The sequence below is a fragment of the Lampris incognitus genome, chromosome 1 (genome assembly GCF_029633865.1).
Source record: "Lampris incognitus isolate fLamInc1 chromosome 1, fLamInc1.hap2, whole genome shotgun sequence".
NCBI lineage: Eukaryota > Metazoa > Chordata > Actinopteri > Lampriformes > Lampridae > Lampris > Lampris incognitus.
This window is the reverse complement of record NC_079211.1, coordinates 68,174,327-68,317,014: the sequence shown is the minus strand read 5'-3', so window position 1 is coordinate 68,317,014 and position 142,688 is coordinate 68,174,327.

The window sequence follows — 142,688 nt, the reverse complement described above, 5'->3', positions numbered from 1 at the left end:
AGTGATGTGCAGTTCATGGTGCTATGAGTGGTGTGCAGTTCATGGTGCTATGAGGGATGTGCAGTTCATGGTGCTATGAGTGGTGTGCAGTTCATGGTGCTATGAGTGGTGTGCAGTTCATGGTGCTATGAGTGATGTGCAGTTCATGGTAATATGAGTGGTGTGTAGTTCATGGTGTTATGAGTGGAGTGCAGTTCATGGTGCTATGAGTGCTGTGCAGTTCATGGTGCTATGAGTGATGTGCAGTTCATGGTGCTATGAGTGGTGTGCAGTTCATGGTGCTATGAGTGGTGTGCAGTTCATGGTGTTGTGAGTGGTGTGCAGTTCATGGTGCTATGAGTGGTGTGCAGTTCATGGTGCTATAAGTGATGTGCAGTTCATGGTGCTATGAGTGGTCTGCAGTTCATGGTGCTATGAGTGATGTGGAGCTCATGTTGCTATGAGTGATGTGCAGTTCATGGTAATATGAGTGGTGTGCAGTTCATGGTACTATGAGTGATGTGCAGTCCATGGTGCTATGAGTGATGTGCAGTTCGTGGTGCTATGAATGGTGTGCAGTTCATGGTGCTATGAGTGATGTGAAGTTCATGGTGCTATGAGTGCTGTGCAGTTCATGGTGCTATGAGTGATGTGCAGTTCATGGTGCTATGAGTGGTGTGCAGTTCATGGTGCTATGAGTGGTGTGCAGTTCATGGTGTTGTGAGTGGTGTGCAGTTCATGGTGCTATGAGTGGTGTGCAGTTCATGGTGCTATAAGTGATGTGCAGTTCATGGTGCTATGAGTGGTCTGCAGTTCATGGTAATATGAGTGGTGTGTAGTTCATGGTGTTATGAGTGGAGTGCAGTTCATGGTGCTATGAGTGCTGTGCAGTTCATGGTGCTATGAGTGATGTGCAGTTTGTGGTTCTATGAGTGATGTGCAGTTCATGGTTCCATGAGTGGTGTGCAGTTCATGGTGCTATGAGTGATGTGCAGTTCATGGTGCTGTGAGTGGTATGCAGTTCATGGTGCTATAAGTGATATGCAGTTCATGGTGCTATGAGTGGTCTGCAGTTCATGGTAATATGGGTGGTATGCAGTTCATGGTGTTATGAGTGGAGTGCAGTTCATGGTGCTATGAGTGCTGTGCAGTTCATGGTGCTATAAGTGATGTGCAGTTCATGGTGCTATGAGTGGTGTGAAGTTTATGGTGCTATGAGTGATGTGCAGTTTGTGGTGCTATGAGTGGTGTGCAGTTCATGGTGCTATGAGTGATGTGGAGCTCATGTTGCTATGAGTGATGTGCAGTTCATGGTAATATGAGTGGTGTGCAGTTCATGGTACTATGAGTGATGTGCAGTCCATGGTGCTATGAGTGATGTGCAGTTCGTGGTGCCATGAATGGTGTGCAGTTCATGGTGCTATGAGTGATGTGCAGTTCATGGTGCTATGAGTGCTGTGCAGTTCATGGTGCTGTGAGTGGTGTGCAGTTCATGGTGCTATGAGTGGTGTGCAGTTCATGGTGCTATAAGTGATGTGCAGTTCATGGTGCTATGAGTAGTCTGCAGTTCATGGTATTATGAGTGGTGTGCAGTTCATGGTGTTATGAGTGGTGTGCAGTTCATGGTGCTATGAGTGCTGTGCAGTTCATGGTGCTATGAGTGATGTGCAGTTTGTGGTTCTATGAGTGATGTGCAGTTCATGGTGCTATGAGTGGTGTGCAGTTCATGGTGCGATGAGTGGTGTGCAGTTCATGGTAATATGAGTGGTGTGCAGTTCATGGTACTATGAGTGATGTGCAGTCCATGGTGCTATGAGTGATGTGCAGTTCGTGGTGCTATGAATGGTGTGCAGTTCATGGTGCTATGAGTGATGTGCAGTTCATGGTGCTATGAGTGCTGTGCAGTTCATGGTGCTGTGAGTGGTGTGCAGTTCATGGTGCTATGAGTGGTGTGCAGTTCATGGTGCTATAAGTGATGTGCAGTTCATGGTGCTATGAGTAGTCTGCAGTTCATGGTAATATGAGTGGTGTGCAGTTCATGGTGTTATGAGTGGAGTGCAGTTCATGGTGCTATGAGTGCTGTGCAGTTCATGGTGCTATGAGTGATGTGCAGTTTGTGGTTCTATGAGTGATGTGCAGTTCATGGTGCTATGAGTGGTGTGCAGTTCATGGTGCGATGAGTGGTGTGCAGTTCATGGTGCTATGAGTGGTGTGCAGTTCATGGTGCTATGAGTGATGTTTATTTTGTAGTGCTATGAGTGGTGTGTAGTGCTATGAGTGGTGTGCAGTTCATGGTGCTATGAGTTGTGTGCAGTTCATGGTGATATGGGTGGTGTGCAGTTCATGGTGCTATGAGTGATGTGCAGTTTGTGGTGCTATGAGTGGTGTGCAGTTCATGGTGCTATGAGTTGTGTGAAGTTCATGGTGATATGAGTGATGTGCAGTTCGTGGTGCTATGAATGGTGTGCAGTTCATGGTGCTATGAGTGATGTGCAGTTCATGGTGCTATGAGTGCTGTGCAGTTCATGGTGCTGTGAGTGGTGTGCAGTTCATGGTGCTATGAGTGGTGTGCAGTTCATGGTGCTATAAGTGATGTGCAGTTCATGGTGCTATGAGTAGTCTGCAGTTCATGGTAATATGAGTGGTGTGCAGTTCATGGTGTTATGAGTGGAGTGCAGTTCATGGTGCTATGAGTGCTGTGCAGTTCATTGTGCTATGAGTGATGTGCAGTTTGTGGTTCTATGAGTGATGTGCAGTTCATGGTGCTATGAGTGGTGTGCAGTTCATGGTGCTATAAGTGATGTGCAGTTCATGGTGCTATGAGTAGTCTGCAGTTCATGGTAATATGAGTGGTGTGCAGTTCATGGTGTTATGAGTGGAGTGCAGTTCATGGTGCTATGAGTGCTGTGCAGTTCATTGTGCTATGAGTGATGTGCAGTTTGTGGTTCTATGAGTGATGTGCAGTTCATGGTGCTATGAGTGGTGTGCACTTCATGGTGCGATGAGTGGTGTGCAGTTCATGGTGCTATGAGTGGTGTGCAGTTCATGGTGCTATGAGTGATGTTTATTTTGTAGTGCTATGAGTGGTGTGTAGTGCTATGAGTGGTGTGCAGTTCATGGTGCTATGAGTTGTGTGCAGTTCATGGTGATATGAGTGGTGTGCAGTTCATGGTGCTATGAGTGATGTGCAGTTTGTGGTGCTATGAGTGGTGTGCAGTTCATGGTGCTATGAGTTGTGTGAAGTTCATGGTGATATGAGTGGTGTGCAGTTCATGGTGATATTAGTGATGTGCAGTTTGTGGTGCTATGAGTGGTGTGCAGTTCATGGTGCTATGAGTGGTGTGCAGTTCATAGTGCTATGAGTTATGTGCAGTTCATGGTGCTATGAGTGATGTGCAGTTTGTGGTGCTATGAGTGGTGAGCAGTTCATGGTGCTATTAGTGATGTGCAGTTCATGGTGCTATGAGTGGTGTGCAGTTCATGGTGCTATGAGGGATGTGCAGTTCATGGTGCTATGAGTGGTGTGCAGTTCATGGTGCTATGAGTGGTGTGCAGTTCATGGTGCTATGAGTGATGTGCAGTTCATGGTGCTATGAGTGGTGTGCAGTTCATGGTGCTATGAGTGGTGTGCAGTTCATGGTGTTGTGAGTGGTGTGCAGTTCATGGTGCTATGAGTGGTGTGCAGTTCATGGTGCTATAAGTGATGTGCAGTTCATGGTGCTATGAGTGGTCTGCAGTTCATGGTAATATGAGTGGTGTGTAGTTCATGGTGTTATGAGTGGAGTGCAGTTCATGGTGCTATGAGTGCTGTGCAGTTCATGGTGCTATGAGTGATGTGCAGTTTGTGGTTCTATGAGTGATGTGCAGTTCATGGTTCCATGAGTGGTGTGCAGTTCATGGTGCTATGAGTGATGTGCAGTTCATGGTGCTGTGAGTGGTGTGCAGTTCATGGTGCTATAAGTGATATGCAGTTCATGGTGCTATGAGTGGTCTGCAGTTCATGGTAATATGGGTGGTATGCAGTTCATGGTGTTATGAGTGGAGTGCAGTTCATGGTGCTATGTGTGCTGTGCAGGTCATGGTGCTATAAGTGATGTGCAGTTCATGGTGCTATGAGTGGTGTGAAGTTTATGGTGCTATGAGTGATGTGCAGTTTGTGGTGCTATGAGTGGTGTGCAGTTCATGGTGCTATGAGTGATGTGGAGCTCATGTTGCTATGAGTGATGTGCAGTTCATGGTAATATGAGTGGTGTGCAGTTCATGGTACTATGAGTGATGTGCAGTCCATGGTGCTATGAGTGATGTGCAGTTCGTGGTGCTATGAATGGTGTGCAGTTCATGGTGCTATGAGTGATGTGCAGTTCATGGTGCTATGAGTGCTGTGCAGTTCATGGTGCTGTGAGTGGTGTGCAGTTCATGGTGCTATGAGTGGTGTGCAGTTCATGGTGCTATAAGTGATGTGCAGTTCATGGTGCTATGAGTAGTCTGCAGTTCATGGTAATATGAGTGGTGTGCAGTTCATGGTGTTATGAGTGGAGTGCAGTTCATGGTGCTATGAGTGCTGTGCAGTTCATGGTGCTATGAGTGATGTGCAGTTTGTGGTTCTATGAGTGATGTGCAGTTCATGGTGCTATGAGTGGTCTGCAGTTCATGGTAATATGAGTGGTGTGTAGTTCATGGTGTTATGAGTGGAGTGCAGTTCATGGTGCTATGAGTGCTGTGCAGTTCATGGTGCTATGAGTGATGTGCAGTTTGTGGTTCTATGAGTGATGTGCAGTTCATGGTTCCATGAGTGGTGTGCAGTTCATGGTGCTATGAGTGATGTGCAGTTCATGGTGCTGTGAGTGGTGTGCAGTTCATGGTGCTATAAGTGATATGCAGTTCATGGTGCTATGAGTGGTCTGCAGTTCATGGTAATATGGGTGGTATGCAGTTCATGGTGTTATGAGTGGAGTGCAGTTCATGGTGCTATGAGTGCTGTGCAGGTCATGGTGCTATAAGTGATGTGCAGTTCATGGTGCTATGAGTGGTGTGAAGTTTATGGTGCTATGAGTGATGTGCAGTTTGTGGTGCTATGAGTGGTGTGCAGTTCATGGTGCTATGAGTGATGTGGAGCTCATGTTGCTATGAGTGATGTGCAGTTCATGGTAATATGAGTGGTGTGCAGTTCATGGTACTATGAGTGATGTGCAGTCCATGGTGCTATGAGTGATGTGCAGTTCGTGGTGCTATGAATGGTGTGCAGTTCATGGTGCTATGAGTGATGTGCAGTTCATGGTGCTATGAGTGCTGTGCAGTTCATGGTGCTGTGAGTGGTGTGCAGTTCATGGTGCTATGAGTGGTGTGCAGTTCATGGTGCTATAAGTGATGTGCAGTTCATGGTGCTATGAGTAGTCTGCAGTTCATGGTAATATGAGTGGTGTGCAGTTCATGGTGTTATGAGTGGAGTGCAGTTCATGGTGCTATGAGTGCTGTGCAGTTCATGGTGCTATGAGTGATGTGCAGTTTGTGGTTCTATGAGTGATGTGCAGTTCATGGTGCTATGAGTGGTGTGCAGTTCATGGTGCGATGAGTGGTGTGCAGTTCATGGTAATATGAGTGGTGTGCAGTTCATGGTACTATGAGTGATGTGCAGTCCATGGTGCTATGAGTGATGTGCAGTTCGTGGTGCTATGAATGGTGTGCAGTTCATGGTGCTATGAGTGATGTGCAGTTCATGGTGCTATGAGTGCTGTGCAGTTCATGGTGCTGTGAGTGGTGTGCAGTTCATGGTGCTATGAGTGGTGTGCAGTTCATGGTGCTATAAGTGATGTGCAGTTCATGGTGCTATGAGTAGTCTGCAGTTCATGGTAATATGAGTGGTGTGCAGTTCCTGGTGTTATGAGTGGAGTGCAGTTCATGGTGCTATGAGTGCTGTGCAGTTCATGGTGCTATGAGTGATGTGCAGTTTGTGGTTCTATGAGTGATGTGCAGTTCATGGTGCTATGAGTGGTGTGCAGTTCATGGTGCGATGAGTGGTGTGCAGTTCATGGTGCTATGAGTGGTGTGCAGTTCATGGTGCTATGAGTGATGTTTATTTTGTAGTGCTATGAGTGGTGTGTAGTGCTATGAGTGGTGTGCAGTTCATGGTGCTATGAGTTGTGTGCAGTTCATGGTGATATGGGTGGTGTGCAGTTCATGGTGCTATGAGTGATGTGCAGTTTGTGGTGCTATGAGTGGTGTGCAGTTCATGGTGCTATGAGTTGTGTGAAGTTCATGGTGATATGAGTGGTGTGCAGTTCATGGTGATATTAGTGATGTGCAGTTTGTGGTGCTATGAGTGGTGTGCAGTTCATGGTGCTATGAGTGGTGTGCAGTTCATAGTGCTATGAGTTATGTGCAGTTCATGGTGCTATGAGTGATGTGCAGTTTGTGGTGCTATGAGTGGTGTGCAGTTCATGGTGCTATGAGTGATGTGCAGTTCATGGTGCTATGAGTGGTGTGCAGTTCATGGTGCTATGAGGGATGTGCAGTTCATGGTGCTATGAGTGGTGTGCAGTTCATGGTGCTATGAGTGGTGTGCAGTTCATGGTGCTATGAGTGATGTGCAGTTCATGGTAATATGAGTGGTGTGTAGTTCATGGTGTTATGAGTGGAGTGCAGTTCATGGTGCTATGAGTGCTGTGCAGTTCATGGTGCTATGAGTGATGTGCAGTTCATGGTGCTATGAGTGGTGTGCAGTTCATGGTGCTATGAGTGGTGTGCAGTTCATGGTGTTGTGAGTGGTGTGCAGTTCATGGTGCTATGAGTGGTGTGCAGTTCATGGTGCTATAAGTGATGTGCAGTTCATGGTGCTATGAGTGGTCTGCAGTTCATGGTAATATGAGTGGTGTGTAGTTCATGGTGTTATGAGTGGAGTGCAGTTCATGGTGCTATGAGTGCTGTGCAGTTCATGGTGCTATGAGTGATGTGCAGTTTGTGGTTCTATGAGTGATGTGCAGTTCATGGTTCCATGAGTGGTGTGCAGTTCATGGTGCTATGAGTGATGTGCAGTTCATGGTGCTGTGAGTGGTGTGCAGTTCATGGTGCTATAAGTGATATGCAGTTCATGGTGCTATGAGTGGTCTGCAGTTCATGGTAATATGAGTGGTATGCAGTTCATGGTGTTATGAGTGGAGTGCAGTTCATGGTGCTATGAGTGCTGTGCAGTTCATGGTGCTATAAGTGATGTGCAGTTCATGGTGCTATGAGTGGTGTGAAGTTTATGGTGCTATGAGTGATGTGCAGTTTGTGGTGCTATGAGTGGTGTGCAGTTCATGGTGCTATGAGTGATGTGGAGCTCATGTTGTTATGAGTGATGTGCAGTTCATGGTAATATGAGTGGTGTGCAGTTCATGGTACTATGAGTGATGTGCAGTCCATGGTGCTATGAGTGATGTGCAGTTCGTGGTGCTATGAATGGTGTGCAGTTCATGGTGCTATGAGTGATGTGCAGTTCATGGTGCTATGAGTGCTGTGCAGTTCATGGTGCTGTGAGTGGTGTGCAGTTCATGGTGCTATGAGTGGTGTGCAGTTCATGGTGCTATAAGTGATGTGCAGTTCATGGTGCTATGAGTAGTCTGCAGTTCATGGTAATATGAGTGGTGTGCAGTTCATGGTGTTATGAGTGGAGTGCAGTTCATGGTGCTATGAGTGCTGTGCAGTTCATGGTGCTATGAGTGATGTGCAGTTTGTGGTTCTATGAGTGATGTGCAGTTCATGGTGCTATGAGTGGTGTGCAGTTCATGGTGCGATGAGTGGTGTGCAGTTCATGGTGCTATGAGTGGTGTGCAGTTCATGGTGCTATGAGTGATGTTTATTTTGTAGTGCTATGAGTGGTGTGCAGTGCTATGAGTGGTGTGCAGTTCATGGTGCTATGAGTTGTGTGCAGTTCATGGTGATATGAGTGGTGTGCAGTTCATGGTGCTATGAGTGATGTGCAGTTTGTGGTGCTATGAGTGGTGTGCAGTTCATGGTGCTATGAGTTGTGTGAAGTTCATGGTGATATGAGTGGTGTGCAGTTCATGGTGATATTAGTGATGTGCAGTTTGTGGTGCTATGAGTGGTGTGCAGTTCATGCTGCTATGAGTGGTGTGCAGTTCATAGTGCTATGAGTTATGTGCAGTTCATGGTGCTATGAGTGATGTGCAGTTTGTGGTGCTATGAGTGGTGTGCAGTTCATGGTGCTATGAGTGATGTGCAGTTCATGGTGCTATGAGTGGTGTGCAGTTTATGGTGCTATGAGGATGTGCAGTTCATGGTGCTATGAGTGATGTGAAGTTCATGGTGCTATGAGTGATGTGCAGTTTGTGGTGCTATGAGTTATGTGCAGTTCATGGTGCTATGAGTGATGTGTAGTTCATGGTGCTATGAGGGGTGTGCAGTTCATGGTGCTATGAGTGGTGTGCAGTTCATGGTGCTATGACTGGTGTGCAGTTCATGGTTCTATGAGTGATGTGCAGTTTGTGGTGCTATGAGTGGGGTGCAGTTCATGGTTCTATGAGTGACGTGCAGTTTGTGTTGCTATGAGTGGTGTGCAGTTCATGGTGCTATGAGTGATGTTTAGTTTGTAGTGCTATGAGTGGTGTGCAGTGCTATGAGTGGTGTGCAGTTCATGGTGCTATGAGTTGTGTGCAGTTCATGGTGATATGAGTGGTGTGCAGTTCATGGTGCTATGAGTGATGTGCAGTTTGTGGTGCAATGAGTGGTCTGCAGTTCATGGTGCTATGAGTTGTGTACAGTTTGTGGTGCTATGAGTGGTGTGCAGTTCATGGTGCTATGAGTGGTGTGCAGTTCATAGTGCTATGAGTTATGTGCAGTTCATGGTGCTATGAGTGATGTGCAGTTTGTGGTGCTATGAGTGGTGTGCAGTTCATGGTGCTATGAGTAATGTGCAGTTCATGGTGCTATGAGTGGTGTGCAGTTCATGGTGCTATGAGTGTCGTGCAGTTCATGGTGCTATGAGTGGTGTGCAGTTCATGGTGCTGTGAGTGGTGTGCAGTTCATGGTGCTATGAGTGGTGTGCAGTTCATGGTGCTATAAGTGATGTGCAGTTCATGGTGCTATGAGTGGTCTGCAGTTCATGGTAATATGAGTGGTGTGCAGTTCATGGTGTTATGAGTGGAGTGCAGTTCATGGTGCTATGAGTGCTGTGCAGTTCATGGTGCTATGAGTGATGTGCAGTTTGTGGTTCTATGAGTGATGTGCAGTTCATGGTGCTATGAGTGGTGTGCAGTTCATGGTGCTATGAGTGGTGTGCAGTTCATGGTGCTGTGAGTGGTGTGCAGTTCATGGTGCTATGAGTGGTTTGCAGTTCATGGTGCTATAAGTGATGTGCAGTTCATGGTGCTATGAGTGGTCTGCAGTTCATCGTAATATGAGTGGTATGCTGTTCATGGTGTTATGAGTGGTGTGCAGTTCATGGTGCTATGAGTGCTGTGCAGTTCATGGTGCTATGAGTGATGTGCAGTTTGTGGTTCTATGAGTGATGTGCAGTTCATGGTGCTATGAGTTGTGTGCAGTTCATGGTGCGATGAGTGGTGTGCAGTTCATGGTAATATGAATGGTGTGCAGTTCATGGTGCTATGAGTTTTGTGCAGTTAATGGTGCTGTGAGTGGTGTGCAGTTCATGGTGCTATGAGTGGTGTGCAGTTCATGGTGCTATAAGTGATGTGCAGTTCATGGTGCTATGAGTGGTGTGAAGTTCATGGTGCTATGAGTGATGTGCAGTTTGTGGTGCTATGAGTGGTGTGCAGTTCATGGTGCTATGAGTGATGTGCAGTTCATGGTGCTAGGAGTGATGTGCAGTTCATGGTGCTATCAGTGATGTGCAGTTCATGGTGCTATGAGTGGTGTGCAGTCATGGTGCTATGAGTAATGTGCAGTTTGTGGTGCTACTAGTGGTGTGGTATGAATGGTGTGCAGTTCATGGTGCTATGAGTGGTGTGCAGTTCATGGTGCTATGAATGATGTGTAGTTTGTGGTGCTATGAGTGGTGTGCAATTCATTGTGCTATGAGTGATGTGCAGTTTGTGGTTCTATGAGTGATGTGCAGTTCATGGTGCTATGAGTGGTGTGCAGTTCATGGTGCTATAAGTGATGTGCAGTTCATGGTGCTATGAGTAGTCTGCAGTTCATGGTAATATGAGTGGTGTGCAGTTCATGGTGTTATGAGTGGAGTGCAGTTCATGGTGCTATGAGTGCTGTGCAGTTCATTGTGCTATGAGTGATGTGCAGTTTGTGGTTCTATGAGTGATGTGCAGTTCATGGTGCTATGAGCGGTGTGCAGTTCATGGTGCGATGAGTGGTGTGCAGTTCATGGTGCTATGAGTGGTGTGCAGTTCATGGTGCTATGAGTGATGTTTATTTTGTAGTGCTATGAGTGGTGTGTAGTGCTATGAGTGGTGTGCAGTTCATGGTGCTATGAGTTGTGTGCAGTTCATGGTGATATGAGTGGTGTGCAGTTCATGGTGCTATGAGTGATGTGCAGTTTGTGGTGCTATGAGTGGTGTGCAGTTCATGGTGCTATGAGTTGTGTGAAGTTCATGGTGATATGAGTGGTGTGCAGTTCATGGTGATATTAGTGATGTGCAGTTTGTGGTGCTATGAGTGGTGTGCAGTTCATGGTGCTATGAGTGGTGTGCAGTTCATAGTGCTATGAGTTATGTGCAGTTCATGGTGCTATGAGTGATGTGCAGTTTGTGGTGCTATGAGTGGTGAGCAGTTCATGGTGCTATGAGTGATGTGCAGTTCATGGTGCTATGAGTGGTGTGCAGTTCATGGTGCTATGAGGGATGTGCAGTTCATGGTGCTATGAGTGGTGTGCAGTTCATGGTGCTATGAGTGGTGTGCAGTTCATGGTGCTATGAGTGATGTGCAGTTCATGGTGCTATGAGTGGTGTGCAGTTCATGGTGCTATGAGTGGTGTGCAGTTCATGGTGTTGTGAGTGGTGTGCAGTTCATGGTGCTATGAGTGGTGTGCAGTTCATGGTGCTATAAGTGATGTGCAGTTCATGGTGCTATGAGTGGTCTGCAGTTCATGGTAATATGAGTGGTGTGTAGTTCATGGTGTTATGAGTGGAGTGCAGTTCATGGTGCTATGAGTGCTGTGCAGTTCATGGTGCTATGAGTGATGTGCAGTTTGTGGTTCTATGAGTGATGTGCAGTTCATGGTTCCATGAGTGGTGTGCAGTTCATGGTGCTATGAGTGATGTGCAGTTCATGGTGCTGTGAGTGGTGTGCAGTTCATGGTGCTATAAGTGATATGCAGTTCATGGTGCTATGAGTGGTCTGCAGTTCATGGTAATATGGGTGGTATGCAGTTCATGGTGTTATGAGTGGAGTGCAGTTCATGGTGCTATGTGTGCTGTGCAGGTCATGGTGCTATAAGTGATGTGCAGTTCATGGTGCTATGAGTGGTGTGAAGTTTATGGTGCTATGAGTGATGTGCAGTTTGTGGTGCTATGAGTGGTGTGCAGTTCATGGTGCTATGAGTGATGTGGAGCTCATGTTGCTATGAGTGATGTGCAGTTCATGGTAATATGAGTGGTGTGCAGTTCATGGTACTATGAGTGATGTGCAGTCCATGGTGCTATGAGTGATGTGCAGTTCGTGGTGCTATGAATGGTGTGCAGTTCATGGTGCTATGAGTGATGTGCAGTTCATGGTGCTATGAGTGCTGTGCAGTTCATGGTGCTGTGAGTGGTGTGCAGTTCATGGTGCTATGAGTGGTGTGCAGTTCATGGTGCTATAAGTGATGTGCAGTTCATGGTGCTATGAGTAGTCTGCAGTTCATGGTAATATGAGTGGTGTGCAGTTCATGGTGTTATGAGTGGAGTGCAGTTCATGGTGCTATGAGTGCTGTGCAGTTCATGGTGCTATGAGTGATGTGCAGTTTGTGGTTCTATGAGTGATGTGCAGTTCATGGTGCTATGAGTGGTCTGCAGTTCATGGTAATATGAGTGGTGTGTAGTTCATGGTGTTATGAGTGGAGTGCAGTTCATGGTGCTATGAGTGCTGTGCAGTTCATGGTGCTATGAGTGATGTGCAGTTTGTGGTTCTATGAGTGATGTGCAGTTCATGGTTCCATGAGTGGTGTGCAGTTCATGGTGCTATGAGTGATGTGCAGTTCATGGTGCTGTGAGTGGTGTGCAGTTCATGGTGCTATAAGTGATATGCAGTTCATGGTGCTATGAGTGGTCTGCAGTTCATGGTAATATGGGTGGTATGCAGTTCATGGTGTTATGAGTGGAGTGCAGTTCATGGTGCTATGAGTGCTGTGCAGGTCATGGTGCTATAAGTGATGTGCAGTTCATGGTGCTATGAGTGGTGTGAAGTTTATGGTGCTATGAGTGATGTGCAGTTTGTGGTGCTATGAGTGGTGTGCAGTTCATGGTGCTATGAGTGATGTGGAGCTCATGTTGCTATGAGTGATGTGCAGTTCATGGTAATATGAGTGGTGTGCAGTTCATGGTACTATGAGTGATGTGCAGTCCATGGTGCTATGAGTGATGTGCAGTTCGTGGTGCTATGAATGGTGTGCAGTTCATGGTGCTATGAGTGATGTGCAGTTCATGGTGCTATGAGTGCTGTGCAGTTCATGGTGCTGTGAGTGGTGTGCAGTTCATGGTGCTATGAGTGGTGTGCAGTTCATGGTGCTATAAGTGATGTGCAGTTCATGGTGCTATGAGTAGTCTGCAGTTCATGGTAATATGAGTGGTGTGCAGTTCATGGTGTTATGAGTGGAGTGCAGTTCATGGTGCTATGAGTGCTGTGCAGTTCATGGTGCTATGAGTGATGTGCAGTTTGTGGTTCTATGAGTGATGTGCAGTTCATGGTGCTATGAGTGGTGTGCAGTTCATGGTGCGATGAGTGGTGTGCAGTTCATGGTAATATGAGTGGTGTGCAGTTCATGGTACTATGAGTGATGTGCAGTCCATGGTGCTATGAGTGATGTGCAGTTCGTGGTGCTATGAATGGTGTGCAGTTCATGGTGCTATGAGTGATGTGCAGTTCATGGTGCTATGAGTGCTGTGCAGTTCATGGTGCTGTGAGTGGTGTGCAGTTCATGGTGCTATGAGTGGTGTGCAGTTCATGGTGCTATAAGTGATGTGCAGTTCATGGTGCTATGAGTAGTCTGCAGTTCATGGTAATATGAGTGGTGTGCAGTTCCTGGTGTTATGAGTGGAGTGCAGTTCATGGTGCTATGAGTGCTGTGCAGTTCATGGTGCTATGAGTGATGTGCAGTTTGTGGTTCTATGAGTGATGTGCAGTTCATGGTGCTATGAGTGGTGTGCAGTTCATGGTGCGATGAGTGGTGTGCAGTTCATGGTGCTATGAGTGGTGTGCAGTTCATGGTGCTATGAGTGATGTTTATTTTGTAGTGCTATGAGTGGTGTGTAGTGCTATGAGTGGTGTGCAGTTCATGGTGCTATGAGTTGTGTGCAGTTCATGGTGATATGGGTGGTGTGCAGTTCATGGTGCTATGAGTGATGTGCAGTTTGTGGTGCTATGAGTGGTGTGCAGTTCATGGTGCTATGAGTTGTGTGAAGTTCATGGTGATATGAGTGGTGTGCAGTTCATGGTGATATTAGTGATGTGCAGTTTGTGGTGCTATGAGTGGTGTGCAGTTCATGGTGCTATGAGTGGTGTGCAGTTCATAGTGCTATGAGTTATGTGCAGTTCATGGTGCTATGAGTGATGTGCAGTTTGTGGTGCTATGAATGGTGTGCAGTTCATGGTGCTATGAGTGATGTGCAGTTCATGGTGCTATGAGTGGTGTGCAGTTCATGGTGCTATGAGGGATGTGCAGTTCATGGTGCTATGAGTGATGTGCAGTTCATGGTGCTATGAGTGGTGTGCAGTTCATGGTGCTATGAGTGATGTGCAGTTCATGGTAATATGAGTGGTGTGTAGTTCATGGTGTTATGAGTGGAGTGCAGTTCATGGTGCTATGAGTGCTGTGCAGTTCATGGTGCTATGAGTGATGTGCAGTTCATGGTGCTATGAGTGGTGTGCAGTTCATGGTGCTATGAGTGGTGTGCAGTTCATGGTGTTGTGAGTGGTGTGCAGTTCATGGTGCTATGAGTGGTGTGCAGTTCATGGTGCTATAAGTGATGTGCAGTTCATGGTGCTATGAGTGGTCTGCAGTTCATGGTAATATGAGTGGTGTGTAGTTCATGGTGTTATGAGTGGAGTGCAGTTCATGGTGCTATGAGTGCTGTGCAGTTCATGGTGCTATGAGTGATGTGCAGTTTGTGGTTCTATGAGTGATGTGCAGTTCATGGTTCCATGAGTGGTGTGCAGTTCATGGTGCTATGAGTGATGTGCAGTTCATGGTGCTGTGAGTGGTGTGCAGTTCATGGTGCTATAAGTGATATGCAGTTCATGGTGCTATGAGTGGTCTGCAGTTCATGGTAATATGAGTGGTATGCAGTTCATGGTGTTATGAGTGGAGTGCAGTTCATGGTGCTATGAGTGCTGTGCAGTTCATGGTGCTATAAGTGATGTGCAGTTCATGGTGCTATGAGTGGTGTGAAGTTTATGGTGCTATGAGTGATGTGCAGTTTGTGGTGCTATGAGTGGTGTGCAGTTCATGGTGCTATGAGTGATGTGGAGCTCATGTTGTTATGAGTGATGTGCAGTTCATGGTAATATGAGTGGTGTGCAGTTCATGGTACTATGAGTGATGTGCAGTCCATGGTGCTATGAGTGATGTGCAGTTCGTGGTGCTATGAATGGTGTGCAGTTCATGGTGCTATGAGTGATGTGCAGTTCATGGTGCTATGAGTGCTGTGCAGTTCATGGTGCTGTGAGTGGTGTGCAGTTCATGGTGCTATGAGTGGTGTGCAGTTCATGGTGCTATAAGTGATGTGCAGTTCATGGTGCTATGAGTAGTCTGCAGTTCATGGTAATATGAGTGGTGTGCAGTTCATGGTGTTATGAGTGGAGTGCAGTTCATGGTGCTATGAGTGCTGTGCAGTTCATGGTGCTATGAGTGATGTGCAGTTTGTGGTTCTATGAGTGATGTGCAGTTCATGGTGCTATGAGTGGTGTGCAGTTCATGGTGCGATGAGTGGTGTGCAGTTCATGGTGCTATGAGTGGTGTGCAGTTCATGGTGCTATGAGTGATGTTTATTTTGTAGTGCTATGAGTGGTGTGCAGTGCTATGAGTGGTGTGCAGTTCATGGTGCTATGAGTTGTGTGCAGTTCATGGTGATATGAGTGGTGTGCAGTTCATGGTGCTATGAGTGATGTGCAGTTTGTGGTGCTATGAGTGGTGTGCAGTTCATGGTGCTATGAGTTGTGTGAAGTTCATGGTGATATGAGTGGTGTGCAGTTCATGGTGATATTAGTGATGTGCAGTTTGTGGTGCTATGAGTGGTGTGCAGTTCATGCTGCTATGAGTGGTGTGCAGTTCATAGTGCTATGAGTTATGTGCAGTTCATGGTGCTATGAGTGATGTGCAGTTTGTGGTGCTATGAGTGGTGTGCAGTTCATGGTGCTATGAGTGATGTGCAGTTCATGGTGCTATGAGTGGTGTGCAGTTTATGGTGCTATGAGGATGTGCAGTTCATGGTGCTATGAGTGATGTGAAGTTCATGGTGCTATGAGTGATGTGCAGTTTGTGGTGCTATGAGTTATGTGCAGTTCATGGTGCTATGAGTGATGTGTAGTTCATGGTGCTATGAGGGGTGTGCAGTTCATGGTGCTATGAGTGGTGTGCAGTTCATGGTGCTATGACTGGTGTGCAGTTCATGGTTCTATGAGTGATGTGCAGTTTGTGGTGCTATGAGTGGGGTGCAGTTCATGGTTCTATGAGTGACGTGCAGTTTGTGTTGCTATGAGTGGTGTGCAGTTCATGGTGCTATGAGTGATGTTTAGTTTGTAGTGCTATGAGTGGTGTGCAGTGCTATGAGTGGTGTGCAGTTCATGGTGCTATGAGTTGTGTGCAGTTCATGGTGATATGAGTGGTGTGCAGTTCATGGTGCTATGAGTGATGTGCAGTTTGTGGTGCAATGAGTGGTCTGCAGTTCATGGTGCTATGAGTTGTGTACAGTTTGTGGTGCTATGAGTGGTGTGCAGTTCATGGTGCTATGAGTGGTGTGCAGTTCATAGTGCTATGAGTTATGTGCAGTTCATGGTGCTATGAGTGATGTGCAGTTTGTGGTGCTATGAGTGGTGTGCAGTTCATGGTGCTATGAGTAATGTGCAGTTCATGGTGCTATGAGTGGTGTGCAGTTCATGGTGCTATGAGTGTCGTGCAGTTCATGGTGCTATGAGTGGTGTGCAGTTCATGGTGCTGTGAGTGGTGTGCAGTTCATGGTGCTATGAGTGGTGTGCAGTTCATGGTGCTATAAGTGATGTGCAGTTCATGGTGCTATGAGTGGTCTGCAGTTCATGGTAATATGAGTGGTGTGCAGTTCATGGTGTTATGAGTGGAGTGCAGTTCATGGTGCTATGAGTGCTGTGCAGTTCATGGTGCTATGAGTGATGTGCAGTTTGTGGTTCTATGAGTGATGTGCAGTTCATGGTGCTATGAGTGGTGTGCAGTTCATGGTGCTATGAGTGGTGTGCAGTTCATGGTGCTGTGAGTGGTGTGCAGTTCATGGTGCTATGAGTGGTTTGCAGTTCATGGTGCTATAAGTGATGTGCAGTTCATGGTGCTATGAGTGGTCTGCAGTTCATCGTAATATGAGTGGTATGCTGTTCATGGTGTTATGAGTGGTGTGCAGTTCATGGTGCTATGAGTGCTGTGCAGTTCATGGTGCTATGAGTGATGTGCAGTTTGTGGTTCTATGAGTGATGTGCAGTTCATGGTGCTATGAGTTGTGTGCAGTTCATGGTGCGATGAGTGGTGTGCAGTTCATGGTAATATGAATGGTGTGCAGTTCATGGTGCTATGAGTTTTGTGCAGTTAATGGTGCTGTGAGTGGTGTGCAGTTCATGGTGCTATGAGTGGTGTGCAGTTCATGGTGCTATAAGTGATGTGCAGTTCATGGTGCTATGAGTGGTGTGAAGTTCATGGTGCTATGAGTGATGTGCAGTTTGTGGTGCTATGAGTGGTGTGCAGTTCATGGTGCTATGAGTGATGTGCAGTTCATGGTGCTAGGAGTGATGTGCAGTTCATGGTGCTATCAGTGATGTGCAGTTCATGGTGCTATGAGTGGTGTGCAGTCATGGTGCTATGAGTAATGTGCAGTTTGTGGTGCTACTAGTGGTGTGGTATGAATGGTGTGCAGTTCATGGTGCTATGAGAGGTGTGCAGTTCATGGTGCTATGAATGATGTGTAGTTTGTGGTGCTATGAGTGGTGTGCAATTCATGGTGCTATGAGTGATGTGCAGTTCATGGCGCTATGAGTGATGTGCAGTTCTTGGTGCTATTAGTGGTGTGGAGTTCATGGTGCTATGTGTGATGTGCAGTTCATGGTGCTATGAGTGGTGTGCAGTTCATGGTAATATGAGTGGTGTGCAGTTCATGGTGCTATGAGTTATGTGCAGTACATGGTGCTATGAGTGATGTGCAGTTCATGGTGCTATGAATGGTGTGGAGTTCATGGTGCTATTAGTGCAGTGGAGTTCATGGTGCTATGTGTGATGTGCAGTCCATGGTGCTTTGAGTGATGTGCAGTTCGTGGTGCTATGAATGGTGTGCAGTTCATGGTGCTATGAGTGGTGTGCAGTTCATGGTGCTATGAGTGATGTACAGTTTGTAGTGCTATGAGTGGTGTGCAGTTCATGGTGCTATGAGTGGTGTGGAGTTCATGGTGCTATGAGTGATATGCAGTTCATGGTGCTATGAGTGATGTGCAGTTCATGTTGCTATGAGTGATGTGCAGTTCATGGTGCTATGAGTAGTCTGCAGTTCATGGTAATATGAGTGGTGTGCAGTTAATGGTGTTATGAGTGGAGTGCAGTTCATGGTGCTATGAGTGCTGTGCAGTTCATGGTGCTATGAGTGATGTGCAGTTTGTGGTGCTATGAGTGATGTGCAGTTCATGGTGCTATGAGTGGTGTGCAGTCATGTTGGTATGAGTGATGTGCAGTTTGTGGTGCTATGAGTGGTGTGCAGTTTATGGTGCTATGAGTGATATGCAGTTCATGGTGCTAGGAGTGATGTGCAGTTCATGGTGCTATCAGTGATGTGCAGTTCATGGTGCTATGAGTGGTGTGCAATTCATGGTGCTATGAGTGATGTGCAGTTTGTGGTGCTATGAGTGGTGTGCAGTTCATGGTGATATGAGTGCTGTGCAGTTCATGGTAATATGACTGGCGTGCAGTTCATGGTGCTATGAGTTATGTGCAGTTCATGGTGCTATGAGTGGTGTGCAGTTCATGGTGCTATGAGTGATGTGCAGTTAATGGTGCTATGAGTGGTGTGCAGTGCATGGTACTATGAGTGATGTGCAGTTTGTAGTGCTATGAGTGGTGTGCAGTGCTATGAGTGGTGTACAGTTCATGGTGCTATGAGTTGTGTGCAGTTCAAGGTGATATGAGTGGTGTGCAGTTTAAGGTGCTATGAGTGATGTGCAGTTTGTGGTGCTATGAGTGGTGTGCAGTTCATGGTGCTATTAGTGGTGTGCAGTTCATGGTGCTATGAGTGGTGTGCAGTTCATGGTGCTATGAGGGATGTGCAGTTCATGATGCTATGAGTGATGTGCAGTTCATGGTGCTATGAGTGATGTGCAGTTCATGGTGCTATGAGTGATGTGCAGTTCATGGTGCTATGAGTGATGTGCAGTTTGTGGTGCTATGAGTGATGCGCAGTTTGTTGTGCTATGAGTGGCGTGGTATGAATGGTGTGCAGTTCATGGTGCTATGAGTGGTGTGCAGTTCATGGTGCTATGAATGATGTGTAGTTTGTGGTGCTATGAGTGGTGTGCAGTTCATGGTGCTATGAGTGATGTGCAGTTCATGGTGCTATGAGTGATGTGCAGTTCATGGTGCTATGAGTGGTGTGAAGTTCATGGTGCTATGAGTGATGTGCAGTTTGTGGTGCTATGAGTGGTGTGCAGTTCATGGTGCTATGAGTGATGTGCAGTTCATGGTGCTAGGAGTGATGTGCAGTTCATGGTGCTATCAGTGATGTGCAGTTCATGGTGCTATGAGTGGTGTGCAGTCATGGTGCTATGAGTAATGTGCAGTTTGTGGTGCTACTAGTGGTGTGGTATGAATGGTGTGCAGTTCATGGTGCTATGAGTGGTGTGCAGTTCATGGTGCTATGAATGATGTGTAGTTTGTGGTGCTATGAGTGGTGTGCAATTCATGGTGCTATGAGTGATGTGCAGTTCATGGCGCTATGAGTGATGTGCAGTTCTTGGTGCTATTAGTGGTGTGGAGTTCATGGTGCTATGTGTGATGTGCAGTTCATGGTGCTATGAGTGGTGTGCAGTTCATGGTAATATGAGTGGTGTGCAGTTCATGGTGCTATGAGTTATGTGCAGTACATGGTGCTATGAGTGATGTGCAGTTCATGGTGCTATGAGTGGTGTGGAGTTCATGGTGCTATTAGTGCAGTGGAGTTCATGGTGCTATGTGTGATGTGCAGTCCATGGTGCTTTGAGTGATGTGCAGTTTGTGGTGCTATGAATGGTGTGCAGTTCATGGTGCTATGAGTGGTGTGCAGTTCATGGTGCTATGAGTGATGTACAGTTTGTAGTGCTATGAGTGGTGTGCAGTTCATGGTGCTATGAGTGGTGTGGAGTTCATGGTGCTATGAGTGATATGCAGTTCATGGTGCTATGAGTGATGTGCAGTTCATGTTGCTATGAGTGATGTGCAGTTCATGGTGCTATGAGTAGTCTGCAGTTCATGGTAATATGAGTGGTGTGCAGTTAATGGTGTTATGAGTGGAGTGCAGTTCATGGTGCTATGAGTGCTGTGCAGTTCATGGTGCTATGAGTGATGTGCAGTTTGTGGTGCTATGAGTGATGTGCAGTTCATGTTGCTATGAGTGGTGTGCAGTCATGTTGGTATGAGTGATGTGCAGTTTGTGGTGCTATGAGTGGTGTGCAGTTTATGGTGCTATGAGTGATATGCAGTTCATGGTGCTAGGAGTGATGTGCAGTTCATGGTGCTATCAGTGATGTGCAGTTCATGGTGCTATGAGTGGTGTGCAATTCATGGTGCTATGAGTGATGTGCAGTTTGTGGTGCTATGAGTGGTGTGCAGTTCATGGTGATATGAGTGTTGTGCAGTTCATGGTAATATGACTGGCGTGCAGTTCATGGTGCTATGAGTTATGTGCAGTTCATGGTGCTATGAGTGGTGTGCAGTTCATGGTGCTATGAGTGATGTGCAGTTAATGGTGCTATGAGTGGTGTGCAGTGCATGGTACTATGAGTGATGTGCAGTTTGTAGTGCTATGAGTGGTGTGCAGTGCTATGAGTGGTGTACAGTTCATGGTGCTATGAGTTGTGTGCAGTTCAAGGTGATATGAGTGGTGTGCAGTTTAAGGTGCTATGAGTGATGTGCAGTTTGTGGTGCTATGAGTGGTGTGCAGTTCATGGTGCTATTAGTGGTGTGCAGTTCATGGTGCTATGAGTGGTGTGCAGTTCATGGTGCTATGAGGGATGTGCAGTTCATGATGCTATGAGTGATGTGCAGTTCATGGTGCTATGAGTGATGTGCAGTTCATGGTGCTATGAGTGATGTGCAGTTCATGGTGCTATGAGTGATGTGCAGTTTGTGGTGCTATGAGTGATGCGCAGTTTGTGGTGCTATGAGTGGCGTGGTATGAATGGTGTGCAGTTCATGGTGCTATGAGTGGTGTGCAGTTCATGGTGCTATGAATGATGTGTAGTTTGTGGTGCTATGAGTGGTGTGCAGTTCATGGTGCTATGAGTGATGTGCAGTTCATGGTGCTATGAGTGATGTGCAGTTCATGGTGCTATTAGTGGTGTGGAGTTCATGGTGCTATGAGTGATGTGCAGTTCATGGTGCTATGAGTGGTGTGCAGTTCATGGTAATATGAGTGGTGTGCAGTTCATGGTGCTATGAGTTATGTGCAGTTCATGGTGCTGTGAGTGGTGTGCAGTTCATGGTGCTATGAGTGGTGTGCAGTTCATGGTGCTATAAGTGATGTGCAGTTCATGGTGCTATGAGTGGTGTGCAGTTCATGGTGCTATGAGTGGTGTGCAGTTCATGGTGCTATGAGTGGTGTGCAGTTCATGGTGCTCTGAGGGATGTGCAGTTCATGATGCTATGAGTGATGTGCAGTTCATGGTGCTATGAGTGATGTGCAGTTCATGGTGCTGTGAGTGATGTGCAGTTAATGGTGCTATGAGTGATGTGCAGTTTGTGGAGCTATGAGTGATGCGCAGTTTGTGGTGCTATGAGTGGTGTGGTATGAATGGTGTGCAGTTCATGGTGCTATGAGTGGTGTGCAGTTCATGGTGCTATGAATGATGTGTAGTTTGTGGTGCTATGAGTGGTGTGCAGTTCATGGTGCTATGAGTTATGTGCAGTTGATGGCGCTATGAGTGATGTGCAGTTCATGGTGCTATGAGTGGTGTGGAGTTCATGGTGCTATGAGTGATGTGCAGTTCATGGTGCTATGAGTGATGTGCAGTTCATGTTGCTATGAGTGATGTGCAGTTCATGGTGCTATGAGTGGTGTGCAGTTCATGGTGCTATGAGTGATGTGCAGTTCATGGTGCTGTGAGTGGTGTGCAGTTCATGGTGCTATAAGTGATATGCAGTTCATGGTGCTATGAGTGGTCTGCAGTTCATGGTAATATGAGTGGTATGCAGTTCATGGTGTTATGAGTGGAGTGCAGTTCATGGTGCTATGAGTGCTGTGCAGTTCATGGTGCTATAAGTGATGTGCAGTTCATGGTGCTATGAGTGGTGTGAAGATCATGGTGCTATGAGTGATGTGCAGTTTGTGGTGCTATGAGTGGTGTGCAGTTCATGGTGCTATGAGTGATGTGCAGCTCATGTTGCTATGAGTGATGTGCAGTTCATGGTAATATGAGTGGTGTGCAGTTCATGGTACTATGAGTGATGTGCAGTCCATGGTGCTATGAGTGATGTGCAGTTCGTGGTGCTATGAATGGTGTGCAGTTCATGTTGCTATCAGTGCTGTGCAGTTCATGGTGCTGTGAGTGGTGTGCAGTTCATGGTGCTATTAGTGGTGTGGAGTTCATGGTGCTATGAGTGATGTGCAGTTCATGGTGCTGTTAGTGGTGTGCAGTTCATGGTGCTATGAGTGGTGTGCAGTTCATGGTGCTATAAGTGATGTGCAGTTCATGGTGCTATGAGTGGTGTGCAGTTCATGGTGCTATGAGTGGTGTGCAGTTCATGGTGCTATGAGTGGTGTGCAGTTCATGGTGCTCTGAGGGATGTGCAGTTCATGATGCTATGAGTGATGTGCAGTTCATGGTGCTATGAGTGATGTGCAGTTCATGGTGCTGTCAGTGATGTGCAGTTCATGGTGCTATGAGTGGTGTGCAGTTCATGGTGCTATGAGTGATGTGCAGTTCATGGTGCTATGAGTGGTGTGCAGTTCATGGTGCTATGAGTGGTGTGCAGTTCATGGTGTTGTGAGTGGTGTGCAGTTCATGGTGCTATGTGTGGTGTGCAGTTCATGGTGCTATAAGTGATGTGCAGTTCATGGTGCTATGAGTGGTCTGCAGTTCATGGTAATATGAGTGATGTGCAGTTCATGGTGCTATGAGTGGTCTGCAGTTCATGGTAATATGAGTGGTGTGTAGTTCATGGTGTTATGAGTGGAGTGCAGTTCATGGTGCTATGAGTGCTGTGCAGTTCATGGTGCTATGAGTGATGTGCAGTTTGTGGTTCTATGAGTGATGTGCAGTTCATGGTTCCATGAGTGGTGTGCAGTTCCTGGTGCTATGAGTGATGTGCAGTTCATGGTGCTGTGAGTGGTGTGCAGTTCATGGTGCTATAAGTGATATGCAGTTCATGGTGCTATGAGTGGTCTGCAGTTCATGGTAATATGAGTGGTATGCAGTTCATGGTGTTATGAGTGGAGTGCAGTTCATGGTGCTATGAGTGCTGTGCATTTCATGGTGCTATAAGTGATGTGCAGTTCATGGTGCTATGAGTGGTGTGAAGTTTATGGTGCTATGAGTGATGTGCAGTTTGTGGTGCTATGAGTGGTGTGCAGTTCATGGTGCTATGAGTGATGTGGAGCTCATGTTGCTATGAGTGATGTGCAGTTCATGGTAATATGAGTGGTGTGCAGTTCATGGTACTATGAGTGATGTGCAGTCCATGGTGCTATGAGTGATGTGCAGTTCGTGGTGCTATGAATGGTGTGCAGTTCATGGTGCTATGAGTGATGTGCAGTTCATGGTGCTATGAGTGCTGTGCAGTTCATGGTGCTGTGAGTGGTGTGCAGTTCATGGTGCTATGAGTGGTGTGCAGTTCATGGTGCTATAAGTGATGTGCAGTTCATGGTGCTATGAGTAGTCTGCAGTTCATGGTAATATGAGTGGTGTGCAGTTCATGGTGTTATGAGTGGAGTGCAGTTCATGGTGCTATGAGTGCTGTGCAGTTCATGGTGCTATGAGTGATGTGCAGTTTGTGGTTCTATGAGTGATGTGCAATTCATGGTGCTATGAGTGGTGTGCAGTTCATGGTGCGATGAGTGGTGTGCAGTTCATGGTGCTATGAGTGGTGTGCAGTTCATGGTGCTATGAGTGATGTTTATTTTGTAGTGCTATGAGTGGTGTGCAGTGCTATGAGTGGTGTGCAGTTCATGGTGCTATGAGTGCTGTGCAGTTCATGGTGCTATGAGTGATGTGCAGTTTGTGGTTCTATGAGTGATGTGCAGTTCATGGTTCCATGAGTGGTGTGCAGTTCATGGTGCTATGAGTGATGTGCAGTTCATGGTGCTGTGAGTGGTGTGCAGTTCATGGTGCTATAAGTGATATGCAGTTCATGGTGCTATGAGTGGTCTGCAGTTCATGGTAATATGAGTGGTATGCAGTTCATGGTGTTATGAGTGGAGTGCAGTTCATGGTGCTATGAGTGCTGTGCAGTTCATGGTGCTATAAGTGATGTGCAGTTCATGGTGCTATGAGTGGTGTGAAGTTCATGGTGCTATGAGTGATGTGCAGTTTGTGGTGCTATGAGTGGTGTGCAGTTCATGGTGCTATGAGTGATGTGCAGCTCATGTTGCTATGAGTGATGTGCAGTTCATGGTAATATGAGTGGTGTGCAGCTCATGTTGCTATGAGTGATGTGCAGTTCATGGTAATATGAGTGGTGTGCAGTTCATGGTACTATGCGTGATGTGCAGTTCATGGTGCTTTGAGTGATGTGCAGTTCGTGGTGCTATGAATGGTGTGCAGTTCATGGTGTTATGAGCGATATGCAGTTCATGGTGCTATGAGTGGTGTGCAGTTCATGGTGATATGAGTGGTGTTCAGTTCATGGTGCTGTGAGTGATGTGCAGTTCATGGCAGTTCATGGTGCTACGAGTGGTGTGCAGTTCATGGTGCTATGAGTGATGTACAGTTTGTAGTGCTATGAGTGGTGTGCAGTTCATGGTGCTATGAGTGGTGTGCAGTTCATGGTGCTATGAGTGGTGTGCAGTTCATGGTGATGTGAGTGGTGTGCAGTTCATGGTGCTATGAGTGGTGTGCAGTTCATGGTGCTATAAGTGATGTGCAGTTCATGGTGCTATGAGTGGTCTGCAGTTCATGGTAATATGAGTGGTGTGTAGTTCATGGTGTTATGAGTGGAGTGCAGTTCATGGTGCTATGAGTGCTGTGCAGTTCATGGTGCTGTGAGTGATGTGCAGTTCATGGTGCTATGAGTGGTGTGCAGTTCATGGTGCCGTGAGTGATGTGCAGTTCATGGCGCTATGAGTGGTGTGCAGTTCATGGTGCTATGAGTGATGTACAGTTTGTAGTGCTATGAGTGATGTGCATTTCATGGCGCTATGAGTGGTGTGCAGTTCATGGTGCTATGAGTGATGTTCAGTTTGTAGTGCTATGAGTGGTGTGCAGTTCATGGTGCTATGAGTGGTGTGCAGTTCATGGTGATATGAGTGGTGTGCAGTTCATGGTGCTGTGAGTGGTGTGCAGTTCATGGTGCTATGAGTGGTGTGCAGTTCATGGTGCTATAAGTGATGTGCATTTCATGGTGCTATGAGATTTGTGCAGTTCATGGTGCTGTGAGAAGTCTGCAGTTCATGGTGCTATGAGTGGTGTGCAGTTCATGGTGCTATAAGTGATGTGCAGTTCATGATGCTATGAGTAGTGTGAAGTTCATGGTGCTATGAGTGATGTGCAGTTTGTGGTGCTATGAGTGGTGTGCAGATCATGGTGCTATGAGTGATGTGCAGCTCATGTTGCTATGAGTGATGTGCAGTTCATGGTAATATGAGTGGTGTGCAGTTCATGGTACTATGCGTGATGTGCAGTTCATGGTGCTTTGAGTGATGTGCAGTTCGTGGTGCTATGAATGGTGTGCAGTTCATGGTGTTATGAGCGATATGCAGTTCATGGTGCTATAAGTGATGTGCAGTTCATGGTGCTATGAGTGGTCTGCAGTTCATGGTAATATGAGTGGTGTTTAGTTCATGGTGTTATGAGTGGAGTGCAGTTCATGGTGCTATGAGTGCTGTGCAGTTCATGGTGCTATAAGTGATATGCAGTTCATGGTGCTATGAGTGGTCTGCAGTTCATGGTAATATGAGTGGTATGCAGTTCATGGTGTTATGAGTGGAGTGCAGTTCATGGTGCTATGAGTGATGTGCAGTTTGTGGTGCTATGAGTGGTGTGCAGATCATGGTGCTATGAGTGATGTGCAGCTCATGTTGCTATGAGTGATGTGCAGTTCATGGTAATATGAGTGGTGTGCAGTTCATGGTACTATGCGTGATGTGCAGTTCATGGTGCTTTGAGTGATGTGCAGTTCGTGGTGCTATGAATGGTATGCAGTTCATGGTGTTATGAGCGATATGCAGTTCATGGTGCTATGAGTGGTGTGCAGTTCATGGTGATATGAGTGGTGTTCAGTTCATGGTGCTGTGAGTGATGTGCAGTTCATGGCAGTTCATGGTGCTACGAGTGGTGTGCAGTTCATGGTGCTATGAGTGATGTACAGTTTGTAGTGCTATGAGTGGTGTGCAGTTCATGGTGCTATGAGTGGTGTGCAGTTCATGGTGCTATGAGTGGTGTGCAGTTCATGGTGATGTGAGTGGTGTGCAGTTCATGGTGCTATGAGTGGTGTGCAGTTCATGGTGCTATAAGTGATGTGCAGTTCATGGTGCTATGAGTGGTCTGCAGTTCATGGTAATATGAGTGGTGTGTAGTTCATGGTGTTATGAGTGGAGTGCAGTTCATGGTGCTATGAGTGCCGTGCAGTTCATGGTGCTGTGAGTGATGTGCAGTTCATGGTGCTATGAGTGGTGTGCAGTTCATGGTGCCGTGAGTGATGTGCAGTTCATGGCGCTATGAGTGGTGTGCAGTTCATGGTGCTATGAGTGATGTACAGTTTGTAGTGCTATGAGTGATGTGCATTTCATGGCGCTATGAGTGGTGTGCAGTTCATGGTGCTATGAGTGATGTTCAGTTTGTAGTGCTATGAGTGGTGTGCAGTTCATGGTGCTATGAGTGGTGTGCAGTTCATGGTGATATGAGTGGTGTGCAGTTCATGGTGCTGTGAGTGGTGTGCAGTTCATGGTGCTATGAGTGGTGTGCAGTTCATGGTGCTATAAGTGATGTGCATTTCATGGTGCTATGAGTTTTGTGCAGTTCATGGTGCTGTGAGAAGTCTGCAGTTCATGGTGCTATGAGTGGTGTGCAGTTCATGGTGCTATAAGTGATGTGCAGTTCATGATGCTATGAGTAGTGTGAAGTTCATGGTGCTATGAGTGATGTGCAGTTTGTGGTGCTATGAGTGGTGTGCAGATCATGGTGTTATGAGTGATGTGCAGCTCATGTTGCTATGAGTGATGTGCAGTTCATGGTAATATGAGTGGTGTGCAGTTCATGGTACTATGCGTGATGTGCAGTTCATGGTGCTTTGAGTGATGTGCAGTTCGTGGTGCTATGAATGGTGTGCAGTTCATGGTGTTATGAGCGATATGCAGTTCATGGTGCTATGAGTGGTGTGCAGTTCATGGTGATATGAGTGGTGTTCAGTTCATGGTGCTGTGAGTGATGTGCAGTTCATGGTGCTACGAGTGGTGTGCAGTTCATGGTGCTATGAGTGATGTACAGTTTGTAGTGCTATGAGTGGTGTGCAGTTCATGGTGCTATGAGTGGTGTGCAGTTCATGGTGCTATGAGTGGTGTGCAGTTCATGGTGTTGTGAGTGGTGTGCAGTTCATGGTGCTATGAGTGGTGTGCAGTTCATGGTGCTATAAGTGATGTGCAGTTCATGGTGCTATGAGTGGTGTGCAGATCATGGTGTTATGAGTGATGTGCAGCTCATGTTGCTATGAGTGATGTGCAGTTCATGGTAATATGAGTGGTGTGCAGTTCATGGTACTATGCGTGATGTGCAGTTCATGGTGCTTTGAGTGATGTGCAGTTCGTGGTGCTATGAATGGTGTGCAGTTCATGGTGTTATGAGCGATATGCAGTTCATGGTGCTATGAGTGGTGTGCAGTTCATGGTGATATGAGTGGTGTTCAGTTCATGGTGCTGTGAGTGATGTGCAGTTCATGGTGCTACGAGTGGTGTGCAGTTCATGGTGCTATGAGTGATGTACAGTTTGTAGTGCTATGAGTGGTGTGCAGTTCATGGTGCTATGAGTGGTGTGCAGTTCATGGTGCTATGAGTGGTGTGCAGTTCATGGTGTTGTGAGTGGTGTGCAGTTCATGGTGCTATGAGTGGTGTGCAGTTCATGGTGCTATAAGTGATGTGCAGTTCATGGTGCTATGAGTGGTCTGCAGTTCATGGTAATATGAGTGGTGTGTAGTTCATGGTGTTATGAGTGGAGTGCTGTTCATGGTGCTATGAGTGCTGTGCAGTTCATGGTGCTATGAGTGATGTGCAGTTTGTGGTTCTATGAGTGATGTGCAGTTCATGGTTCCATGAGTGGTGTGCAGTTCATGGTGCTATGAGTGATGTGCAGTTCATGGTGCTGTGAGTGGTGTGCAGTTCATGGTGCTATAAGTGATATGCAGTTCATGGTGCTATGAGTGGTCTGCAGTTCATGGTAATATGAGTGGTATGCAGTTCATGGTGTTATGAGTGGAGTGCAGTTCATGGTACTATGAGTGCTGTGCAGTTCATGGTGCTATAAGTGATGTGCAGTTCATGGTGCTATGAGTGGTGTGAAGTTCATGGTGCTATGAGTGATGTGCAGTTTGTGGTGCTATGAGTGGTGTGCAGTTCATGGTGCTATGAGTGATGTGCAGCTCATGTTGCCATGAGTGATGTGCAGTTCATGGTGCTATGAGTGATGTTTATTTTGTAGTGCTATGAGTGGTGTGTAGTGCTATGAGTGGTGTGCAGTTCATGGTGCTATGAGTTGTGTGCAGTTCATGGTGATATGAGTGGTGTGCAGTTCCTGGTGCTATGAGTGATGTGCAGTTTGTGGTGCTATGATTGGTGTGCAGTTCATGGTGCTATGAGTTGTGTGAAGTTCATGGTGATATGAGTGGTGTGCAGTTCATGGTGATATTAGTGATGTGCAGTTTGTGGTGTTATGAGTGGTGTGCAGTTCATGGTGCTATGAGTGGTGTGCAGTTCATAGTGCTATGAGTTATGTGCAGTTCATGGTGCTATGAGTGATGTGCAGTTTGTGGTGCTATGAGTGGTGTGCAGTTCATGGTGCTATGAGTGATGTGCAGTTCATGGTGCTATGAGTGGTGTGCAGTTCATGGTGCTATGAGGGATGTGCAGTTCATGGTGCTATGAGTGGTGTGCAGTTCATGGTGCTATGAGTGGTGTGCAGTTCATGGTGCTATGAGTGATGTGCAGTTCATGGTGCTATGAGTGGTGTGCAGTTCATGGTGCTATGAGTGGTGTGCAGTTCATGGTGTTGTGAGTGGTGTGCAGTTCATGGTGCTATGAGTGGTGTGCAGTTCATGGTGCTATAAGTGATGTGCAGTTCATGGTGCTATGAGTGGTCTGCAGTTCATGGTAATATGAGTGGTGTGTAGTTCATGGTGTTATGAGTGGAGTGCAGTTCATGGTGCTATGAGTGCTGTGCAGTTCATGGTGCTATGAGTGATGTGCAGTTTGTGGTTCTATGAGTGATGTGCAGTTCATGGTTCCATGAGTGGTGTGCAGTTCATGGTGCTATGAGTGATGTGCAGTTCATGGTGCTGTGAGTGGTGTGCAGTTCATGGTGCTATAAGTGATATGCAGTTCATGGTGCTATGAGTGGTCTGCAGTTCATGGTAATATGAGTGGTATGCAGTTCATGGTGTTATGAGTGGAGTGCAGTTCATGGTGCTATGAGTGCTGTGCAGTTCATGGTGCTATAAGTGATGTGCAGTTCATGGTGCTATGAGTGGTGTGAAGTTTATGGTGCTATGAGTGATGTGCAGTTTGTGGTGCTATGAGTGGTGTGCAGTTCATGGTGCTATGAGTGATGTGGAGCTCATGTTGCTATGAGTGATGTGCAGTTCATGGTAATATGAGTGGTGTGCAGTTCATGGTACTATGAGTGATGTGCAGTCCATGGTGCTATGAGTGATGTGCAGTTCGTGGTGCTATGAATGGTGTGCAGTTCATGGTGCTATGAGTGATGTGCAGTTCATGGTGCTATGAGTGCTGTGCAGTTCATGGTGCTGTGAGTGGTGTGCAGTTCATGGTGCTATGAGTGGTGTGCAGTTCATGGTGCTATAAGTGATGTGCAGTTCATGGTGCTATGAGTAGTCTGCAGTTCATGGTAATATAAGTGGTGTGCAGTTCATGGTGTTATGAGCGGAGTGCAGTTCATGGTGCTATGAGTGCTGTGCAGTTCATTGTGCTATGAGTGATGTGCAGTTTGTGGTTCTATGAGTGATGTGCAGTTCATGGTGCTATGAGTGGTGTGCAGTTCATGGTGCGATGAGTGGTGTGCAGTTCATGGTGCTATGAGTGGTGTGCAGTTCATGGTGCTATGAGTGATGTTTATTTTGTAGTGCTATGAGTGGTGTGTAGTGCTATGAGTGGTGTGCAGTTCATGGTGCTATGAGTTGTGTGCAGTTCATGGTGATATGAGTGGTGTGCAGTTCATGGTGCTATGAGTGATGTGCAGTTTGTGGTGCTATGAGTGGTGTGCAGTTCATGGTGCTATGAGTTGTGTGAAGTTTATGGTGATATGAGTGGTGTGCAGTTCATGGTGATATTAGTGATGTGCAGTTTGTGGTGCTATGAGTGGTGTGCAGTTCATGGTGCTATGAGTGGTGTGCAGTTCATAGTGCTATGAGTTATGTGCAGTTCATGGTGCTATGAGTGATGTGCAGTTCATGGTGCTGTGAGTGGTGTGCAGTTCATGGTGCTATAAGTGATATGCAGTTCATGGTGCTATGAGTGGTCTGCAGTTCATGGTAATATGAGTGGTATGCAGTTCATGGTGTTATGAGTGGAGTGCAGTTCATGGTGCTATGAGTGCTGTGCAGTTCATGGTGCTATAAGTGATGTGCAGTTCATGGTGCTATGAGTGGTGTGAAGTTCATGGTGCTATGAGTGATGTGCAGTTTGTGGTGCTATGAGTGGTGTGCAGTTCATGGTGCTATGAGTGATGTGCAGCTCATGTTGCTATGAGTGATGTGCAGTTCATGGTAATATGAGTGGTGTGCAGTTCATGGTACTATGAGTGATGTGCAGTCCATGGTGCTATGAGTGATGTGCAGTTCGTGGTGCTATGAATGGTGTGCAGTTCATGTTGCTATCAGTGCTGTGCAGTTCATGGTGCTGTGAGTGGTGTGCAGTTCATGGTGCTATTAGTGGTGTGGAGTTCATGGTGCTATGAGTGATGTGCAGTTCATGGTGCTGTTAGTGGTGTGCAGTTCATGGTGCTATGAGTGGTGTGCAGTTCATGGTGCTATAAGTGATGTGCAGTTCATGGTGCTATGAGTGGTGTGCAGTTCATGGTGCTATGAGTGGTGTGCAGTTCATGGTGCTATGAGTGGTGTGCAGTTCATGGTGCTCTGAGGGATGTGCAGTTCATGATGCTATGAGTGATGTGCAGTTCATGGTGCTATGAGTGATGTGCAGTTCATGGTGCTGTCAGTGATGTGCAGTTCATGGTGCTATGAGTGGTGTGCAGTTCATGGTGCTATGAGTGATGTGCAGTTCATGGTGCTATGAGTGGTGTGCAGTTCATGGTGCTATGAGTGGTGTGCAGTTCATGGTGTTGTGAGTGGTGTGCAGTTCATGGTGCTATGTGTGGTGTGCAGTTCATGGTGCTATAAGTGATGTGCAGTTCATGGTGCTATGAGTGGTCTGCAGTTCATGGTAATATGAGTGATGTGCAGTTCATGGTGCTATGAGTGGTCTGCAGTTCATGGTAATATGAGTGGTGTGTAGTTCATGGTGTTATGAGTGGAGTGCAGTTCATGGTGCTATGAGTGCTGTGCAGTTCATGGTGCTATGAGTGATGTGCAGTTTGTGGTTCTATGAGTGATGTGCAGTTCATGGTTCCATGAGTGGTGTGCAGTTCCTGGTGCTATGAGTGATGTGCAGTTCATGGTGCTGTGAGTGGTGTGCAGTTCATGGTGCTATAAGTGATATGCAGTTCATGGTGCTATGAGTGGTCTGCAGTTCATGGTAATATGAGTGGTATGCAGTTCATGGTGTTATGAGTGGAGTGCAGTTCATGGTGCTATGAGTGCTGTGCATTTCATGGTGCTATAAGTGATGTGCAGTTCATGGTGCTATGAGTGGTGTGAAGTTTATGGTGCTATGAGTGATGTGCAGTTTGTGGTGCTATGAGTGGTGTGCAGTTCATGGTGCTATGAGTGATGTGGAGCTCATGTTGCTATGAGTGATGTGCAGTTCATGGTAATATGAGTGGTGTGCAGTTCATGGTACTATGAGTGATGTGCAGTCCATGGTGCTATGAGTGATGTGCAGTTCGTGGTGCTTTGAATGGTGTGCAGTTCATGGTGCTATGAGTGATGTGCAGTTCATGGTGCTATGAGTGCTGTGCAGTTCATGGTGCTGTGAGTGGTGTGCAGTTCATGGTGCTATGAGTGGTGTGCAGTTCATGGTGCTATAAGTGATGTGCAGTTCATGGTGCTATGAGTAGTCTGCAGTTCATGGTAATATGAGTGGTGTGCAGTTCATGGTGTTATGAGTGGAGTGCAGTTCATGGTGCTATGAGTGCTGTGCAGTTCATGGTGCTATGAGTGATGTGCAGTTTGTGGTTCTATGAGTGATGTGCAATTCATGGTGCTATGAGTGGTGTGCAGTTCATGGTGCGATGAGTGGTGTGCAGTTCATGGTGCTATGAGTGGTGTGCAGTTCATGGTGCTATGAGTGATGTTTATTTTGTAGTGCTATGAGTGGTGTGCAGTGCTATGAGTGGTGTGCAGTTCATGGTGCTATGAGTGCTGTGCAGTTCATGGTGCTATGAGTGATGTGCAGTTTGTGGTTCTATGAGTGATGTGCAGTTCATGGTTCCATGAGTGGTGTGCAGTTCATGGTGCTATGAGTGATGTGCAGTTCATGGTGCTGTGAGTGGTGTGCAGTTCATGGTGCTATAAGTGATATGCAGTTCATGGTGCTATGAGTGGTCTGCAGTTCATGGTAATATGAGTGGTATGCAGTTCATGGTGTTATGAGTGGAGTGCAGTTCATGGTGCTATGAGTGCTGTGCAGTTCATGGTGCTATAAGTGATGTGCAGTTCATGGTGCTATGAGTGGTGTGAAGTTCATGGTGCTATGAGTGATGTGCAGTTTGTGGTGCTATGAGTGGTGTGCAGTTCATGGTGCTATGAGTGATGTGCAGCTCATGTTGCTATGAGTGATGTGCAGTTCATGGTAATATGAGTGGTGTGCAGCTCATGTTGCTATGAGTGATGTGCAGTTCATGGTAATATGAGTGGTGTGCAGTTCATGGTACTATGCGTGATGTGCAGTTCATGGTGCTTTGAGTGATGTGCAGTTCGTGGTGCTATGAATGGTGTGCAGTTCATGGTGTTATGAGCGATATGCAGTTCATGGTGCTATGAGTGGTGTGCAGTTCATGGTGATATGAGTGGTGTTCAGTTCATGGTGCTGTGAGTGATGTGCAGTTCATGGCAGTTCATGGTGCTACGAGTGGTGTGCAGTTCATGGTGCTATGAGTGATGTACAGTTTGTAGTGCTATGAGTGGTGTGCAGTTCATGGTGCTATGAGTGGTGTGCAGTTCATGGTGCTATGAGTGGTGTGCAGTTCATGGTGATGTGAGTGGTGTGCAGTTCATGGTGCTATGAGTGGTGTGCAGTTCATGGTGCTATAAGTGATGTGCAGTTCATGGTGCTATGAGTGGTCTGCAGTTCATGGTAATATGAGTGGTGTGTAGTTCATGGTGTTATGAGTGGAGTGCAGTTCATGGTGCTATGAGTGCTGTGCAGTTCATGGTGCTGTGAGTGATGTGCAGTTCATGGTGCTATGAGTGGTGTGCAGTTCATGGTGCCGTGAGTGATGTGCAGTTCATGGCGCTATGAGTGGTGTGCAGTTCATGGTGCTATGAGTGATGTACAGTTTGTAGTGCTATGAGTGATGTGCATTTCATGGCGCTATGAGTGGTGTGCAGTTCATGGTGCTATGAGTGATGTTCAGTTTGTAGTGCTATGAGTGGTGTGCAGTTCATGGTGCTATGAGTGGTGTGCAGTTCATGGTGATATGAGTGGTGTGCAGTTCATGGTGCTGTGAGTGGTGTGCAGTTCATGGTGCTATGAGTGGTGTGCAGTTCATGGTGCTATAAGTGATGTGCATTTCATGGTGCTATGAGATTTGTGCAGTTCATGGTGCTGTGAGAAGTCTGCAGTTCATGGTGCTATGAGTGGTGTGCAGTTCATGGTGCTATAAGTGATGTGCAGTTCATGATGCTATGAGTAGTGTGAAGTTCATGGTGCTATGAGTGATGTGCAGTTTGTGGTGCTATGAGTGGTGTGCAGATCATGGTGCTATGAGTGATGTGCAGCTCATGTTGCTATGAGTGATGTGCAGTTCATGGTAATATGAGTGGTGTGCAGTTCATGGTACTATGCGTGATGTGCAGTTCATGGTGCTTTGAGTGATGTGCAGTTCGTGGTGCTATGAATGGTGTGCAGTTCATGGTGTTATGAGCGATATGCAGTTCATGGTGCTATAAGTGATGTGCAGTTCATGGTGCTATGAGTGGTCTGCAGTTCATGGTAATATGAGTGGTGTTTAGTTCATGGTGTTATGAGTGGAGTGCAGTTCATGGTGCTATGAGTGCTGTGCAGTTCATGGTGCTATAAGTGATATGCAGTTCATGGTGCTATGAGTGGTCTGCAGTTCATGGTAATATGAGTGGTATGCAGTTCATGGTGTTATGAGTGGAGTGCAGTTCATGGTGCTATGAGTGATGTGCAGTTTGTGGTGCTATGAGTGGTGTGCAGATCATGGTGCTATGAGTGATGTGCAGCTCATGTTGCTATGAGTGATGTGCAGTTCATGGTAATATGAGTGGTGTGCAGTTCATGGTACTATGCGTGATGTGCAGTTCATGGTGCTTTGAGTGATGTGCAGTTCGTGGTGCTATGAATGGTATGCAGTTCATGGTGTTATGAGCGATATGCAGTTCATGGTGCTATGAGTGGTGTGCAGTTCATGGTGATATGAGTGGTGTTCAGTTCATGGTGCTGTGAGTGATGTGCAGTTCATGGCAGTTCATGGTGCTACGAGTGGTGTGCAGTTCATGGTGCTATGAGTGATGTACAGTTTGTAGTGCTATGAGTGGTGTGCAGTTCATGGTGCTATGAGTGGTGTGCAGTTCATGGTGCTATGAGTGGTGTGCAGTTCATGGTGATGTGAGTGGTGTGCAGTTCATGGTGCTATGAGTGGTGTGCAGTTCATGGTGCTATAAGTGATGTGCAGTTCATGGTGCTATGAGTGGTCTGCAGTTCATGGTAATATGAGTGGTGTGTAGTTCATGGTGTTATGAGTGGAGTGCAGTTCATGGTGCTATGAGTGCCGTGCAGTTCATGGTGCTGTGAGTGATGTGCAGTTCATGGTGCTATGAGTGGTGTGCAGTTCATGGTGCCGTGAGTGATGTGCAGTTCATGGCGCTATGAGTGGTGTGCAGTTCATGGTGCTATGAGTGATGTACAGTTTGTAGTGCTATGAGTGATGTGCATTTCATGGCGCTATGAGTGGTGTGCAGTTCATGGTGCTATGAGTGATGTTCAGTTTGTAGTGCTATGAGTGGTGTGCAGTTCATGGTGCTATGAGTGGTGTGCAGTTCATGGTGATATGAGTGGTGTGCAGTTCATGGTGCTGTGAGTGGTGTGCAGTTCATGGTGCTATGAGTGGTGTGCAGTTCATGGTGCTATAAGTGATGTGCATTTCATGGTGCTATGAGTTTTGTGCAGTTCATGGTGCTGTGAGAAGTCTGCAGTTCATGGTGCTATGAGTGGTGTGCAGTTCATGGTGCTATAAGTGATGTGCAGTTCATGATGCTATGAGTAGTGTGAAGTTCATGGTGCTATGAGTGATGTGCAGTTTGTGGTGCTATGAGTGGTGTGCAGATCATGGTGTTATGAGTGATGTGCAGCTCATGTTGCTATGAGTGATGTGCAGTTCATGGTAATATGAGTGGTGTTCAGTTCATGGTGCTGTGAGTGATGTGCAGTTCATGGTGCTACGAGTGGTGTGCAGTTCATGGTGCTATGAATGGTGTGCAGTTCATGGTGTTATGAGCGATATGCAGTTCATGGTGCTATGAGTGGTGTGCAGTTCATGGTGATATGAGTGGTGTTCAGTTCATGGTGCTGTGAGTGATGTGCAGTTCATGGTGCTACGAGTGGTGTGCAGTTCATGGTGCTATGAGTGATGTACAGTTTGTAGTGCTATGAGTGGTGTGCAGTTCATGGTGCTATGAGTGGTGTGCAGTTCATGGTGCTATGAGTGGTGTGCAGTTCATGGTGTTGTGAGTGGTGTGCAGTTCATGGTGCTATGAGTGGTGTGCAGTTCATGGTGCTATAAGTGATGTGCAGTTCATGGTGCTATGAGTGGTCTGCAGTTCATGGTAATATGAGTGGTGTGTAGTTCATGGTGTTATGAGTGGAGTGCTGTTCATGGTGCTATGAGTGCTGTGCAGTTCATGGTGCTATGAGTGATGTGCAGTTTGTGGTTCTATGAGTGATGTGCAGTTCATGGTTCCATGAGTGGTGTGCAGTTCATGGTGCTATGAGTGATGTGCAGTTCATGGTGCTGTGAGTGGTGTGCAGTTCATGGTGCTATAAGTGATATGCAGTTCATGGTGCTATGAGTGGTCTGCAGTTCATGGTAATATGAGTGGTATGCAGTTCATGGTGTTATGAGTGGAGTGCAGTTCATGGTACTATGAGTGCTGTGCAGTTCATGGTGCTATAAGTGATGTGCAGTTCATGGTGCTATGAGTGGTGTGAAGTTCATGGTGCTATGAGTGATGTGCAGTTTGTGGTGCTATGAGTGGTGTGCAGTTCATGGTGCTATGAGTGATGTGCAGCTCATGTTGCCATGAGTGATGTGCAGTTCATGGTGCTATGAGTGATGTTTATTTTGTAGTGCTATGAGTGGTGTGTAGTGCTATGAGTGGTGTGCAGTTCATGGTGCTATGAGTTGTGTGCAGTTCATGGTGATATGAGTGGTGTGCAGTTCCTGGTGCTATGAGTGATGTGCAGTTTGTGGTGCTATGATTGGTGTGCAGTTCATGGTGCTATGAGTTGTGTGAAGTTCATGGTGATATGAGTGGTGTGCAGTTCATGGTGATATTAGTGATGTGCAGTTTGTGGTGTTATGAGTGGTGTGCAGTTCATGGTGCTATGAGTGGTGTGCAGTTCATAGTGCTATGAGTTATGTGCAGTTCATGGTGCTATGAGTGATGTGCAGTTTGTGGTGCTATGAGTGGTGTGCAGTTCATGGTGCTATGAGTGATGTGCAGTTCATGGTGCTATGAGTGGTGTGCAGTTCATGGTGCTATGAGGGATGTGCAGTTCATGGTGCTATGAGTGGTGTGCAGTTCATGGTGCTATGAGTGGTGTGCAGTTCATGGTGCTATGAGTGATGTGCAGTTCATGGTGCTATGAGTGGTGTGCAGTTCATGGTGCTATGAGTGGTGTGCAGTTCATGGTGTTGTGAGTGGTGTGCAGTTCATGGTGCTATGAGTGGTGTGCAGTTCATGGTGCTATAAGTGATGTGCAGTTCATGGTGCTATGAGTGGTCTGCAGTTCATGGTAATATGAGTGGTGTGTAGTTCATGGTGTTATGAGTGGAGTGCAGTTCATGGTGCTATGAGTGCTGTGCAGTTCATGGTGCTATGAGTGATGTGCAGTTTGTGGTTCTATGAGTGATGTGCAGTTCATGGTTCCATGAGTGGTGTGCAGTTCATGGTGCTATGAGTGATGTGCAGTTCATGGTGCTGTGAGTGGTGTGCAGTTCATGGTGCTATAAGTGATATGCAGTTCATGGTGCTATGAGTGGTCTGCAGTTCATGGTAATATGAGTGGTATGCAGTTCATGGTGTTATGAGTGGAGTGCAGTTCATGGTGCTATGAGTGCTTTGCAGTTCATGGTGCTATAAGTGATGTGCAGTTCATGGTGCTATGAGTGGTGTGAAGTTTATGGTGCTATGAGTGATGTGCAGTTTGTGGTGCTATGAGTGGTGTGCAGTTCATGGTGCTATGAGTGATGTGGAGCTCATGTTGCTATGAGTGATGTGCAGTTCATGGTAATATGAGTGGTGTGCAGTTCATGGTACTATGAGTGATGTGCAGTCCATGGTGCTATGAGTGATGTGCAGTTCGTGGTGCTATGAATGGTGTGCAGTTCATGGTGCTATGAGTGATGTGCAGTTCATGGTGCTATGAGTGCTGTGCAGTTCATGGTGCTGTGAGTGGTGTGCAGTTCATGGTGCTATGAGTGGTGTGCAGTTCATGGTGCTATAAGTGATGTGCAGTTCATGGTGCTATGAGTAGTCTGCAGTTCATGGTAATATAAGTGGTGTGCAGTTCATGGTGTTATGAGCGGAGTGCAGTTCATGGTGCTATGAGTGCTGTGCAGTTCATTGTGCTATGAGTGATGTGCAGTTTGTGGTTCTATGAGTGATGTGCAGTTCATGGTGCTATGAGTGGTGTGCAGTTCATGGTGCGATGAGTGGTGTGCAGTTCATGGTGCTATGAGTGGTGTGCAGTTCATGGTGCTATGAGTGATGTTTATTTTGTAGTGCTATGAGTGGTGTGTAGTGCTATGAGTGGTGTGCAGTTCATGGTGCTATGAGTTGTGTGCAGTTCATGGTGATATGAGTGGTGTGCAGTTCATGGTGCTATGAGTGATGTGCAGTTTGTGGTGCTATGAGTGGTGTGCAGTTCATGGTGCTATGAGTTGTGTGAAGTTTATGGTGATATGAGTGGTGTGCAGTTCATGGTGATATTAGTGATGTGCAGTTTGTGGTGCTATGAGTGGTGTGCAGTTCATGGTGCTATGAGTGGTGTGCAGTTCATAGTGCTATGAGTTATGTGCAGTTCATGGTGCTATGAGTGATGTGCAGTTTGTGGTGCTATGAGTGGTGTGCAGTTCATGGTGCTATGAGTGATGTGCAGTTCATGGTGCTATGAGTGGTGTGCAGTTCATGGTGCTATGAGGGATGTGCAGTTCATGGTGCTATGAGTGGTGTGCAGTTCATGGTGCTATGAGTGGTGTGCAGTTCATGGTGCTATGAGTGATGTGCAGTTCATGGTGCTATGAGTGGTGTGCAGTTCATGGTGCTATGAGTGGTGTGCAGTTCATGGTGCTGTGAGTGGTGTGCAGTTCATGGTGCTATGAGTGGTGTGCAGTTCATGGTGTTATAAGTGATGTGCAGTTCATGGTGCTATGAGTGGTCTGCAGTTCATGGTAATATGAGTGGTGTGTAGTTCATGGTGTTATGAGTGGAGTGCAGTTCATGGTGCTATGAGTGCTGTGCAGTTCATGGTGCTATGAGTGATGTGCAGTTTGTGGTTCTATGAGTGATGTGCAGTTCATGGTTCCATGAGTGGTGTGCAGTTCATGGTGCTATGAGTGATGTGCAGTTCATGGTGCTGTTAGTGGTATGCAGTTCATGGTGCTATAAGTGATATGCAGTTCATGGTGCTATGAGTGGTCTGCAGTTCATGGTAATATGGGTGGTATGCAGTTCATGGTGTTATGAGTGGAGTGCAGTTCATGGTGCTATGAGTGCTGTGCAGTTCATGGTGCTATAAGTGATGTGCAGTTCATGGTGCTATGAGTGGTGTGAAGTTTATGGTGCTATGAGTGATGTGCAGTTTGTGGTGCTATGAGTGGTGTGCAGTTCATGGTGCTATGAGTGATGTGGAGCTCATGTTGCTATGAGTGATGTGCAGTTCATGGTAATATGAGTGGTGTGCAGTTCATGGTACTATGAGTGATGTGCAGTCCATGGTGCTATGAGTGATGTGCAGTTCGTGGTGCTATGAATGGTGTGCAGTTCATGGTGCTATGAGTGATGTGCAGTTCATGGTGCTATGAGTGCTGTGCAGTTCATGGTGCTGTGAGTGGTGTGCAGTTCATGGTGCTATGAGTGGTGTGCAGTTCATGGTGCTATAAGTGATGTGCAGTTCATGGTGCTATGAGTAGTCTGCAGTTCATGGTAATATGAGTGGTGTGCAGTTCATGGTGTTATGAGTGGTGTGCAGTTCATGGTGCTATGAGTGCTGTGCAGTTCATGGTGCTATGAGTGATGTGCAGTTTGTGGTTCTATGAGTGATGTGCAGTTCATGGTGCTATGAGTGGTGTGCAGTTCATGGTGCGATGAGTGGTGTGCAGTTCATGGTAATATGAGTGGTGTGCAGTTCATGGTACTATGAGTGATGTGCAGTCCATGGTGCTATGAGTGATGTGCAGTTCGTGGTGCTATGAATTGTGTGCAGTTCATGGTGCTATGAGTGATGTGCAGTTCATGGTGCTATGAGTGCTGTGCAGTTCATGGTGCTGTGAGTGGTGTGCAGTTCATGGTGCTATGAGTGGTGTGCAGTTCATGGTGCTATAAGTGATGTGCAGTTCATGGTGCTATGAGTAGTCTGCAGTTCATGGTAATATGAGTGGTGTGCAGTTCATGGTGTTATGAGTGGAGTGCAGTTCATGGTGCTATGAGGTCTGTGCAGTTCATGGTGCTATGAGTGATGTGCAGTTTGTGGTTCTATGAGTGATGTGCAGTTCATGGTGCTATGAGTGGTGTGCAGTTCATGGTGCGATGAGTGGTGTGCAGTTCTTGGTGCTATGAGTGGTGTGCAGTTCATGGTGCTATGAGTGATGTTTATTTTGTAGTGCTATGAGTGGTGTGTAGTGCTATGAGTGGTGTGCAGTTCATGGTGCTATGAGTTGTGTGCAGTTCATGGTGATATGGGTGGTGTGCAGTTCATGGTGCTATGAGTGATGTGCAGTTTGTGGTGCTATGAGTGGTGTGCAGTTCATGGTGCTATGAGTTGTGTGAAGTTCATGGTGATATGAGTGATGTGCAGTTCGTGGTGCTATGAATGGTGTGCAGTTCATGGTGCTATGAGTGATGTGCAGTTCATGGTGCTATGAGTGCTGTGCAGTTCATGGTGCTGTGAGTGGTGTGCAGTTCATGGTGCTATGAGTGGTGTGCAGTTCATGGTGCTATAAGTGATGTGCAGTTCATGGTGCTATGAGTAGTCTGCAGTTCATGGTAATATGAGTGGTGTGCAGTTCATGGTGTTATGAGTGGAGTGCAGTTCATGGTGCTATGAGTGCTGTGCAGTTCATTGTGCTATGAGTGATGTGCAGTTTGTGGTTCTATGAGTGATGTGCAGTTCATGGTGCTATGAGTGGTGTGCAGTTCATGGTGCTATAAGTGATGTGCAGTTCATGGTGCTATGAGTAGTCTGCAGTTCATGGTAATATGAGTGGTGTGCAGTTCATGGTGTTATGAGTGGAGTGCAGTTCATGGTGCTATGAGTGCTGTGCAGTTCATTGTGCTATGAGTGATGTGCAGTTTGTGGTTCTATGAGTGATGTGCAGTTCATGGTGCTATGAGTGGTGTGCAGTTCATGGTGCGATGAGTGGTGTGCAGTTCATGGTGCTATGAGTGGTGTGCAGTTCATGGTGCTATGAGTGATGTTTATTTTGTAGTGCTATGAGTGGTGTGTAGTGCTATGAGTGGTGTGCAGTTCATGGTGCTATGAGTTGTGTGCAGTTCATGGTGATATGAGTGGTGTGCAGTTCATGGTGCTATGAGTGATGTGCAGTTTGTGGTGCTATGAGTGGTGTGCAGTTCATGGTGCTATGAGTTGTGTGAAGTTCATGGTGATATGAGTGGTGTGCAGTTCATGGTGATATTAGTGATGTGCAGTTTGTGGTGCTATGAGTGGTGTGCAGTTCATGGTGCTATGAGTGGTGTGCAGTTCATAGTGCTATGAGTTATGTGCAGTTCATGGTGCTATGAGTGATGTGCAGTTTGTGGTGTTATGAGTGGTGTGCAGTTCATGGTGCTATGAGTGATGTGCAGTTCATGGTGCTATGAGTGGTGTGCAGTTCATGGTGCTATGAGGGATGTGCAGTTCATGGTGCTATGAGTGGTGTGCAGTTCATGGTGCTATGAGTGGTGTGCAGTTCATGGTGCTATGAGTGATGTGCAGTTCATGGTGCTATGAGTGGTGTGCAGTTCATGGTGCTATGAGTGGTGTGCAGTTCATGGTGTTGTGAGTGGTGTGCAGTTCATGGTGCTATGAGTGGTGTGCAGTTCATGGTGCTATAAGTGATGTGCAGTTCATGGTGCTATGAGTGGTCTGCAGTTCATGGTAATATGAGTGGTTTGTAGTTCATGGTGTTATGAGTGGAGTGCAGTTCATGGTGCTATGAGTGCTGTGCAGTTCATGGTGCTATGAGTGATGTGCAGTTTGTGGTTCTATGAGTGATGTGCAGTTCATGGTTCCATGAGTGGTGTGCAGTTCATGGTGCTATGAGTGATGTGCAGTTCATTGTGCTGTGAGTGGTGTGCAGTTCATGGTGCTATAAGTGATATGCAGTTCATGGTGCTATGAGTGGTCTGCAGTTCATGGTAATATGGGTGGTATGCAGTTCATGGTGTTATGAGTGGAGTGCAGTTCATGGTGCTATGAGTGCTGTGCAGTTCATGGTGCTATAAGTGATGTGCAGTTCATGGTGCTATGAGTGGTGTGAAGTTTATGGTGCTATGAGTGATGTGCAGTTTGTGGTGCTATGAGTGGTGTGCAGTTCATGGTGCTATGAGTGATGTGGAGCTCATGTTGCTATGAGTGATGTGCAGTTCATGGTAATATGAGTGGTGTGCAGTTCATGGTACTATGAGTGATGTGCAGTCCATGGTGCTATGAGTGATGTGCAGTTCGTGGTGCTATGAATGGTGTGCAGTTCATGGTGCTATGAGTGATGTGCAGTTCATGGTGCTATGAGTGCTGTGCAGTTCATGGTGCTGTGAGTGGTGTGCAGTTCATGGTGCTATGAGTGGTGTGCAGTTCATGGTGCTATAAGTGATGTGCAGTTCATGGTGCTATGAGTAGTCTGCAGTTCATGGTAATATGAGTGGTGTGCAGTTCATGGTGTTATGAGTGGAGTGCAGTTCATGGTGCTATGAGTGCTGTGCAGTTCATGGTGCTATGAGTGATGTGCAGTTTGTGGTTCTATGAGTGATGTGCAGTTCATGGTGCTATGAGTGGTGTGCAGTTCATGGTGCGATGAGTGGTGTGCAGTTCATGGTAATATGAGTGGTGTGCAGTTCATGGTACTATGAGTGATGTGCAGTCCATGGTGCTATGAGTGATGTGCAGTTCGTGGTGCTATGAATGGTGTGCAGTTCATGGTGCTATGAGTGACGTGCAGTTCATGGTGCTATGAGTGCTGTGCAGTTCATGGTGCTGTGAGTGGTGTGCAGTTCATGGTGCTATGAGTGGTGTGCAGTTCATGGTGCTATAAGTGATGTGCAGTTCATGGTGCTATGAGTAGTCTGCAGTTCATGGTAATATGAGTGGTGTGCAGTTCCTGGTGTTATGAGTGGAGTGCAGTTCATGGTGCTATGAGTGCTGTGCAGTTCATGGTGCTATGAGTGATGTGCAGTTTGTGGTTCTATGAGTGATGTGCAGTTCATGGTGCTATGAGTGGTGTGCAGTTCATGGTGCGATGAGTGGTGTGCAGTTCATGGTGCTATGAGTGGTGTGCAGTTCATGGTGCTATGAGTGATGTTTATTTTGTAGTGCTATGAGTGGTGTGTAGTGCTATGAGTGGTGTGCAGTTCATGGTGCTATGAGTTGTGTGCAGTTCATGGTGATATGGGTGGTGTGCAGTTCATGGTGCTATGAGTGATGTGCAGTTTGTGGTGCTATGAGTGGTGTGCAGTTCATGGTGCTATGAGTTGTGTGAAGTTCATGGTGATATGAGTGGTGTGCAGTTCATGGTGATATTAGTGATGTGCAGTTTGTGGTGCTATGGGTGGTGTGCAGTTCATGGTGCTATGAGTGGTGTGCAGTTCATAGTGCTATGAGTTATGTGCAGTTCATGGTGCTATGAGTGATGTGCAGTTTGTGGTGCTATGAGTGGTGTGCAGTTCATGGTGCTATGAGTGATGTGCAGTTCATGGTGCTATGAGTGGTGTGCAGTTCATGGTGCTATGAGGGATGTGCAGTTCATGGTGCTATGAGTGGTGTGCAGTTCATGGTGCTATGAGTGGTGTGCAGTTCATGGTGCTATGAGTGATGTGCAGTTCATGGTAATATGAGTGGTGTGTAGTTCATGGTGTTATGAGTGGAGTGCAGTTCATGGTGCTATGAGTGCTGTGCAGTTCATGGTGCTATGAGTGATGTGCAGTTCATGGTGCTATGAGTGGTGTGCAGTTCATGGTGCTATGAGTGGTGTGCAGTTCATGGTGTTGTGAGTGGTGTGCAGTTCATGGTGCTATGAGTGGTGTGCAGTTCATGGTGCTATAAGTGATGTGCAGTTCATGGTGCTATGAGTGGTCTGCAGTTCATGGTGCTATGAGTGATGTGGAGCTCATGTTGCTATGAGTGATGTGCAGTTCATGGTAATATGAGTGGTGTGCAGTTCATGGTACTATGAGTGATGTGCAGTCCATGGTGCTATGAGTGATGTGCAGTTCGTGGTGCTATGAATGGTGTGCAGTTCATGGTGCTATGAGTGATGTGCAGTTCATGGTGCTATGAGTGCTGTGCAGTTCATGGTGCTATGAGTGATGTGCAGTTCATGGTGCTATGAGTGGTGTGCAGTTCATGGTGCTATGAGTGGTGTGCAGTTCATGGTGTTGTGAGTGGTGTGCAGTTCATGGTGCTATGAGTGGTGTGCAGTTCATGGTGCTATAAGTGATGTGCAGTTGATGGTGCTATGAGTGGTCTGCAGTTCATGGTAATATGAGTGGTGTGTAGTTCATGGTGTTATGAGTGGAGTGCAGTTCATGGTGCTATGAGTGCTGTGCAGTTCATGGTGCTATGAGTGATGTGCAGTTTGTGGTTCTATGAGTGATGTGCAGTTCATGGTTCCATGAGTGGTGTGCAGTTCATGGTGCTATGAGTGATGTGCAGTTCATGGTGCTGTGAGTGGTATGCAGTTCATGGTGCTATAAGTGATATGCAGTTCATGGTGCTATGAGTGGTCTGCAGTTCATGGTAATATGGGTGGTATGCAGTTCATGGTGTTATGAGTGGAGTGCAGTTCATGGTGCTATGAGTGCTGTGCAGTTCATGGTGCTATAAGTGATGTGCAGTTCATGGTGCTATGAGTGGTGTGAAGTTTATGGTGCTATGAGTGATGTGCAGTTTGTGGTGCTATGAGTGGTGTGCAGTTCATGGTGCTATGAGTGATGTGGAGCTCATGTTGCTATGAGTGATGTGCAGTTCATGGTAATATGAGTGGTGTGCAGTTCATGGTACTATGAGTGATGTGCAGTCCATGGTGCTATGAGTGATGTGCAGTTCGTGGTGCTATGAATGGTGTGCAGTTCATGGTGCTATGAGTGATGTGCAGTTCATGGTGCTATGAGTGCTGTGCAGTTCATGGTGCTGTGAGTGGTGTGCAGTTCATGGTGCTATGAGTGGTGTGCAGTTCATGGTGCTATAAGTGATGTGCAGTTCATGGTGCTATGAGTAGTCTGCAGTTCATGGTAATATGAGTGGTGTGCAGTTCATGGTGTTATGAGTGGTGTGCAGTTCATGGTGCTATGAGTGCTGTGCAGTTCATGGTGCTATGAGTGATGTGCAGTTTGTGGTTCTATGAGTGATGTGCAGTTCATGGTGCTATGAGTGGTGTGCAGTTCATGGTGCGATGAGTGGTGTGCAGTTCATGGTAATATGAGTGGTGTGCAGTTCATGGTACTATGAGTGATGTGCAGTCCATGGTGCTATGAGTGATGTGCAGTTCGTGGTGCTATGAATGGTGTGCAGTTCATGGTGCTATGAGTGATGTGCAGTTCATGGTGCTATGAGTGCTGTGCAGTTCATGGTGCTGTGAGTGGTGTGCAGTTCATGGTGCTATGAGTGGTGTGCAGTTCATGGTGCTATAAGTGATGTGCAGTTCATGGTGCTATGAGTAGTCTGCAGTTCATGGTAATATGAGTGGTGTGCAGTTCATGGTGTTATGAGTGGAGTGCAGTTCATGGTGCTATGAGTGCTGTGCAGTTCATGGTGCTATGAGTGATGTGCAGTTTGTGGTTCTATGAGTGATGTGCAGTTCATGGTGCTATGAGTGGTGTGCAGTTCATGGTGCGATGAGTGGTGTGCAGTTCATGGTGCTATGAGTGGTGTGCAGTTCATGGTGCTATGAGTGATGTTTATTTTGTAGTGCTATGAGTGGTGTGTAGTGCTATGAGTGGTGTGCAGTTCATGGTGCTATGAGTTGTGTGCAGTTCATGGTGATATGGGTGGTGTGCAGTTCATGGTGCTATGAGTGATGTGCAGTTTGTGGTGCTATGAGTGGTGTGCAGTTCATGGTGCTATGAGTTGTGTGAAGTTCATGGTGATATGAGTGATGTGCAGTTCGTGGTGCTATGAATGGTGTGCAGTTCATGGTGCTATGAGTGATGTGCAGTTCATGGTGCTATGAGTGCTGTGCAGTTCATGGTGCTGTGAGTGGTGTGCAGTTCATGGTGCTATGAGTGGTGTGCAGTTCATGGTGCTATAAGTGATGTGCAGTTCATGGTGCTATGAGTAGTCTGCAGTTCATGGTAATATGAGTGGTGTGCAGTTCATGGTGTTATGAGTGGAGTGCAGTTCATGGTGCTATGAGTGCTGTGCAGTTCATTGTGCTATGAGTGATGTGCAGTTTGTGGTTCTATGAGTGATGTGCAGTTCATGGTGCTATGAGTGGTGTGCAGTTCATGGTGCTATAAGTGATGTGCAGTTCATGGTGCTCTGAGTAGTCTGCAGTTCATGGTAATATGAGTGGTGTGCAGTTCATGGTGTTATGAGTGGAGTGCAGTTCATGGTGCTATGAGTGCTGTGCAGTTCATTGTGCTATGAGTGATGTGCAGTTTGTGGTTCTATGAGTGATGTGCAGTTCATGGTGCTATGAGTGGTGTGCAGTTCATGGTGCGATGAGTGGTGTGCAGTTCATGGTGCTATGAGTGGTGTGCAGTTCATGGTGCTATGAGTGATGTTTATTTTGTAGTGCTATGAGTGGTGTGTAGTGCTATGAGTGGTGTGCAGTTCATGGTGCTATGAGTTGTGTTCAGTTCATGGTGATATGAGTGGTGTGCAGTTCATGGTGCTATGAGTGATGTGCAGTTTGTGGTGCTATGAGTGGTGTGCAGTTCATGGTGCTATGAGTTGTGTGAAGTTCATGGTGATATGAGTGGTGTGCAGTTCATGGTGATATTAGTGATGTGCAGTTTGTGGTGCTATGAGTGGTGTGCAGTTCATGGTGCTATGAGTGGTGTGCAGTTCATAGTGCTATGAGTTATGTGCAGTTCATGGTGCTATGAGTGATGTGCAGTTTGTGGTGCTATGAGTGGTGTGCAGTTCATGGTGCTATGAGTGATGTGCAGTTCATGGTGCTATGAGTGGTGTGCAGTTCATGATGCTATGAGGGATGTGCAGTTCATGGTGCTATGAGTGGTGTGCAGTTCATGGTGCTATGAGTGGTGTGCAGTTCATGGTGCTATGAGTGATGTGCAGTTCATGGTGCTATGAGTGGTGTGCAGTTCATGGTGCTATGAGTGGTGTGCAGTTCATGGTGTTGTGAGTGGTGTGCAGTTCATGGTGCTATGAGTGGTGTGCAGTTCATGGTGCTATAAGTGATGTGCAGTTCATGGTGCTATGAGTGGTCTGCAGTTCATGGTAATATGAGTGGTGTGTAGTTCATGGTGTTATGAGTGGAGTGCAGTTCATGGTGCTATGAGTGCTGTGCAGTTCATGGTGCTATGAGTGATGTGCAGTTTGTGGTTCTATGAGTGATGTGCAGTTCATGGTTCCATGAGTGGTGTGCAGTTCATGGTGCTATGAGTGATGTGCAGTTCATGGTGCTGTGAGTTGTGTGCAGTTCATGGTGCTATAAGTGATATGCAGTTCATGGTGCTATGAGTGGTCTGCAGTTCATGGTAATATCGGTGGTATGCAGTTCATGGTGTTATGAGTGGAGTGCAGTTCATGGTGCTATGAGTGCTGTGCAGTTCATGGTGCTATAAGTGATGTGCAGTTCATGGTGCTATGAGTGGTGTGAAGTTTATGGTGCTATGAGTGATGTGCAGTTTGTGGTGCTATGAGTGGTGTGCAGTTCATGGTGCTATGAGTGATGTGGAGCTCATGTTGCTATGAGTGATGTGCAGTTCATGGTAATATGAGTGGTGTGCAGTTCATGGTACTATGAGTGATGTGCAGTCCATGGTGCTATGAGTGATGTGCAGTTCGTGGTGCTATGAATGGTGTGCAGTTCATGGTGCTATGAGTGATGTGCAGTTCATGGTGCTATGAGTGCTGTGCAGTTCATGGTGCTGTGAGTGGTGTGCAGTTCATGGTGCTATGAGTGGTGTGCAGTTCATGGTGCTATAAGTGATGTGCAGTTCATGGTGCTATGAGTAGTCTGCAGTTCATGGTAATATGAGTGGTGTGCAGTTCATGGTGTTATGAGTGGAGTGCAGTTCATGGTGCTATGAGTGCTGTGCAGTTCATGGTGCTATGAGTGATGTGCAGTTTGTGGTTCTATGAGTGATGTGCAGTTCATGGTGCTATGAGTGGTGTGCAGTTCATGGTGCGATGAGTGGTGTGCAGTTCATGGTAATATGAGTGGTGTGCAGTTCATGGTACTATGAGTGATGTGCAGTCCATGGTACTATGAGTGATGTGCAGTTCGTGGTGCTATGAATGGTGTGCAGTTCATGGTGCTATGAGTGATGTGCAGTTCATGGTGCTATGAGTGCTGTGCAGTTCATGGTGCTGTGAGTGGTGTGCAGTTCATGGTGCTATGAGTGGTGTGCAGTTCATGGTGCTATAAGTGATGTGCAGTTCATGGTGCTATGAGTAGTCTGCAGTTCATGGTGCTATGAGTGCTGTGCAGTTCATGGTGCTATGAGTGATGTGCAGTTTGTGGTTCTATGAGTGATGTGCAGTTCATGGTGCTATGAGTGGTGTGCAGTTCATGGTGCGATGAGTGGTGTGCTGTTCATGGTGCTATGAGTGGTGTGCAGTTCATGGTGCTATGAGTGATGTTTATTTTGTAGTGCTATGAGTGGTGTGTAGTGCTATGAGTGGTGTGCAGTTCATGGTGCTATGAGTTGTGTGCAGTTCATGGTGATATGGGTGGTGTGCAGTTCATGGTGCTATGAGTGATGTGCAGTTTGTGGTGCTATGAGTGGTGTGCAGTTCATGGTGCTATGAGTTGTGTGAAGTTCATGGTGATATGAGTGGTGTGCAGTTCATGGTGATATTAGTGATGTGCAGTTTGTGGTGCTATGAGTGGTGTGCAGTTCATGGTGCTATGAGTGGTGTGCAGTTCATAGTGCTATGAGTTATGTGCAGTTCATGGTGCTATGAGTGATGTGCAGTTTGTGGTGCTATGAGTGGTGTGCAGTTCATGGTGCTATGAGTGATGTGCAGTTCATGGTGCTATGAGTGGTGTGCAGTTCATGGTGCTTTGAGGGATGTGCAGTTCATGGTGCTATGAGTGGTGTGCAGTTCATGGTGCTATGAGTGGTGTGCAGTTCATGGTGCTATGAGTGATGTGCAGTTCATGGTAATATGAGTGGTGTGTAGTTCATGGTGTTATGAGTGGAGTGCAGTTCATGGTGCTATGAGTGCTGTGCAGTTCATGGTGCTATGAGTGATGTGCAGTTCATGGTGCTATGAGTGGTGTGCAGTTCATGGTGCTATGAGTGGTGTGCAGTTCATGGTGTTGTGAGTGGTGTGCAGTTCATGGTGCTATGAGTGGTGTGCAGTTCATGGTGCTATAAGTGATGTGCAGTTCATGGTGCTATGAGTGGTCTGCAGTTCATGGTAATATGAGTGGTGTGTAGTTCATGGTGTTATGAGTGGAGTGCAGTTCATGGTGCTATGAGTGCTGTGCAGTTCATGGTGCTATGAGTGATGTGCAGTTTGTGGTTCTATGAGTGATGTGCAGTTCATGGTTCCATGAGTGGTGTGCAGTTCATGGTGCTATGAGTGATGTGCAGTTCATGGTGCTGTGAGTGGTGTGCAGTTCATGGTGCTATAAGTGATATGCAGTTCATGGTGCTATGAGTGGTCTGCAGTTCATGGTAATATGAGTGGTATGCAGTTCATGGTGTTATGAGTGGAGTGCAGTTCATGGTGCTATGAGTGCTGTGCAGTTCATGGTGCTATAAGTGATGTGCAGTTCATGGTGCTATGAGTGGTGTGAAGTTTATGGTGCTATGAGTGATGTGCAGTTTGTGGTGCTATGAGTGGTGTGCAGTTCATGGTGCTATGAGTGATGTGGAGCTCATGTTGCTATGAGTGATGTGCAGTTCATGGTAATATGAGTGGTGTGCAGTTCATGGTACTATGAGTGATGTGCAGTCCATGGTGCTATGAGTGATGTGCAGTTCGTGGTGCTATGAATGGTGTGCAGTTCATGGTGCTATGAGTGATGTGCAGTTCATGGTGCTATGAGTGCTGTGCAGTTCATGGTGCTGTGAGTGGTGTGCAGTTCATGGTGCTATGAGTGGTGTGCAGTTCATGGTGCTATAAGTGATGTGCAGTTCATGGTGCTATGAGTAGTCTGCAGTTCATGGTAATATGAGTGGTGTGCAGTTCATGGTGTTATGAGTGGAGTGCAGTTCATGGTGCTATGAGTGCTGTGCAGTTCATGGTGCTATGAGTGATGTGCAGTTTGTGGTTCTATGAGTGATGTGCAGTTCATGGTGCTATGAGTGGTGTGCAGTTCATGGTGCGATGAGTGGTGTGCAGTTCATGGTGCTATGAGTGGTGTGCAGTTCATGGTGCTATGAGTGATGTTTATTTTGTAGTGCTATGAGTGGTGTGCAGTGCTATGAGTGGTGTGCAGTTCATGGTGCTATGAGTTGTGTGCAGTTCATGGTGATATGAGTGGTGTGCAGTTCATGGTGCTATGAGTGATGTGCAGTTTGTGGTGCTATGAGTGGTGTGCAGTTCATGGTGCTATGAGTTGTGTGAAGTTCATGGTGATATGAGTGGTGTGCAGTTCATGGTGATATTAGTGATGTGCAGTTTGTGGTGCTATGAGTGGTGTGCAGTTCATGCTGCTATGAGTGGTGTGCAGTTCATAGTGCTATGAGTTATGTGCAGTTCATGGTGCTATGAGTGATGTGCAGTTTGTGGTGCTATGAGTGGTGTGCAGTTCATGGTGCTATGAGTGATGTGCAGTTCATGGTGCTATGAGTGGTGTGCAGTTCATGGTGCTATGAGGGATGTGCAGTTCATGGTGCTATGAGTGATGTGAAGTTCATGGTGCTATGAGTGATGTGCAGTTTGTGGTGCTATGAGTTATGTGCAGTTCATGGTGCTATGAGTGATGTGTAGTTCATGGTGCTATGAGGGGTGTGCAGTTCATGGTGCTATGAGTGGTGTGCAGTTCATGGTGCTATGACTGGTGTGCAGTTCATGGTTCTATGAGTGATGTGCAGTTTGTGGTGCTATGAGTGGGGTGCAGTTCATGGTTCTATGAGTGACGTGCAGTTTGTGTTGCTATGAGTGGTGTGCAGTTCATGGTGCTATGAGTGATGTTTAGTTTGTAGTGCTATGAGTGGTGTGCAGTGCTATGAGTGGTGTGCAGTTCATGGTGCTATGAGTTGTGTGCAGTTCATGGTGATATGAGTGGTGTGCAGTTCATGGTGCTATGAGTGATGTGCAGTTTGTGGTGCAATGAGTGGTCTGCAGTTCATGGTGCTATGAGTTGTGTACAGTTTGTGGTGCTATGAGTGGTGTGCAGTTCATGGTGCTATGAGTGGTGTGCAGTTCATAGTGCTATGAGTTATGTGCAGTTCATGGTGCTATGAGTGATGTGCAGTTTGTGGTGCTATGAGTGGTGTGCAGTTCATGGTGCTATGAGTAATGTGCAGTTCATGATGCTATGGGTGGTGTGCAGTTCATGGTGCTATGAGTGTCGTGCAGTTCATGGTGCTATGAGTGGTGTGCAGTTCATGGTGCTGTGAGTGGTGTGCAGTTCATGGTGCTATGAGTGGTGTGCAGTTCATGGTGCTATAAGTGATGTGCAGTTCATGGTGCTATGAGTGGTCTGCAGTTCATGGTAATATGAGTGGTGTGCAGTTCATGGTGTTATGAGTGGAGTGCAGTTCATGGTGCTATGAGTGCTGTGCAGTTCATGGTGCTATGAGTGATGTGCAGTTTGTGGTTCTATGAGTGATGTGCAGTTCATGGTGCTATGAGTGGTGTGCAGTTCATGGTGCTATGAGTGGTGTGCAGTTCATGGTGCTGTGAGTGGTGTGCAGTTCATGGTGCTATGAGTGGTTTGCAGTTCATGGTGCTATAAGTGATGTGCAGTTCATGGTGCTATGAGTGGTCTGCAGTTCATCGTAATATGAGTGGTATGCTGTTCATGGTGTTATGAGTGGTGTGCAGTTCATGGTGCTATGAGTGCTGTGCAGTTCATGGTGCTATGAGTGATGTGCAGTTTGTGGTTCTATGAGTGATGTGCAGTTCATGGTGCTATGAGTTGTGTGCAGTTCATGGTGCGATGAGTGGTGTGCAGTTCATGGTAATATGAGTGGTGTGAAGTTCATGGTGCTATGAGTGATGTGCAGTTTGTGGTGCTATGAGTGGTGTGCAGTTCATGGTGCTGAGTGATGTGCAGTTCATGGTGCTAGGAGTGATGTGCAGTTCATGGTGCTATCAGTGATGTGCAGTTCATGGTGCTATGAGTGGTGTGAAGTCATGGTGCTATGAGTAATGTGCAGTTTGTGGTGCTACTCGTGGTGTGGTATGAATGGTGTGCAGTTCATGGTGCTATGGGTGGTGTGCAGTTCATGGTGCTATGAATGATGTGTAGTTTGTGGTGCTATGAGTGGTGTGCAATTCATGGTGCTATGAGTGATGTGCAGTTCATGGCGCTATGAGTGATGTGCAGTTCTTGGTGCTATTAGTGGTGTGGAGTTCATGGTGCTATGTGTGATGTGCAGTTCATGGTGCTATGAGTGGTGTGCAGTTCATGGTAATATGAGTGGTGTGCAGTTCATGGTGCTATGAGTTATGTGCAGTACATGGTGCTATGAGTGATGTGCAGTTCATGGTGCTATGAGTGGTGTGGAGTTCATGGTGCTATTAGTGCAGTGGAGTTCATGGTGCTATGTGTGATGTGCAGTCCATGGTGCTTTGAGTGATGTGCAGTTCGTGGTGCTATGAATGGTGTGCAGTTCATGGTGCTATGAGTGGTGTGCAGTTCATGGTGCTATGAGTGATGTACAGTTTGTAGTGCTATGAGTGGTGTGCAGTTCATGGTGCTATGAGTGGTGTGGAGTTCATGGTGCTATGAGTGATATGCAGTTCATGGTGCTATGAGTGATATGCAGTTCATGTTGCTATGAGTGATGTGCAGTTCATGGTGCTATGAGTAGACTGCAGTTCATGGTAATATGAGTGGTGTGCAGTTAATGGTGTTATGAGTGGAGTGCAGTTCATGGTGCTATGAGTGCTGTGCAGTTCATGGTGCTATGAGTGATGTGCAGTTTGTGGTGCTATGAGTGATGTGCAGTTCATGGTGCTATGAGTGGTGTGCAGTCATGTTGGTATGAGTGATGTGCAGTTTGTGGTGCTATGAGTGGTGTGCAGTTTATGGTGCTATGAGTGATATGCAGTTCATGGTGCTAGGAGTGATGTGCAGTTCATGGTGCTATCAGTGATGTGCAGTTCATGGTGCTATGAGTGGTGTGCAATTCATGGTGCTATGAGTGATGTGCAGTTTGTGGTGCTATGAGTGGTGTGCAGTTCATGGTGCTATGAGTGTTGTGCAGTTCATGGTAATATGACTGGCGTGCAGTTCATGGTGCTATGAGTTATGTGCAGTTCATGGTGCTATGAGTGGTGTGCAGTTCATGGTGCTATGAGTGCTGTGCAGTTAATGGTGCTATGAGTGGTGTGCAGTGCATGGTACTATGAGTGATGTGCAGTTTGTAGTGCTATGAGTGGTGTGCAGTGCTATGAGTGGTGTACAGTTCATGGTGCTATGAGTTGTGTGCAGTTCAAGGTGATATGAGTGGTGTGCAGTTTAAGGTGCTATGAGTGATGTGCAGTTTGTGGTGCTATGAGTGGTGTGCAGTTCATGGTGCTATTAGTGGTGTGCAGTTCATGGTGCTATGAGTGGTGTGCAGTTCATGGTGCTATGAGGGATGTGCAGTTCATGATGCTATGAGTGATGTGCAGTTCATGGTGCTATGAGTGATGTGCAGTTCATGGTGCTATGAGTGATGTGCAGTTCATGGTGCTATGAGTGATGTGCAGTTTGTGGTGCTATGAGTGATGCGCAGTTTGTGGTGCTATGAGTGGCGTGGTATGAATGGTGTGCAGTTCATGGTGCTATGAGTGGTGTGCAGTTCATGGTGCTATGAATGATGTGTAGTTTGTGGTGCTATGAGTGGTGTGCAGTTCATGGTGCTATGAGTGATGTGCAGTTCATGGTGCTATGAGTGATGTGCAGTTCATGGTGCTATTAGTGGTGTGGAGTTCATGGTGCTATGAGTGATGTGCAGTTCATGGTGCTATGAGTGGTGTGCAGTTCATGGTAATATGAGTGGTGTGCAGTTCATGGTGCTATGAGTTATGTGCAGTTCATGGTGCTGTGAGTGGTGTGCAGTTCATGGTGCTATGAGTGGTGTGCAGTTCATGGTGCTATAAGTGATGTGCAGTTCATGGTGCTATGAGTGGTGAGCAGTTCATGGTGCTATGAGTGGTGTGCAGTTCATGGTGCTATGAGTGATGTGCAGTTCATGGTGCTCTGAGGGATGTGCAGTTCATGATGCTATGAGTGATGTGCAGTTCATGGTGCTACGAGTGATGTGCAGTTCATGGTGCTGTGAGCGATGTGCAGTTAATGGTGCTATGAGTGATGTGCAGTTTGTGGTGCTATGAGTGATGCGCAGTTTGTGGTGCTATGAGTGGTGTGGTATGAATGGTGTGCAGTTCATGGTGCTATGAGTGGTGTGCAGTTCATGGTGCTATGAATGATGTGTAGTTTGTGGTGCTATGAGTGGTGTGCAGTTCATGGTGCTATGAGTTATGTGCAGTTGATGGCGCTATGAGTGATGTGCAGTTCATGGTGCTATGAGTGGTGTGGAGTTCATGGTGCTATGAGTGATGTGCAGTTCATGGTGCTATGAGTGATGTGCAGTTCATGTTGCTATGAGTGATGTGCAGTTCATGGTGCTATGAGTGGTGTGCAGTTCATGGTAATATGAGCGATGTGCAGTTTGTGGTTCTATGAGTGATGTGCAGTTCATGGTTCCATGAGTGGTGTGCAGTTCATGGTGCTATGAGTGATGTGCAGTTCATGGTGCTGTGAGTGGTGTGCAGTTAATGGTGCTATAAGTGATATGCAGTTCATGGTGCTATGAGTGGTCTGCAGTTCATGGTAATATGAGTGGTATGCAGTTCATGGTGTTATGAGTGGAGTGCAGTTCATGGTGCTATGAGTGCTGTGCAGTTCATGGTGCTATAAGTGATGTGCAGTTCATGGTGCTATGAGTGGTGTGAAGTTCATGGTGCTATGAGTGATGTGCAGTTTGTGGTGCTATGAGTGGTGTGCAGTTCATGGTGCTATGAGTGATGTGCAGCTCATGTTGCTATGAGTGATGTGCAGTTCATGGTAATATGAGTGGTGTGCAGTTCATGGTACTATGAGTGATGTGCAGTCCATGGTGCTATGAGTGATGTGCAGTTCGTGGTGCTATGAATGGTGTGCAGTTCATGGTGCTATGAGTGATGTGCAGTTCATGGTGCTATGAGTGCTGTGCAGTTCATGGTGCTGTGAGTGGTGTGCAGTTCATGGTGCTATTAGTGGTGTGGAGTTCATGGTGCTATGAGTGATGTGCAGTTCATGGTGCTGTTAGTGGTGTGCAGTTCATGGTGCTATGAGTGGTGTGCAGTTCATGGTGCTATAAGTGATGTGCAGTTCATGGTGCTATGAGTGGTGTGCAGTTCATGGTGCTATGAGTGGTGTGCAGTTCATGGTGCTATGAGTGGTGTGCAGTTCATGGTGCTCTGAGGGATGTGCAGTTCATGATGCTATGAGTGATGTGCAGTTCATGGTGCTATGAGTGATGTGCAGTTCATGGTGCTGTGAGTGATGTGCAGTTCATGGTGCTATGAGTGGTGTGCAGTTCATGGTGCTATGAGTGATGTGCAGTTCATGGTGCTATGAGTGGTGTGCAGTTCATGGTGCTATGAGTGGTGTGCAGTTCATGGTGTTGTGAGTGGTGTGCAGTTCATGGTGCTATGTGTGGTGTGCAGTTCATGGTGCTATAAGTGATGTGCAGTTCATGGTGCTATGAGTGGTCTGCAGTTCATGGTAATATGAGTGGTGTGTAGTTCATGGTGTTATGAGTGGAGTGCAGTTCATGGTGCTATGAGTGCTGTGCAGTTCATGGTGCTATGAGTGATGTGCAGTTTGTGGTTCTATGAGTGATGTGCAGTTCATGGTTCCATGAGTGGTGTGCAGTTCATGGTGCTATGAGTGATGTGCAGTTCATGGTGCTGTGAGTGGTGTGCAGTTCATGGTGCTATAAGTGATATGCAGTTCATGGTGCTATGAGTGGTCTGCAGTTCATGGTAATATGAGTGGTATGCAGTTCATGGTGTTATGAGTGGAGTGCAGTTCATGGTGCTATGAGTGCTGTGCATTTCATGGTGCTATAAGTGATGTGCAGTTCATGGTGCTATGAGTGGTGTGAAGTTTATGGTGCTATGAGTGATGTGCAGTTTGTGGTGCTATGAGTGGTGTGCAGTTCATGGTGCTATGAGTGATGTGGAGCTCATGTTGCTATGAGTGATGTGCAGTTCATGGTAATATGAGTGGTGTGCAGTTCATGGTACTATGAGTGATGTGCAGTCCATGGTGCTATGAGTGATGTGCAGTTCGTGGTGCTATGAATGGTGTGCAGTTCATGGTGCTATGAGTGATGTGCAGTTCATGGTGCTATGAGTGCTGTGCAGTTCATGGTGCTGTGAGTGGTGTGCAGTTCATGGTGCTATGAGTGGTGTGCAGTTCATGGTGCTATAAGTGATGTGCAGTTCATGGTGCTATGAGTAGTCTGCAGTTCATGGTAATATGAGTGGTGTGCAGTTCATGGTGTTATGAGTGGAGTGCAGTTCATGGTGCTATGAGTGCTGTGCAGTTCATGGTGCTATGAGTGATGTGCAGTTTGTGGTTCTATGAGTGATGTGCAATTCATGGTGCTATGAGTGGTGTGCAGTTCATGGTGCGATGAGTGGTGTGCAGTTCATGGTGCTATGAGTGGTGTGCAGTTCATGGTGCTATGAGTGATGTTTATTTTGTAGTGCTATGAGTGGTGTGCAGTGCTATGAGTGGTGTGCAGTTCATGGTGCTATGAGTGCTGTGCAGTTCATGGTGCTATGAGTGATGTGCAGTTTGTGGTTCTATGAGTGATGTGCAGTTCATGGTTCCATGAGTGGTGTGCAGTTCATGGTGCTATGAGTGATGTGCAGTTCATGGTGCTGTGAGTGGTGTGCAGTTCATGGTGCTATAAGTGATATGCAGTTCATGGTGCTATGAGTGGTCTGCAGTTCATGGTAATATGAGTGGTATGCAGTTCATGGTGTTATGAGTGGAGTGCAGTTCTTGGTGCTATGAGTGCTGTGCAGTTCATGGTGCTATAAGTGATGTGCAATTCATGGTGCTATGAGTGGTGTGAAGTTCATGGTGCTATGAGTGATGTGCAGTTTGTGGTGCTATGAGTGGTGTGCAGTTCATGGTGCTATGAGTGATGTGCAGCTCATGTTGCTATGAGTGATGTGCAGTTCATGGTAATATGAGTGGTGTGCAGTTCATGGTACTATGAGTGATGTGCAGTCCATGGTGCTATGAGTGATGTGCAGTTCGTGGTGCTATGAATGGTGTGCAGTTCATGGTGCTATGAGTGATGTGCAGTTCATGGTGCTATGAGTGCTGTGCAGTTCATGGTGCTGTGAGTGGTGTGCAGTTCATGGTGCTATTAGTGGTGTGGAGTTCATGGTGCTATGAGTGATGTGCAGTTCATGGTGCTGTGAGTGGTGTGCAGTTCATGGTGCTATGAGTGGTGTGCAGTTCATGGTGCTATAAGTGATGTGCAGTTCATGGTGCTATGAGTGGTGTGCAGTTCATGGTGCTATGAGTGGTGTGCAGTTCATGGTGCTATGAGTGGTGTGCAGTTCATGGTGCTCTGAGGGATGTGCAGTTCATGATGCTATGAGTGATGTGCAGTTCATGGTGCTATGAGTGATGTGCAGTTCATGGTGCTGTGAGTGATGTGCAGTTCATGGTGCTATGAGTGGTGTGCAGTTCATGGTGCTATGAGTGATGTGCAGTTCATGGTGCTATGAGTGGTGTGCAGTTCATGGTGCTATGAGTGGTGTGCAGTTCATGGTGTTGTGAGTGGTGTGCAGTTCATGGTGCTATGAGTGGTGTGCAGTTCATGGTGCTATAAGTGATGTGCAGTTCATGGTGCTATGAGTGGTCTGCAGTTCATGGTAATATGAGTGGTGTGTAGTTCATGGTGTTATGAGTGGAGTGCAGTTCATGGTGCTATGAGTGCTGTGCAGTTCATGGTGCTATGAGTGATGTGCAGTTTGTGGTTCTATGAGTGATGTGCAGTTCATGGTTCCATGAGTGGTGTGCAGTTCATGGTGCTATGAGTGATGTGCAGTTCATGGTGCTGTGAGTGGTGTGCAGTTCATGGTGCTATAAGTGATATGCAGTTCATGGTGCTATGAGTGGTCTGCAGTTCATGGTAATATGAGTGGTATGCAGTTCATGGTGTTATGAGTGGAGTGCAGTTCATGGTGCTATGAGTGCTGTGCATTTCATGGTGCTATAAGTGATGTGCAGTTCATGGTGCTATGAGTGGTGTGAAGTTTATGGTGCTATGAGTGATGTGCAGTTTGTGGTGCTATGAGTGGTGTGCAGTTCATGGTGCTATGAGTAATGTGGAGCTCATGTTGCTATGAGTGATGTGCAGTTCATGGTAATATGAGTGGTGTGCAGTTCATGGTACTATGAGTGATGTGCAGTCCATGGTGCTATGAGTGATGTGCAGTTCGTGGTGCTATGAATGGTGTGCAGTGCATGGTGCTATGAGTGATGTGCAGTTCATGGTGCTATGAGTGCTGTGAAGTTCATGGTGCTGTGAGTGGTGTGCAGTTCATGGTGCTATGAGTGGTGTGCAGTTCATGGTGCTATAAGTGATGTGCAGTTCATGGTGCTATGAGTAGTCTGCAGTTCATGGTAATATGAGTGGTGTGCAGTTCATGGTGTTATGAGTGGAGTGCAGTTCATGGTGCTATGAGTGCTGTGCAGTTCATGGTGCTATGAGTGATGTGCATTTTGTGGTTCTATGAGTGATGTGCAATTCATGGTGCTATGAGTGGTGTGCAGTTCATGGTGCGATGAGTGGTGTGCAGTTCATGGTGCTATGAGTGGTGTGCAGTTCATGGTGCTATGAGTGATGTTTATTTTGTAGTGCTATAAGTGGTGTGCAGTGCTATGAGTGGTGTGCAGTTCATGGTGCTATGAGTTGTGTGCAGTTCATGGTGATATGAGTGGTGTGCAGTTCATGGTGCTATGAGTGATGTGCAGTTTGTGGTGCTATGAGTGGTGTGCAGTTCATGGTGCTATGAGTTGTGTGAAGTTCATGGTGATATGAGTGGTGTGCAGTTCATGGTGATATTAGTGATGTGCAGTTTGTGGTGCTATGAGTGGTGTGCAGTTCATGGTGCTATGAGTGCTGTGCAGTTCATAGTGCTATGAGTTATGTGCAGTTCATGGTGCTATGAGTGATGTGCAGTTTGTGGTGCTATGAGTGGTGTGCAGTTCATGATGCTATAAGTGATGTGCAGTTCATGGTGCTATGAGTGGTCTGCAGTTCATGGTAATATGAGTGGTGTGTAGTTCATGGTGTTATGAGTGGAGTGCAGTTCATGGTGCTATGAGTGCTGTGCAGTTCATGGTGCTATGAGTGATGTGCAGTTTGTGGTTCTATGAGTGATGTGCAGTTCATGGTTCCATGAGTGGTGTGCAGTTCATGGTGCTATGAGTGATGTGCAGTTCATGGTGCTGTGAGTGGTGTGCAGTTCATGGTGCTATAAGTGATATGCAGTTCATGGTGCTCTGAGTGGTCTGCAGTTCATGGTAATATGAGTGGTATGCAGTTCATGGTGTTATGAGTGGAGTGCAGTTCATGGTGCTATGAGTGCTGTGCATTTCATGGTGCTATAAGTGATGTGCAGTTCATGGTGCTATGAGTGGTGTGAAGTTTATGGTGCTATGAGTGATGTGCAGTTTGTGGTGCTATGAGTGGTGTGCAGTTCATGGTGCTATGAGTGATGTGGAGCTCATGTTGCTATGAGTGATGTGCAGTTCATGGTAATATGAGTGGTGTGCAGTTCATGGTACTATGAGTGATGTGCAGTCCATGGTGCTATGAGTGATGTGCAGTTCGTGGTGCTATGAATGGTGTGCAGTTCATGGTGCTATGAGTGATGTGCAGTTCATGGTGCTATGAGTGCTGTGCAGTTCATGGTGCTGTGAGTGGTGTGCAGTTCATGGTGCTATGAGTGGTGTGCAGTTCATGGTGCTATAAGTGATGTGCAGTTCATGGTGCTATGAGTAGTCTGCAGTTCATGGTAATATGAGTGGTGTGCAGTTCATGGTGTTATGAGTGGTGTGCAGTTCATGGTGCTATGAGTGCTGTGCAGTTCATGGTGCTATGAGTGATGTGCATTTTGTGGTTCTATGAGTGATGTGCAATTAATGGTGCTATGAGTGGTGTGCAGTTCATGGTGCGATGAGTGGTGTGCAGTTCATGGTGCTATGAGTGGTGTGCAGTTCATGGTGCTATGAGTGATGTTTATTTTGTAGTGCTATGAGTGGTGTGCAGTGCTATGAGTGGTGTGCAGTTCATGGTGCTATGAGTTGTGTGCAGTTCATGGTGATATGAGTGGTGTGCAGTTCATGGTGCTATGAGTGATGTGCAGTTTGTGGTGCTATGAGTGGTGTGCAGTTCATGGTGCTATGAGTTGTGTGAAGTTCATGGTGATATGAGTGGTGTGCAGTTCATGGTGATATTAGTGATGTGCAGTTTGTGGTGCTATGAGTGGTGTGCAGTTCATGGTGCTATGAGTGGTGTGCAGTTCATAGTGCTATGAGTTATGTGCAGTTCATGGTGCTATGAGTGATGTGCAGTTTGTGGTGCTATGAGTGGTGTGCAGTTCATGGTGCTATGAGTGATGTGCAGTCCATGGTGCTATGAGTGGTGTGCAGTTCATGGTGCTATGAGGGATGTGCAGTTCATGGTGCTATGAGTGATGTGAAGTTCATGGTGCTATGAGTGATGCGCAGTTTGTGGTGCTATGAGTTATGTGCAGTTCATGGTGCTATGAGTGATGTGTAGTTCATGGTGCTATGAGGGGTGTGCAGTTCATGGTGCTATGAGTGGTGTGCAGTTCATGGTGCTATGACTGGTGTGCAGTTCATGGTTCTATGAGTGATGTGCAGTTTGTGGTGCTATGAGTGGGGTGCAGTTCATGGTTCTATGAGTGATGTGCAGTTTGTGTTGCTATTAGTGGTGTGGAGTTCATGGTGCTATGAGTGATGTGCAGTTCATGGTGCTGTGAGTGGTGTGCAGTTCATGGTGCTATGAGTGGTGTGCAGTTCATGGTGCTATAAGTGATGTGCAGTTCATGGTGCTATGAGTGGTGTGCAGTTCATGGTGCTATGAGTGGTGTGCAGTCCATGGTGCTATGAGTGGTGTGCAGTTCATGGTGCTCTGAGGGATGTGCAGTTCATGATGCTATGAGTGATGTGCAGTTCATGGTGCTATGAGTGATGTGCAGTTCATGGTGCTGTGAGTGATGTGCAGTTCATGGTGCTATGAGTGGTGTGCAGTTCATGGTGCTATGAGTGATGTGCAGTTCATGGTGCTATGAGTGGTGTGCAGTTCATGGTGCTATGAGTGGTGTGCAGTTCATGGTGTTGTGAGTGGTGTGCAGTTCATGGTGCTATGAGTGGTGTGCAGTTCATGGTGCTATAAGTGATGTGCAGTTCATGGTGCTATGAGTGGTCTGCAGTTCATGGTAATATGAGTGGTGTGTAGTTCATGGTGTTATGAGTGGAGTGCAGTTCATGGTGCTATGAGTGCTGTTCAGTTCATGGTGCTATGAGTGATGTGCAGTTTGTGGTTCTATGAGTGATGTGCAGTTCATGGTTCCATGAGTGGTGTGCAGTTCATGGTGCTATGAGTGATGTGCAGTTCATGGTGCTGTGAGTGGTGTGCAGTTCATGGTGCTATAAGTGATATGCAGTTCATGGTGCTATGAGTGGTCTGCAGTTCATGGTAATATGAGTGGTATGCAGTTCATGGTGTTATGAGTGGAGTGCAGTTCATGGTGCTATGAGTGCTGTGCATTTCATGGTGCTATAAGTGATGTGCAGTTCATGGTGCTATGAGTGGTGTCAAGTTTATGGTGCTATGAGTGATGTGCAGTTTGTGGTGCTATGAGTGGTGTGCAGTTCATGGTGCTATGAGTGATGTGGAGCTCATGTTGCTATGAGTGATGTGCAGTTCATGGTAATATGAGTGGTGTGCAGTTCATGGTACTATGAGTGATGTGCAGTCCATGGTGCTATGAGTGATGTGCAGTTCGTGGTGCTATGAATGGTGTGCAGTTCATGGTGCTATGAGTGATGTGCAGTTCATGGTGCTATGAGTGCTGTGCAGTTCATGGTGCTGTGAGTGGTGTGCAGTTCATGGTGCTATGAGTGGTGTGCAGTTCATGGTGCTATAAGTGATGTGCAGTTCATGGTGCTATGAGTAGTCTGCAGTTCATGGTAATATGAGTGGTGTGCAGTTCATGGTGTTATGAGTGGAGTGCAGTTCATGGTGCTATGAGTGCTGTGCAGTTCATGGTGCTATGAGTGATGTGCATTTTGTGGTTCTATGAGTGATGTGCAATTCATGGTGCTATGAGTGGTGTGCAGTTCATGGTGCGATGAGTGGTGTGCAGTTCATGGTGCTATGAGTGGTGTGCAGTTCATGGTGCTATGAGTGATGTTTATTTTGTAGTGCTATGAGTGGTGTGCAGTTCATGGTGCTATGAGTTGTGTGCAGTTCATGGTGATTATGAGTGGTGTGCAGTTCATGGTGCTATGAGTGATGTGCAGTTTGTGGTGCTATGAGTGCTGTGCAGTTCATGGTGCTATGAGTTGTGTGAAGTTCATGGTGATATGAGTGGTGTGCAGTTCATGGTGATATTAGTGATGTGCAGTTTGTGGTGCTATGAGTGGTGTGCAGTTCATGGTGCTATGAGTGCTGTGCAGTTCATAGTGCTATGAGTTATGTGCAGTTCATGGTGCTATGAGTGATGTGCAGTTTGTGGTGCTATGAGTGGTGTGCAGTTCATGATGCTATAAGTGATGTGCAGTTCATGGTGCTATGAGTGGTCTGCAGTTCATGGTAATATGAGTGGTGTGTAGTTCATGGTGTTATGAGTGGAGTGCAGTTCATGGTGCTATGAGTGCTGTGCAGTTCATGGTGCTATGAGTGATGTGCAGTTTGTGGTTCTATGAATGATGTGCAGTTTGTGGTGCTATGAGTGGGGTGCAGTTCATGGTTCTATGAGTGATGTGCAGTTTGTGTTGCTATGAGTGGTGTGCAGTTCATGGTGCTATGAGTGATGTTTAGTTTGTAGTGCTATGAGTGGTGTGCAGTGCTATGAGTGGTGTGCAGTTCATGGTGCTATGAGTTGTGTGCAGTTCATGGTGATATGAGTGGTGTGCAGTTCATGGTGCTATGAGTGATGTGCAGTTCATGGTGCTATGAGTGGTGTGCAGTTCATGGTGCTATGAGTGATGTGCAGTTCATGGTGCTGTGAGTGATGTGCAGTTCATGGTGCTATGAGTGGTGTGCAGTTCATGGTGCTATGAGTGGTGTGCAGTTCATAGTGCTATGAGTTATGTGCAGTTCATGGTGCTATGAGTGGTGTGCAGTTCATGATGCTATAAGTGATGTGCAGTTCATGGTGCTATGAGTGGTCTGCAGTTCATGGTAATATGAGTGGTGTGTAGTTCATGGTGTTATGAGTGGAGTGCAGTTCATGGTGCTATGAGTGCTGTGCAGTTCATGGTGCTATGAGTGATGTGCAGTTTGTGGTTCTATGAGTGATGTGCAGTTCATGGTTCCATGAGTGGTGTGCAGTTCATGGTGCTATGAGTGATGTGCAGTTCATGGTGCTGTGAGTGGTGTGCAGTTAATGGTGCTATAAGTGATATGCAGTTCATGGTGCTCTGAGTGGTCTGCAGTTCATGGTAATATGAGTGGTATGCAGTTCATGGTGTTATGAGTGGAGTGCAGTTCATGGTGCTATGAGTGCTGTGCATTTCATGGTGCTATAAGTGATGTGCAGTTCATGGTGCTATGAGTGGTGTGAAGTTTATGGTGCTATGAGTGATGTGCAGTTTGTGGTGCTATGAGTGGTGTGCAGTTCATGGTGCTATGAGTGATGTGGATCTCATGTTGCTATGAGTGATGTGCAGTTCATGGTAATATGAGTGGTGTGCAGTTCATGGTACTATGAGTGATGTGCAGTCCATGGTGCTATGAGTGATGTGCAGTTCGTGGTGCTATGAATGGTGTGCAGTTCATGGTGCTATGAGTGATGTGCAGTTCATGGTGCTATGAGTGCTGTGCAGTTCATGGTGCTGTGAGTGGTGTGCAGTTCATGGTGCTATGAGTGGTGTGCAGTTCATGGTGCTATAAGTGATGTGCAGTTCATGGTGCTATGAGTAGTCTGCAGTTCATGGTAATATGAGTGGTGTGCAGTTCATGGTGTTATGAGTGGAGTGCAGTTCATGGTGCTATGAGTGCTGTGCAGTTCATGGTGCTATGAGTGATGTGCATTTTGTGGTTCTATGAGTGATGTGCAATTCATGGTGCTATGAGTGGTGTGCAGTTCATGGTGCGATGAGTGGTGTGCAGTTCATGGTGCTATGAGTGGTGTGCAGTTCATGGTGCTATGAGTGATGTTTATTTTGTAGTGCTATGAGTGGTGTGCAGTGCTATGAGTGGTGTGCAGTTCATGGTGCTATGAGTTGTGTGCAGTTCATGGTGATATGAGTGGTGTGCAGTTCATGGTGCTATGAGTGATGTGCAGTTTGTGGTGCTATGAGTGGTGTGCAGTTCATGGTGCTATGAGTTGTGTGAAGTTCATGGTGATATGAGTGGTGTGCAGTTCATGGTGATATTAGTGATGTGCAGTTTGTGGTGCTATGAGTGGTGTGCAGTTCATGGTGCTATGAGTGGTGTGCAGTTCATAGTGCTATGAGTTATGTGCAGTTCATGGTGCTATGAGTGATGTGCAGTTTGTGGTGCTATGAGTGGTGTGCAGTTAATGGTGCTATGAGTGATGTGCAGTCCATGGTGCTATGAGTGGTGTGCAGTTCATGGTGCTATGAGGGATGTGCAGTTCATGGTGCTATGAGTGATGTGAAGTTCATGGTGCTATGAGTGATGCGCAGTTTGTGGTGCTATGAGTTATGTGCAGTTCATGGTGCTATGAGTGATGTGTAGTTCATGGTGCTATGAGGGGTGTGCAGTTCATGGTGCTATGAGTGGTGTGCAGTTCATGGTGCTATGACTGGTGTGCAGTTCATGGTTCTATGAGTGATGCGCAGTTTGTGGTGCTATGAGTGGGGTGCAGTTCATGGTTCTATGAGTGATGTGCAGTTTGTGTTGCTATGAGTGGTGTGCAGTTCATGGTGCTATGAGTGATGTTTAGTTTGTAGTGCTATGAGTGGTGTGCAGTGCTATGAGTGGTGTGCAGTTCATGGTGCTATGAGTTGTGTGCAGTTCATGGTGATATGAGTGGTGTGCAGTTCATGGTGCTATGAGTGATGTGCAGTTTGTGGTGCAATGAGTGGTGTGCAGTTCATGGTCCTATGAGTTGTGTGCAGTTCATGGTGATATGAGTGGTGTGCAGTTCATGGTGCTATGAGTGATGTGCAGTTTGTGGTGCTATGAGTGGTGTGCAGTTCATGGTGCTATGAGTTGTGTGAAGTTCATGGTGATATGAGTGGTGTGCAGTTCATGGTGATATTAGTGATGTGCAGTTTGTGGTGCTATGAGTGGTGTGCAGTTCATGGTGCTATGAGTGGTGTGCAGTTCATAGTGCTATGAGTTATGTGCAGTTCATGGTGCTATGAGTGATGTGCAGTTTGTGGTGCTATGAGTGGTGTGCAGTTCATGATGCTATAAGTGATGTGCAGTTCATGGTGCTATGAGTGGTCTGCAGTTCATGGTAATATGAGTGGTGTGTAGTTCATGGTGTTATGAGTGGAGTGCAGTTCATGGTGCTATGAGTGCTGTGCAGTTCATGGTGCTATGAGTGATGTGCAGTTTGTGGTTCTATGAGTGATGTGCAGTTCATGGTTCCATGAGTGGTGTGCAGTTCATGGTGCTATGAGTGATGTGCAGTTCATGGTGCTGTGAGTGGTGTGCAGTTCATGGTGCTATAAGTGATATGCAGTTCATGGTGCTCTGAGTGGTCTGCAGTTCATGGTAATATGAGTGGTATGCAGTTCATGGTGTTATGAGTGGAGTGCAGTTCATGGTGCTATGAGTGCTGTGCATTTCATGGTGCTATAAGTGATGTGCAGTTCATGGTGCTATGAGTGGTGTGAAGTTTATGGTGCTATGAGTGATGTGCAGTTTGTGGTGCTATGAGTGGTGTGCAGTTCATGGTGCTATGAGTGATGTGGAGCTCATGTTGCTATGAGTGATGTGCAGTTCATGGTAATATGAGTGGTGTGCAGTTCATGGTACTATGAGTGATGTGCAGTCCATGGTGCTATGAGTGATGTGCAGTTCGTGGTGCTATGAATGGTGTGCAGTTCATGGTGCTATGAGTGATGTGCAGTTCATGGTGCTATGAGTGCTGTGCAGTTCATGGTGCTGTGAGTGGTGTGCAGTTCATGGTGCTATGAGTGGTGTGCAGTTCATGGTGCTATAAGTGATGTGCAGTTCATGGTGCTATGAGTAGTCTGCAGTTCATGGTAATATGAGTGGTGTGCAGTTCATGGTGTTATGAGTGGAGTGCAGTTCATGGTGCTATGAGTGCTGTGCAGTTCATGGTGCTATGAGTGATGTGCATTTTGTGGTTCTATGAGTGATGTGCAATTCATGGTGCTATGAGTGGTGTGCAGTTCATGGTGCGATGAGTGGTGTGCAGTTCATGGTGCTATGAGTGGTGTGCAGTTCATGGTGCTATGAGTGATGTTTATTTTGTAGTGCTATGAGTGGTGTGCAGTGCTATGAGTGGTGTGCAGTTCATGGTGCTATGAGTTGTGTGCAGTTCATGGTGATATGAGTGGTGTGCAGTTCATGGTGCTATGAGTGATGTGCAGTTTGTGGTGCTATGAGTGGTGTGCAGTTCATGGTGCTATGAGTTGTGTGAAGTTCATGGTGATATGAGTGGTGTGCAGTTCATGGTGATATTAGTGATGTGCAGTTTGTGGTGCTATGAGTGGTGTGCAGTTCATGGTGCTATGAGTGGTGTGCAGTTCATAGTGCTATGAGTTATGTGCAGTTCATGGTGCTATGAGTGATGTGCAGTTTGTGGTGCTATGAGTGGTGTGCAGTTCATGGTGCTATGAGTGATGTGCAGTCCATGGTGCTATGAGTGGTGTGCAGTTCATGGTGCTATGAGGGATGTGCAGTTCATGGTGCTATGAGTGATGTGAAGTTCATGGTGCTATGAGTGATGCGCAGTTTGTGGTGCTCTGAGTTATGTGCAGTTCATGGTGCTATGAGTGATGTGTAGTTCATGGTGCTATGAGGGGTGTGCAGTTCATGGTGCTATGAGTGGTGTGCAGTTCATGGTGCTATGACTGGTGTGCAGTTCATGGTTCTATGAGTGATGTGCAGTTTGTGGTGCTATGAGTGGAGTGCAGTTCATGGTTCTATGAGTGATGTGCAGTTTGTGTTGCTATGAGTGGTGTGCAGTTCATGGTGCTATGAGTGGTGTGCAGTTCATAGTGCTATGAGTTATGTGCAGTTCATGGTGCTATGAGTTGTGTGCAGTTCATGGTGATATGAGTGGTGTGCAGTTCATGGTGCTATGAGTGATGTGCAGTTTGTGGTGCAATGAGTGGTGTGCAGTTCATGGTGCTCTGAGTTGTGTACAGTTTGTGGTGCTATGAGTGGTGTGCAGTTCATGGTGCTATGAGTGGTGTGCAGTTCATAGTGCTATGAGATATGTGCAGTTCATGGTGCTATGAGTGATGTGCAGTTTGTGGTGCTATGAGTGGTGTGCAGTTCATGGTGCTATGAGTAATGTGCAGTTCATGGTGCTATGAGTGGTGTGCAGTTCATGGTGCTATGAGTGTCGTGCAGTTCATGGTGCTATGAGTGGTGTGCAGTTCATGGTGCTGTGAGTGGTGTGCAGTTCATGGTGCTATGAGTGGTGTGCAGTTCATGGTGCTATAAGTGATGTGCAGTTCATGGTGCTATGAGTGGTCTGCAGTTCATGGTAATATGAGTGGTGTGCAGTTCATGGTGTTATGAGTGGAGTGCAGTTCATGGTGCTATGAGTGTTAAGCAGTTCATGGTGCTATGAGTGATGTGCAGTTTGTGGTTCTATGAGTGATGTGCAGTTCATGGTGCTATGAGTGGTGTGCAGTTCATGGTGCTATGAGTGGTGTGCAGTTCATGGTGCTGTGAGTGGTGTGCAGTTCATGGTGCTATGAGTGGTTTGCAGTTAATGGTGCTGTGAGTGGTGTGCAGTTCATGGTGCTATGAGTGGTCTGCAGTTCATGGTGCTATAAGTGATGTGCAGTTCATGGTGCTATGAGTGGTGTGAAGTTCATGGTGCTATGAGTGATGTGCAGTTTGTGGTGCTATGAGTGGTGTGCAGTTCATGGTGCTATGAGTGATGTGCAGTTCATGGTGCTAGGAGTGATGTGCAGTTCATGGTGCTATCAGTGATGTGCAGTTCATGGTGCTATGAGTGGTGTGCAGTCATGGTGCTATGAGTAATGTGCAGTTTGTGGTGCTACTAGTGGTGTGGTATGAATGGTGTGCAGTTCATCGTGCTATGAGTGGTGTGCAGTTCATGGTGCTATGAATGATGTGTAGTTTGTGGTGCTATGAGTGGTGTGCAATTCATGGTGCTATGAGTGATGTGTAGTTCATGGCGCTATGAGTGATGTGCAGTTCTTGGTGCTATTAGTGGTGTGGAGTTCATGGTGCTATGTGTGATGTGCAGTTCATGGTGCTATGAGTGGTGTGCAGTTCATGGTAATATGAGTGGTGTGCAGTTCATGGTGCTATGAGTTATGTGCAGTACATGGTGCTATGAGTAGTGTGCAGTTCATGGTGCTATGAGTGGTGTGGAGTTCATGGTGCTATTAGTGCAGTGGAGTTCATGGTGCTATGTGTGATGTGCAGTCCATGGTGCTTTGAGTGATGTGCAGTTCGTGGTGCTATGAATGGTGTGCAGTTCATGGTGCTATGAGTGGTGTGCAGTTCATGGTGCTATGAGTGATGTACAGTTTGTAGTGCTATGAGTGGTGTGCAGTTCCTGGTGCTATGAGTGGTGTGGAGTTCATGGTGCTATGAGTGATATGCAGTTCATGGTGCTATGAGTGATGTGCAGTTCATGTTGCTATGAGTGATGTGCAGTTCATGGTGCTATGAGTAGTCTGCAGTTCATGGTAATATGAGTGGTGTGCAGTTAATGGTGTTATGAGTGGAGTGCAGTTCATGGTGCTATGAGTGCTGTGCAGTTCATGGTGCTATGAGTGATGTGCAGTTTGTGGTGCTATGAGTGATGTGCAGTTCATGGTGCTATGAGTGGTGTGCAGTCATGTTGGTATGAGTGATGTGCAGTTTGTGGTGCTATGAGTGGTGTGCAGTTTATGGTGCTATGAGGGATATGCAGTTCATGGTGCTAGGAGTGATGTGCAGTTCATGGTGCTATCAGTGATGTGCAGTTAATGGTGCTATGAGTGGTGTGCAGTGCATGGTACTATGAGTGATGTGCAGTTTGTAGTGCTATGAGTGGTGTGCAGTGCTATGAGTGGTGTACAGTTCATGGTGCTATGAGTTGTGTGCAGTTCAAGGTGATATGAGTGGTGTGCAGTTTAAGGTGCTATGAGTGATGTGCAGTTTGTGGTGCTATGAGTGGTGTGCAGTTCATGGTGCTATTAGTGGTGTGCAGTTCATGGTGCTATGAGTGGTTTGCAGTTAATGGTGCTGTGAGTGGTGTGCAGTTCATGGTGCTATGAGTGGTCTGCAGTTCATGGTGCTATAAGTGATGTGCAGTTCATGGTGCTATGAGTGGTGTGAAGTTCATGGTGCTATGAGTGATGTGCAGTTTGTGGTGCTATGAGTGGTGTGCAGTTCATGGTGCTATGAGTGATGTGCAGTTCATGGTGCTAGGAGTGATGTGCAGTTCATGGTGCTATCAGTGATGTGCAGTTCATGGTGCTATGAGTGGTGTGCAGTCATGGTGCTATGAGTAATGTGCAGTTTGTGGTGCTACTAGTGGTGTGGTATGAATGGTGTGCAGTTCATCGTGCTATGAGTGGTGTGCAGTTCATGGTGCTATGAATGATGTGTAGTTTGTGGTGCTATGAGTGGTGTGCAATTCATGGTGCTATGAGTGATGTGTAGTTCATGGCGCTATGAGTGATGTGCAGTTCTTGGTGCTATTAGTGGTGTGGAGTTCATGGTGCTATGTGTGATGTGCAGTTCATGGTGCTATGAGTGGTGTGCAGTTCATGGTAATATGAGTGGTGTGCAGTTCATGGTGCTATGAGTTATGTGCAGTACATGATGCTATGAGTAGTGTGCAGTTCATGGTGCTATGAGTGGTGTGGAGTTCATGGTGCTATTAGTGCAGTGGAGTTCATGGTGCTATGTGTGATGTGCAGTCCATGGTGCTTTGAGTGATGTGCAGTTCGTGGTGCTATGAATGGTGTGCAGTTCATGGTGCTATGAGTGGTGTGCAGTTCATGGTGCTATGAGTGATGTACAGTTTGTAGTGCTATGAGTGGTGTGCAGTTCCTGGTGCTATGAGTGGTGTGGAGTTCATGGTGCTATGAGTGATATGCAGTTCATGGTGCTATGAGTGATGTGCAGTTCATGTTGCTATGAGTGATGTGCAGTTCATGGTGCTATGAGTAGTCTGCAGTTCATGGTAATATGAGTGGTGTGCAGTTAATGGTGTTATGAGTGGAGTGCAGTTCATGGTGCTATGAGTGCTGTGCAGTTCATGGTGCTATGAGTGATGTGCAGTTTGTGGTGCTATGAGTGATGTGCAGTTCATGGTGCTATGAGTGGTGTGCAGTCATGTTGGTATGAGTGATGTGCAGTTTGTGGTGCTATGAGTGGTGTGCAGTTTATGGTGCTATGAGGGATATGCAGTTCATGGTGCTAGGAGTGATGTGCAGTTCATGGTGCTATCAGTGATGTGCAGTTAATGGTGCTATGAGTGGTGTGCAGTGCATGGTACTATGAGTGATGTGCAGTTTGTAGTGCTATGAGTGGTGTGCAGTGCTATGAGTGGTGTACAGTTCATGGTGCTATGAGTTGTGTGCAGTTCAAGGTGATATGAGTGGTGTGCAGTTTAAGGTGCTATGAGTGATGTGCAGTTTGTGGTGCTATGAGTGGTGTGCAGTTCATGGTGCTATTAGTGGTGTGCAGTTCATGGTGCTATGAGTGGTGTGCAGTTAATGGTGCTATGAGGGATGTGCAGTTCATGATGCTATGAGTGATGTGCAGTTCATGGTGCTATGAGTGATGTGCAGTTCATGGTGCTATGAGTGATGTGCAGTTCGTGGTGCTATGAGTGATGTGCAGTTTGTGGTGCTATGAGTGATGCGCAGTTTGTGGTGCTATGAGTGGCGTGGTATGAATGGTGTGCAGTTCATGGTGCTATGAGTGGTGTGCAGTTCATGGTGCTATGAATGATGTGTAGTTTGTGGTGCTATGAGTGGTGTGCAGTTCATGGTGCTATGAGTGATGTGCAGTTCATGGTGCTATGAGTGGTGTGCAGTTCATGGTGCTATGAGTGCTGTGCAGTTCATGGTGCTATGAGTGATGTGCAGTTTGTGGTTCTATGAGTGATGTGCAGTTCATGGTGCTATGAGTTGTGTGCAGTTCATGGTGCGATGAGTGGTGTGCAGTTCATGGTAATATGAATGGTGTGCAGTTCATGGTGCTATGAGTTTTGTGCAGTTAATGGTGCTGTGAGTGGTGTGCAGTTCATGGTGCTATGAGTGGTGTGCATTTCATGGTGCTATAAGTGATGTGCTGTTCATGGTGCTATGAGTGGTGTGAAGTTCATGGCGCTATGAGTGATGTGCAGTTTGTGGTGCTATGAGTGGTGTGCAGTTCATGGTGCTATGAGTGATGTGCAGTTCATGGTGCTAGGAGTGATGTGCAGTTCATGGTGCTATCAGTGATGTGCAGTTCACCGTGCTATGAGTGGTGTGCAGTCATGGTGCTATGAGTAATGTGCAGTTTGTGGTGCTACTAGTGGTGTGGTATGAATGGTGTGCAGTTCATGGTGCTATGAGTGTTGTGCAGTTCATGGTGCTATGAATGATGTGTAGTTTGCGGTGCTATGAGTGGTGTGCAATTCATGGTGCTATGAGTGATGTGCAGTTCATGGCGCTATGAGTGATGTGCAGTTCTTGGTGCTGTGAGTGGTGTGCAGTTCATGGTGCTATGAGTGGTTTGCAGTTCATGGTGCTATAAGTGATGTGTAGTTCATGGTGCTATGAGTGGTCTGCAGTTCATCGTAATATGAGTGGTATGCTGTTCATGGTGCTATGAGTGGTGTGCAGTTCATGGTGCTATGAGTGATATGCAGTTCATGGTGCTAGGAGTGATGTGCAGTTTGTGGTTCTATGAGTGATGTGCAGTTCATGGTGCTATGAGTGGTGTGCAATTCATGGTGCGATGAGTGATGTGCAGTTCATGGTAATATGAATGGTGTGCAGTTCATGGTGCTATGAGTGTTGTGCAGTTAATGGTAATATGACTGGCGTGCAGTTCATGGTGCTATGAGTGGTGTGCAGTTCATGGTGCTATCAGTGATGTGCTGTTCATGGTGCTATGAGTGGTGTGAAGTTCATGGTGCTATGAGTGATGTGCAGTTTGTGGTGCTATGAGTGGTGTGCAGTTCATGGTGCTATGAGTGATATGCAGTTCATGGTGCTAGGAGTGATGTGCAGTTCATGGTGCTATCAGTGATGTGCAGTTCACCGTGCTATGAGTGGTGTGCAGTCATGGTGCTATGAGTAATGTGCAGTTTGTGGTGCTACTAGTGGTGTGGTATGAATGGTGTGCAGTTCATGGTGCTATGAGTGGTGTGCAGTTCATGGTGCTATGAATGATGTGTAGTTTGTGGTGCTATGAGTGGTGTGCAATTCATGGTGCTATGAGTGATGTGCAGTTCATGGCGCTATGAGTGATGTGCAGTTCTTGGTGCTATTAGTGGTGTGGAGTTCATGGTGCTATGTGTGATGTGCAGTTCATGGTGCTATGAGTGGTGTGCAGTTCATGGTAATATGAGTGGTGTGCAGTTCATGGTGCTATGAGTTATGTGCAGTACATGGTGCTATGAGTGATGTGCAGTTCATGGTGCTATGAGTGGTGTGTAGTTCATGGTGCTATTAGTGCAGTGGAGTTCATGGTGCTATGTGTGATGTGCAGTCCATGGTGCTTTGAGTGATGTGCAGTTCGTGGTGCTATGAATGGTGTGCAGTTCATGGTGCTATGAGTGGTGTGCAGTTCATGGTGCTATGAGTGATGTACAGTTTGTAGTGCTATGAGTGGTGTGCAGTTCATGGTGCTATGAGTGGTGTGGAGTTCATGGTGCTATGAGTGATATGCAGTTCATGGTGCTATGAGTGATGTGCAGTTCATGTTGCTATGAGTGATGTGCAGTTCATGGTGCTATGAGTAGTCTGCAGTTCATGGTAATATGAGTGGTGTGCAGTTAATGGTGTTATGAGTGGAGTGCAGTTCATGGTGCTATGAGTGCTGTGCAGTTCATGGTGCTATGAGTGATGTACAGTTTGTAGTGCTATGAGTGGTGTGCAGTTCATGGTGCTATGAGTGGTGTGGAGTTCATGGTGCTATGAGTGATATGCAGTTCATGGTGCTATGAGTGATGTGCAGTTCATGTTGCTATGAGTGGTGTGCAGTCATGTTGGTATGAGTGATGTGCAGTTCATGGTGCTATGAGTAGTCTGCAGTTCATGGTAATATGAGTGGTGTAAAGTTAATGGTGCTATGAGTGATGTGCAGTTTGTGGTGCTATGAGTGATGTGCAGTTCATGGTGCTATGAGTGGTGTGCAGTCATGTTGGTATGAGTTATGTGCAGTTTGTGGTGCTATGAGTGGTGTGCAGTTTATGGTGCTATGAGTGATATGCAGTTCATGGTGCTAGGAGTGATGTGCAGTTCATGGTGCTATCAGTGATGTGCAGTTAATGGTGCTATGAGTGGTGTGCAGTGCATGGTACTATGAGTGATGTGCAGTTTGTAGTGCTATGAGTGGTGTGCAGTGCTATGAGTGGTGTACAGTTCATGGTGCTATGAGTTGTGTGCAGTTCAAGGTGATATGAGTGGTGTGCAGTTTAAGGTGCTATGAGTGATGTGCAGTTTGTGGTGCTATGAGTGGTGTGCAGTTCATGGTGCTATTAGTGGTGTGCTGTTCATGGTGCTATGAGTGGTGTGCAGTTCATGGTGCTATGAGGGATGTGCAGTTCATGATGCTATGAGTGATGTGCAGTTCATGGTGCTATGAGTGATGTGCAGTTCATGGTGCTATGAGTGATGTGCAGTTTGTGGATCTATGAGTGATGTGCAGTTCATGGTGCTATGAGTGGTGTGCAGTTCATGGTGCTATGAGTGGTGTGCAGTTCATGGTGCTGTGAGTGGTGTGCAGTTCATGGTGCTATGAGTGGTTTGCAGTTCATGGTGCTATAAGTGATGTGCAGTTCATGGTGCTATGAGTGGTCTGCAGTTCATCGTAATATGAGTGGTATGCTGTTCATGGTGTTATGAGTGGTGTGCAGTTCATGGTGCTATGAGTGCTGTGCAGTTCATGGTGCTATGAGTGATGTGCAGTTTGTGGTTCTATGAGTGATGTGCAGTTCATGGTGCTATGAGTTGTGTGCAGTTCATGGTGCGATGAGTGGTGTGCAGTTCATGGTAATATGAATGGTGTGCAGTTCATGGTGCTATGAGTTTTGTGCAGTTAATGGTGCTGTGAGTGGTGTGCAGTTCATGGTGCTATGAGTGGTGTGCATTTCATGGTGCTATAAGTGATGTGCTGTTCATGGTGCTATGAGTGGTGTGAAGTTCATGGCGCTATGAGTGATGTGCAGTTTGTGGTGCTATGAGTGGTGTGCAGTTCATGGTGCTATGAGTGATGTGCAGTTCATGGTGCTAGGAGTGATGTGCAGTTCATGGTGCTATCAGTGATGTGCAGTTCACCGTGCTATGAGTGGTGTGCAGTCATGGTGCTATGAGTAATGTGCAGTTTGTGGTGCTACTAGTGGTGTGGTATGAATGGTGTGCAGTTCATGGTGCTATGAGTGTTGTGCAGTTCATGGTGCTATGAATGATGTGTAGTTTGTGGTGCTATGAGTGGTGTGCAATTCATGGTGCTATGAGTGATGTGCAGTTCATGGCGCTATGAGTGATGTGCAGTTCTTGGTGCTGTGAGTGGTGTGCAGTTCATGGTGCTATGAGTGGTTTGCAGTTCATGGTGCTATAAGTGATGTGCAGTTCATGGTGCTATGAGTGGTCTGCAGTTCATCGTAATATGAGTGGTATGCTGTTCATGGTGTTATGAGTGGTGTGCAGTTCATGGTGCTATGAGTGCTGTGCAGTTCATGGTGCTATGAGTGATGTGCAGTTTGTGGTTCTATGAGTGATGTGCAGTTCATGGTGCTATGAGTTGTGTGCAGTTCATGGTGCGATGAGTGGTGTGCAGTTCATGGTAATATGAATGGTGTGCAGTTCATGGTGCTATGAGTTTTGTGCAGTTAATGGTGCTGTGAGTGGTGTGCAGTTCATGGTGCTATGAGTGGTGTGCAGTTCATGGTGCTATCAGTGATGTGCTGTTCATGGTGCTATGAGTGGTGTGAAGTTCATGGTGCTATGAGTGATGTGCAGTTTGTGGTGCTATGAGTGGTGTGCAGTTCATGGTGCTATGAGTGATATGCAGTTCATGGTGCTAGGAGTGATGTGCAGTTCATGGTGCTATCAGTGATGTGCAGTTCACCGTGCTATGAGTGGTGTGCAGTCATGGTGCTATGAGTAATGTGCAGTTTGTGGTGCTACTAGTGGTGTGGTATGAATGGTGTGCAGTTCATGGTGCTATGAGTGGTGTGCAGTTCATGGTGCTATGAATGATGTGTAGTTTGTGGTGCTATGAGTGGTGTGCAATTCATGGTGCTATGAGTGATGTGCAGTTCATGGCGCTATGAGTGATGTGCAGTTCTTGGTGCTATTAGTGGTGTGGAGTTCATGGTGCTATGTGTGATGTGCAGTTCATGGTGCTATGAGTGGTGTGCAGTTCATGGTAATATGAGTGGTGTGCAGTTCATGGTGCTATGAGTTTTGTGCAGTACATGGTGCTATGAGTGATGTGCAGTTCATGGTGCTATGAGTGGTGTGTAGTTCATGGTGCTATTAGTGCAGTGGAGTTCATGGTGCTATGTGTGATGTGCAGTCCATGGTGCTTTGAGTGATGTGCAGTTCGTGGTGCTATGAATGGTGTGCAGTTCATGGTGCTATGAGTGGTGTGCAGTTCATGGTGCTATGAGTGATGTACAGTTTGTAGTGCTATGAGTGGTGTGCAGTTCATGGTGCTATGAGTGGTGTGGAGTTCATGGTGCTATGAGTGATATGCAGTTCATGGTGCTATGAGTGATGTGCAGTTCATGTTGCTATGAGTGATGTGCAGTTCATGGTGCTATGAGTAGTCTGCAGTTCATGGTAATATGAGTGGTGTGCAGTTAATGGTGTTATGAGTGGAGTGCAGTTCATGGTGCTATGAGTGCTGTGCAGTTCATGGTGCTATGAGTGATGTGCAGTTTGTGGTGCTATGAGTGATGTGCAGTTCATGGTGCTATGAGTGGTGTGCAGTCATGTTGGTATGAGTGATGTGCAGTTTGTGGTTCTATGAGTGGTTTACAGTTTATGGTGCTATGAGTGATATGCAGTTCATGGTGCTAGGAGTGATGTGCAGTTCATGGTGCTATCAGTGATGTGCAGTTAATGGTGCTATGAGTGGTGTGCAGTGCATGGTACTATGAGTGATGTGCAGTTTGTAGTGCTATGAGTGGTGTGCAGTGCTATGAGTGGTGTACAGTTCATGGTGCTATGAGTTGTGTGCAGTTCAAGGTGATATGAGTGGTGTGCAGTTTAAGGTGCTATGAGTGATGTGCAGTTTGTGGTGCTATGAGTGGTGTGCAGTTCATGGTGCTATTAGTGGTGTGCTGTTGATGGTGCTATGAGTGGTGTGGAGTTCATGGTGCTATGAGTGATGTGCAGTTCATGGTGCTATGAGTGGTGTGCAGTTCATGGTAATATGAGTGGTGTGCAGTTCATGGTGCTATGAGCTATGTGCAGTTCATGGTGCTGTGAGTGGTGTGCAGTTCATGGTGCTATGATTGATGTGCAGTTCATGGTGCTATTAGTGGTGTGCAGTTCATGGTGCTATGAGTGGTGTGCAGTTCATGGTGCGATGAGTGGTGTGCAGTTCATGGTGCTATGCGTGGTGTGCAGTTCATGGTGCCGTGAGTGATGTGCAGTTCATGGCGCTATGAGTGGTGTGCAGTTCATGGTGCTATGAGTGATGTACAGTTTGTATTGCTATGAGTGGTGTGCAGTTCATGGTGCTATGAGTGGTGTGCAGTTCATGGTGCTATGAGTGGTGTGCAGTTCATGGTGCTGTGAGTGGTGTGCAGTTCATGGTGCTATGAGTGGTGTGCAGTTCATGGTGCTATAAGTGATGTGCAGTTCATGGTGCTATGAGTGGTGTGCAGTTCATGGTACTATGAGTGGTGTTTAGTTCATGGTGCTATGAGTGATGTGCAGTTCATGGTGCTATGAGTGATGTGCAGTTCATGGTGCTATGAGTGATGTGCAGTTTGTGGTGCTATGAGTGATGCGCAGTTTGTGGTGCTATGAGTGGTGTGGTACGAATGGTGTGCAGTTCATGGTGCTATGAGTGGTGTGCAGTTCATGGTGCTATGAATGATGTGTAGTTCATGGTGCTATGAGTGGTGTGCAGTTCATGGTGCTATGAGTGATGTGCAGTTCACGGCTCTATGAGTGAAGTGCAGTTCATGGTGCTATGAGTGGTGTGGAGTTCATGGTGCTATGAGTGATGTGCAGTTCATGGTGCTATGAGTAATGTGCAGTTCATGGCGCTATGAGTGATGTGCAGTTTGTGGTTCTATGAGTGATGTGCAGTTCATGGTGCTATGAGTGGTGTGCAGTTCATGGTGCTATGAGTGGTGTGCAGTTCATGGTGCTGTGAGTGGTGTGCAGTTCATGGTGCTATGAGTGGTGTGCAGTTCATGGTGCTATAAGTGATGTGCAGGTCATGGTGCTATGAGTGGTCTGCAGTTCAAGGTAATATGAGTGGTGTGCAGTTCATGGTGTTATGAGTGAAGTGCAGTTCATGGTGCTATGAGTGATGTGCTGTTCATGGTGCTGTGAGTGATGTGCAGTTCGTGGTGCTATGAATGGTGTGCAGTTCATTGTGCTATGAGTGATATGCAGTTCATGGTGCTATGAGTGGTGTGCAGTTCATGGTGCGATGAGTGGTGTGCAGTTCATGGTGCTATGCGTGGTGTGCAGTTCATGGTGCCGTGAGTGATGTGCAGTTCATGGCGCTATGAGTGGTGTGCAGTTCATGGTGCTATGAGTGATGTACAGTTTGTATTGCTATGAGTGGTGTGCAGTTCATGGTGCTATGAGTGGTGTGCAGTTCATGGTGCTATGAGTGGTGTGCAGTTCATGGTGCTGTTAGTGGTGTGCAGTTCATGGTGCTATGAGTGGTGTGCAGTTCATGGTGCTATAAGTGATGTGCAGTTCATGGTGCTATGAGTGGTGTGCAGTTCATGGTACTATGAGTGGTGTGCAGTTCATGGTGCTATGAGTGATGTGCAGTTCATGGTGCTATGAGTGATGTGCAGTTCATGGTGCTATGAGTGATGTGCAGTTTGTGGTGCTATGAGTGATGCGCAGTTTGTGGTGCTATGAGTGGTGTGGTACGAATGGTGTGCAGTTCAAGGTGCTATGAGTGGTGTGCAGTTCATGGTGCTATGAATGATGTGTAGTTTGTGGTGCTGTGAGTGGTGTGCAGTTCATGGTGCTATGAGTGATGTGCAGTTCACGGTTCTATGAGTGATGTGCAGTTCATGGTGCTATGAGTGGTGTGGAGTTCATGGTGCTATGAGTGATGTGCAGTTCATGGTGCTATGAGTAATGTGCAGTTCATGGCGCTATGAGTGATGTGCAGTTTGTGGTTCTATGAGTGATGTGCAGTTCATGGTGCTATGAGTGGTGTGCAGTTCATGGTGCTATGAGTGGTGTGCAGTTCATGGTGCTGTTAGTGGTGTGCAGTTCATGGTGCTATGAGTGGTGTGCAGTTCATGGTGCTATAAGTGATGTGCAGGTCATGGTGCTATGAGTGGTCTGCAGTTCATGGTAATATGAGTGGTGTGCAGTTCATGGTGTTATGAGTGGAGTGCAGTTCATGGTGCTATGAGTGCTGTGCAGTTCATGGTGCTATGAGTGATATGCAGTTTGTGGCTCTATGAGTGATGTGCAGTTCATGGTGCTATGAGTTGTGTGCAGTTCATGGTGCGATGAGTGGTGTGCAGTTCATGGTAATATGAATGGTGTGCATTTATTGGTGCTATGAGTTTTGTGCAGTTCATGGTGCTGTGAGTGGTGTGAAGTTCATGGTGCTATGAGTGATATGCAGTTTGTGGTGCTATGAGTGGTGTGCAGTTCATGGTGCTGTGAGTGATGTGCAGCTCATGTTGCTATGAGTGATGTGCAGTTCATGGTAATATGAGTGGTGTGCAGTTCATGGTACTATGAGTGATAAGCAGATCATGGTGCTTTGAGTGATGTGCAGTTCGTGGTGCTATGAATGGTGTGCAGTTCATTGTGCTATGAGTGATATGCAGTTCATGGTGCTATGAGTGGTGTGCAGTTCATGGTGCGATGAGTGGTGTGCAGTTCATGGTGCTATGCGTGGTGTGCAGTTCATGGTGCCGTGAGTGATGTGCAGTTCATGGCGCTATGAGTGGTGTGCAGTTCATGGTGCTATGAGTGATGTACAGTTTGTATTGCTATGAGTGGTGTGCAGTTCATGGTGCTATGAGTGGTGTGCAGTTCATGGTGCTATGAGTGGTGTGCAGTTCATGGTGCTGTTAGTGGTGTGCAGTTCATGGTGCTATGAGTGGTGTGCAGTTCATGGTGCTATAAGTGATGTGCAGTTCATGGTGCTATGAGTGGTGTGCAGTTCATGGTACTATGAGTGGTGTGCATTTCATGGTGCTATGAGTGATGTGCAGTTCATGGTGCTATGAGTGATGTGCAGTTCATGGTGCTATGAGTGATGTGCAGTTTGTGGTGCTATGAGTGATGCGCAGTTTGTGGTGCTATGAGTGGTGTGGTACGAATGGTGTGCAGTTCATGGTGCTATGAGTGGTGTGCAGTTCATGGTGCTATGAATGATGTGTAGTTTGTGGTGCTGTGAGTGGTGTGCAGTTTGTGGTGCTATGAGTGATGTGCAGTTCACGGTTCTATGAGTGATGTGCAGTTCATGGTGCTATGAGTAGTGTGGAGTTCATGGTGCTATGAGTGATGTGCAGTTCATGGTGCTATGAGTAATGTGCAGTTCATGGCGCTATGAGTGATGTGCAGTTTGTGGTTCTATGAGTGATGTGCAGTTCATGGTGCTATGAGTGGTGTGCAGTTCATGGTGCTATGAGTGGTGTGCAGTTCATGGTGCTGTTAGTGGTGTGCAGTTCATGGTGCTATGAGTGGTGTGCAGTTCATGGTGCTATAAGTGATGTGCAGGTCATGGTGCTATGAGTGGTCTGCAATTCATGGTAATATGAGTGGTGTGCAGTTCATGGTGTTATGAGTGGAGTGCAGTTCATGGTGCTATGAGTGCTGTGCAGTTCATGGTGCTATGAGAGATATGCAGTTTGTGGCTCTATGAGTGATGTGCAGTTCATGGTGCTATGAGTTGTGTGCAGTTCATGGTGCGATGAGTGGTGTGCAGTTCATGGTAATATGAATGGTGTGCATTTCTTGGTGCTATGAGTTTTGTGCAGTTCATGGTGCTGTGAGTGGTGTGAAGTTCATGGTGCTATGAGTGATATGCAGTTTGTGGTGCTATGAGTGGTGTGCAGTTCATGGTGCTGTGAGTGATGTGCAGCTCATGTTGCTATGAGTGATGTGCAGTTCATGGTAATATGAGTGGTGTGCAGTTCATGGTACTATGAGTGATAAGCAGATCATGGTGCTTTGAGTGATGTGCAGTTCGTGGTGCTATGAATGGTGTGCAGTCCATGGTGCTATGAGTGATATGCAGTTCATGGTGCTTGAGTGGTGTGCAGTTCATGGTGCTATGAGTGGTGTGCAGTTCATGGTGCTGTGAGTGATGTGCAGTTAATGGTGCTATGATTGGTGTGCAGTTCATGGTGCCGTGAGTGATGTGCAGTTCGTGGTGCTATGAGTGGTGTGCAGTTCATGGTGCTATGAGTGATGTACAGTTTGTATTGCTATGAGTGGTGTGCAGTTCATGGTACTATGAGTGGTGTGCAGTTCATGGTGCTATGAGTGGTGTGCAGTTCATGGTGCTGTGAGTGGTGTGCAGTTCATGGTGCTATGAGTGGTGTGCAGTTCATGGTGCTATAAGTGATGTGCAGTTCATGGTGCTATGAGTGGTGTGCAGTTCATGGTACTATGAGTGGTGTGCAGTTCATGGTGCTATGAGTGATGTGCAGTTCATGGTGCTATGAGTGATGTGCAGTTCATGGTGCTATGAGTGATGTGCAGTTTGTGGTGCTATGAGTGATGCACAGTTTGTGGTGCTATGAGTGGTGTGGTACGAATGGTGTGCAGTTCATGGTGCTATGAGTGGTGTGCAGTTCATGGTGCTATGAATGGTGTGTAGTTTGTGGTGCTATGAGTGGTGTGCAGTTCATGGTGCTATGAGTGATTTGCAGTTCACGGTACTATGAGTGATGTGCAGTTCATGGTGCTATGAGTGGTGTGGAGTTCATGGTGCTATGAGTGATGTGCAGTTCATGGTGCTATGAGTGATATGCAGTTCATGGTTTTATGAGTGGTGTGCAGTTTGTGGTTCTATGAGTGATGTGCAGTTCATGGTGCTGTGAGTGATGTGCAGTTCATGGTGCTATGAGTGGTGTGCATTTCATGGTGCCGTGAGTGATGTGCAGTTCATGGCGCTATGAGTGGTGTGCAGTTCACGGTGCTATGAGTGATGTACAGTTTGTAGTGCTATGAGTGGTGTGCAGTCCATGGTGCTATAAGTGATGTGCAGTTCATGGTGCTATGAGTGGTCTGCAGTTCATGGTAATATGAGTGGTGTGCAGTTCATGGTGTTATGAGTGGAGTGCAGTTCATGGTGCTATGAGTGCTGTGCAGTTCATGGTGCTATGAGTGATGTGCAGTTTGTGGTTCTATGAGTGATGTGCAGTTCATGGTGCTATGAGTGATGTGCAGTTTGTGGTTCTATGAGTGATGTGCAGTTCATGGTGCTATGAGTGGTGTGCAGTTCATGGTGCGATGAGTGGTGTGCAGTTCATGGTAATATGAATGGTGTGCAGTTCATGGTGCTATAAATGATGTGCAGTTCATGGTGCTATGAGTGGTGTGCAGTTCATGGTGCTATAAATGATGTGCAGTTCATGGTGCTATGAGTGGTGTGAAGTTCATGGTGCTATGAGTGATGTGCAGTTTGTGGTGCTATGAGTGGTGTGCAGTTCATGGTGCTATGAGTGATGTGCAGCTCATGTTGCTATGAGTCATGTGCAGTTCATGGTAATATGAGTGGTGTGCAGTTCATGGTACTATGAGTGATGTGCAGTTCATGGTGCTTTGAGGGATGTGCAGTTCGTGGTGCTATGAATGGTGTGCAGTTCATGGTGCTATGAGTGATATGCAGTTCATGGTGCTATGAGTGGTGTGCAGTTCATGGTGCTATGAGTGGTGTGCAGTTCATGGTGCTGTGAGTGATGTGCAGTTAACGGTGCTATGATTGGTGTGCAGTTCATGGTGCCGTGAGTGATGTGCAGCTCGTGGTGCTATGAGTGGTGTGGTATGAATGGTGTGCAGTTCATGGTGCTATGAGTGGTTTGCAGTTCATGGTGCTATGAATGATGTGTAGTTTGTGGTGCTATGAGTGGTGTGCAGTTCATGGTGCTATGAGTGATGTGCAGTTCATGGCGCTATGAGTGATGTGCAGTTCATGGTGCTATGAATGGTGTGGAGTTCATGGTGCTATGAGTGATGTGCAGTTCATGGTGCTATGAGTGATGTGCAGTTCATGGTGCTATGAGGGATGTGCAGTTCATGGTGCTATGAGTGGTGTTCAGTTCATGGTGCGATGAGTGGTGTGCAGTTCATGGTGCTATGCGTGGTGTGCAGTTCATGGTGCCGTGAGTGATGTGCAGTTCATGGCGCTATGAGTGGTGTGCAGTTCATGGTGCTATGAGTGATGTACAGTTTGTATTGCTATGAGTGGTGTGCAGTTCATGGTACTATGAGTGGTGTGCAGTTCATGGTGCTATGAGTGGTGTGCAGTTCATGGTGCTATAAGTGATGTGCAGTTCATGGTGCTATGAGTGGTGTGCAGTTCATGGTACTATGAGTGGTGTGCAGTTCATGGTGCTATGAGTGATGTGCAGTTCATGGTGCTATGAGTGATGTGCAGTTCATGGTGCTATGAGTGATGTGCAGTTTGTGGTGCTATGAGTGATGCAAAGTTTGTGGTGCTATGAGTGGTGTGGTACGAATGGTGTGCAGTTCATGGTGCTATGAGTGGTGTGCATTTCATGGTGCTATGAATGATGAGTAGTTCGTGGTGCTATGAGTGGTGTGCAGTTCATGGTGCTATGAGTGATGTGCAGTTCATGGTGCTATAAGTGATGTGCAGGTCATGGTGCTATGAGTGGTGTGCAGTCCATGGTGCTATAAGTGATGTGCAGTTCATGGTGCTATGAGTGATGTGCAGTTCATGGTAATATGAGTGGTGTGCAGTTCAGGGTGTTATGAGTGGAGTGCAGTTCATGGTGCTATGAGTGCTGTGCAGTTCATGGTGCTATGAGTGATGTGCAGTTTGTGGTTCTATGAGTGATGTGCAGTTCATGGTGCTATGAGTGGTGTGCAGTTCATGGTGCTATGAGTTTTGTGCAGTTTATGGTGCTGTGAGTGGTGTGCAGTTCATGGTGCTAAGAGTGGTGTGCAGTTCATGGTGCTATAAGTGATGTGCAGTTCATGGTGCTGTGAGTGGTGTGCAGTTCATGGTGCTAAGAGTGGTGTGCAGTTCATGGTGCTATAAGTGATGTGCAGTTCATGGTGCTATGAGTGGTGTGCAGTTCATGGTGCTGTGAGTGGTGTGCAGTTCATGGTTCTATGAGTGATGTGCAGTTCATGGTGCTATGATTGGTGTGCAGTTTGTGATGCTATGAGTGGTGTGCAGTTCATGGTGCTATGAATGGTGTGCAGTTCATGGTGCTATGAGTGATATGCAGCTCATGGTGCTATGAGTGGTGTGCAGTTTATGGTGCTATGAGTGTTGTGCAGTTCATGGTGTTATGAATGGAGTGCAGTTCATGGTGCTATGAGTGCTGTGCAGTTCATGGTGCTATGAGTGATATGCAGTTTGTGGCTCTATGAGTGATGTGCAGTTCATGGTGCTATGAGTGGTGTGCAGTTCATGGTGCGATGAGTGGTGTGCAGTTCATGGTGCTATGCGTGGTGTGCAGTTCATGGTGCCGTGAGTGATGTGCAGTTCATGGCGCTATGAATGGTGTGCAGTTCATGGTGCTATGAGTGGTGTGCAGTTCATGGTGCTATGAATGGTGTGCAGTTCATGGTGCTGTGAGTGGTGTGCAGTTCATGGTGCTATGAATGGTGTGCAGTTCTTGGTGCTGTGAGTGGTGTGCAGTTCATGGTGCTATGAGAGGTGTGCAGTTCATGGTGCTATAAGTGATGTGCAGTTCATGGTGCTATGAGTTTTGTGCAGTTCATGGTGCTGTGAGTGGTGTGCAGTTCATGGTGCTATGAGTGGTGTGCAGTCCATGGTGCTATAAGTGATGTGCAGTTCATGGTGCTATGAGTGGTCTGCAGTTCATGGTAATATGAGTGGTGTGCAGTTCATGGTGTTATGAGTGGAGTGCAGTTCATGGTGCTATGAGTGCTGTGCAGTTCATGGTGCTATGAGTGATGTGCAGTTTGTGGTTCTATGAGTCATGTGCAGTTCATGGTGCTATGAGTGGTGTGCAGTTCATGGTGCTATGAGTTTTGTGCAGTTCATGGTGCTGTGAGTGGTGTGCAGTTCATGGTGCTAAGAGTGGTGTGCAGTTCATGGTGCTATAAGTGATGTGCAGTTCATGGTGCTATGAGTGGTGTGAAGTTCATGGTTCTATGAGTGATGTGCAGTTTTTGGTGCTATGAGTGGTGTGCAGTTCATGGTGCTATGAGTGATGTGCAGCTCATGTTGCTATGAGTGATGTGCAGTTCATGGTAATATGTGTGGTGGACAGTTCATGGTACTATGATTTATGTGCAGTTCATGGTGCTTTGAGTGATATGCAGTTCGTTGTGCTATGAATGGTGTGCAGTTCATGGTTTTATGAGTGGTGTGCAGTTCATGGTGCTATGAGTGGTGTGCAGTTCATGGTGCTGTGAGTGATGTGCAGTTCATGGTGCTATGAGTGGTGTGCAGTTCATGGTGCCGTGAGTGATGTGCAGTTCATGGCGCTATGAGTGGTGTGCAGTTCATGGTGCTATGAGTGATGTACAGTTTGTAGTGCTATGAGTGGTGTGCAGTCCATGGTGCTATAAGTGATGTGCAGTTCATGGTGCTATGAGTGGTCTGCAGTTCATGGTAATATGAGTGGTGTGCAGTTCATGGTGTTATGAGTGGAGTGCAGTTCATGGTGCTATGAGTGCTGTGCAGTTCATGGTGCTATGAGTGATGTGCAGTTTGTGGTTCTATGAGTGATGTGCAGTTCATGGTGCTATGAGTGATGTGCAGTTTGTGGTTTTATGAGTGATGTGCAGTTCATGGTGCTATGAGTGGTGTGCAGTTCATGGTGCGATGAGTGGTGTGCAGTTCATGGTGCTATTCGTGGTGTGCAGTTCATGGTGCCGTGAGTGATGTGCAGTTCATGGCGCTATGAGTGGTGTGCAGTTCATGGTGCTATGAGTGATGTACAGTTTGTAGTGCTATGAGTGGTGTGCAGTTCATGGTGCTATGAGTGGTGTGCAGTTCATGGTGCTATGAGTGGTGTGCAGTTCATGGTGCTGTGAGTGGTGTGCAGTTCATGGTGCTATGAGAGGTGTGCAGTTCATGGTGCTATAAGTGATGTGCAGTTCATGGTGCTATGAGTGGTGTGCAGTTCATGGTACTATGAGTGGTGTGCAGTTCATGGTGCTATGAGTGATGTGCAGTTCATGGTGCTATGAGTGATGTGCAGTTCATGGTGCTATGAGTGATGTGCAGTTTGTGGTGCTATGAGTGATGCGCAGTTTGTGGTGCTATGAGTGGTGTGGTACGAATGGTGTGCAGTTCATGGTGCTATGAGTGGTGTGCAGTTCATGGTGCTATGAATGATGTGCAGTTTGTGGTGCTATGAGTGGTGTGCAGTTCATGGTGCTATGAGTGATTTGCAGTTCACGGCTCTATGAGTGATGTGCAGTTCATGGTGCTATGAGTGGTGTGGAGTTCATGGTGCTATGAGTGATGTGCAGTTCATGGTGCTATGAGTAATGTGCAGTTCATGGCGCTATGAGTGATGTGCAGTTTGTGGTTCTATGAGTGATGTGCAGTTCATGGTGCTATGAGTGGTGTGCAGTTCATGGTGCTATGAGTGGTGTGCAGTTTATGGTGCTGTGAGTGGTGTGCAGTTCATGGTGCTATGAGTGGTGTGCAGTTCATGGTGCTATAAGTGATGTGCAGGTCATGGTGCTATGAGTGGTCTGCAGTTCATGGTAATATGAGTGGTGTGCAGTTCATGGTGTTATGAGTGGAGTGCAGTTCATGGTGCTATGAGTGCTGTGCAGTTCATGGTGCTATGAGTGATATGCAGTTTGTGGCTCTATGAGTGATGTGCAGTTCATGGTGCTATGAGTTGTGTGCAGTTCATGGTGCTGTGAGTGGTGTGCAGTTCATGGTGCTATAAGTGATGTGCAGTTCATGGTGCCTTGAGTGGTGTGAAGTTCATGGTGCTATGAGTGATGTGCAGTTTGTGGTGCTATGAGTGGTGTGCAGTTCATGGTGCTATGAGTGATGTGCAGCTCATGTTGCTATGAGTGATGTGCAGTTCATGGTAATATGAGTGGTGTGCAGTTCATGGTACTATGAGTGATGTGCAGATCATGGTGCTTTGAGTGATGTGCAGTTCGTGGTGCTATGAATGGTGTGCAGTTCATGGTGCTATGAGTGATATGCAGTTCATGGTGCTATGAGTGATATGCAGTTCATGGTGCTATGAGTGGTGTGCAGTTCATGGTGCTATGAGTGGTGTGCAGTTCATGGTGCTGTGAGTGATGTGCAGTTCATGGTGCTATGAGTGGTGTGCAGTTAATGGTGCTATGAGTGATGTACAGTTTGTAGTGCTATGAGTGGCCTGCAGTTCATGGTGCTATGAGTGGTGTGCAGTTCATGGTGCTATGAGTGGTGTGCAGTTCATGGTGCTGTCAGTGGTGTGCAGTTCATGGTGCTATGAGTGGTGTGCAGTCCATGGTGCTATAAGTGATGTGCAGTTCATGGTGCTATGAGTGGTCTGCAGTTCATGGTAATATGAGTGGTGTGCAGTTCATGGTGCTATGAGTGGTGTGCAGTTCATGGTGCTGTGAGTGATGTGCAGTTCATGGTGCTATGAGTGGTGTGCAGTTCATGGTGCCGTGAGTGATGTGCAGTTCATGGCGCTATGAGTGGTGTGCAGTTCATGGTGCTATGAGTGATGTACAGTTTGTAGTGCTATGAGTGGTGTGCAGTCCATGGTGCTATAAGTGATGTGCAGTTCATGGTGCTATGAGTGGTCTGCAGGTCATGGTAATATGAGTGGTGTGCAGTTCATGGTGTTATGAGTGGAGTGCAGTTCATGGTGCTATGAGTGCTGTGCAGTTCATGGTGCTATGAGTGATGTGCAGTTTGTGGTTCTATGAGTGATGTGCAGTTCATGGTGCTATGAGTGATGTGCAGTTTGTGGTTCTATGAGTGATGTGCAGTTCATGGTGCTATGAGTGGTGTGCAGTTCATGGTGCGACGAGTGGTGTGCAGTTCATGGTAATATGAACGGTGTGCAGTCCATGGTGCTATGAGTTTTGTGCAGTTTGTGGTGCTGTGAGTGGTGTGCAGTTCATGGTGCTATGAGTGGTGTGCAGTTCACGGCTCTATGAGTGATGTGCAGTTCATGGTGCTATGAGTGGTGTGGAGTTCATGGTGCTATGAGTGATGTGCAGTTCATGGTGCTATGAGTAATGTGCAGTTCATGGCGCTATGAGTGATGTGCAGTTTGTGGTTCTATGAGTGGTGTGCAGTTCATGGTGCTATGAGTGGTGTGCAGTTCATGGTGCTATGAGTGGTGTGCAGTTTATGGTGCTGTGAGTGGTGTGCAGTTCATGGTGCTATGAGTGGTGTGCAGGTCATGGTGCTATAAGTGATGTGCAGGTCATGGTGCTATGAGTGGTCTGCAGTTCATGGTAATATGAGTGGTGTGTAGTTCATGGTGTTATGAGTGGAGTGCAGTTCATGGTGCTATGAGTGCTGTGCAGTTCATGGTGCTATGAGTGCTATGCAGTTTGTGGCTCTATGAGTGATGTGCAGTTCATGGTGCTATGAGTTGTGTGCAGTTCATGGTGCTGTGAGTGGTGTGCAGTTCATGGTGCTATAAGTGATGTGCAGTTCATGGTGCCTTGAGTGGTGTGAAGTTCATGGTGCTATGAGTGATGTGCAGTTTGTGGTGATATGAGTGGTGTGCAGTTCATGGTGCTATGAGTGATGTGCAGCTCATGTTGCTATGAGTGATGTGCAGTTCATGGTAATATGAGTGGTGTGCAGTTCATGGTACTATGAGTGATGTGCAGATCATGGTGCTTTGAGTGATGTGCAGTTCGTGGTGCTATGAATGGTGTGCAGTTCATGGTGTGTTAAGGTTTGTAGAACGAACCCAATAGCGACAACACAAGACAAGGTAAAGCACCAACCTGGCAGGACTCGTAGAGGAGAGCCGGCCGGGCCTGGACAGAAGGGGGAGGCGCTTCAGGCGGAACTTGAGAATAGCTTCTTAAAAATGGGAAAACGTAAACTGCTCCTTTAAAGTCCGAAAGGGAAAAAACGTAAACTGCTCCTTTAAAGTCCGAAAGGGAAAAAAAAACACAAACTGCTCCTTTAAAGTCCGAAGTCCAACCGAGTAATAAGATCCACAGTGAGAGAGGAGAAATTAGAATATCAAAAACTTGATCTCAACTAGAAAATCACGATGGGAAAATCCAATGGGGAAAACACAAAGAGAGTTCTTCTCCGAACAAGCTCTCAAGGAGAACTGACACAAGGGAATAATCAAACAAGCAAAAACACGGAGAATACTACAATCTGTACTCCACCGGGAGACACAGAAATGTCACAAAACTCGAGACGAAGAATTTACTCACGGGACTGTTCAGGACGAACTCGCGACGAGTTCTGGAAAGCAAACAAACTTATACTAGAGTGGTTAACGAGTAGGGTAGGCTGCAGGTGTTTCAGACGCGCCCTTCCCCCGCTCTCATTGCTGGTTGCCAGGTTGGTCAACAGACCGAGCCCTAACAGTACCCCCCCCTCTACGGGAGCCACCAGGCGACCTGCCAGGCTTGTCAGGGTGACGGCGATAGAACTCAGCGAGCAGACCAGGGTCCATGATGAGCTGGCGGGATACCCAGCTTCGTTCCTCCACCCCATAGCCCTCCCAGTCAACCAAATACTGGAACCCCCGTCCCCTGCGTCGGACGTCCATCAGCCGACGGACCTTCCACTGTGGATGCCCATCCACAATCTCAGGGGGAGGCGGAGCTGGGGCCGGAGGCATAAGGGGGCTCTCGGAGACAGGCTTTACTCGGGACACATGAAAAACCGGATGGATCTTCATGGAGGCCGGGAGCTTAAGACGCACAACTGCAGGACTGGGTACTTCCTGGATCTCGAAGGGTCCAACGAACTGGGGATTCAGCTTCTTGGCAGAGGACTGAAGGGGGAGATCCTTGGTGGACAGCCAGACTCTCTGTCCGGGTTGGTAAGCTGGTGCTGTGGATCGGCGACGGTTAGCTCCTCGTCTGGCACGTTCCGTAGCACGGAGCAGCGCAGCCCTGGTGATCTCCCAGACACGACGACAGCGGTCCAGATGAGTCTGCACGGAGGGAACCTCCACTTCGGACTCCTGTGCAGAGAAGACGGGCGGCTGGTAACCCAGGGATGCCTCAAAGGGCGAGAGGCCGGTGGCGGAGCTGACCAGGGAGTTGACCGCATACTCGACCCAGGGGAGAAACTGACTCCAGGAGGTTGGCTTCTTGGCAGCGACGCAACGGAGAGCAGATTCCACACTCTGGTTCATCCTCTCAGTCTGTCCGTTAGTCTGCGGATGATATCCCGACGAAAGGCTGACCGAGGCGCCCAACCCCTTGCAGAAAGCACGCCACACACGGGAAACAAACTGGGGCCCTCTGTCTGACACAATGTCCTTGGGAAGTCCATGCAAACGGAAGACGTGGCTCATCAGGAGGTCAGCGGTTTCTGAAGCAGAAGGAAGCTTAGGCAAAGCCACCAGGTGAACACCCTTGCTGAAGCGATCCACCACCGTCAGGATCACTGTGTTGCCCTGAGACGGAGGAAGTCCAGAGACAAAATCCAACGCCACATGGGACCAGGGCCGACTGGGAATAGGAAGGGGCTGCAGCAGACCAGCCGGTGCCTGGTGAGAGGCCTTGCTGCGGGCACAGATGGTGCAGGCCATGACGAACTCCTTGACGTCCCTCCTCATAGTGGGCCACCAGAACCGTCGAGCTATGAAAGTGAAAGTGCGGTGGACTCCAGGGTGGCAAGCGAGCTGACTGGTGTGGCCCCATTTGAGGACCCGAGACCTCACTGAGTCCGGAACAAACAGTCGGCGAGGCGGCACGTTGCTCGGGGCTGGACTGGAGCGCAAGGCGCGCTTGACCACCGTTTCAAGGCCCCAGGTCACCACGCCAACGACCTTGGTCTCAGGGAGGACGGGACTTGGCTCCACCGTTACAGGTTCCTTAAGGTGTTGACGAGACAGAGCATCTGCCTTGGTGTTGCGGGAGCCAGGACGATAAGTCAGTGTGAAGTCGAACCGACTGAGGAAGCTGGCCCACCGTGCCTGCCGACCATTGAGACGTTTGGTTGCCCGGATGAACGTCAGGTTCTTATGATCAGTCCAGATGGTAAATGGATGCTCTGCCCCCTCCAGCCAATGGCGCCATTCCTCAAGTGCAGCCACTACAGCGAGAAGCTCCCGATTACCAACATCGTAGTTCTCCTCGGCGGGAAGGAACCGGCGGGAGAAGAACGCGCAAGGATGAACCTTCTGGTCGGTCTCTGATCGTTGGGAGAGCACAGCCCCCAATCCGGTGTCCGAAGCGTCCACCTCAACTATGAACTGCCTCTTGGGATCGGGATGGAGTAGGACGGGGGCACTGGTGAACCTCTCCTTGAGCGACAGAAATGCAGAGCGAGCAGCTGGGGACCAGACGAACGGCTGAGAGGGGGAGGTTAGACGGGTGAGGGGTTCTGCTACAGAGCTGTAGTTTCGGACGAACCTCCTGTAAAAGTTCGCGAACCCGAGGAAGCTCTGCAGTTCCTTACGTGACTTAGGATCCGGCCATTCCACCACCGCTTTGATCTTGCGAGGATCAGCTCAAGTCTTGCCTCCCTCCACGATAAAACCTAAGTAGTCCACTGACTCAGAATGGAACAGGCATTTCTCAGCCTTGACGAACAGCCGGTTACGAAGGAGGCGTTCGAGAACCTGCCGCACGTGCTGGACATGCTCCTCGAGGGACCTGGAGAAGATGAGGATGTCATCAAGGTAGACGACAACGAATTGGTCGAGCATGTCGCGAAGGATGTCATTCATGAGTGCCTGGAACACCGCCGGGGCGTTGGTGAGGCCGAACGGCATTACCAGGTACTCATAATGACCACGGGGAGTCTTAAAGGCTGTCTTCCACTCGTCCCCTTTCCGGATCCGAACGAGATGGTAGGCGTTCCGGAGATCCAGCTTAGTGAAGACAGTCGCCTGGGTCAGGGGTTCGAGGGTGGAGCTCATCAGAGGCAGGGGGTATTTATTCTTGATGGTGATGTCGTTGAGTTGGCGATAATCAATGCAGGGTCGGAGACCACCATCCTTCTTCTTAACGAAAAAGAAACCAGCTGCCACCTGGGAGGATGAGGGTCGGATGAGCCCTGCCGCCAACGATTCTGAAATGTAATCGTCCATAGCAGCCTTCTCGGGAATGGAAAGGCTGTAAAGACGACTGCTAGGGAGAGAGGCCCCAGGACGGAGGTTGATAGCACAATCATATGGCCGATGCGGAGGGAGAGACTGAGCCCGCGTCTTGCTGAAGACCTCCCCGAGATCATGATACTCGGGAGGAACAGAGGAAAGATCGGGAGGAGGGGCAATCGGAACAGTCTGGACTGCTGGACCAGGTGCGGCCTGAAGACACCGGGCGTGACAGGAGGAGCTCCACTCCAAAATGTTACCAGACGACCAAGCAATGTGTGGCTCATGCTGAGCCAACCAGGGATGCCCCAAGATCACAGGAACTAAGGGAGACTGGATGACGAAGAACTGAAGGCTCTCCACATGGTTTCCAGCAATAGTGAGAGACACGGGACAGGACTGTCGGGTAACACTGGCCAGGCGGCGCTCATCCAGAGCAAAGGCCTCTATTGGCCTCTCCAATTCCTCACATGGAATGTTAGCTTGAGCAGCAAACGTAGAGTCCAAGAAACACCCATCAGCTCCCGAATCGATGAGTGCGCCTACAGTGAGCCGCTGGTCTGCCCAAGCCAGGGTAACGCTCACAAGATGGTTAGCCGGAGCAGGATGGCGGGAACAGGAAAGACGGCTCACTAGGATCTCCCGGGGTCCCAGTGAGCCTAATCTTTTGGCCGCGTAGGACACTCGCTGATCCGGTGTCCCTTAAGACCACAGTAAAGACAGAGACCTGCCTTGAACCGGGCCTCACGTTCAGCGGGAGTCAGTCGTGTACGCCCAAGCTGCATAGGTTCCTCCTCTGTCACTGTCTGGGAGGAGGAGAGGCTTGCCACAGGGGAAGTGGAGTGCGACGAAGAAGAGCCCCCTTCGGAAGCTCTGGATGGCTGAGAGGTAGAAACGGTTCCCCGTAGACCTCGCTCGCGCCTTCTCTCGCGGAGACGTCCATCGATGCGGATGGCAAGGCTGATAAGGTCGTCGAGAGAGGTAGGATCCTCCCGGGTGGCTAGCTGATCCTTGACGGCATCGCTGAGGCCCCTACGGAAGGTTACCCGAAGTGACTGGTCGTTCCAGCCACTCTCAGCCGCAGCCAGCCTGAACTCGACTGAGTAGTCAGTGACACTGCCACTGCCCTGCTGGATCCTGCTCAATCGGACACCCGGATCCTGACCGTACACTGGATGATGGAATACCTTCCGAAGCTCAGCCACAAAGTCATCGTAGGAAGAGCAGAAACTGGCCCCCATGGACCAGGAAGCAGTGGCCCACTGAGCAGCGCGGCCAGTCAGCAGGTTAGTCACGTAAGCAACTCTTGCAGCATCTGTGGTGAACCCCCTGGAATGGTGGGCGAAGACAAGCTCACACTGCATGATGAACGTGGCACAGGTCTCAAAGTTGCCATCAAAAGGCTTGGGATTGGAGATACTGGGCTCCCGGAAATCCGAAACATAAACGGTAGGATTGTCTAAGGCAACGGCTGCGGGCACTGCTGGAGGAGGGGCGGCCGGAACTGGTGGGACAGCTGGCTGGATGGTGATAGCCGCTGTGAGAGTTTGCAACTGCTTAAGAACCTCCTCTTGTTGGCTCGCGAGCGCCGCTTGCTGGGCCGAAAGAGAATCCACCGAAGCCTGGAGGGGTTGCACCTGAGCCCGGAGGCCCTGCATGGCAACAGCGGCCTCTTGTAGTTGCTGGCCGTGAGAGGCTGTAAGCTGAATCTGCTTATAGAGAGCAGCCCGGACAGGATTGGCGTCTGGGTTGTCTGGGTTCATAGTGAAGGCGAGTTCGTACTGTTAAGGTTTGTAGAACGAACCCAATAGCGACAACACAAGACAAGGTAAAGCACCAACCTGGCAGGACTCGTAGAGGAGAGCCGGCCGGGCCTGGACAGAAGGGGGAGGCGCTTCAGGCGGAACTTGAGAATAGCTTCTTAAAAATGGGAAAACGTAAACTGCTCCTTTAAAGTCCGAAAGGGAAAAAACGTAAACTGCTCCTTTAAAGTCCGAAAGGGAAAAAAAAACACAAACTGCTCCTTTAAAGTCCGAAGTCCAACCGAGTAATAAGATCCACAGTGAGAGAGGAGAAATTAGAATATCAAAAACTTGATCTCAACTAGAAAATCACGATGGGAAAATCCAATGGGGAAAACACAAAGAGAGTTCTTCTCCGAACAAGCTCTCAAGGAGAACTGACACAAGGGAATAATCAAACAAGCAAAAACACGGAGAATACTACAATCTGTACTCCACCGGGAGACACAGAAATGTCACAAAACTCGAGACGAAGAATTTACTCACGGGACTGTTCAGGACGAACTCGCGACGAGTTCTGGAAAGCAAACAAACTTATACTAGAGTGGTTAACGAGTAGGGTAGGCTGCAGGTGTTTCAGACGCGCCCTTCCCCCGCTCTCATTGCTGGTTGCCAGGTTGGTCAACAGACCGAGCCCTAACATGGTGCTATGAGTGATATGCAGTTCATGGTGCTATGAGTGATATGCAGTTCATGGTGCTATGAGTGGTGTGCAGTTCATGGTGCTATGAGTGGTGTGCAGTTCATGGTGCTGTGAGTGATGTGCAGTTCATGGTGCTATGAGTGGTGTGCAGTTCATGGTGCTATGAGTGATGTACAGTTTGTAGTGCTATGAGTGGCCTGCAGTTCATGGTGCTATGAGTGGTGTGCAGTTCATGGTGCTATGAGTGGTGTGCAGTTCATGGTGCTGTCAGTGGTGTGCAGTTCATGGTGCTATGAGTGGTGTGCAGTCCATGGTGCTATAAGTGATGTGCAGTTCATGGTGCTATGAGTGGTCTGCAGTTCATGGTAATATGAGTGGTGTGCAGTTCATGGTGTTATGAGTGGAGTGCAGTTCATGGTGCTATGAGTGCTGTGCAGTTCATGGTGCCATGAGTGATGTGCAGTTTGTGGTTCTATGAGTCATGTGCAGTTCATGGTGCTGTGAGTGGTGTGCAGTTCATGGTGCTAAGAGTGGTGTGCAGTTCATGGTGCTATAAGTGATGTGCAGTTCATGGTGCTATGAGTGGTGTGAAGTTCATGGTTCTATGAGTGATGTGCATTTTTTGGTGCTATGAGTGGTGTGCAGTTCATGGTGCTATGAGTGATGTGCAGCTCATGTTGCTATGAGTGATGTGCAGTTCATGGTAATATGTGTGGTGGACAGTTCATGGTACTATGATTTATGTGCAGTTCATGGTGCTTTGAGTGATATGCAGTTCGTTGTGCTATGAATGGTGTGCAGTTCATGGTGTTATGAGTGACATGCAGTTCATGGTTTTATGAGTGGTGTGCAGTTCATGGTGCTATGAGTGGTGTGCAGTTCATGGTGCTGTGAGTGATGTGCAGTTCATGGTGCTATGAGTGGTGTGCAGTTCATGGTGCCGTGAGTGATGTGCAGTTCATGGCGCTATGAGAGGTGTGCATTTCATGGTGCTATGAGTGATGTACAGTTTGTAGTGCTATGAGTGGTGTGCAGTCCATGGTGCTATAAGTGATGTGCAGTTCATGGTGCTATGAGTGGTCTGCAGGTCATGGTAATATGAGTGGTGTGCAGTTCATGGTGTTATGAGTGGAGTGCAGTTCATGGTGCTATGAGTGCTGTGCAGTTCATGGTGCTATGAGTGATGTGCAGTTTGTGGTTCTATGAGTGATGTGCAGTTCATGGTGCTATGAGTGATGTGCAGTTTGTGGTTCTATGAGTGATGTGCAGTTCATGGTGCTATGAGTGGTGTGCAGTTCATGGTGCGACGAGTGGTGTGCAGTTCATGGTAATATGAACGGTGTGCAGTCCATGGTGCTATGAGTTTTGTGCAGTTTGTGGTGCTGTGAGTGGTGTGCAGTTCATGGTGCTATGAGTGTTGTGCAGTTCATGGTGCTATAAATGATGTGCAGTTCATGGTGATATGAGTGGTGTGAAGTTCATGGTGCTATGAGTGATGTGCAGTTTGTGGTGCTATGAGTGGTGTGCAGTTCATGGTGCTATGAGTGATGTGCAGCTCATGTTGCTATGAGTCATGTGCAGTTCATGGTAATATGAGTGGTGTGCAGTTCATGGTAATATGAGTGATGTGCAGTTCATGGTGCTTTGAGGGATGTGCAGTTCGTGGTGCTATGAATGGTGTGCAGTTCATGGTGCTATGAGTGATATGCAGTTCATGGTGCTATGAGTGGTGTGCAGTTCATGGTGCTATGAGTGGTGTGCAGTTCATGGTGCTGTGAGTGATGTGCAGTTAATGGTGCTATGATTGGTGTGCAGTTCATGGTGCCGTGAGTGATGTGCAGTTCGTGGTGCTATGAGTGGTGTGGTATGAATGGTGTGCAGTTCATGGTGCTATGAGTGGTTTGCAGTTCATGGTGCTATAAGTGATGTGCAGGTCATGGTGCTATGAGTGGTCTGCAGTTCATGGTAATATGAGTGGTTTGCAGTTCATGGTGTTATGAGTGGAGTGCAGTTCATGGTGCTATGAGTGCTGTGCAGTTCATGGTGCTATGAGTGATATGCAGTTTGTGGCTCTATGAGTGATGTGCAGTTCATGGTGCTATGAGTTGTGTGCAGTTCATGGTGCGATGAGTGGTGTGCAGTTCATGGTAATATGAATGGTGTGCATTTCTTGGTGCTATGAGTTTTGTGCAGTTCATGGTGCTGTGAGTGGTGTGCAGTTCATGGTGCTATAAGTGATGTGCAGTTCATGGTGCCTTGAGTGGTGTGAAGTTCATGGTGCTATGAGTGATGTGCAGTTTGTGGTGCTATGAGTGGTGTGCAGTTCATGGTGCTATGAGTGATGTGCAGCTCATGTTGCTATGAGTGATGTGCAGTTCATGGTAATATGAGTGGTGTGCAGTTCATGTTGCTATGAGTGATGTGCAGTTCATGGTGCTTTGAGTGATGTGCAGTTCGTGGTGCTATGAATGGTGTGCAGTTCATGGTGCTCTGACTGATATGCAGTTCATGGTGCTATGAGTGATATGCAGTTCATGGTGCTATGAGTGGTGTGCAGTTCATGGTGCTATGAGTGGTGTGCAGTTCATGGTGCCTTGAGTGATGTGCAGTTCATGGTGCTATGAGTGGTGTGCAGTTCATGGTGCTATGAGTGATGTACAGTTTGTAGTGCTATGAGTGGCGTGCAGTTCATGGTGCTATGAGTGGTGTGCAGTTCATGGTGCTATGAGTGGTGTGCAGTTCATGGTGCTGTCAGTGGTGTGCAGTTCATGGTGCTATGAGTGGTGTGCAGTCCATGGTAATATGAGTGGTGTGCAGTTCATGGTGTTATGAGTGGAGCGCAGTTCATGGTGCTATGAGTGCTGTGCAGTTCATGGTGCTGTGAGTGGTGTGCAGTTCATGGTGCTAAGAGTGGTGTGCAGTTCATGGTGCTATAAGTGATGTGCAGTTCATGGTGCTATGAGTGGTGTGAAGTTCATGGTGCTATGAGTAATGTGCAGTTTGTGGTTCTATGAGTCATGTGCAGTTCATGGTGCTATGAGTGGTGTGCAGTTCATGGTGCTATGAGTTTTGTGCAGTTCATGGTGCTGTGAGTGGTGTGCAGTTCATGGTGCTAAGAGTGGTGTGCAGTTCATGGTGCTATAAGTGATGTGCAGTTCATGGTGCTATGAGTGGTGTGAAGTTCATGGTTCTATGAGTGATGTGTAGTTTGTGGTGCTATGAGTGGTGTGCAGTTCATGGTGCTATGATTGTTGTGCAGTTCATGGCGCTATGAGTGATGTGCAGTTCATGGTGCTATGAGGGGTATGGAGTTCATGGTGCTATGAGTAATGAGCAGTTCATGGTGCTATGAGTGGTGTGCAGTTCATGGTGCTATGACTTATGTGCAGTTCATGGTGCTATGAGTGATGTGCAGTTCATGGTGCTATGAGTGATGTGCAGTTCATGGTGCTATGAGTGATGTGCAGTTCATGGTGCTATGAGTGATGTGCAGTTCATGGTGCTATGATTGGTGTGCAGTTTGTGATGCTATGAGTGGTGTGCAGTTCATGGTGCTATGAATGGTGTGCAGTTCATGGTGCTATGAGTGATATGCAGCTCATGGTGCTATGAGTGGTGTGCAGTTTATGGTGCTATGAGTGGTGTGCAGTTCATGGTGTTATGAGTGGAGTGCAGTTCATGGTGCTATGAGTGCTGTGCAGTTCATGGTGCTATGAGTGATATGCAGTTTGTGGCTCTATGAGTGATGTGCAGTTCATGGTGCTATGAGTGGTGTGCAGTTCATGGTGCGATGAGTGGTGTGCAGTTCATGGTGCTATGCGTGGTGTGCAGTTCATGGTGCCGTGAGTGATGTGCAGTTCATGGCGCTATGAATGGTGTGCAGTTCATGGTGCTATGAGTGGTGTGCAGTTCATGGTGCTATGAGTGGTGTGCAGTTCATGGTGCTGTGACTGGTGTGCAGTTAATGGTGCTATGAGAGGTGTGCAGTTCATGGTGCTATAAGTGATGTGCAGTTCATGGTGCTATGAGTGGTGTGCAGTTCATGGTACTATGAGAAGTGTGCAGTTCATGGTGCTATGAGTGATGTGCAGTTCATGGTGCTATGAGTGATGTGCAGTTCATGGTGCTATGAGTGATGTGCAGTTTGTGGTGCTATGAGTGATGCGCAGTTTGTGGTGCTATGAGTGGTGTGGTACGAATGGTGTGCAGTTCATGGTGCTATGAGTGGTGTGCAGTTCATGGTGCTATGAATGATGTGTAGTTTGTGGTGCTATGAGTGGTGTGCAGTTCATGGTGCTATGAGTGGTGTGCAGTTCATGGTGCTATGAATGATGTGTAGTTTGTGGTGCTATGAGTGGTGTGCAGTTCATGGCGCTATGAGTGATGTGCAGTTCATGGTGCTATGAGTGGTGTGGAGTTCATGGTGCTATGAGTGATGTGCAGTTCATGGTGCTATGAGTGATGTGCAGTTCATGGTGCTATGAGGGATGTGCAGTTCATGGTGCTATGAGTGGTGTTCAGTTCATGGTGCGATAAGTGGTGTGCAGTTCATGGTGCTATGCGTGGTGTGCAGTTCATGGTGCCGTGAGTGATGTGCAGTTCATGGCGCTATGAGTGGTGTGCAGTTCATGGTGCTATGAGTGATGTACAGTTTGTATTGCTATGAGTGGTGTGCAGTTCATGGTACTATGAGTGGTGTGCAGTTCATGGTGCTATGAGTGGTGTGCAGTTCATGGTGCTGTGAGTGGTGTGCAGTTCATGGTGCTATGAGTGGTGTGCAGTTCATGGTGCTATAAGTGATGTGCAGTTTATGGTGCTATGAGTGGTGTGCAGTTCATGGTACTATGAGTGGTGTGCAGTTCATGGTGCTATGAGTGATGTGCAGTTCATGGTGCTATGAGTGATGTGCAGTTCATGGTGCTATGAGTGATGTGCAGTTTGTGGTGCTATGAGTGATGCAAAGTTTGTGGTGCTATGAGTGGTGTGGTACGAATGGTGTGCAGTTCATGGTGCTATGAGTGGTGTGCAGTTCATGGTGCTATGAATGATGTGTAGTTTGTGGTGCTATGAGTGGTGTGCAGTTCATGGTGCTATGAGTGATGTGCAGTTCATGGTGCTATAAGTGATGTGCAGGTCATGGTGCTATGAGTGGTCTGCAGTTCATGGTAATATGAGTGGTGTGCAGTTCATGGTGTTATGAGTGGGGTGCAATTCATGGTGCTATGAGTGCTGTGCAGTTCATGGTGCTATGAGTGATATGCAGTTTGTGGCTCTATGAGTGATGTGCAGTTCATGGTGCTATGAGTTGTGTGCAGTTCATGGTGCGATGAGTGGTGTGCAGTTCATGGTAATATGAATGGTGTGCATTTCTTGGTGCTATGAGTTTTGTGCAGTTCATGGTGCTGTGAGTGGTGTGCAGTTCATGGTAATATGAGTGATGTGCAGTTTGTGGTGCTATGAGTGGTGTGCAGTTCATGGTGCTGTGAGTGATGTGCAGTTAATGGTGCTATGATTGGTGTGCAGTTCATGGTGCCGTGAGTGATGTGCAGTTCGTGGTGCTATGAGTGGTGTGGTATGAATGGTGTGCAGTTCATGGTGCTATGAGTGGTGTGCAGTTCTTGGTGCTATAAGTGATGTGCAGGTCATGGTGCTATGAGTGGTCTGCAGTTCATGGTAATATGAGTGGTGTGCAGTTCATGGTGTTATGAGTGGAGTGCAGTTCATGGTGCTATGAGTGCTGTGCAGTTCATGGTGCTATGAGTGATATGCAGTTTGTGGCTCTATGAGTGATGTGCAGTTCATGGTGCTATGAGTTGTGTGCAGTTCATGGTGCGATGAGTGGTGTGCAGTTCATGGTAATATGAATGGTGTGCATTTCTTGGTGCTATGAGTTTTGTGCAGTTCATGGTGCTGTGAGTGGTGTGCAGTTCATGGTGCTATAAGTGATGTGCAGTTCATGGTGCCTTGAGTGGTGTGAAGTTCATGGTGCTATGAGTGATGTGCAGTTTGTGGTGCTATGAGTGGTGTGCAGTTCATGGTGCTATGAGTGATGTGCAGCTCATGTTGCTATGAGTGATGTGCAGTTCATGGTAATATGAGTGGTGTGCAGTTCATGGTACTATGAGTGATGTGCAGATCATGGTGCTTTTAGTGATGTGCAGTTCGTGGTGCTATGAATGGTGTGCAGTTCATGGTGCTCTGACTGATATGCAGTTCATGGTGCTATGAGTGATATGCAGTTCATGGTGCTATGAGTGGTGTGCAGTTCATGGTGCTATGAGTGGTGTGCAGTTCATGGCGCTATGAGTGATGTGCAGTTCATGGTGCTATGAGGGGTATGGAGTTCATGGTGCTATGAGTAATGAGCAGTTCATGGTGCTATGAGTGGTGTGCAGTTCACTGTGCTATGACTTATGTGCAGTTCATGGTGCTATGAGTGATGTGCAGTTCATGGTGCTATGAGTGATGTGCAGTTCATGGTGCTATGAGTGATGTGCAGTTCATGGTGCTATGAGTGATGTGCAGTTCATGGTGCTATGATTGGTGTGCAGTTTGTGATGCTATGAGTGGTGTGCAGTTCATGGTGCTATGAATGGTGTGCAGTTCATGGTGCTATGAGTGATATGCAGCTCATGGTGCTATGAGTGGTGTGCAGTTTATGGTGCTATGAGTGGTGTGCAGTTCATGGTGTTATGAGTGGAGTGCAGTTCATGGTGCTATGAGTGCTGTGCAGTTCATGGTGCTATGAGTGATATGCAGTTTGTGGCTCTATGAGTGATGTGCAGTTCATGGTGCTATGAGTGGTGTGCAGTTCATGGTGCGATGAGTGGTGTGCAGTTCATGGTGCTATGCGTGGTGTGCAGTTCATGGTGCCGTGAGTGATGTGCAGTTCATGGCGCTATGAATGGTGTGCAGTTCATGGTGCTATGAGTGGTGTGCAGTTCATGGTGCTATGAGTGGTGTGCAGTTCATGGTGCTGTGACTGGTGTGCAGTTAATGGTGCTATGAGAGGTGTGCAGTTCATGGTGCTATAAGTGATGTGCAGTTCATGGTGCTATGAGTGGTGTGCAGTTCATGGTACTATGAGAAGTGTGCAGTTCATGGTGCTATGAGTGATGTGCAGTTCATGGTGCTATGAGTGATGTGCAGTTCATGGTGCTATGAGTGATGTGCAGTTTGTGGTGCTATGAGTGATGCGCAGTTTGTGGTGCTATGAGTGGTGTGGTACGAATGGTGTGCAGTTCATGGTGCTATGAGTGGTGTGCAGTTCATGGTGCTATGAATGATGTGTAGTTTGTGGTGCTATGAGTGGTGTGCAGTTCATGGTGCTATGAGTGGTGTGCAGTTCATGGTGCTATGAATGATGTGTAGTTTGTGGTGCTATGAGTGGTGTGCAGTTCATGGCGCTATGAGTGATGTGCAGTTCATGGTGCTATGAGTGGTGTGGAGTTCATGGTGCTATGAGTGATGTGCAGTTCATGGTGCTATGAGTGATGTGCAGTTCATGGTGCTATGAGGGATGTGCAGTTCATGGTGCTATGAGTGGTGTTCAGTTCATGGTGCGATAAGTGGTGTGCAGTTCAATGTGCTATGCGTGGTGTGCAGTTCATGGTGCCGTGAGTGATGTGCAGTTCATGGCGCTATGAGTGGTGTGCAGTTCATGGTGCTATGAGTGATGTACAGTTTGTATTGCTATGAGTGGTGTGCAGTTCATGGTACTATGAGTGGTGTGCAGTTCATGGTGCTATGAGTGGTGTGCAGTTCATGGTGCTGTGAGTGGTGTGCAGTTCATGGTGCTATGAGTGGTGTGCAGTTCATGGTGCTATAAGTGATGTGCAGTTCATGGTGCTATGAGTGGTGTGCAGTTCATGGTACTATGAGTGGTGTGCAGTTCATGGTGCTATGAGTGATGTGCAGTTCATGGTGCTATGAGTGATGTGCAGTTCATGGTGCTATGAGTGATGTGCAGTTTGTGGTGCTATGAGTGATGCAAAGTTTGTGGTGCTATGAGTGGTGTGGTACGAATGGTGTGCAGTTCATGGTGCTATGAGTGGTGTGCAGTTCATGGTGCTATGAATGATGTGTAGTTTGTGGTGCTATGAGTGGTGTGCAGTTCATGGTGCTATGAGTGATGTGCAGTTCATGGTGCTATAAGTGATGTGCAGGTCATGGTGCTATGAGTGGTCTGCAGTTCATGGTAATATGAGTGGTGTGCAGTTCATGGTGTTATGAGTGGGGTGCAATTCATGGTGCTATGAGTGCTGTGCAGTTCATGGTGCTATGAGTGATATGCAGTTTGTGGCTCTATGAGTGATGTGCAGTTCATGGTGCTATGAGTTGTGTGCAGTTCATGGTGCGATGAGTGGTGTGCAGTTCATGGTAATATGAATGGTGTGCATTTCTTGGTGCTATGAGTTTTGTGCAGTTCATGGTGCTGTGAGTGGTGTGCAGTTCATGGTAATATGAGTGATGTGCAGTTTGTGGTGCTATGAGTGGTGTGCAGTTCATGGTGCTGTGAGTGATGTGCAGTTAATGGTGCTATGATTGGTGTGCAGTTCATGGTGCCGTGAGTGATGTGCAGTTCGTGGTGCTATGAGTGGTGTGGTATGAATGGTGTGCAGTTCATGGTGCTATGAGTGGTGTGCAGTTCTTGGTGCTATAAGTGATGTGCAGGTCATGGTGCTATGAGTGGTCTGCAGTTCATGGTAATATGAGTGGTGTGCAGTTCATGGTGTTATGAGTGGAGTGCAGTTCATGGTGCTATGAGTGCTGTGCAGTTCATGGTGCTATGAGTGATATGCAGTTTGTGGCTCTATGAGTGATGTGCAGTTCATGGTGCTATGAGTTGTGTGCAGTTCATGGTGCGATGAGTGGTGTGCAGTTCATGGTAATATGAATGGTGTGCATTTCTTGGTGCTATGAGTTTTGTGCAGTTCATGGTGCTGTGAGTGGTGTGCAGTTCATGGTGCTATAAGTGATGTGCAGTTCATGGTGCCTTGAGTGGTGTGAAGTTCATGGTGCTATGAGTGATGTGCAGTTTGTGGTGCTATGAGTGGTGTGCAGTTCATGGTGCTATGAGTGATGTGCAGCTCATGTTGTTATGAGTGATGTGCAGTTCATGGTAATATGAGTGGTGTGCAGTTCATGGTATTATGAGTGATGTGCAGATCATGGTGCTTTTAGTGATGTGCAGTTCGTGGTGCTATGAATGGTGTGCAGTTCATGGTGCTCTGACTGATATGCAGTTCATGGTGCTATGAGTGATATGCAGTTCATGGTGCTGTGAGTGGTGTGCAGTTCATGGTGCTATGAGTGGTGTGCAGTTCATGGTGCCTTGAGTGATGTGCAGTTCATGGTGCTATGAGTGGTGTGCAGTTCATGGTGCTATGAGTGATGTACAGTTTGTAGTGCTATGAGTGGCGTGCAGTTCATGGTGCTATGAGTGGTGTGCAGTTCATGGTGCTATGAGTGGTGTGCAGTTCATGGTGCTGTCAGTGGTGTGCAGTTCATGGTGCTGTGAGTGGTGTGCAGTTCATGGTGCTAAGAGTGGTGTGCAGTTCATGGTGCTATAAGTGATGTGCAGTTCATGGTGCTATGAGTGGTGTGAAGTTCATGGTGCTATGAGTAATGTGCAGTTTGTGGTTCTATGAGTCATGTGCAGTTCATGGTGCTATGAGTGCTGTGCAGTTCATGGTGCTGTGAGTGGTGTGCAGTTCATGGTGCTAAGAGTGGTGTGCAGTTCATGGTGCTATAAGTGATGTGCAGTTCATGGTGCTATGAGTGGTGTGAAGTTCATGGTGCTATGAGTAATGTGCAGTTTGTGGTTCTATGAGTCATGTGCAGTTCATGGTGCTATGAGTGGTGTGCAGTTCATGGTGCTATGAGTTTTGTGCAGTTCATGGTGCTGTGAGTGGTGTGCAGTTCATGGTGCTAAGAGTGGTGTGCAGTTCATGGTGCTATAAGTGATGTGCAGTTCATGGTGCTATGAGTGGTGTGAAGTTCATGGTTCTATGAGTGATGTGTAGTTTGTGGTGCTATGAGTGGTGTGCAGTTCATGGTGCTATGATTGTTGTGCAGTTCATGGCGCTATGAGTGATGTGCAGTTCATGGTGCTATGAGTGGTATGGAGTTCATGGTGCTATGAGTAATGAGCAGTTCATGGTGCTATGAGTGGTGTGCAGTTCATGGTGCTATGACTTATGTGCAGTTCATGGTGCTATGAGTGATGTGCAGTTCATGGTGCTATGAGTGATGTGCAGTTCATGGTGCTATGAGTGATGTGCAGTTCATGGTGCTATGAGTGATGTGCAGTTCATGGTGCTATGATTGGTGTGCAGTTTGTGATGCTATGAGTGGTGTGCAGTTCATGGTGCTATGAATGGTGTGCAGTTCATGGTGCTATGAGTGATATGCAGCTCATGGTGCTATGAGTGGTGTGCAGTTTATGGTGCTATGAGTGGTGTGCAGTTCATGGTGTTATGAGTGGAGTGCAGTTCATGGTGCTATGAGTGCTGTGCAGTTCATGGTGCTATGAGTGATATGCAGTTTGTGGCTCTATGAGTGATGTGCAGTTCATGGTGCTATGAGTGGTGTGCAGTTCATGGTGCGATGAGTGGTGTGCAGTTCATGGTGCTATGCGTGGTGTGCAGTTCATGGTGCCGTGAGTGATGTGCAGTTCATGGCGCTATGAATGGTGTGCAGTTCATGGTGCTATGAGTGGTGTGCAGTTCATGGTGCTATGAGTGGTGTGCAGTTCATGGTGCTGTGACTGGTGTGCAGTTAATGGTGCTATGAGAGGTGTGCAGTTCATGGTGCTATAAGTGATGTGCAGTTCATGGTGCTATGAGTGGTGTGCAGTTCATGGTACGATGAGAAGTGTGCAGTTCATGGTGCTGTGAGTGATGTGCAGTTCATGGTGCTATGAGTGATGTGCAGTTCATGGTGCTATAAGTGATGTGCAGTTCATGGTGCTATGAGTGGTGTGAAGTTCATGGTTCTATGAGTGATGTGTAGTTTGTGGTGCTATGAGTGGTGTGCAGTTCATGGTGCTATGAGTGATGTGCAGCTCATGTTGCTATGAGTGATGTGCAGTTCATGCTGCTATGAGTGGTGTGCAGTTCATGGTGCGATGAGTGGTGTGCAGTTCATGGTAATATGAATGGTGTGCAGTCCATGGTGCTATGAGTTTTGTGCAGTTTGTGGTGCTGTGAGTGGTGTGCAGTTCATGGTGCTATGAGTGGTGTGCAGTTCATGGTGCTATAAATGATGTGCAGTTCATGGTGCTATGAGTGGTGTGAAGTTCATGGTGCTATGAGTGATGTGCAGTTTGTGGTGCTATGAGTGGTGTGCAGTTCATGGTGCTATGAGTCATGTGCAGCTCATGTTGCTATGAGTCATGTGCAGTTCTTGGTAATATGAGTGGTGTGCAGTTCATGGTACTATGAGTGATGTGCAGTTCATGGTGCTTTGAGGGATGTGCAGTTCATGGTGCTATGAGTGATATGCAGTTCATGGTGCTATGAGTGGTGTGCAGTTCATGGTGCTATGAGTGGTGTGCAGTTCATGGTGCTGTGAGTGATGTGCAGTTAATGGTGCTATGATTGGTGTGCAGTTCATGGTGCCGTGAGTGATGTGCAGTTCGTGGTGCTATGAGTGGTGTGGTATGAATGGTGTGCAGTTCATGGTGCTATGAGTGGTTTGCAGTTCATGGTGCTATGAATGATGTGTAGTTTGTGGTGCTATGAGTGGTGTGCAGTTCATGGTGCTATGGGTGATGTGCAGTTAATGGCGCTATGATTGATGTGCAGTTCATGGTGCTATGAGTGGTGTGGAGTTCATGGTGCTATGAGTGATGTGCAGTTCATGGTGCTATGAGTGATGTGCAGTTCATGGTGCTATGAGTGATGTGCAGTTCATGGTGCTATGAGTGGTGTTCAGTTCATGGTGCTGTGAGTGATGTGCAGTTTGTGGTGCTATGAGTGGTGTGCAGTTCATGGTGCTATGAGTGATGTGCAGCTCATGTTTCTATGAGTGATGTGCAGTTCATGGTAATATGAGTGGTGTGCAGTTCATGGTACTATGAGTGATGTGCAGTTCATGGTGCTTTGAGTGATGTGCAGTTCGTGGTGCTATGAATGGTGTGCAGTTCATTGTGCTATGAGTGATATGCAGTTCATGGTGCTATGAGTGGTGTGCAGTTCATGGTGCGATGAGTGGTGTGCAGTTCATGGTGCTATGCGTGGTGTGCAGTTCATGGTGCCGTGAGTGATGTGCAGTTCATGGCGCTATGAGTGGTGTGCAGTTCATGGTGCTATGAGTGATGTACAGTTTGTATTGCTATGAGTGGTGTGCAGTTCATGGTGCTATGAGTGGTTTGCAGTTCATGGTGCTATGAGTGGTGTGCAGTTCATGGTGCTGTGAGTGGTGTGCAGTTCATGGTGCTATGAGTGGTGTGCAGTTCATGGTGCTATAAGTGATGTGCAGTTCATGGTGCTATGAGTGGTGTGCAGTTCATGGTACTATGAGTGGTGTGCAGTTCATGGTGCTATGAGTGATGTGCAGTTCATGGTGCTATGAGTGATGTGCAGTTCATGGTGCTATGAGTGATGTGCAGTTTGTGGTGCTATGAGTGATGCGCAGTTTGTGGTGCTATGAGTGGTGTGGTACGAATGGTGTGCAGTTCATGGTGCTATGAGTGGTGTGCAGTTCATGGTGCTATGAATGATGTGTAGTTTGTGGTGCTATGAGTGGTGTGCAGTTCATGGTGCTATGAGTGATGTGCAGTTCACGGCTCTATGAGTGATGTGCAGTTCATGGTGCTATGAGTGGTGTGGAGTTCATGGTGCTATGAGTGATGTGCAGTTCATGGTGCTATGAGTAATGTGCAGTTCATGGCGCTATGAGTGATGTGCAGTTTGTGGTTCTATGAGTGATGTGCAGTTCATGGTGCTATGAGTGGTGTGCAGTTCATGGTGCTATGAGTGGTGTGCAGTTCATGGTGCTGTGAGTGGTGTGCAGTTCATGGTGCTATGAGTGGTGTGCAGTTCATGGTGCTATAAGTGATGTGCAGGTCATGGTGTTATGAGTGGTCTGCAGTTCATGGTAATATGAGTGGTGTGCAGTTCATGGTGTTATGAGTGAAGTGCAGTTCATGGTGCTATGAGTGATGTGCTGTTCATGGTGCTGTGAGTGATGTGCAGTTCGTGGTGCTATGAATGGTGTGCAGTTCATTGTGCTATGAGTGATATGCAGTTCATGGTGCTATGAGTGGTGTGCAGTTCATGGTGCGATGAGTGGTGTGCAGTTCATGGTGCTATGCGTGGTGTGCAGTTCATGGTGCCGTGAGTGATGTGCAGTTCATGGCGCTATGAGTGGTGTGCAGTTCATGGTGCTATGAGTGATGTACAGTTTGTATTGCTATGAGTGGTGTGCAGTTCATGGTGCTATGAGTGGTGTGCAGTTCATGGTGCTATGAGTGGTGTGCAGTTCATGGTGCTGTTAGTGGTGTGCAGTTCATGGTGCTATGAGTGGTGTGCAGTTCATGGTGCTGTAAGTGATGTGCAGTTCATGGTGCTATGAGTGGTGTGCAGTTCATGGTACTATGAGTGGTGTGCAGTTCATGGTGCTATGAGTGATGTGCAGTTCATGGTGCTATGAGTGATGTGCAGTTCATGGTGCTATGAGTGATGTGCAGTTTGTGGTGCTATGAGTGATGCGCAGTTTGTGGTGCTATGAGTGGTGTGGTACGAATGGTGTGCAGTTCAAGGTGCTATGAGTGGTGTGCAGTTCATGGTGCTATGAATGATGTGTAGTTTGTGGTGCTGTGAGTGGTGTGCAGTTCATGGTGCTATGAGTGATGTGCAGTTCACGGTTCTATGAGTGATGTGCAGTTCATGGTGCTATGAGTGGTGTGGAGTTCATGGTGCTATGAGTGATGTGCAGTTCATGGTGCTATGAGTAATGTGCAGTTCATGGCGCTATGAGTGATGTGCAGTTTGTGGTTCTATGAGTGATGTGCAGTTCATGGTGCTATGAGTGGTGTGCAGTTCATGGTGCTATGAGTGGTGTGCAGTTCATGGTGCTGTTAGTGGTGTGCAGTTCATGGTGCTATGAGTGGTGTGCAGTTCATGGTGCTATAAGTGATGTGCAGGTCATGGTGCTATGAGTGGTCTGCAGTTCATGGTAATATGAGTGGTGTGCAGTTCATGGTGTTATGAGTGGAGTGTAGTTCATGGTGCTATGAGTGCTGTGCAGTTCATGGTGCTATGAGTGATATGCAGTTTGTGGCTCTATGAGTGATGTGCAGTTCATGGTGCTATGAATGGTGTGCAGTTCATGGTGCTATGAGTGGTGTGCAGTTCATGGTAATATGAGTGGTGTGAAGTTCATGGTGCTATGAGTGATGTGCAGTTTGTGGTGCTATGAGTTGTGTGCAGTTCATGGTGCTATGAGTGGTGTGCAGTCCATGGTGCTATAAGTGATGTGCAGTTCATGGTGCTATGAGTGGTCTGCAGTTCATGGTAATATGATCGGTGTGCAGTTCATGGTGTTATGAGTGGAGTGCAGTTCATGGTGCTATGAGTGCTGTGCAGTTCATGGTGCTATGAGTGATGTGCAGTTTGTGGTTCTATGAGTCATGTGCAGTTCATGGTGCTATGAGTGGTGTGCAGTTCATGGTGCTATGAGTTTTGTGCAGTTCATGGTGCTGTGAGTGGTGTGCAGTTCATGGTGCTAAGAGTGGTGTGCAGTTCATGGTGCTATAAGTGATGTGCAGTTCATGGTGCTATGAGTGGTGTGAAGTTCATTGTTCTATGAGTGGTGTGTAGTTTGTGGTGCTATGAGTGGTGTGCAGTTCATGGTGCTATGATTGTTGTGCAGTTCATGGCACTATGAGTGATGTGCAGTTCATGGTGCTATGAGTGGTATGGAGTTCATGGTGCTATGAGTGATGTGCAGTTCATGGTGCTATGAGTGGTGTGCAGTTCATGGTGCTATGACTTATGTGCAGTTCATGGTGCTATGAGTGATGTGCAGTTCATGGTGCTATGAGTGATGTGCAGTTCATGGTGCTATGAGTGATGTGCAGTTCATGGTGCTATGAGTGATGTGCAGTTCATGGTGCTATGATTGGTGTGCAGTTTGTGATGCTATGAGTGGTGTGCAGTTCATGGTGCTATGAATGGTGTGCAGTTCATGGTGCTATGAGTGATATGCAGTCCATGGTGCTATGAGTTTTGTGCAGTTTGTGGTGCTGTGAGTGGTGTGCAGTTCATGGTGCTATGAGTGGTGTGCAGTTCATGGTGCGATGAGTGGTGTGCAGTTCATGGTAATATGAATGGTGTGCAGTCCATGGTGCTATGAGTTTTGTGCAGTTTGTGGTGCTGTGAGTGGTGTGCAGTTCATGGTAATATGAGTGGTGTGCAGTTCATGGTACTATGAGTGATAAGCAGATCATGGTGCTTTGAGTGATGTGCAGTTCATGGTGCTATGAATGGTGTGCAGTTCATGGTGCTATGAGTGATAAGCAGTTCATGGTGCTATGAGTGATATGCAGTTCATGGTGCTATGAGTGGTGTGCAGTTCATGGGGCTATGACTGGTGTGCAGTTCATGGTGCTGTGAGTGATGTGCAGTTCATGGTGCTATGAGTGGTGTGCAGTTCATGGTGCTATGAGTGATGTACAGTTTGTAGTGCTATGAGTGGCGTGCAGTTCATGGTGCTATGAGTGGTGTGCAGTTCATGGTGCTATGAGTGGTGTGCAGTTCATGGTGCTGTGAGTGGTGTGCAGTCCATGGTGCTATGAGTGGTGTGCAGTCCATGGTGCTATGAGTGGTCTGCAGTTCATGGTAATATGAGTGGTGTGCAGTTCATGGTGTTATGAGTGGAGTGCAGTTCATGGTGCTATGAGTGCTGTGCAGTTCATGGTGCTATGAGTGATGTGCAGTTTGTGGTTATATGAGTCATGTGCAGTTCATGGTGCTATGAGTGGTGTGCAGTTCATGGTGCTATGAGTTTTGTGCAGTTCATGGTTATGTGAGTGTTGTGCAGTTCATGGTGCTAAGAGTGGTGTGCAGTTCATGGTGCTATAAGTGATGTGCAGTTCATGGTGCTATGAGTGGTGTGCAGTTCATGGTGCTATGAGTGATGTGCAGCTCATGTTGCTATGAGTGATGTGCAGTTCATGGTAATATGTGTGGTGGACAGTTCATGGTACTATGATTTATGTGCAGTTCATGGTGCTTTGAGTGATATGCAGTTCGTTGTGCTATGAATGGTGTGCAGTTCATGGTGTTATGAGTGATATGCAGTTCATGGTGCTATGAGTGGTGTGCAGTTCATGGTGCTATGAGTGCTGTGCAGTTCATGGTGCTATGAGTGATATGCAGTTTGTGGCTCTATGAGTGATGTGCAGTTCATGGTGCTATGAGTTGTGTGCAGTTCATGGTGCGATGAGTGGTGTGCAGTTCATGGTAATATGAATGGTGTGCATTTCTTGGTGCTATGAGTTTTGTGCAGTTCATGGTGCTGTGAGTGGTGTGCAGTTCATGGTGCTATAAGTGATGTGCAGTTCATGGTGCCTTGAGTGGTGTGAAGTTCATGTTGCTATGAGTGATGTGCAGTTTGTGGTGCTATGAGTGGTGTGCAGTTCATGGTGCTATGAGTGATGTGCAGCTCATGTTGCTATGAGTGATGTGCAGTTCATGGTGCTGTGAGTGATGTGCAGTTAATGGTGCTATGAGTGGTGTGCAGTTCATGGTGCTATGAGTGATGTACAGTTTGTGGTGCTATGAGTGGCGTGCAGTTCATGGTGCTATGAGTGGTGTGCAGTTCATGGTGCTATGAGTGGTGTGCAGTTCATGGTGCTGTGAGTGGTGTGCAGTTCATGTTGCTATGAGTGGTGTGCAGTCCATGGTGCTATAAGTGATGTGCAGTTCATGGTGCTATGAGTGGTCTGCCGTTCATGGTAATATGAGTGGTGTGCAGTTCATGGTGTTATGAGTGGAGTGCAGTTCATGGTGCTATGAGTGCTGTGCAGTTCATGGTGCTATGAGTGATGTGCAGTTTGTGGTTATATGAGTCATGTGCAGTTCATGGTGCTATGAGTGGTGTGCAGTTCATGGTGCTATGAGTTTTGTGCAGTTCATGGTGCTGTGAGTGGTGTGCAGTTCATGGTGCTAAGAGTGTTGTGCAGTTCATGGTGCTATAAGTGATGTGCAGTTCATGGTGCTATGAGTGGTGTGAAGTTCATGGTTCTATGAGTGATGTGTAGTTTGTGGTGCTATGAGTGGTGTGCAGTTCATGGTGCTATGAGTGATGTGCAGCTCATGTTGCTATGAGTGATGTGCAGTTCATGGTAATATATGTGGTGGACAGTTCATGGTACTATGATTTATGAGCAGTTCATGGTGCTTTGAGTGATATGCAGTTCGTTGTGCTATGAATGGTGTGCAGTTCATGGTGTTATGAGTGATATGCAGTTCATGGTGCTATGAGTGGTGTGCAGTTCATGGTGCTATGAGTGGTGTGCAGTTCATGGTGCCGTAAGTAATGTGCAGTTCATGGCGCTATGAGTGGTGTGCAGTTCATGGTGCTATGAGTGATGTACAGTTTGTAGTGCTATGAGTGGTGTGCAGTCCATGGTGCTATAAGTGATGTGCAGTTCTTGGTGCTATGAGTGGTCTGCAGTTCATGGTAATATGAGTGGTGTGCAGTTCATGGTGTAATGAGTGGAGTGCAGTTCATGGTGCTATGAGTGCTGTGCAGTTCATGGTGCTCTGAGTGATGTGCAGTTTGTGGTGCTATGAGTGATGTGCAGTTTTTGGTTCTATGAGTGATGTGCAGTTCATGGTGCTATGAGTGGTGTGCAGTTCATGGTGCGATGAGTGGTGTGCAGTTCATGGTAATATGAATGGTGTGCAGTCCATGGTGCTATGAGTTTTGTGCAGTTTGTGGTGCTGTGAGTGGTGTGCAGTTCATGGTGCTATGAGTGGTGTGCAGTTCAGCGTGCTATAAATGATGTGCAGTTCATGGTGCTATGAGTGGTGTGAAGTTCATGGTGCTATGAGTGATGTGCAGTTTGTGGTGCTATGAGTGGTGTGCAGTTCATGGTGCTATGAGTGATGTGCAGCTCATGTTGCTATGAGTCTTGTGCAGTTCATGGTAATATGAGTGGTGTGCAGTTCATGGTACTATGAGTGATGTGCAGTTCATGGTGCTTTGAGGGATGTGCAGTTCGTGGTGCTATGAATGGTGTGCAGTTCATGGTGCTATGAGTGATATGCAGTTCATGGTGCTATGAGTGGTGTGCAGTTCATGGTGCTGTGAGTGATGTGCAGTTAATGGTGCTATGATTGGTGTGCAGTTCATGGTGCCGTGAGTGATGTGCAGTTCGTGGTGCTATGAGTGGTGTGGTATGAATGGTGTGCAGTTCATGGTGCTATGAGTGGTTTGCAGTTCATGGTGCTATGAATGATGTGTAGTTTGTGGTGCTATGAGTGGTGTGCATTTCATGGTGCTATGAGTGATGTGCAGTTCATGGCGCTATGAGTGATGTGCAGTTCATGGTGCTATGAGTGGTGTGGAGTTCATGGTGCTATGAGTGATGTGCAGTTCATGGTGCTCTGAGTGATGTGCAGTTCATGGTGCTATGAGTGATGTGCAGTTCATGGTGCTATGAGTGGTGTTCAGTTCATGGTGCTGTGAGTGATGTGCAGTTTGTGATGCTATGAGTTGTGTGCAGTTCATGGTGCTATGAGTGATGTGCAGCTCATGTTTCTATGAGTGATGTGCAGTTCATGGTAATATGAGTGGTGTGCAGTTCATGGTACTATGAGTGATGTGCAGTTCATGGTGCTTTGAGTGATGTGCAGTTCGTGGTGCTATGAATTGTGTGCAGTTCATTGTGCTATGAGTGATATGCAGTTCATGGTGCTATGAGTGGTGTGCAGTTCATGGTGCTATGAGTGGTGTGCAGTTCATGGTGCTGTGAGTGATGTGAAGTTCATGGTGCTATGAGTGGTGTGCAGTTCATGGTGCCGTGAGTGATGTGCAGTTCATGGCGCTATGAGTGGTGTGCAGTTCATGGTGCTATGAGTTATGTTCAGTTTGTAGTGCTATGAGTGGTGTGCAGTTCATGGTGCTATGAGTGGTGTGCAGGTCATGGTGCAATGAGTGGTGTGCAGTTCATGGTGCTATAAGTGATGTGCAGTTCATGGTGCTATGAGTGGTCTGCAGTTCATGGTAATATGAGTGGTGTGCAGTTCATGGTGTTATGAGTGGAGTGCAGTTCATGGTGCTATGAGTGCTGTGCAGTTCATGGTGCTATGAGTGATGTGCAGTTTGTGGTTCTATGAGTGATGTGCAGTTCATGGTGCTATGAGTGGTGTGCAGTTCATGGTGCTATGAGTGATGTGCAGCTCATGTTGCTATGAGTGATGTGCAGTTCATGGTAATATGAGTGGTGTGCAGTTCATGGTACTATGAGTGATGTGCAGTTCATGGTGCTTGAGTGATGTGCAGTTCGTGGTGCTATGAATGGTGTGCAGTTCATGGTGTTATGAGTGATATGCAGTTCATGGTGCTATGAGTGATATGCAGTTCATGGTGCTATGAGTGGTGTGCAGTTCATGGTGCTATGAGTTTTGTGCAGTTCATGGTGCTGTGAGTGATGTGCAGTTCATGGTGCTATGAGTGGTGTGCAGTTCATGGTGCTATGAGTGATGTACAGTTTGTAGTGCTATGAGTGGCGTGCAGTTCATGGTGCTATGAGTGGTGTGCAGTTCATGGTGCTATGAGTGGTGTGCAGTTCATGGTGCTGTGAGTGGTGTGCAGTTCATGGTGCTATGAGTGGTGTGCAGTCCATGGTGCTATAAGTGATGTGCAGTTCATGGTTCTATGAGTGATGTGTAGTTTGTGGTGCTATGAGTGGTGTGCAGTTCATGGTGCTATGAGTGATGTGCAGCTCATGTTGCTATGAGTGATGTGCAGTTCATGGTAATATGTGTGGTGGACAGTTCATGGTACTATGATTTATGTGCAGTTCATGGTGCTTTGAGTGATATGCAGTTCGTTGTGCTATGAATGGTGTGCAGTTCATGGTGTTATGAGTGATATGCAGTTCATGGTGCTATGAGTGGTGTGCAGTTCATGGTGCTATGAGTGCTGTGCAGTTCATGGTGCTATGAGTGATATGCAGTTTGTGGCTCTATGAGTGATGTGCAGTTCATGGTGCTATGAGTTGTGTGCAGTTCATGGTGCGATGAGTGGTGTGCAGTTCATGGTAATATGAATGGTGTGCATTTCTTGGTGCTATGAGTTTTGTGCAGTTCATGGTGCTGTGAGTGGTGTGCAGTTCATGGTGCTATAAGTGATGTGCAGTTCATGGTGCCTTGAGTGGTGTGAAGTTCATGGTGCTATGAGTGATGTGCAGTTTGTGGTGCTATGAGTGGTGTGCAGTTCATGGTGCTATGAGTGATGTGCAGCTCATGTTGCTATGAGTGATGTGCAGTTCATGGTGCTGTGAGTGATGTGCAGTTAATGGTGCTATGAGTGGTGTGCAGTTCATGGTGCTATGAGTGATGTACAGTTTGTGGTGCTATGAATGGTGTGCAGTTCATGGTGTTATGAGTGATATGCAGTTCATGGTGCTATGAGTGATATGCAGTTCATGGTGCTATGAGTGGTGTGCAGTTCATGGTGCTATGAGTTTTGTGCAGTTCATGGTGCTGTGAGTGATATGCAGTTCATGGTGCTATGAGTGGTGTGCAGTTCATGGTGCTATGAGTGATGTACAGTTTGTAGTGCTATGAGTGGCGTGCAGTTCATGGTGCTATGAGTGGTGTGCAGTTCATGGTGCTATGAGTGGTGTGCAGTTCATGGTGCTGTGAGTGGTGTGCAGTTCATGGTGCTATGAGTGGTGTGCAGTCCATGGTGCTATAAGTGATGTGCAGTTCATGGTTCTATGAGTGATGTGTAGTTTGTGGTGCTATGAGTGGTGTGCAGTTCATGGTGCTATGAGTGATGTGCAGCTCATGTTGCTATGAGTGATGTGCAGTTCATGGTGCTTTGAGTGATATGCAGTTCGTTGTGCTATGAATGGTGTGCAGTTCATGGTGTTATGAGTGATATGCAGTTCGTTGTGCTATGAATGGTGTGCAGTTCATGGTGTTATGAGTGATATGCAGTTCATGGTGCTATGAGTGGTGTGCAGTTCATGGTGCTATGAGTGCTGTGCAGTTCATGGTGCTATGAGTGATATGCAGTTTGTGGCTCTATGAGTGATGTGCAGTTCATGGTGCTATGAGTTGTGTGCAGTTCATGGTGCGATGAGTAGTGTGCAGTTCATGGTAATATGAATGGTGTGCATTTCTTGGTGCTATGAGTTTTGTGCAGTTCATGGTGCTGTGAGTGGTGTGCAGTTCATGGTGCTATAAGTGATGTGCAGTTCATGGTGCCTTGAGTGGTGTGAAGTTCATGGTGCTATGAGTGATGTGCAGTTTGTGGTGCTATGAGTGGTGTGCAGTTCATGGTGCTATGAGTGATGTGCAGCTCATGTTGCTATGAGTGATGTGCAGTTCATGGTGCTGTGAGTGATGTGCAGTTAATGGTGCTATGAGTGGTGTGCAGTTCATGGTGCTATGAGTGATGTACAGTTTGTGGTGCTATGAGTGGCGTGCAGTTCATGGTGCTATGAGTGGTGTGCAGTTCATGGTGCTATGAGTGGTGTGCAGTTTATGGTGCTGTGAGTGGTGTGCAGTTCATGGTGCTATGAGTGGTGTGCAGTCCATGGTGCTATAAGTGATGTGCAGTTCATGGTGCTATGAGTGGTCTGCCGTTCATGGTAATATGAGTGGTGTGCAGTTCATGGTGTTATGAGTGGAGTGCAGTTCATGGTGCTATGAGTGCTGTGCAGTTCATGGTGCTATGAGTGATGTGCAGTTTCTGGTTATATGAGTCATGTGCAGTTCATGGTGCTATGAGTGGTGTGCAGTTCATGGTGCTATGAGTTTTGTGCAGTTCATGGTGCTGTGAGTGGTGTGCAGTTCATGGTGCTAAGAGTGTTGTGCAGTTCATGGTGCTATAAGTGATGTGCAGTTCATGGTGCTATGAGTGGTGTGAAGTTCATGGTTCTATGAGTGATGTGTAGTTTGTGGTGCTATGAGTGGTGTGCAGTTCATGGTGCTATGAGTGATGTGCAGCTCATGTTGCTATGAGTGATGTGCAGTTCATGGTAATATATGTGGTGGACAGTTCATGGTACTATGATTTATGAGCAGTTCATGGTGCTTTGAGTGATGTGCAGTTCGTGGTGCTATGAATGGTGTGCAGTTCATGGTGTTATGAGTGATATGCAGTTCATGGTGCTATGAGTGGTGTACAGTTCATGGTGCTATGAGTGGTGTTCAGTTCATGGTGCCGTGAGTGATGTGCAGTTCATGGCGCTATGAGTGGTGAGCAGTTCATGGTGCTATGAGTGATGTACAGTTTGTAGTGCTATGAGTGGTGTGCAGTTCATGGAGTTATGAGTGATGTACAGTTCATGGTGCTATGACTGGTTTGCAGTTCTTGGTGCTACAAGTGATGTGCAGTTCATGGTGCTATGAGTGATGTGCAGTTCTTGGTGCTATGAATGGTGTTCAGTTCAAGGTGCTATGAGTGATGTGCAGCTCATGTTGCTATGAGTGGTGTAAAGTTCATGTTGCTATGAGTGGTGTGCAGTTCATGGTAATATGAGTGGTGTGCAGTTCATGGTGCTATGAGTTATGTGCAGATCTTGGTGCTTAGAGTGGTGTGCAGTTCATGGTGCTATGAGTGATGTGCAGTTCATGGTGCTATGAGTGGTGTGCAGTTCATGGTGCTATAAGTGATGTGCAGTTCATGGTGCTATAAGTGATGTGCAGTTCATGGTGCTATGAGTGAATTGCAGTTCATGGCGATATAAGTGGTGTGCAGTCATGGTGCTATTAGTGATGTGCAGTTTGTGGTGCTATGAATGGTGCACAGTTCATGGTGCTATGATATATGTGCAGTTCATGGAGATATGAGTGATGTACAGTTCATGGTGCTATGACTGGTTTGCAGTTCATGGTGCTATGAGTGATGTGCAGTTCATGGTGCTATGAGTGATGTGCAGTTCTTGGTGCTATGAGTGGTGTACAGTTCATGGTGCTATGAGTGATGTGCAGCTCATGTTGCTATGAGTGATGTGCAGTTCATGGTGCTATGAGTGGTGTGCAGTTCATGGTGCTATAAGTGATGTGCAGTTCATGGTGCTATGAGTGGTGTGCAGTTCATGGTGCTATGAGTGATTTACAGTTTGTGGTGCTATAAGTGGTGTGCAGTTCATGGTAATATGAGTGGTGTGCAGTTCATGGTGCTATGAGTGATGTGCAGTTCTTGGTGCTATGAGTGGTGTTCAGTTCATGGTGCTATGAGTGATGTGCAGCTCATGTTGCTATGAGTGGTGTGCAGTTCATGGTAATATGAATGGTGTGCAGTTCATGGTGCTATGAGTGGTGTGCAGTTCTTGGTGCTATAAGTGATGTGCAGTTCATGGTGCTATAAGTGATGTGCAGTTCATGGTGCTATGAGTGAATTGCAGTTCATGGCGATATAAGTGGTGTGCAGTTCATGGTGCTATTAGTGATGTGCAGTTTTTGGTGCTATGAGTGGTGTGCAGTTCTTGGTGCTATGGGTGGTGTTCAGTTCATGGTGCTATGAGTGATGTGCAGCTCATGTTGCTATGAGTGCTGTGCAGTTCATGGTGCCATGAGTGGTGTGCAGTTCATGGTGCTATGACTGATGTGCAGTTGATGGTGTTATGAGTGTCTTGCAGTTCATGGTGCTATAAGTGATGTGCAGTTCATGGTGCTATAAGTGAATAGCAGTTCATGGCGATATAAGTGTTGCGCAGTTCATGGTGCTATTAGTGATGTGCAGTTTTTGGTGATATGAGTGGTGTACAGTTCATGGTGCTATGATAGATGTGCAGTTCATGGAGCTATGAGTGATGTGCAGTTCATGGTGCTATGATTGAATTGCAGTTCATGGCGATATAAGTGGTGTGCAGTTCATGGTGCAATTAGTGATGTGCAGTTTGTGGTGCTATGAGTGGTGTACAGCTCATGGTGCTATGAGTGATGTACAGTTCATGGTGCTATGACTGGTTTGCAGTTCATGATGCTACAAGTTATGTGCAGTTCATGGTGCTATGAGTGGTGTTCAGTTCATGGTGCTATGAGTGATGTGCAGCTCATGTTGCTATGAGTGGTGTGTAGTTCATGGTGCTATGAGTGGTGTGCAGTTCATGGTAATATGAGTGGTGTGCAGTTCATGGTGCTAAATGTGGTGTGCAGTTCATGGTGCTATGAGTGGTGTGCAGTTCATGGTGCTATGAGTGGTGTGCAGTTCATGGTGCTATGAGTGGTGTGCAGTTCATGGTGTTATGAGTGATGTGCAGCTCATATTGCTATGAGTGGTGTGCTGTTCATGGTGCTATAAGTGATGTGCAGTTCATGGTGCTATAAGTGATGTGCAGTTCATTGTGCTATGAGTGAATTGCAGTTCATGGCGATATAAGTGGTGTGCAGTTCATGGTGCTATTAGTGATGTGCAGTTTGTGGTGCTATGAGTGGTGTACAGCTCATGGTGCTATGACAGGTTTGCAGTTCATGGTGCTACAAGAGATGTGCAGTTCATGGTGCTATGAGTGATGTGCAGTTCTTGGTGCTATGAGTCGTGTTCAGTTCATGGTGCTACGAGTGATGTGCAGTTTGTGGTGCTATGAGTGGTGTGGTATGAATGGTGTGCAGTTCATGGTGCTATGAGTGGTTTGCAGTTCATGGTGCTATGAATGATGTGTAGTTTGTGGTGCTATGAGTGGTGTGCAGTTCATGGTGCTATGAGTGATGTGCAGTTCATGGCGCTATGAGTGATGTGCAGTTCATGGTGCTATGAGTGGTGTGGAGTTCATGGTGCTATGAGTGATGTGCAGTTCATGGTGCTATGAGTGATGTGCAGTTCATGGTGCTATGAGTGATGTGCAGTTCATGGTGCTATGAGTGGTGTTCAGTTCATGGTGCTGTGAGTGATGTGCAGTTTGTGGTGCTATGAGTGGTGTGCAGTTCATGGTGCTATAAGTGATGTGCAGCTCATGTTTCTATGAGTAATGTGCAGTTCATGGTAATATGAGTGGTGTGCAGTTCATGGTACTATGAGTGATGTGCAGTTCATGGTGCTTTGAGTGATGTGCAGTTCGTGGTGCTATGAATGGTGTGCAGTTCATTGTGCTATGAGTGATATGCAGTTCATGGTGCTATGAGTGGTGTGCAGTTCATGGTGCTATGAGTGGTGTGCAGTTCATGGTGCTGTGAGTGATGTGAAGTTCATGGTGCTATCAGTGGTGTGCAGTTCATGGTGCCGTGAGTGATGTGCAGTTCATGGCGCTATGAGTGGTGTGCAGTTCATGGTGCTATGAGTGATTTTCAGTTTGTGGTGCTATGAGTGGTGTGCAGTTCATGGTGCTATGAGTGGTGTGCAGTTCATGGTGCTATGAGTGGTGTGCAGTTCATGGTGCTGTGAGTGGTGTGCAGTTCATGGTGCTATGAGTGGTGTGCAGTTCATGGTGCTATAAGTGATGTGAAGTTCATGGTGCTATGAGTGGTCTGCAGTTCATGGTAATATGAGTGGTGTGCAGTTCATGGTGTTATGAGTGGAGTGCAGTTCATGGTGCTATGAGTGCTGTGCAGTTCATGGTGCTATGAGTGATGTGCAGTTTGTGGTTCTATGAGTGATGTGCAGTTCATGGTGCTATGAGTGGTGTGCAGTTCATGGTGCTATGAGTTTTGTGAAGTTCATGGTGCTTTGAGTGGTCTGCAGTTCATGGTGCTATGAGTGGTGTGCAGTTCATGGTGCTATAAGTGATGTGCAGTTCATGGTGCTATGAGTGGTGTGAAGTTCATGGTGCTATGAGTGGTGTGCAGTTTGTGGTGCCATGAGTGGTGTGCAGTTCATGGTGCTATGAGTGATGTGCAGCTCATGTTGCTATGAGTGATGTGCAGTTCATGGTAATATGAGTGGTGTGCAGTTCATGGTACTATGAGTGATGTGCAGTTCATGGTGCTTTGAGTGATGTGCAGTTCGTGGTGCTATGAATGGTGTGCAGTTCATGGTGTTATGAGTGATATGCAGTTCATGGTGCTATGAGTGGTGTGCAGTTCATGGTGCCGTGAGTGATGTGCAGTTCATGGCGCTATGAGTGGTGAGCAGTTCATGGTGCTATGAGTGATGTACAGTTTGTAGTGCTATGAGTGGTGTGCAGTTCATGGAGTTATGAGTGATGTACAGTTCATGGTGCTATGACTGGTTTGCAGTTCTTGGTGCTACAAGTGATGTGCAGTTCATGGTGCTATGAATGGTGTTCAGTTCAGGGTGCTATGAGTGATGTGCAGCTCATGTTGCTATGAGTGGTGTGCAGTTCATGTTGCTATGAGTGGTGTGCAGTTCATGGTAATATGAGTGGTGTGCAGTTCATGGTGCTATGAGTTATGTGCAGTTCTTGGTGTCATGAGTGGTGTGCAGTTCATGGTGCTATGAGTGATGTGCAGTTCATGGTGCTATGAGTGGTGTGAAGTTCATGGTGCTATAAGTGATGTGCAGTTCATGGTGCTATAAGTGATGTGCAGTTCATGGTGCTATGAGTGAATTGCAGTTCATGGCGATATAAGTGGTGTGCAGTTCATGGTGCTATTAGTGATGTGCAGTTTGTGGTGCTATAAATGGTGCACAGTTCATGGTGCTATGATATATGTGCAGTTCATGGAGATATGAGTGATGTACAGTTCATGGTGCTATGACTGGTTTGCAGTTCATGGTGCTACAAGTGATGTGCAGTTCATGGTGCTATGAGTGATGTGCAGTTATTGGTGCTATGAGTGGTGTTCAGTTCATGGTGCTATGAGTGATGTGCAGCTCATGTTGCTATGAGTGATGTGCAGTTCATGGTGCTATGAGTGGTGTGCAGTTCATGGTGCTATAAGTGATGTGCAGTTGATGGTGCTATGAGTGGTGTGCAGTTCATGGTGCTATGAGTGATTTACAGTTTGTGGTGCTATAAGTGGTGTGCAGTTCATGGTAATATGAGTGGTGTGCAGTTCATGGTGCTTTGAGTGATGTGCAGTTCTTGGTGCTATGAGTGGTGTTCAGTTCATGGTGCTATGAGTGATGTGCAGCTCATGTTGCTATGAGTGATGTGCAGTTCATGGTAATATGAATGGTGTGCAGTTCATGGTGCTATGAGTGATGTACAGTTTGTGGTGCTATGAGTGGTGTGCAGTTCATGGTGCTATGAGTGGTGTGCAGTTCATGGTGCTATAAGTGATGTGCAGTTCATGGTGCTATAAGTGATGTGTAGTTCATGGTGCTATGAGTGAATTGCAGTTCATGGCGATATAAGTGGTGTGCAGTTCAGGGTCATATTAGTGATGTGCAGTTTTTGGTGCTATGAGTGGTGTGCAGTTCTTGGTGCTATGGGTGGTGTTCAGTTCATGGTGCTATGAGTGATGTGCAGTTCATGGTGCTATGAGTGATGTGCAGTTTGTGGTTATATGAGTCATGTGCAGTTCATGGTGCTATGAGTGGTGTGCAGTTCATGGTGCTATGAGTTTTGTGCAGTTCATGGTGCTGTGAGTGGTGTGCAGTTCATGGTGCTAAGAGTGTTGTGCAGTTCAAGGTGCTATAAGTGATGTGCAGTTCATGGTGCTATGAGTGGTGTGAAGTTCATGGTTCTATGAGTGATGTGTAGTTTGTGGTGCTATGAGTGGTGTGCAGTTCATGGTGCTATGAGTGATGTGCAGCTCATGTTGCTATGAGTGATGTGCAGTTCATGGTAATATATGTGGTGGACAGTTCATGGCACTATGATTTATGAGCAGTTCATGGTGCTTTGAGTGATATGCAGTTCGTTGTGCTATGAATGGTGTGCAGTTCATGGTGTTATGAGTGATATGCAGTTCATGGTGCTATGAGTGGTGTGCAGTTCATGGTGCTATGAGTGGTGTGCAGTTCATGGTGCCGTAAGTGATGTGCAGTTCATGGCGCTATGAGTGGTGTGCAGTTCATGGTGCTATGAGTGATGTACAGTTTGTAGTGCTATGAGTGGTGTGCAGTCCATGGTGCTATAAGTGATGTGCAGTTCATGGTGCTATGAGTGGTCTGCAGTTCATGGTAATATGAGTGGTGTGCAGTTCATGGTGTAATGAGTGGAGTGAAGTTCATGGTGCTATGAGTGCTGTGCAGTTCATGGTGCTATGAGTGATGTGCGGTTTGTGGTGCTATGAGTGATGTGCAGTTTTTGGTTCTATGAGTGATGTGCAGTTCATGGTGCTATGAGTGGTGTGCAGTTCATGGTGCGATGAGTGGTGTGCAGTTCTTGGTAATATGAATGGTGTGCAGTCCATGGTGCTATGAGTTTTGTGCAGTTTGTGGTGCTGTGAGTGGTGTGCAGTTCATGGTGCTATGAGTGGTGTGCAGTTCATGGTGCTATAAATGATGTGCAGTTCATGGTGCTATGAGTGGTGTGAAGTTCATGGTTCTATGAGTGATGTGTAGTTTGTGGTGCTATGAGTGGTGTGCAGTTCATGGTGCTATGAGTGATGTGCAGCTCATGTTGCTATGAGTGATGTGCAGTCCATGGTGCTATAATTGATGTGCAGTTCATGGTGCTATGAGTGGTCTGCAGTTCATGGTAATATGAGTGGTGTGCAGTTCATGGTGTTATGAGTGGAGTGCAGTTCATGGTGCTATGAGTGCTGTGCAGTTCATGGTGCTATGAGTGATGTGCAGTTTGTGGTTATATGAGTCATGTGCAGTTCATGGTGCTATGAGTGGTGTGCAGTTCATGGTGCTATGAGTTTTGTGCAGTTCATGGGTATGTGAGTGTTGTGCAGTTCATGGTGCTAAGAGTGGTGTGCAGTTCATGGTGCTATAAGTGATGTGCAGTTCATGGTGCTATGAGTGGTGTGAAGTTCATGGTTCTATGAGTGATGTGTAGTTTGTGGTGCTATGAGTGGTGTGCAGTTCATGGTGCTATGAGTGATGTGCAGCTCATGTTGCTATGAGTGATGTGCAGTTCATGGTAATATGTGTGGTGGACAGTTCATGGTACTATATTTTATGTGCAGTTCATGGTGCTTTGAGTGATATGCAGTTCGTTGTGCTATGAATGGTGTGCAGTTCATGGTGTTATGAGTGATATGCAGTTCATGGTGCTATGAGTGGTGTGCAGTTCATGGTGCTATGAGTGCTGTGCAGTTCATGGTGCTATGAGTGATATGCAGTTTGTGGCTCTATGAGTGATGTGCAGTTCATGGTGCTATGAGTTGTGTGCAGTTCATGGTGCGATGAGTGGTGTGCAGTTCATGGTAATATGAATGGTGTGCATTTCTTGGTGCTATGAGTTTTGTGCAGTTCATGGTGCTGTGAGTGGTGTGCAGTTCATGGTGCTATAAGTGATGTGCAGTTCATGGTGCCTTGAGTGGTGTGAAGTTCATGGTGCTATGAGTGATGTGCAGTTTGTGGTGCTATGAGTGGTGTGCAGTTCATGGTGCTATGAGTGATGTGCAGCTCATGTTGCTATGAGTGATGTGCAGTTCATGGTAATATGAGTGGTGTGCAGTTCATGGTACTATGAGTGATGTGCAGATCATGGTGCTTTGAGTGATGTGCAGTTCGAGGTGCTATGAATGGTGTGCAGTTCATGGTGCTATGAGTGATATGCAGTTCATGGTGCTATGAGTGATATGCAGTTCATGGTGCTATGAGTGGTGTGCAGTTCATGGTGCTCTGAGTGGTGTGCAGTTAATGGTGCTGTGAGTGATGTGCAGTTAATGGTGCTATGAGTGGTGTGCAGTTCATGGTGCTATGAGTGATGTACAGTTTGTGGTGCTATGAGTGGCGTGCAGTTCATGGTGCTATGAGTGGTGTGCAGTTCATGGTGCTATGAGTGGTGTGCAGTTCATGGTGCTGTGAGTGGTGTGCAGTTCATGGTGCTATGAGTGGTGTGCAGTCCATGGTGCTATAAGTGATGTGCAGTTCATGGTGCTATGAGTGGTCTGCCGTTCATGGTAATATGAGTGGTGTGCAGTTCATGGTGTTATGAGTGGAGTGCAGTTCATGGTGCTATGAGTGCTGTGCAGTTCATGGTGCTATGAGTGATGTGCAGTTTGTGGTTATATGAGTCATGTGCAGTTCATGGTGCTATGAGTGGTGTGCAGTTCATGGTGCTATGAGTTTTGTGCAGTTCATGGTGCTGTGAGTGGTGTGCAGTTCATGGTGCTAAGAGTGTTGTGCAGTTCAAGGTGCTATAAGTGATGTGCAGTTCATGGTGCTATGAGTGGTGTGAAGTTCATGGTTCTATGAGTGATGTGTAGTTTGTGGTGCTATGAGTGGTGTGCAGTTCATGGTGCTATGAGTGATGTGCAGCTCATGTTGCTATGAGTGATGTGCAGTTCATGGTAATATATGTGGTGGACAGTTCATGGTACTATGATTTATGAGCAGTTCATGGTGCTTTGAGTGATATGCAGTTCGTTGTGCTATGAATGGTGTGCAGTTCATGGTGTTATGAGTGATATGCAGTTCATGGTGCTATGAGTGGTGTGCAGTTCATGGTGCTATGAGTGGTGTGCAGTACATGGTGCCGTAAGTGATGTGCAGTTCATGGCGCTATGAGTGGTGTGCAGTTCATGGTGCTATGAGTGATGTACAGTTTGTAGTGCTATGAGTGGTGTGCAGTCCATGGTGCTATAAGTGATGTGCAGTTCATGGTGCTATGAGTGGTCTGCAGTTCATGGTAATATGAGTGGTGTGCAGTTCATGGTGTAATGAGTGGAGTGAAGTTCATGGTGCTATGAGTGCTGTGCAGTTCATGGTGCTATGAGTGATGTGCGGTTTGTGGTGCTATGAGTGATGTGCAGTTTTTGGTTCTATGAGTGATGTGCAGTTCATGGTGCTATGAGTGGTGTGCAGTTCATGGTGCGATGAGTGGTGTGCAGTTCATGGTAATATGAATGGTGTGCAGTCCATGGTGCTATGAGTTTTGTGCAGTTTGTGGTGCTGTGAGTGGTGTGCAGTTCATGGTGCTATGAGTGGTGTGCAGTTCATGGTGCTATAAATGATGTGCAGTTCATGGTGCTATGAGTGGTGTGAAGTTCATGGTGCTATGAGTGATGTGCAGTTTGTGGTGCTATGAGTGGTGTTCAGTTCATGGTGCTATGAGTGATGTGCAGCTCATGTTGCTATGAGTCTTTTGCAGTTCATGGTAATATGAGTGGTGTGCAGTTCATGGTACTATGAGTGATGTGCAGTTCATGGTGCTTTGAGGGATGTGCAGTTCGTGGTGCTATGAATGGTGTGCAGTTCATGGTGCTATGAGTGATATGCAGTTCATGGTGCTATGAGTGGTGTGCAGTTCATGGTGCTGTGAGTGATGTGCAGTTAATGGTGCTATGATTGGTGTGCAGTTCATGGTGCCGTGAGTGATGTGCAGTTCGTGGTGCTATGAGTGGTATGGTATGAATGGTGTGCAGTTCATGGTGCTATGAGTGGTTTGCAGTTCATGGTGCTATGAATGATGTGTAGTTTGTGGTGCTATGAGTGGTGTGCAGTTCATGGTGCTATGAGTGATGTGCAGTTCATGGCGCAATGAGTGATGTGCAGTTCATGGTGCTATGAGTGGTGTGGAGTTCATGGTGCTATGAGTGATGTGCAGTTCATGGTGCTCTGAGTGATGTGCAGTTCATGGTGCTATGAGTGATGTGCAGTTCATGGTGCTATGAGTGGTGTTCAGTTCATGGTGCTGTGAGTGATGTGCAGTTTGTGGTGCTATGAGTTGTGTGCAGTTCATGGTGCTATGAGTGATGTGCAGCTCATGTTTCTATGAGTGATGTGCAGTTCATGGTAATATGAGTGGTTTGCAGTTCATGGTACTATGAGTGATGTGCAGTTCATGGTGCTTTGAGTGATGTGCAGTTCGTGGTGCTATGAATTGTGTGCAGTTCATTGTGCTATGAGTGATATGTAGTTCATGGTGCTATGAGTGGTGTGCAGTTCATGGTGCTATGAGTGGTGTGCAGTTCATGGTGCTATGAGTGATGTGAAGTTCATGGTGCTATGAGTATGTTCAGTTTGTAGTGCTATGAGTGGTGTGCAGTTCATGGTGCTATGAGTGGTGTGCAGTTCATGGTGCTATGAGTGGTGTGCAGTTCATGGTGCTGTGAGTGGTGTGCAGTTCATGGTGCTATGAGTGGTGTGCAGTTCATGGTGCTATAAGTGATGTGCAGTTCATGGTGCTATGAGTGGTCTGCAGTTCATGGTAATATGAGTGGTGTGCAGTTCATGGTGTTATGAGTGGAGTGCAGTTCATGGTGCTATGAGTGCTGTGCAGTTCATGGTGCTATGAGTGATGTGCAGTTTGTGGTTCTATGAGTGATGTGCAGTTCATGGTGCTATGAGTGGTGTGCAGTTCATGGTGCTATGAGTGGTGTGCAGTTCATGGTGCTTTGAGTGGTCTGCAGTTCATGGTGCTATGAGTGGTGTGCAGTTCATGGTGCTATAAGTGATGTGCAGTTCATGGTGCTAGGATTGGTGTGAAGTTCATGGTGCTATGAGTGATATGCAGTTTGTGGTGCTATGAGTGGTGTGCAGTTCATGGTGCTATGAGTGATGTGCAGCTCATGTTGCTATGAGTGATGTGCAGTTCATGGTAATATGAGTGGTGTGCAGTTCATGGTACTATGAGTGATGTGCAGTTCCTGGTGCTTGAGTGATGTGCAGTTCGTGGTGTTATGAGTGATATGCAGTTCATGGTGCTATGAGTGGTGTACAGTTCATGGTGCTATGAGTGGTGTGCAGTTCATGGTGCCGTGAGTGATGTGCAGTTCATGGCGCTATGAGTGGTGAGCAGTTCATGGTGCTATGAGTGATGTACAGTTTGTAGTGCTATGAGTGGTGTGCAGTTCATGGAGTTATGAGTGATGTACAGTTCATGGTGCTATGACTGGTTTGCAGTTCTTGGTGCTACAAGTGATGTGCAGTTCATGGTGCTATGAGTGATGTGCAGTTCTTGGTGCTATGAATGGTGTTCAGTTTAAGGTGCTATGAGTGATGTGCAGCTCATGTTGCTATGAGTGGTGTAAAGTTCATGTTGCTATGAGTGGTGTGCAGTTCATGGTAATATGAGTGGTGTGCAGTTCATGGTGCTATGAGTTATGTGCAGTTCGTGGTGCTTAGAGTGGTGTGCAGTTCATGGTGCTATGAGTGATGTGCAGTTCATGGTGCTATGAGTGGTGTGCAGTTCATGGTGCTATAAGTGATGTGCAGTTCATGGTGCTATAAGTGATGTGCAGTTCATGGTGCTATGAGTGAATTGCAGTTCATGGCGATATAAGTGGTGTGCAGTTCATGGTGCTATTAGTGATGTGCAGTTTGTGGTGCTATGAATGGTGCACAGTTCATGGTGCTATGATATATGTGCAGTTCATGGAGATATGAGTGATGTACAGTTCATGGTACTATGACTGGTTTGCAGTTCATGGTGCTACAAGTGATGTGCAGTTCATGGTGCTATGAGTGATGTGCAGTTCTTGGTGCTATGAGTGGTGTACAGTTCATGGTGCTATGAGTGATGTGCAGCTCATGTTGCTATGAGTGATGTGCAGTTCATGGTGCTATGAGTGGTGTGCAGTTCATGGTGCTATAAGTGATGTGCAGTTCATGGTGCTATGAGTGGTGTGCAGTTCATGGTGCTATGAGTGATTTACAGTTTGTGGTGCTATAAGTGGTGTGCAGTTCATGGTAATATGAGTGGTGTGCAGTTCATGGTGCTATGAGTGATGTGCAGTTCTTGGTGCTATGAGTGGTGTTCAGTTCATGGTGCTATGAGTGATGTGCAGCTCATGTTGCTATGAGTGGTGTGCAGTTCATGGTAATATGAGTGGTGTGCAGTTCATGGTGTTATGAGTGGAGTGCAGTTCATGGTGCTATGAGTGCTGTGCAGTTCATGGTGCTATGAGTGATGTGCAGTTTGTGGTTCTATGAGTGATGTGCAGTTCATGGTGCTATGAGTGGTGTGCAGTTCATGGTGCTATGAGTGGTGTGCAGTTCATGGTGCTTTGAGTGGTCTGCAGTTCATGGTGCTATGAGTGGTGTGCAGTTCATGGTGCTATAAGTGATGTGCAGTTCATGGTGCTAGGATTGGTGTGAAGTTCATGGTGCTATGAGTGATATGCAGTTTGTGGTGCTATGAGTGGTGTGCAGTTCATGGTGCTATGAGTGATGTGCAGCTCATGTTGCTATGAGTGATGTGCAGTTCATGGTAATATGAGTGGTGTGCAGTTCATGGTACTATGAGTGATGTGCAGTTCATGGTGCTTGAGTGATGTGCAGTTCGTGGTGTTATGAGTGATATGCAGTTCATGGTGCTATGAGTGGTGTACAGTTCATGGTGCTATGAGTGGTGTGCAGTTCATGGTGCCGTGAGTGATGTGCAGTTCATGGCGCTATGAGTGGTGAGCAGTTCATGGTGCTATGAGTGATGTACAGTTTGTAGTGCTATGAGTGGTGTGCAGTTCATGGAGTTATGAGTGATGTACAGTTCATGGTGCTATGACTGGTTTGCAGTTCTTGGTGCTACAAGTGATGTGCAGTTCATGGTGCTATGAGTGATGTGCAGTTCTTGGTGCTATGAATGGTGTTCAGTTTAAGGTGCTATGAGTGATGTGCAGCTCATGTTGCTATGAGTGGTGTAAAGTTCATGTTGCTATGAGTGGTGTGCAGTTCATGGTAATATGAGTGGTGTGCAGTTCATGGTGCTATGAGTTATGTGCAGTTCGTGGTGCTTAGAGTGGTGTGCAGTTCATGGTGCTATGAGTGATGTGCAGTTCATGGTGCTATGAGTGGTGTGCAGTTCATGGTGCTATAAGTGATGTGCAGTTCATGGTGCTATAAGTGATGTGCAGTTCATGGTGCTATGAGTGAATTGCAGTTCATGGCGATATAAGTGGTGTGCAGTTCATGGTGCTATTAGTGATGTGCAGTTTGTGGTGCTATGAATGGTGCACAGTTCATGGTGCTATGATATATGTGCAGTTCATGGAGATATGAGTGATGCACAGTTCATGGTACTATGACTGGTTTGCAGTTCATGGTGCTACAAGTGATGTGCAGTTCATGGTGCTATGAGTGATGTGCAGTTCTTGGTGCTATGAGTGGTGTACAGTTCATGGTGCTATGAGTGATGTGCAGCTCATGTTGCTATGAGTGATGTGCAGTTCATGGTGCTATGAGTGGTGTGCAGTTCATGGTGCTATAAGTGATGTGCAGTTCATGGTGCTATGAGTGGTGTGCAGTTCATGGTGCTATGAGTGATTTACAGTTTGTGGTGCTATAAGTGGTGTGCAGTTCATGGTAATATGAGTGGTGTGCAGTTCATGGTGCTATGAGTGATGTGCAGTTCTTGGTGCTATGAGTGGTGTTCAGTTCATGGTGCTATGAGTGATGTGCAGCTCATGTTGCTATGAGTGGTGTGCAGTTCATGGTAATATGAATGGTGTGCAGTTCATGGTGCTATGAGTGATATACAGTTTGTGGTGCTATGAGTGGTGTGCAGTTCATGGTGCTATGAGTGGTGTGCAGTTCTTGGTGCTATAAGTGATGTGCAGTTCATGGTGCTATAAGTGATGTGCAGTTCATGGTGCTATGAGTGAATTGCAGTTCATGGCGATATAAGTGGTGTGCAGTTCATGGTGCTATTAGTGATGTGCAGTTTTTGGTGCTATGAGTGGTGTGCAGTTCTTGGTGCTATGAGTGATGTGCAGTTCATGGTGCTAGGATTGGTGTGAAGTTCATGGTGCTATGAGTGATATGCAGTTTGTGGTGCTATGAGTGGTGTGCAGTTCATGGTGCTATGAGTGATGTGCAGCTCATGTTGCTATGAGTGATGTGCAGTTCATGGTAATATGAGTGGTGTGCAGTTCATGGTACTATGAGTGATGTGCAGTTCATGGTGCTTGAGTGATGTGCAGTTCGTGGTGCTATGAATGGTGTGCAGTTCATGGTGTTATGAGTGATATGCAGTTCATGGTGCTATGAGTGGTGTACAGTTCATGGTGCTATGAGTGGTGTGCAGTTCATGGTGCCGTGAGTGATGTGCAGTTCATGGCGCTATGAGTGGTGAGCAGTTCATGGTGCTATGAGTGATGTACAGTTTGTAGTGCTATGAGTGGTGTGCAGTTCATGGAGTTATGAGTGATGTACAGTTCATGGTGCTATGACTGGTTTGCAGTTCTTGGTGCTACAAGTGATGTGCAGTTCATGGTGCTATGAGTGATGTGCAGTTCTTGGTGCTATGAATGGTGTTCAGTTCAAGGTGCTATGAGTGATGTGCAGCTCATGTTGCTATGAGTGGTGTAAAGTTCATGTTGCTATGAGTGGTGTGCAGTTCATGGTAATATGAGTGGTGTGCAGTTCATGGTGCTATGAGTTATGTGCAGTTCGTGGTGCTTAGAGTGGTGTGCAGTTCATGGTGCTATGAGTGATGTGCAGTTCATGGTGCTATGAGCGGTGTGCAGTTCATGGTGCTATAAGTGATGTGCAGTTCATGGTGCTATAAGTGATGTGCAGTTCATGGTGCTATGAGTGAATTGCAGTTCATGGCGATATAAGTGGTGTGCAGTTCATGGTGCTATTAGTGATGTGCAGTTTGTGGTGCTATGAATGGTGCACAGTTCATGGTGCTATGATATATGTGCAGTTCATGGAGATATGAGTGATGTACAGTTCATGGTGCTATGACTGGTTTGCAGTTCATGGTGCTACAAGTGATGTGCAGTTCATGGTGCTATGAGTGATGTGCAGTTCTTGGTGCTATGAGTGGTGTACAGTTCATGGTGCTATGAGTGATGTGCAGCTCATGTTGCTATGAGTGATGTGCAGTTCATGGTGCTATGAGTGGTGTGCAGTTCATGGTGCTATAAGTGATGTGCAGTTCATGGTGCTATGAGTGGTGTGCAGTTCATGGTGCTATGAGTGATTTACAGTTTGTGGTGCTATAAGTGGTGTGCAGTTCATGGTAATATGAGTGGTGTGCAGTTCATGGTGCTATGAGTGATGTGCAGTTCTTGGTGCTATGAGTGGTGTTCAGTTCATGGTGCTATGAGTGATGTGCAGCTCATGTTGCTATGAGTGGTGTGCAGTTCATGGTAATATGAATGGTGTGCAGTTCATGGTGCTATGAGTGATATACAGTTTGTGGTGCTATGAGTGGTGTGCAGTTCATGGTGCTATGAGTGGTGTGCAGTTCTTGGTGCTATAAGTGATGTGCAGTTCATGGTGCTATAAGTGATGTGCAGTTCATGGTGCTATGAGTGAATTGCAGTTCATGGCGATATAAGTGGTGTGCAGTTCATGGTGCTATTAGTGATGTGCAGTTTTTGGTGCTATGAGTGGTGTGCAGTTCTTGGTGCTATGAGTGATGTGCAGTTCATGGCGCTATGAGTGATGTGCAGTTCATGGTGCTATGAGTGGTGTGGAGTTCATGGTGCTATGAGTGATGTGCAGTTCATGGTGCTCTGAGTGATGTGCAGTTCATGGTGCTATGAGTGATGTGCAGTTCATGGTGCTATGAGTGGTGTTCAGTTCATGGTGCTGTGAGTGATGTGCAGTTTGTGGTGCTATGAGTTGTGTGCAGTTCATGGTGCTATGAGTGATGTGCAGCTCATGTTTCTATGAGTGATGTGCAGTTCATGGTAATATGAGTGGTTTGCAGTTCATGGTACTATGAGTGATGTGCAGTTCATGGTGCTTTGAGTGATGTGCAGTTCGTGGTGCTATGAATTGTGTGCAGTTCATTGTGCTATGAGTGATATGCAGTTCATGGTGCTATGAGTGGTGTGCAGTTCATGGTGCTATGAGTGGTGTGCAGTTCATGGTGCTATGAGTGATGTGAAGTTCATGGTGCTATGAGTGGTGTGCAGTTCATGGTGCCGTGAGTGATGTGCAGTTCATGGCGCTATGAGTGGTGTGCAGTTCATGGTGCTATGAGTTATGTTCAATTTGTAGTGCTATGAGTGGTGTGCAGTTCATGGTGCTATGAGTGGTGTGCAGTTCATGGTGCTATGAGTGGTGTGCAGTTCATGGTGCTGTGAGTGGTGTGCAGTTCATGGTGCTATGAGTGGTGTGCAGTTCATGGTGCTATAAGTGATGTGCAGTTCATGGTGCTATGAGTGGTCTGCAGTTCATGATAATATGAGTGGTGTGCAGTTCATGGTGTTATGAGTGGAGTGCAGTTCATGGTGCTATGAGTGCTGTGCAGTTCATGGTGCTATGAGTGATGTGCAGTTTGTGGTTCTATGAGTGATGTGCAGTTCATGGTGCTATGAGTGGTGTGCAGTTCATGGTGCTATGAGTGGTGTGCAGTTCATGGTGCTTTGAGTGGTCTGCAGTTCATGGTGCTATGAGTGGTGTGCAGTTCATGGTGATATAAGTGATGTGCAGTTCATGGTGCTATGATTGGTGTGAAGTTCATGGTGCTATGAGTGATGTGCAGTTTGTGGTGCTATGAGTGGTGTGCAGTTCATGGTGCTATGAGTGATGTGCAGCTCATGTTGCTATGAGTGATGTGCAGTTCATGGTAATATGAGTGGTGTGCAGTTCATGGTACTATGAGTGATGTGCAGTTCATGGTACTATGAGTGATGTGCAGTTCATGGTGCTTGAGTGATGTGCAGTTCGTGGTGCTATGAATGGTGTGCAGTTCATGGTGTTATGAGTGATATGCAGTTCATGGTGCTATGAGTGGTGTACAGTTCATGGTGCTATGAGTGGTGTTCAGTTCATGGTGCCGTGAGTGATGTGCAGTTCATGGCGCTATGAGTGGTGAGCAGTTCATGGTGCTATGAGTGATGTACAGTTTGTAGTGCTATGAGTGGTGTGCAGTTCATGGAGTTATGAGTGATGTACAGTTCATGGTGCTATGACTGGTTTGCAGTTCTTGGTGCTACAAGTGATGTGCAGTTCATGGTGCTATGAGTGATGTGCAGTTCTTGGTGCTATGAATGGTGTTCAGTTCAAGGTGCTATGAGTGATGTGCAGCTCATGTTGCTATGAGTGGTGTAAAGTTCATGTTGCTATGAGTGGTGTGCAGTTCATGGTAATATGAGTGGTGTGCAGTTCATGGTGCTATGAGTTATGTGCAGATCTTGGTGCTTAGAGTGGTGTGCAGTTCATGGTGCTATGAGTGATGTGCAGTTCATGGTGCTATGAGTGGTGTGCAGTTCATGGTGCTATAAGTGATGTGCAGTTCATGGTGCTATAAGTGATGTGCAGTTCATGGTGCTATGAGTGAATTGCAGTTCATGGCGATATAAGTGGTGTGCAGTTCATGGTGCTATTAGTGATGTGCAGTTTGTGGTGCTATGAATGGTGCACAGTTCATGGTGCTATGATATATGTGCAGTTCATGGAGATATGAGTGATGTACAGTTCATGGTGCTATGACTGGTTTGCAGTTCATGGTGCTACAAGTGATGTGCAGTTCATGGTGCTATGAGTGATGTGCAGTTCTTGGTGCTATGAGTGGTGTACAGTTCATGGTGCTATGAGTGATGTGCAGCTCATGTTGCTATGAGTGATGTGCAGTTCATGGTGCTATGAGTGGTGTGCAGTTCATGGTGCTATAAGTGATGTGCAGTTCATGGTGCTATGAGTGGTGTGCAGTTCATGGTGCTATGAGTGATTTACAGTTTGTGGTGCTATAAGTGGTGTGCAGTTCATGGTAATATGAGTGGTGTGCAGTTCATGGTGCTATGAGTGATGTGCAGTTCTTGGTGCTATGAGTGGTGTTCAGTTCATGGTGCTATGAGTGATGTGCAGCTCATGTTGCTATGAGTGGTGTGCAGTTCATGGTAATATGAATGGTGTGCAGTTCATGGTGCTATGAGTGGTGTGCAGTTCTTGGTGCTATAAGTGATGTGCAGTTCATGGTGCTATAAGTGATGTGCAGTTCATGGTGCTATGAGTGAATTGCAGTTCATGGCGATATAAGTGGTGTGCAGTTCATGGTGCTATTAGTGATGTGCAGTTTTTGGTGCTATGAGTGGTGTGCAGTTCTTGGTGCTATGGGTGGTGTTCAGTTCATGGTGCTATGAGTGATGTGCAGCTCATGTTGCTATGAGTGCTGTGCAGTTCATGGTGCCATGAGTGGTGTGCAGTTCATGGTGCTATGACTGATGTGCAGTTGATGGTGTTATGAGTGTCTTGCAGTTCATGGTGCTATAAGTGATGTGCAGTTCATGGTGCTATAAGTGAATAGCAGTTCATGGCGATATAAGTGTTGCGCAGTTCATGGTGCTATTAGTGATGTGCAGTTTTTGGTGATATGAGTGGTGTACAGTTCATGGTGCTATGATAGATGTGCAGTTCATGGAGCTATGAGTGATGTGCAGTTCATGGTGCTATGATTGAATTGCAGTTCATGGCGATATAAGTGGTGTGCAGTTCATGGTGCTATTAGTGATGTGCAGTTTGTGGTGCTATGAGTGGTGTACAGTTCATGGTGCTATGAGTGATGTACAGTTCATGGTGCTATGACTGGTTTGCAGTTCATGATGCTACAAGTTATGTGCAGTTCATGGTGCTATGAGTGGTGTTCAGTTCATGGTGCTATGAGTGATGTGCAGCTCATGTTGCTATGAGTGGTGTGTAGTTCATGGTGCTATGAGTGGTGTGCAGTTCATGGTAATATGAGTGGTGTGCAGTTCATGGTGCTAAATGTGGTGTGCAGTTCATGGTGCTATGAGTGGTGTGCAGTTCATGGTGCTATGAGTGGTGTGCAGTTCATGGTGCTATGAGTGGTGTGCAGTTCATGGTGTTATGAGTGATGTGCAGCTCATATTGCTATGAGTGGTGTGCTGTTCATGGTGCTATAAGTGATGTGCAGTTCATGGTGCTATAAGTGATGTGCAGTTCATTGTGCTATGAGTGAATTGCAGTTCATGGCGATATAAGTGGTGTGCAGTTCATGGTGCTATTAGTGATGTGCAGTTTGTGGTGCTATGAGTGGTGTACAGCTCATGGTGCTATGACAGGTTTGCAGTTCATGGTGCTACAAGAGATGTGCAGTTCATGGTGCTATGAGTGATGTGCAGTTCTTGGTGCTATGAGTCGTGTTCAGTTCATGGTGCTACGAGTGATGTGCAGTTTGTGGTGCTATGAGTGGTGTGGTATGAATGGTGTGCAGTTCATGGTGCTATGAGTGGTTTGCAGTTCATGGTGCTATGAATGATGTGTAGTTTGTGGTGCTATGAGTGGTGTGCAGTTCATGGTGCTATGAGTGATGTGCAGTTCATGGCGCTATGAGTGATGTGCAGTTCATGGTGCTATGAGTGGTGTGGAGTTCATGGTGCTATGAGTGATGTGCAGTTCATGGTGCTATGAGTGATGTGCAGTTCATGGTGCTATGAGTGATGTGCAGTTCATGGTGCTATGAGTGGTGTTCAGTTCATGGTGCTGTGAGTGATGTGCAGTTTGTGGTGCTATGAGTGGTGTGCAGTTCATGGTGCTATAAGTGATGTGCAGCTCATGTTTCTATGAGTAATGTGCAGTTCATGGTAATATGAGTGGTGTGCAGTTCATGGTACTATGAGTGATGTGCAGTTCATGGTGCTTTGAGTGATGTGCAGTTCGTGGTGCTATGAATGGTGTGCAGTTCATTGTGCTATGAGTGATATGCAGTTCATGGTGCTATGAGTGGTGTGCAGTTCATGGTGCTATGAGTGGTGTGCAGTTCATGGTGCTGTGAGTGATGTGAAGTTCATGGTGCTATCAGTGGTGTGCAGTTCATGGTGCCGTGAGTGATGTGCAGTTCATGGCGCTATGAGTGGTGTGCAGTTCATGGTGCTATGAGTGATTTTCAGTTTGTGGTGCTATGAGTGGTGTGCAGTTCATGGTGCTATGAGTGGTGTGCAGTTCATGGTGCTATGAGTGGTGTGCAGTTCATGGTGCTGTGAGTGGTGTGCAGTTCATGGTGCTATGAGTGGTGTGCAGTTCATGGTGCTATAAGTGATGTGAAGTTCATGGTGCTATGAGTGGTCTGCAGTTCATGGTAATATGAGTGGTGTGCAGTTCATGGTGTTATGAGTGGAGTGCAGTTCATGGTGCTATGAGTGCTGTGCAGTTCATGGTGCTATGAGTGATGTGCAGTTTGTGGTTCTATGAGTGATGTGCAGTTCATGGTGCTATGAGTGGTGTGCAGTTCATGGTGCTATGAGTTTTGTGCAGTTCATGGTGCTTTGAGTGGTCTGCAGTTCATGGTGCTATGAGTGGTGTGCAGTTCATGGTGCTATAAGTGATGTGCAGTTCATGGTGCTATGAGTGGTGTGAAGTTCATGGTGCTATGAGTGGTGTGCAGTTTGTGGTGCCATGAGTGGTGTGCAGTTCATGGTGCTATGAGTGATGTGCAGCTCATGTTGCTATGAGTGATGTGCAGTTCATGGTAATATGAGTGGTGTGCAGTTCATGGTACTATGAGTGATGTGCAGTTCATGGTGCTTTGAGTGATGTGCAGTTCGTGGTGCTATGAATGGTGTGCAGTTCATGGTGTTATGAGTGATATGCAGTTCATGGTGCTATGAGTGGTGTGCAGTTCATGGTGCCGTGAGTGATGTGCAGTTCATGGCGCTATGAGTGGTGAGCAGTTCATGGTGCTATGAGTGATGTACAGTTTGTAGTGCTATGAGTGGTGTGCAGTTCATGGAGTTATGAGTGATGTACAGTTCATGGTGCTATGACTGGTTTGCAGTTCTTGGTGCTACAAGTGATGTGCAGTTCATGGTGCTATGAATGGTGTTCAGTTCAGGGTGCTATGAGTGATGTGCAGCTCATGTTGCTATGAGTGGTGTGCAGTTCATGTTGCTATGAGTGGTGTGCAGTTCATGGTAATATGAGTGGTGTGCAGTTCATGGTGCTATGAGTTATGTGCAGTTCTTGGTGTCATGAGTGGTGTGCAGTTCATGGTGCTATGAGTGATGTGCAGTTCATGGTGCTATGAGTGGTGTGAAGTTCATGGTGCTATAAGTGATGTGCAGTTCATGGTGCTATAAGTGATGTGCAGTTCATGGTGCTATGAGTGAATTGCAGTTCATGGCGATATAAGTGGTGTGCAGTTCATGGTGCTATTAGTGATGTGCAGTTTGTGGTGCTATAAATGGTGCACAGTTCATGGTGCTATGATATATGTGCAGTTCATGGAGATATGAGTGATGTACAGTTCATGGTGCTATGACTGGTTTGCAGTTCATGGTGCTACAAGTGATGTGCAGTTCATGGTGCTATGAGTGATGTGCAGTTATTGGTGCTATGAGTGGTGTTCAGTTCATGGTGCTATGAGTGATGTGCAGCTCATGTTGCTATGAGTGATGTGCAGTTCATGGTGCTATGAGTGGTGTGCAGTTCATGGTGCTATAAGTGATGTGCAGTTGATGGTGCTATGAGTGGTGTGCAGTTCATGGTGCTATGAGTGATTTACAGTTTGTGGTGCTATAAGTGGTGTGCAGTTCATGGTAATATGAGTGGTGTGCAGTTCATGGTGCTTTGAGTGATGTGCAGTTCTTGGTGCTATGAGTGGTGTTCAGTTCATGGTGCTATGAGTGATGTGCAGCTCATGTTGCTATGAGTGATGTGCAGTTCATGGTAATATGAATGGTGTGCAGTTCATGGTGCTATGAGTGATGTACAGTTTGTGGTGCTATGAGTGGTGTGCAGTTCATGGTGCTATGAGTGGTGTGCAGTTCATGGTGCTATAAGTGATGTGCAGTTCATGGTGCTATAAGTGATGTGTAGTTCATGGTGCTATGAGTGAATTGCAGTTCATGGCGATATAAGTGGTGTGCAGTTCATGGTCATATTAGTGATGTGCAGTTTTTGGTGCTATGAGTGGTGTGCAGTTCTTGGTGCTATGGGTGGTGTTCAGTTCATGGTGCTATGAGTGATGTGCAGCTCATGTTGCTATGAGTGCTGTGCAGTTCATGGTGCCATGAGTGGTGTGCAGTTCATGGTGCTATGACTGATGTGCAGTTGATGGTGTTATGAGTGTCGTGCAGTTCATGGTGCTATAAGTGATGTGCAGTTCATGGTGCTATAAGTGATGTGCAGTTCATGCTGCTATGAGTGAATATTAGTTCATGGCGATATAAGTGTTGTGCAGTTCATGGTGCTATTAGTGATGTGCAATTTTTGGTGCTATGAGTGGTGTACAGTTCATGGTGCTATGATAGATGTGCAGTTCATGGAGCTATGAGTGATGTGCAGTTCATGGTGCTATGAGTGAATTGCAGTTCATGGCGATATAAGTGGTGTGCAGTTCATGGTGCTATTAGTGATGTGCAGTTTGTGGTGCTATGAGTGGTGTACAGTTCATGGTGCTATGAGTGATGTACAGTTCATGGTGCTATGACTGGTTTGCAGTTCATGATGCTACAAGTTATGTGCAGTTCATGGTGCTATGAGTGGTGTTCAGTTCATGGTGCTATGAGTGATGTGCAGCTCATGTTGCTATGAGTGGTGTGTAGTTCATGGTGCTATGAGTGGTGTGCAGTTCATGTTGCTATGAGTGGTGTGCAGTTCATGGTGCTATGAGTGGTGTGCAGTTCATTGTGCTATGAGTGGTGTGCAGTTCATGGTGTTATGAGTGATGTGCAGCTCATATTGCTATGAGTGGTGTGCTGTTCATGGTGCTATAAGTGATGTGCAGTTCATGGTGCTATAAGTGATGTGCAGTTCATTGTGCTATGAGTGAATTGCAGTTCATGGCGATATAAGTGGTGTGCAGTTCATGGTGCTATTAGTGATGTGCAGTTTGTGGTGCTATGAGTGGTGTACAGTTCATGGTGCTATGACAGGTTTGCAGTTCATGGTGCTACAAGTGATGTGCAGTTCATGGTGCTATGAGTGATGTGCAGTTCTTGGTGCTATGAGTCGTGTTCAGTTCATGGTGCTATGAGTGATGTGCAGCTCATGTTGCAATGAGTGGTGTGCAGTTCATGGTGCTATGAGTGGTGTGCAGTTCATGGTAATATGAGTGGTGTGCAGTTCATGGTGCTATGAGTGATGTACAGTTTGTGGTGCTATGAGTGGTGTGCAGTTCATGGTGCTATGAGTGATGTGCAGTTCATGGTGCTATGAGTGGTGTGCAGTTCATGGTGCTATAAGTGATGTGCAGTTCATGGTGCTATAAGTGATGTGCAGTTCATGGTGCTATGAGTGAATTGCAGTTCATGGCGATATAAGTGGTGTGCAGTTCACGGTGCTATTAGTGATGTGCAGTTTTTGGTGCTATGAGTGGTGTACAGTTCATGGTGCTATGATAGATGTGCAGTTCATGGAGCTATGAGTGATGTGTAGTTCATGGTGCTATTAGTGAATTGCAGTTCACGGCGATATAAGTGGTGTGCAGTTCATGGTGCTATTAGTGATGTGCAGTTTGTGGTGCTATGAGTGGTGTACAGTTCATGGTGCTATGATAGATATGCAGTTCATGGAGTTATGAGTGATGAACAGTTCATGGTGCTATGACTGGTTTGCAGTTCTTGGTGCTACAAGTGATGTGCAGTTCATGGTGCTATGAGTGATGTGCAGTTCTTGGTGCTATGAATGGTGTTCAGTTCAGGGTGCTATGAGTGGTGTGCAGTTCATGGTGCTATGAGTGGTGTGCAGTTCATGGTAATATGAGTGGTGTGCAGTTCATGGTGCTATGAGTTATGTGCAGTTCTTGGTGCTATGAGTGGTGTGCAGTTCATGGTGCTATGAGTGATGTGCAGTTCATGGTGCTATGAGTGGTGTGCAGTTCATGGTGCTATAAGTGATGTGCAGTTCATGGTGCTATAAGTGATGTGCAGTTCATGGTGCTATGAGTGAATTGCAGTTCATGGCGATATAAGTGGTGTGCAGTTCATGGTGCTATTAGTGATGTGCAGTTTGTGGTGCTATGAATGGTGCACAGTTCATGGTGCTATGATATATGTGCAGTTCATGGAGCTATGAGTGATGTACAGTTCATGGTGCTATGACTGGTTTGCAGTTCATGGTGCTACAAGTGATGTGCAGTTCATGGTGCTATGAGTGATGTGCAGTTCTTGGTGCTATGAGTGGTGTTCAGTTCATGGTGCTATGAGTGATGTGCAGCTCATGTTGCTATGAGTGGTGTGCAGTTCCTGGTGCTATGAGTTTTGTGCAGTTCATGGTAATATGAGTGGTGTGCAGTTCATGGTGCTATGAGTGATGTACAGTTTGTGGTGCTATGATTGTGTGCAGTTCATGGTGCTATGAGTGATGTGCAGTTCATGGTGCTATGAGTGGTGTGCAGTTCATGGTGCTATAAGTGATGTGCAGTTCATGGTGCTATAAGTGATGTGCAGTTCATGGTGCTATGAGTGAATTGCAGTTCATGGCGATATAAGTGGTTAGCAGTTCATGGTGCTATTAGTGATGTGCTAGATAGGAACGGATGCAAGAGGAGGAGGAGGAGTTCACAGATTCTTCAAGTAGGTCTACTTTCAATTAAAGGCATTCCCCTTCAAATCAAACATCCCCAGGTGTGAGCGGAAAGCATTTTTCTTGGAACTGCATCTATATTTACTCAAACCTAGGTTAACATGCCATGTGATGTGCTGCTGCAGCACACTTTAACAACACATCATGTGCTACTACAGCACACTTTAAGAACACATTATGCTACATTACATTGTAAGTCGCTTTTATCCAAAGCGATTTACAATAAGTGCATTTAACGTAGGAAGTCAAGAGAACTACTAGTCATCAGAGGTCATAAGTACATCTAAACAAGCATTTAAGAGCTAAACCAGTGCTAAAGTAAGAGCACAAGAAAGACATATTTTTTTGTTTTTGTTTTTTAAACGAGTGAAAACAATAAGTGCTAAGAACAAGTAACAGGGTAATAGTTCTTGTAGAGGTGAGTTTTCAACCTGTGCCGAAAGATGGGCAGCGACTCCACTGTCTTGACATCAGTGGGGAGTTCATTCTACCACTGTGGGGCCAGGACAGAAAAGAGCCATGACCCGGTCGATCGGTAGCAGGGGCAACCAGGCGTCCTGAGGAAGCAGAGCGAAGTGGTCGGGCGGGGGTGTAGGGCTTGACTATGGCCTGGAGATAGGAAGGAGCTATTCCTTTCACTGCCCTGTAGACTAGCAACAGAGTCTTAAACTGGATGCGAGCAGCTACTGGGAGCCAGTGTAGGGGCATGAGAGGAGGAGTTGTGTGGGAGAACTTAGGGCGGTTGAACACCAGACGAGCCACAGATTTCTGAACAAGCTCCAGAGGTCTGATGGCCAACACCGGTCCGCCAGCAAGGAGGGAGGTGCCGTAGTCCAGCCGGGAGATGACCAGAGCCTGGATGAGCACCTGTGCCGTCTCGCTGGTGAGGAATGGGCGAATCCTCCTGATGTTATAGAGGAGAAATCTGCAGGAGCGAGCAACCATGCAACGTCTTCAGCAAACGACAGTTGGCCGTCCAGGATCACACCCAGATTCCTCGCAGTCCGAGTTGGCGTCACCACGGTGTTGTCACTGGTGATGACCAGGTCTCGGTGTGGGCAA